Source organism: Centruroides vittatus, unplaced genomic scaffold (genome assembly GCF_030686945.1).
Source record: "Centruroides vittatus isolate TY-2023 unplaced genomic scaffold, ASM3068694v2 contig_3036, whole genome shotgun sequence".
Lineage (NCBI taxonomy): Eukaryota > Metazoa > Arthropoda > Arachnida > Scorpiones > Buthidae > Centruroides > Centruroides vittatus.
Genome location: NW_027121948.1, coordinates 1 through 103,937, shown reverse-complemented (window position 1 = coordinate 103,937; position 103,937 = coordinate 1). Strand labels below are relative to the sequence as shown.

At 34.5% G+C, this 103,937-nt stretch overlaps 5 protein-coding genes and 1 long non-coding RNA gene across 6 annotated transcripts; 5 read left to right on the top strand and 1 right to left on the bottom strand.

The window, feature by feature from the left end:
- Positions 1-10,558: 10,558 nt before the first annotated feature.
- LOC136972839 (uncharacterized) lies at positions 10,559-10,782 on the bottom strand. Its single transcript, XR_010880401.1, has 2 exons — positions 10,751-10,782; positions 10,559-10,668 (listed from the first exon to the last, which is right to left on the bottom strand). It is a non-coding gene; the product is annotated as an uncharacterized lncRNA (long non-coding RNA).
- Positions 10,783-11,681: 899 nt separating this feature from the next.
- On the top strand, positions 11,682-67,193 carry LOC136972838 (uncharacterized). Its single transcript, XM_067267474.1, has 3 exons — positions 11,682-14,113; positions 34,095-36,473; positions 64,993-67,193. Exons 1-3 carry the CDS (start codon positions 11,734-11,736, stop codon positions 67,191-67,193), a joined length of 6,960 nt encoding a protein of 2,319 aa, XP_067123575.1. The 5' UTR covers positions 11,682-11,733.
- Positions 49,757-52,497, top strand: LOC136972835 (protein toll-like). Its single transcript, XM_067267470.1, has one exon. It carries the CDS (start codon positions 49,944-49,946, stop codon positions 52,122-52,124), a length of 2,181 nt encoding a protein of 726 aa, XP_067123571.1. The 5' UTR covers positions 49,757-49,943; the 3' UTR covers positions 52,125-52,497.
- A 2,812-nt stretch (positions 67,194-70,005) lies between the features above and the next one.
- LOC136972837 (uncharacterized) lies at positions 70,006-72,481 on the top strand. Its single transcript, XM_067267473.1, has 3 exons — positions 70,006-70,029; positions 70,187-70,238; positions 72,417-72,481. The coding sequence occupies exons 1-3, from the start codon at positions 70,006-70,008 to the stop codon at positions 72,479-72,481; spliced, it is 141 nt and encodes a 46-aa protein (XP_067123574.1).
- Positions 72,482-74,985: 2,504 nt separating this feature from the next.
- On the top strand, positions 74,986-83,679 carry LOC136972836 (toll-like receptor 13; the record flags this gene model as incomplete). The annotated part of the gene is made up of 3 exons (XM_067267471.1): positions 74,986-75,379; positions 75,830-76,497; positions 81,752-83,679. Coding segments are annotated over 3 exons (2,289 nt in total), but the record flags the coding sequence as incomplete, so codon positions are not given.
- A 6,903-nt stretch (positions 83,680-90,582) lies between these two features.
- LOC136972840 (toll-like receptor Tollo) lies at positions 90,583-100,404 on the top strand. The gene is made up of 3 exons (XM_067267475.1): positions 90,583-92,758; positions 93,169-93,298; positions 98,627-100,404. The coding sequence occupies exons 1-3, from the start codon at positions 90,716-90,718 to the stop codon at positions 100,072-100,074; spliced, it is 3,621 nt and encodes a 1,206-aa protein (XP_067123576.1). The 5' UTR covers positions 90,583-90,715; the 3' UTR covers positions 100,075-100,404.
- Positions 100,405-103,937: the final 3,533 nt, after the last annotated feature.

The window sequence follows — 103,937 nt, the reverse complement described above, 5'->3', positions numbered from 1 at the left end:
ATTATTTTAATTGTTAATTAATTGTTCTCACGCGCTGATGTTTTTTACACATCAAATATAACAATACCAACGCATCTGAAAATAAATAGCATTTTCTCTTCTAATTAATTTGAAATTAAATTTATGTTTCGACCCTTTTCGGACCTCACACAATAATAAAATAATTGTTACGTATTTAAATAAAAATAAAAAATGAAAAGATTCGCGCATGCATTTTGTATCTAGTTAACTCTTCGCCACTCTACAATCGCCGTTATAAGAAAACTCGAAGCTTCCAAAGAAATAAGCAAAACACTCAATTTTCAGAGACCCGTTTGTGAAAACCCTTGAAAAGTGGGCCCTGTTATTTCCACAAGCAGCTGTTTATGTTCGGCGCTACGTCATCACCAGTTTCGGTTCGAGTCGGAGACCGGAATATCTGGCTCTTTCCTTGTCAGACGAGCATTCGAGATCGTAGCGATTCGCCGTGTCATTAGGTCACGCATAACTGACAAACATTCGCCATGTCGTGATTACCTCTCGCAGCGACCGTCAAAGACCTTTCTGGTTTCGTTTACGGTGACCAAGACGAAGGAACCGGACAATAAAAATTCAGAGTTCAGGCGTTTCTCTTACAAGAAAATCGAAGAGCGATTTTTAGGACTTGTGCTCGACACAATTACAATTTCGTCTTCTTAGACGTAAAGAAAATATGTCTCGGCGATTTCAACTTTATTTTGACTCTGAATTGTTGGCGCGCTTTTCTGGACATTACGAAAAAAATTGGGCATATTTATAGAAACATATTCAAAGATATTCCATAAAACACGTGAAGTAAGACAAGATGGGAACGCCTCATCCAAAAGTAAAAGCCTGAGTCATCGAGCAAGTGCTTTTCGTGATACAATTTGGAGATAGTAGAAACATTTCACGATGAAGTATGTAAAAGGGAAATCGAATCATTAGAGGCTCGAATAAGTTTCTTCTTTGTCTAGTTGCTTGGAATGAACTTCAGTGTCGAATCGAGTTTGTTAGTTAAGATCTGCATAGCACAATAACGAATTTCAACCGGGCACTTCTTTCCTACGGAAAGATTCTTTAATGAATAATGGATTCAAGTAAGTCTTGGTTAGTGCAAACCGAAAATTAGCCACGTAACAGTTGAAAAAGAGAAAAAAACATTTTGATTACGAGAAGAACGTCGAACATGTACGTGATCCAAAAGCTACTTACAAAACAGAATGCTTCAATCAAGAGTTGTAGAAGTGCCCGCGAAAGCCGAGCGAATAAAATCACCCAACGCTGTATTTAGTAGTTAGTGAAGTTTTCCGGGATTTTTCAGATTACTGACACTTAAGAGTCCAGTTTACCACGAAAGACCATAGCGAAAGCAGGCCCGGGTTGTGCCTTATAGGATAAGACCAAAACAAGCGCTGAACCGAGCGAAACAATTTTCGGTCGGAGCGATTCCACCAATTACATTAATATTCCTACGTTTATCGACAGAAATTTTAGCCAGTCGATAAAAGTCTTTACAAAAGTATGCAGAACACGTGGAAATTGTTCTAACAGATGTCGAGCTCGTTAACAAAAGCCAGATTTCTTGTTTTAGTAGATTAACAGATATACAGTAGCGGGGGATGTCTTACTTTTGGGTCAGGTAACACAACCGCTCGGCTGCCGGTGGGCCAGGAGAATCTTAGGCCTTCGGAAGGCAAAATGCCTTTAGATATTTGATAAATAAGAAACACAGCGCTTTAATTTTATTTCTGCTTTCTGAGCAGTAAGAGGATTTTTTATCAACACACATTATAGCGAATGTTTTCGAATTGTTCTATTTAAACTATTTTGATGTAGTGCTTCTTGTTTAAAACCTTTGCGAGTCGACCAGACCCTAGAACGAAAGACGCATAACAGGATTTCCTCCTGTTATGCGTCGGTTATGTATGGCGATCGGTTAATAAACGATTCCCCCAAGGTTTTTACATTTTTGGACTCGAGACACCTCGAAACGTCGAGAAATGCGAAATAATCCGGGGGTTTTCTATATGCGTGTATGTTAGTGTGTGTATGTGTATGTATATATGTATGAAGGGCGATTTCGTCCACCCTGTTTGAAGCTTAATAACTCCCGTTCTTTTTGTCGAAAATTTCTGAAATTTTGCGAGACTTTGTTTATTTGTTAGGGGATTGATGCTATTGAATTTTTGCGATTGAAGGTCGAGAAAAGGAAAAAGTAAAGGAGATCGTGACGAATATCCTCGTTATTAGCATTTACATTTTTTAAAAAATAAACTGCATCTCTACACTCAAAATTAAGCTTTTTATATTTTTAAGTATTATAAAACGGCAAGTTTTATAATACTTAAAAATATAAAAAGTTTTTTAATAAAATATTATAACAGATGGCGTTATCAAAATTTTAAACAACTTTTAATTAATTGATTACGTTCGAATAAACAGAAGTTTTTCTTTTCTGACGAATTTTACGCGTTGGAATGAAAAAAAGGAAAAACCACTCTTTCTAACCGTTACAACTTCGATAATATAATAAATAGAGATTAATAATAACTTTTTTCAGGTTTGATTATTTTCTTCTTACATTACTTTCAATGTATATGTCTACTATTTTTATCTTACAGTTTGTGTTTTCTTCGTTTTCGTCTGTGTTATTTCGTTTCTATCCACGTATATAACGTTTGATATCTTAATTAAAGGCATTCCTTACTTAAGCACCGACTTCCGTTCCTACGATTCGGTGGTTAAGCCGATCGCTCGATAAACCAGGAGCTCAATTGTTAATAAAGAAATGGTGTGAAAGAAACTCCATCTCGATAAGTTCGCTTCAATTTCTATTTCTTACGTGTTATAAAACCTAGAATACAATTGGTAAAAAGCATAATAAAAGCGTAAGTTCGCCGGAATGGGGGGGAGTTATATTCCCAACCATCGGGATGAACTAAGGTCTATACGAATGTGGGTGGCGGTTTTGAGGAGGCAGAAAAGACAAGTGTTTCGCAAAGAAACCGTTTATTTTTGACGAATACGCTTACATAAAATTATCAAGGTCCCGAAGTTCGGAGCTTCGTAAGTTGTCCTTTCGTTTCGTTCTGGACCAACGCTGGCGAGGCCTCCGGGGCTGCGTCGAAATTATGTGCTTAATCGGGAGAAACAGCACAAAAAAAGGATGAACCGAAGTACGACGAGCGGAGAGTGAACGAACACAGCGGGTAGACTAGAAGAGGCCGCCCTTTGTCCTTGACGTGGGAGTTTTTCGGGATCGATTCGTCGCTAATCGGACAGACTTTTCCTCCGCGCTGTCTAATTGGTCTCCCACCCGTCTCCACGCATAAATGGAGCTCCGTGTTGGTCGCGGAAATGGTCGGCTAGAGACGGTCTATCCGACATTGTCTTTTAGACTGTGATCGCGTTTAATCGGTACCGCGACACCCACACTCATTCCTACATTTTTCTAGTTTCGTTTGACTTTACAAAACTGCGTCTTTAGTTTTAAATATTCCCCTTTTTAATTTTCTTTATCTAAAATTTTGTTTTTTCCGCTACTCTTTACGAGCGTCGACGCATTTCCTTTACGGTCGACCTTAACAAATTTTACATTTTTCTCTGAAAAGTCAAAAAGGGCTCTAAACTGAGATTATTCGATCAGTCTGTCTTTCACGAGAGTACCGCTGCTCGTTTTCTTTCCTTTGGAATCTTTCCTTTCTGCCAGACTCTGAGATGTCGAATGAACGAATGTCTGCGCGGATGTCGGCCGTTTGTCGACCTCTACATCCTTTTCTGGCATCGCTTTTTCGAGATGTCCTTCTCGCGAACACGTGACAGTTTTCTGTCATTTTTTCGATGCGGATTACCACAAATCGAGGTCACGTGAGTCCGAGGGGACGTTTTTTTCAATTTTGCTGCACATTCGACACTTCGTGATTGTTTCCTTGTTGAATCAGTTTATTGACGGATTTGATTGTTTCCCGCGCGTTTCAAATAGGAGGGTGAATTTTTCTCATTCTTCGATTGAATAAATTGCTCAATCTACAACAGATTTCTACGTGAAATTGGCACACGTTGGCACGTCCACGTTGGCACAAAGTCAAAGTTTCGTTCGAGATACAAAGTATCAGCATAAATGAATAAAAGTTTCGGGTTTCAATTGCATTATGTACGAAAGAAAGAGTTTCGCGTAACTAGCAAAGTTCTGATTTCCGACAATTCGTTGAAAGCACGCGCGTATTTTTACAAACTAACCTCCTCCTCGTTGGAGATGATGACCTTTTCTAGGCAGACAAAAGAGATCACCATTTACACTTTCGGTAAATAATCCAATGGGAGTAGGCGGTAACGGGCACTCGTGATATGGCCTCGGGATGGAGCCTCCGTGACTTCCGCGTCCGCGACCGTCGCTACGCGAGGTGGTATATAACCCGAAGATTTTGGAAGAACCCAAGGGTACTCGCTTACGGGTCCTCTACTACGAAGAGGGTAATTGTGTGAAACTTGAAAAGGGACCTAGGGTTGTTCGGGTTCTGTAGTTCGTGTCAAGTGTGTCCTTCCCTGTCGGATCGAGTGTAAAATAACCTCGTCCCACGGGTCAACTAATACTGGTTGAAGTGACCCTGCGTCACCACCTAAATATGAGTTGGAATTTCCCATTCCTGAGATATCGTCCTCTTCCAGGGTCGGCTTAAATTCTAAACGAGCTAACGCGGGTTTCATTCGACTGGCACGCGTATGCAACTTCTTTCCAGTATGTATATGTCGAACGATGAAATCTATCGAGCTTGTCTCGGCAACTATTCGATAGTATCCCTGCCATCGGGGAGCTAACCTTCGTTTCAAACCAGAGAGGACTACTACTTCCTTTACAAAGACTCGATCTCCTACTGAAAATTTGTAAGGTTTGTTTTTGCGCTGGTGATATACCTTTCTGTCGATCGCGGCTTTTTCTGCGTGTTCCTGCCCTACTTTGTGCGCTAAATTCGATCTAACCCCGAGTGCGCTCGCGAAATTTTCGCTTACCTCACAACTGAGTCTATTTGGTTAGGTTCTATATCGTAAAGTCTATATCAAATGGATATGTAGGGTCACGTCCATACATTAAATAAAACAGAGGTCTCATTTGTGCTGGAATGCACGGTTGTATTATAGGCGAAAAGTGAATAAGGGATCATTTCATCCCAATTACGTTGGTCCTTGACAACGTAATGGGTTGAAATGTCTATGAGCGTTTTATTCAGCCGTTCGACCATTCCGTTACACTGGGGGTGATACGCGGTCGAAAGGAGTCTTTCTATACGCCGTGAATCGCATACCTCCTTCATTACCTTAGAAACAAAATTGGATTCTCTATCAGTAAGCAGTTGCTTCCGGACCGAATGTCTTAAAATAATTTGCGTTACTAACGCTTTCGCCACTGTTTTAGCAGCAATGTCGGGCAAAGGGACCGCTTCTGCCCGTCTGGAAAAATGCTCTGTGAAAACGAAGAAATACTTGTTACCGTGGTGAGTTATAGGGAGTGGACCCTGGATGTCCGATGCAGTACGCTCGAAAAGTATCGATGCCTTTCGAAACGTCTGCAAAGGGGCACGCACGATGACCGTGCAGAGGTCTTCTCCTCATCGCGCATTCCTGACGACCGTCGCAGTAGTGCGTATATGTTTAGTCATCTCTGGCCAATAAAACTGTTTTTGCAATTTCTTTCGCATCTTTTTGCACCGAGATGTCTTGAGCTAGAAATGTCGTGGAATAATTTTAAAATGTATTCTATCATTATTTGAGGAATTACTAATCTGTCACGAACTTCATTTCTTTCGGCTATTGTCTTTCTACGGTAAAAGGCTTGATCTGCGTCTAAATAAAAATTTGCAGCGTCTAGGTTTGTTTCTTGAGAGGACGGGTCTCCCATTAATTGTTTCTTTACTTGACTACAAAAGGGATCTTTTTGCTGTTGTTCCCTGACTTGTTCTTTACTAAAAATAAGCTTCACCTCGTCGATTTTCCTTGCTGGCATGCGACTCAGCGCGTCAGCATTTGTATGCGCTTTGCCTGGTTTGTGTATAATCTCAAACTGATATTCCTGGAGTTGTAAGTTCCAACGACTTAGTCTCGAACTTTTCGTACCTAGCCTTAATGAGCCAACTAAGGGGTCTATCCGTGATTATTTTAAACAATTTTTCCATATAAATAGGGTCTAAAGTGTTTGATTGACCATATTACAACTAGACATTTTTCTCCGTGGTACTATAATTCCTTTCGGCTGGTTCGAGCAACCTGCTAGCGTAAGCCACCAGAAGTTCTCCACGTTTGTCTTTCTGAGACAACACGGCATCTATCGCAGTGTTTGACGCATCGGTTGCCAATATAAAGGGGCTATCGAAGTCTGGTGAACGTAGTAAAGGGACTGATATTAATGTTTCTTTTAATTTCTCGAATACTGCTTCGTGGTTCTCGGTCCAATAGAATTCCTCATTTTCTTCAGTAAATCGGAAAGAGGCTTCGAAATCTTTGCATATTGGGAAATATGTCGCCTATAATAACCCGTCAAACTTAAAAATGCTCTAACGTCCCTCTAGCATTGTGGTCGGGGAAAATTTTTAACGCACTCTATTTTCGCTGGGTCGGATCGGATTCCTTTTTCCCGACACTTCTTGTCTTAGGAATTTTATTTGTCGTTTCAAGAAACTGAATTTTTGGGGTTTAAGTTTTATCCTGGCAATTGCCGGATGTTGAGAAACCAGTTATAAGCGCTCTAAGTGTGATTTGACGTCAGAACTAAACACCACGATGCCATCCATATAAATTAGACAAATTTTGTGTTTTAAGGACGTTCGTATCAAATCTGCAAGCCGTTGAAAGGTTGCGACTGCACTGCAAAGTTCCATAGCCATACGATTAAATTCGGGACATTCCAATTTTCAACGCGAGTGTTGAGTGCTGAAGTCAACAATTTGACGTCATCAACGACGTTCCAACTCGAGTACGAAGTGCTTAGTTCCCATAATTCCATTCTCAACAAGATAGATTCCATTCAAACGTTTTACCAATTACCCACAATTCATTGGAAAGTAGCAGTCGACATATCTGTTGAGTGCCGAGTGTGTTGAGACAGCGCTGACAACAGCGCCACTTCAACGTTAAAAAAAGGAACGACTTTTAACGAACGTTGAGATCAGCGCCGAGTCAGCGTTGAAAATTGGAATGTTCCGATCGGTAATGCCGTGATGGGGTACTGAATCCGGTCTTTTCCTTCGAGTCAAGGTCCAGTGGTAACTGCCAATTTCCACTTAAGGTGTCCATGGTGGAAAAATATCTCGCCTTTCCTGTAAACTTAATGACTCCCGAACGAGGAGCAAAGGATAAGGATCTATTTTTGTAATCTTATTTAGTTGACGGTAATCTACAACCAGTGTGTAGCTCCGCGGTTTCTTAGCGACCAATAATGCCGATGCTAACCATTGGGAGGTAGACGGTTCAATCGTATTTTCTACTAAATCGTCCATTACTTCCCTTTGCGCGTAAGGGATTCGGTATGGGGCTCGACAAATAGGAAGGCTATTTCCCGTATCTATCTTAGGTTCTATTAAATCGCAATAGCCTAGGTCGAAATCATTTTTCGCAAACACGTGTTTATATTTATATAATAGGTCCAATAAAAGAGTTAACTCGTCCTTCCTAATCAAACTAAGGTTAAACAGATTTGCAAACTGAGCTGTAGTTAGTTCATTTTCATTTGATCGTTTCGTTTCATTTCGCTCGGCCTCTTGACGCGTTTCCTGTTCCGCTAAGACAAAAGTCCCTACTTTACTTCCCTTATTGATTTTTACAGGCCGTGTTTTTAAGTTTAATATTCTAACAGGTATTCTACCTTGCTTCCGGGTATTTACTAATGTAGGCCTATCGCTCTTTCTCTTGTCTGAGCTATCAGCTATCATCCCTCTCAAATTTCGTTCCTCCCTTTGTTTTTTTTGGTGCTTTTGAGTTAAGAGGACGCCAGTCGGAAATTGCGATTTTTCCGAATAATGCAAATTTTTATTTCCCAAATTTAAAACAATTGTTAAATCAAACAATAAATTAACGATTTACAAAAGGGTTTGTTTTAATATTTAACAAATTTCAAAAACTGCTTACTTCTTACGATTACAGATAATGTTACCTATGGTGCCAAAATGGCGGCTCGTCTCTGATTCCAGCAAACAGAAGAAACAGTGTGGACGCACGTTCTAACCTAACCTAACCCATTCGAATAAATTACCATAATTATTATTAACTAAATTATTAAAATAGGGGATGAACTTCAGATACGTATACTGCCATGGCGGCGCTACGACCGCGCTTCCGACCGTTCGTGTGCTCGACTGACCGGGGAAGGGGACCGCCGGCAGGCCACCATGCGCTAAACGCCACTAGCTATTGATTCACGGTAGTTATTGAACAGAAAAAGGAACAGGAAACGTCTATAAAAAGTATAGTTAATCTAATGTAATCTAACCTAACCTAACAGGAGCACTGCCATGACAGGATTGGTACGTGAAATTTAAACTTTCATTTTTACAACTTGAACAGTAATTTTTCTGTTTTCTAGAGTTAAATTTACTAGTCTATTGTTATTTAGATAATTTCATTCAAAAACGCGATTTTGATCGCAATTTCTGACTGGCGGCCTCTTAACCCGTAAGTACCGTTTTTTTCTTACTTACGTTTCTGTTCATATAATTATTATCCTTATTTCTCCTATCCCTACTAATTATAGGGTCGTCTTCTCGACGCTAGCATTCATTTGTTTTAATCTGTTCGCGAGTTTTTTATGCCTTTTCCGTCAGATTAGGGCTACTAAAATTTTCTTGTAGTTCAGCCGACCCCCAAAAGGTCACGGTGTCTCCGGAGAGAAAGCTTAACGTCGCATTTTTAACAGAAATTGTGACGTCATATTTTTCAATGATATCCCTACCTAAGATCCAGTGATTTCAGGCTTTACTAAATAACAATAGTGATAAAATACTAATCGTCTTATTTTAAATCTCAATCTGAATTTTCCGCGTGTTTCTATAACACGTCCCGTAACACTAAGTCTATCGTCTTTGTTTCGGCTGGCGGCAGTTTTATGTTAGGGAAAAAGTCTACTACTGCAGTTATTAGAGAAACAGCTACGCCGGTATCTATTGTTAATCGTACTTTTTTTATTTTCAATTTCGCAAAACCTCATACACGGAGGTAAATCTTCGCTTTTGACTCATTTTCCGCTAATTGGATTTGAACTTATTTTGACTTTCAGATGGTCGTTCTATCTCACGATTTTGTTCCCTAAAATTTACTGAAATAACTCTATCTATTTCTCGCGTTTGATTATTCTCTCTCGGTTTATTTTCTGGGGCAGGCAACACTAATAATCTATGGGGGGCTCCGTTGTTTGGTGCGCCGGAGCTGTATCCGAACCAACCTCGTCCGCAAAGCGAGGAATAAAGGGGTAATGGTTTACTGTGTCTGTCGTTTCCGTATTCGACAGGCCTAAATTGCATCGGGGAGAAAGGTGTAGGCCGAAATTGGTGGCTTCGAACGGGGTATAACGGATTCCCTACAAAATCCGACGATTCTAGGCCGTTTCTAGACGCTCTCCATCCCCGATACGGCGGTGCGACGGTTCTTCCGAACCATTCAAATGGCGATGGCGCGTACCTTCCGCAGTCGCACGCGTGTAAAATGTTGGCGTTCTGCCTCTGTTTCCTCTCCACGGGAGATTCGGATTTCGTTCTCGATACCAGGTATAAAAGGGGTTAAGTCTGGAAATGACCGCATTTACTACAATTATTTCCTCATATTTTAAACTACTTTCGTTTTCGGTTTTGTTTTGGAGTTGGTTTCTCCGCATTTTCCTTTATCAAACTTCAACATACTTCCTTTATCCTTTCGTTGATAAAGTTAATTAATTAATTAGATACGAACTTCCTCAATTTATTTAAGTTTTTTACTCGAAGATTAATTTATTTTTATTTTTTAAATATTGTAAAATTATTTGCCAGAGTTTCGCATTTATTTTGTACTTTTATTAACTTAAATAAATGCTATAAATATTACAAATGGTCGGAGTTTCATTCACACAGGAAATCATTTACGTGCCTTTTAATTATTTTTTTCTGTTCCCTTTACTTATCAAAAAAGGGCATTGTTATTTTCTCGTATGTTTATGCGAAAATAAGAATAATTCGTAAGAAATATTTTATATTTCGTCAAAATCTGATTGAAATTTCACCCGATAAAAATTTTCATCCGAACGAATGTAAAACGAATACAATTTATATTTATTTACTTTATATACAGCGATAAAATTTTTATTATAATAATTTGACTGGAGTCGGACAGAAACATTCTTTTGTGTCACAAAACACGGTCGATTAGCACCGTTCACAGAAAAAAAATAATTGATATTGTAAATAAAACATCACTTTCTTTAAACGAACATAACGCTCTCCCACGCAATAAAAGTGAAAAACAAATTATCATTTAAAGTCGTCTACGTGGACGTTATTTATTAATAGGACCTTGTACTGGTGTATTGGCACAGTAACGAGAGTTAATTCAGTAAAATTTCTTTATTTTATCACCTGTAGTAGCAATATCCGTACACATTTTACACGTGTTTCGGGCTAGCATGCCCCTCATCAGCAGTATTACCACTATGTACTATAAATAACAATAAAACATATAAGTTACAATAAAATCTAAAATATTCCAAAAAAATAATAAAATACAATTTAAAACCTACTGTGAATACATATCTCAATTCCGAGTATGAATAAATATCGATGACGTCATAAGTTATCGTGACGTCAACGTAGCAACAGCAGACATATCGAATGTTACGAGTTCACAATTCTGTTTTATTTTTAATTCATTTCTCAGAATCGTACTTCCGAGATTCGCCTTAGATGTTTTTCGTTTTACAATTACAGGGATTGTGTAAATACGTAATTCGACTTAAATTGACAATTTTCTTTCCACTATTAAACAATTTGCTTAATCATGCTTATTTATAACGTCACCGAGTATAGTGTTCCACGATTGGTGGATTATTCTACCCAAATTATTATTGATTCTATTCCTTTCTTTTATTTATATATAAATGTTCATATAATTGCCTTTTGTAATTGTTTGATTCTTTTCTCTTTATTTTTATACTATTTTTGTCAATTTGGCATCCATAATTATTACAGTGTTCTGCGACTGCAGAATTTGCATAATTGCTCCTTATTGCTCTTATATGTTCTTTTATTCTTGTATTTAATTTTCTTTTGGTTTCACCTATATATGTTTTAACCGGATCACAACTGCAATTAAATGAATAAATAATTTCTTTTTCATCCATTATATCTAATTTTTTGTCAGACCTATGATATAAATGTTTTTTAAATAAATCGTTTTTTTCCGGTATCAAATTCACTTTTCCTTAAAGTATATTTTGAAATGAAAAACAAATTGTTCATTCGTGAAAAAATCATTTAACGTTATTCTGATGTTTCTTCCACTGCAACGGGAATAAACGAGGAAATTAAAAACTGTACACGTAATCTTTCTACTGGAAATGACGAATAAATATCGATGACGTCATAAGTTATCGTGACGTCAACGTAGCAACAGCAGACATATCGAATGTTACGAGTTCACAATTCTGTTTTATTCTTAATTCATTTCTCAGAATCGTACTTCCGAGATTCGCCTTAGATGTAATAACAAGACTCGACGGACGAGATGAGGTGGGTTGTCTTTTTGCAATTTCTATTTTTAGTGGTAAATTCTTGTCAAGAGTTTTGGCAACATTGGGAAAATGTTTCTTGCTCGTCATCGGCAGACAGCTGCTACCAATCAAAGAACTTTTCCTCCGTTAAAATATTCGATCAATCCTTATTAATCAAATGCGGCGAGGAAACGATTGACTCTCGTCTGATGCGATGTTTGGACGTTAAAAATGTACAAAATATAACATTTAGAGATTGTTTTCTGTCGCGGATTGACTTTGGAATATTCACTTTCGGGAATGCAATCGAACAAGTCCAGATATGGTACGATCCATACCGGCGTAACAGAAACTTCGAGAGCGCCTTGTTTAATAACATGTCCTCTCTGCGATCTGTCAAAATAGAAGGCGTGAGGACGTCGGATCTTCTAAATTTAACATTTCGCAATGTTCCATCGCTGTCTTCATTGACAATTTATAGATATAACTTCACTTTATTTCCGAACAAACCGTTCCGAGAGTTAATTAATCTTTCCGAATTATACATCATGCATGGCGAGTTAAGAGTTCTACCCGAAGATCTATTTTACAATCTTCACAATTTAACAAAACTGCAGTTAAGTTTCAATAACATTGAATCGATTCATCCACTTGTCTTTAGAAATCTTACCCGATTGGAATATTTGGGTTTAGAATTGAATCGAATAAAGGATTTACCCAGTGACATGTTGAAAGGTCTTTATAATTTAAGGACATTTAACATTAATATGAACCGAGAATTATTAGAAATTCCGTCAGGATTCTTTAAGAAATTGCACAATTTGACTAATATTAAGGCTCAGTATTGTTCTATTTCTTCACTCGAAGAAGATGTATTTTCTGACTTAATTAATTTGAAAATCGTCCATTTGGATCTTAACAATATTGAACATCTCCCGCCAAATCTTCTCAGAAATAACAAACTGCTTACAACGTTTTCCTGTTTACATAATAGAATATCAACACTTCCAACAAAAATTTTTCATGGGCTTTCTGAACTGCGAGAGTTAGACTTGTACGGTAACCAGTTAGAAAATCTTCCCGAAGATGTTTTTCAGAATTTGTCATCATTGAAGACTCTCGATTTATCACATAATCGCCTCACATTTTTACACGAAAACATCTTCCTCCCTTTGACTAATTTAACGTATCTCGATCTATCTTTAAACAATTTAACTAAACTTACTGGTCGGTATCCTTTCGGCAGCAGCAAGCATCTGAATTTTCTGAAGTTAATTAATGCAGGGTTGACACAATGGCCGGTGATAAATTGGACAGAATACAACTTGACCGAAGTCGATTTCTCAATGAATCATTTTGAAACCGTCAAATTGCCAATTTACACACCAAATCGGGTGAAAATTAATCTGTTTTATTGTAAAATCAAAACAATTTACTTGGATGAGTGGACGTATGGATTTGAAATGCCGACATATAATTTAAGAAACAATGTAATCACTTGTGATGACAAACTGCAGCAATTCGTTTCTTTCGTTAAGCGAAATATGGCAGTAGCGAAGGAAATGTTTCCAAATATAGAAAACACGAAATGTTACGGAGAAAACAGAAATTTGCTTGATATCACATCGTTCGTAACAATAGGAAATTACTGTCCGATGAATTGCGAATGTTTTGCAAAACAAAATGACGTGATGGTCAATTGTTCCGGAAAGAAAATCGACAGAATTCCCGAAGTTCTCGTCCCGAATGCGACGATTGTCGATTTGAGTAATAATTACATAAAGGACTTGTCAAATGTCGATTGTGTGACGTGGAGAAACGTAACTCATCTGCGTCTGAGTAATAATTCAATAAGTAATATTTCTGATTATGTTCTTTTGCCAAACCTCAAATACCTATGGTTGGACGGAAACCGGTTAACCCAATTACCTTCCAGTTTAATGAACTTGGTCGACGTTTCTCCGGAATTTAAGATTTACTTATCTAGAAACAATTGGAATTGCCATTGTCATTCTCAATTTACTAAGGACTGGTTGATTAGGAACAGGCAGAAGATTGCAGATTTCTCCGATGTTTACTGCGGAAGAAATTCGTCTTCTGTGTCTTTCACCGAAATTGTTTCTAATGACGGATGCACAGGAATTCCAGAAATAAATTTGACATCTTCAGTAAATGCTTCTTTTTCGTACGAAGATTGTTTCGACGAAGTTAGTTCTGTTTCAGGATGGAAAATCGCAGTTGCTCTTCTTACTTCGCTATTGTTATTCAGTTGGATTGTGTTTGCTTACTTTGCTTATTGTCGCAAAAAAAGAAATGTCGACAAAGTGCTAAAGTGTAAGGAGGAAGCAATGATTTATTATAAGTTTACACCTGACGAAATCTGTAATTCGGATAATTAAATTACCCCGTGTTTGATCGCTTTAATGAAGAATTATTCATAAATCGCTATTATTTTTCATTCGCGTCTGTTAAAATTAATTTTGTATATTTTTTTGTTCATTTTGACTACGAATTTTATTATAAAATGTATAATCGTTTCATAATAAAGAAGGTAATTAAGAATGAGTAAATATTGGACATCAATAATTAATTAAACGATATTTTCTGAATGTAAAATTCGGAAGTAAAAGTAACATTCTCCCATTCAGAAAAATTATCATTAAATTTGAAATTTCTACAACAGATCGTTGACGGCTTTACAGTTTTGTGTAGCATTATATTGACTTCGGGAATTTCATTTCCATTGTTTGAATTCTAAATTGTTTTATTTGTTTAATATCTATGTGTTTGAAGTAGAGGATAAAATAAACACAAAATAGACCTCATATTAAAGTTTATTGCATTTTATCAACAACAAAACGTAGAGGCAGTCGGAGAGAATTGGAGAAAGCTGGGCGAAGATTAGAAGTGGGGGAGAGAGAAAAACAGACGGAGTTGTCTGAGCTGACCGGATATTTTGTTCGAACGGCCGATGGACAATGACGATGAATCTGTCAGTCAAATAAAATGAAAAATGCAGCAACCAGTTGCTTAACTTCTCCGGCGACATCCGGTGGCGCCATCTGTTATAATATGTTTTTTCATAAACGTTTATATTTTTTACTATTATAAAATGGCAAAAAGCTTAATTTTCGGGATAGAAAAGAGTAAAATCGTCATGAAGTTAGTTCTACTGGAGATGGATATGACCCCTTTATTTTTCTACCCCTGTCAAACTTTAACTACCAACATTTAATAGTATCATTTTTCCTAATGGATAAAATTTTTCAAACTTTCAGAAATACTTGACAAAAAGTACGGGAGTTATTAAGCTGTAAACACGGTGAATAAAATCATCACACACGCACATTAACACAACCACATAATCATACATAAAGAAATTATCCCGCCCGAATTTTTTGAATTTTTCGACGTTTCAAGATCCCCTGAACTCAAAAGAATATAAAAATCTGGTGCGGAGCTATTTATCCGGATAACCATACTTTCCGTCTGTTATAACAACCGGGAAAGTAAGAAAAAAAAAGTAAGACAAAAATGAAAGTAAGGACTCCACAAAAATATCCAAAATAAGGCGGCGGATTGGCTAGGATTTCGGCCGACAACCAGAGCTGGCCAGGTAGTTTACTTAGTGAGGAGCAAGTAAACTAGGACCGGGCTTTTTTTATGTATGTACTGTATACGCCCTGTGGGCACTAAGAGAGCCTCTTACAGCAAGTGTATTATCGGTTTGGCCAGAGCCCATAATGGGAAGACCGGATGATCAGTGACGGGACCCGACATATATGAACGGACCAAAACCCCGAAAAATTCCCGAGGACCCAACCCAACCGGACCCAACCTCGAAAAATACCTGAGGATTCCTTGATCCGACCGGATTCGATCTCGGGTCGCCCAGAGCGGCAGGCTGCCACTTGACCGCTCGGCCATCCGGCCGTACTGGGATCGAGCTGTTGGCTCTTGACAATGTTGAATGCCTTCCCAAACATCGGCGAAATAATAAAATAGAAGCGAAATTTTTAGGGGTACGTACAGAGGAATCAGAATCCTCGAATTGCTTGGTTACAGTAAGAGGGTAAGGAACAGAGCACTTATTTATTTTTGTCTGTTTCTGCTTTGCGAGCAAAGAAGGACGTGTTTCAACACCCGTCGTATAGGAAATGTTTTTGATTTGTTTTAATTTTGAAAGTGGTGCGTTTGTGTCTAATTAGTTCGATAATGGAGGTTGAATAGCGCGCGATCCATTTCACACCATACAAAAATTGATTATGACCCATTTCATTCGCGTGGAGTGAAATGGTTCGTTTCAGAATAGACACTCGGTTCAAAATCTTTATAATAATTTAACTCTATAAAAAGTGTCAACCCGTAAATGAAAATTACTGTGGAAATTTTTTAAGTTGTAAAAAAATCAAACAAGAGAATATCTAGCCTGTTTTTTATCTATATTTTCATTCTAAATATTTGGTAAAGTCGTAATTTCTCATTTAAGTGAATGATTTTCGAACACTTGAAAATATTCGAAATCGTGTAATCTGTAATTCAAAATAAATCTCCTTTATTATGAATCGCAGATTTTATCTGGCTGCAATTTGAAAAATTTGTAGACCTATAAATTTCCACAGTCGTCTGTCGGACGGTCTGTTATCTGTCTGTCCCGTGATCTCGAGAAAGGAGTTAAACAGATGAACGCCGAGAGCAGATGTGAAAAGTTTATGGGCAGTAGTCGAAGATTAACTATATAAAAATGTCCGATAATAAGCGGAAGTCACGTTACTTCAATTCAAATATATTCTTCCCGAAAGGGGTTATGTAGATGACCGACACGACTCTATTGTTAAATAAAAAGTGTGATGTACCAGGCCGAGCCCCCACTTACTTTAGGTGGAGAGCATATATTTTAAATTAAAAAACTATTAAAAACACGATTAAAAATTGCAGCCTGGTATCGTGACCGTGTCACAATAGATAATTCTTTTTAACGTACTATCAATAAATGATTTTCTTGATTCTAGTCTAATTTCAGACCAAGCTTCTTACATGTTTTTTTCTTATCTGTTGTATTGGTTGATTTAGATTCTCGCCATTATTCTAGTGTTTCCGGATCAATTCAAGGATTTTTATTTCAAGAAGTAATCCATTCTTCGGCATCTTTGCAGGTGTGACATTTAACTCCATCTTGTTGAAAGATTGCATTGTTATATTGCAAATGATCTTCCATTGATGCCACGAGGGAATATTCGAAGATATCGCCACTCGTTGTCCCGTTAATAGAGTCGCAATTTTCCAAGTTCATGACAGTCGAATGAACTCCATAACACAACCCTACGTGTGATTCAATTCTCATAATTGCACTAAATTACAAGCGTTATTACCTACAATTAGACAGTATTTATCTATTTGTTTTATATTGTTCTAAACCTTATGAAAATCATTCACTTAAGTAAGAAATTATGATTAGTTAGAAATTCACACTTTTACATAAAAATAAACCGAAAATATCAGTCTAAATATCCCGTTATTTAGTTTTATCACAATTTTTTATTTTATCCCGTTCTTGTCATTTAAACGTCAGCGTATTGTGACGCATTTAAATTGTCCTAAACTGTTCGCACTGATTGTACTGTACTTGTATGTTAAATGGTAAGATTGCGAAAAAGTTACATATACATAGTACAAAATATTAATAACAAAAAACATTAACAAGCATATAAAACAGTACAAATAAACAAAACAATAAGGTATATAAATGTAAAAAATAAATAGGTAAATAATCAAATTTGTTTATAAATATTGGTGACTTTTAGAAAAGTCCAGTCTCTGCCGAAATTCTCTGTTAGACTTGTATTTCCAAAATACTGTCTACGCCGTGTCTCGAAGGCAGAGGAATCGCGCGGTATGTGTTTTACACTAAGAGAGCAGTTGCAATACTGGCATACTGGCTGGACATAACCTTCAGAAGGTATTCAAGTCGAAAATGCCCAATTCTCAAACCAGTAAGAATAACCTGAAGTCTCCTATCATACTGTTTATTATGTGTCCAATTTTGTATCACAGGTTTGATCTCGTGTAGTTTATTGTGGACTTGTGCGTTCCACACATCTTGCCATCTCTCCGCTACTCGCTTTTTAACGACTAGCCTCAAATCACCTCCTTCAAAACGCATTGTATGCTGCGAAGGACTAGCTGAGTTTGCAGTCGCGTCAGCTTTTTTATTTCCTCTTATACCTATAAATAGGAATTAAATTCCTGTCACGGTGTTAAATTTCTGCAAAGTGCTGTCTATACACGTAATAGTAGATTTCTCAAGAAACTTCTTTAAGGGTTTTTCAATTCAAATTGTTTTTAACTACAAATGTTTGGGTGTTACTTTTTCGTCTAATAGTTTATTTCGAATGCATTATGTCAATAAGAAAATTTATACTAGATTATTAATGAATAAAATAATTCAATTAGGAAAATCTGCCAGATTACGTAACTCGATTGATTATTTATGTCTATTGAAAACTGCGGTTTGCCCTCTTTGTTACATCATACAGAAATTTGGGGTTTTCATTTGGTTAATGGTCATGGTATACAGATTAAATTCGTTAAAAACTATTTCGTTTATGTCGTTGTACACAAAGTTAATTAATTATGATGGAATGTGCCTCGACTCCTATAAAACTTATATTTAGTAAGATAATTGGATTAATAGGATTTCTAATCTCGATGAATATCGTTTGAGTAGGGTTTGCCTGAAATTTCTACTTGGTAAGATGGACACGTTATTTTATTGGTACTTGTGATAATGGTGGTATTAATATTATAAATGATAATTTGGATTCAATAGACTGGTCTCTTCTCCTCGTTAACATTTTTGGTCATTTTTTATACAGCATAAAAGAAAAATAAGTAATAGCGCATATAATTGTTGGTATAAGAATTGCAATTTTACTTTTCTTCGTAATTCCTCACATAATCAAGATGTTTCTCTTATTGTTTTGTCTTTCTTTATACATGTTAGGTGTAATTTACTATATTTTTTAAATAATTGCTCGAGAGAACTGTAAAATTTTTGTGTGGAGGAAGAAGCTGCGGATGCCTGGCATATTTTGGCTAAATGTGGGCGTCTTAAAAGTTAAGAGAAATTTTTGGTCGCGTTGTTCATTCCCGGTCTTTTTTCTCAATACGTTGGGCGTGGTTTCGACGCAACATTTCATCAATTGAATTCCATCTTTCTTACAACTGCAAATATTATTTTGAAAACAAAATTCATTATTTTCGACTAATTTATTCATTACTAAGCTCACTAAAGCTTTTTTTTATCTTTTAGTGCCAAAAGTTTGCATTCATACTCAATCAGAATAGTATGAAATATCTGAAAAGTATTCATTCGTATTACAACCACAAATTCTTGTGGTCATTTAAGACCACTTCTGTCAATTATCTTGAGGGATCTTACCAAATCATTATCTGAGTATTCACACTCCGGTGGAGAATTAATGACAGATAAAATATTAAGTCGGTGTGTCAAATGGAATTATTATAAATAAGAAGTTTTATTGATAAGATTACACAGATAGTTTTATTATCAATATTGGAAGTAAATTTACAAAATAAAATGGAATTATTTTCAGATTATAAATAGTTTTATTATAAAGGTTGTTTTTAGTGGAGCGTGCTAATCGAGACATAGAAAATATGTTGGGCACGTGGATGGAAACCAATCAGTTATCAAAGTGGTCAGAGGCTGTAAGATTCATCCAGGTGATTAAAATAGAGCATATCACGAGGGAATCAAATGTTCCCCCTACGAAGCAATGTTTGATTGTCCGGCCTCGCAACTTCGGCAATACCTAGTCATCCGCGCATTCTTTTATTCAGCAGTGCGCCGAGCAGTTGCTACCGGAAGTGACGTTTTTGCTGCTGACGGTCGAAAACACTTGCTGGAGAGAAAGCTATTTCAAAGTGGCCGATGTAAACAATGATTCTCTTACTGCTATATTTACGCATTTGTTCAATACTATTAGAAGAAAAGCCATTAAGTTCGATGTTGTTTATGAGAGAACGTGGAAATGATGATTTATTTATGTCATTGGCGTTGACTGATTCCTAACAACGAAGAATGCGTGCAAAAATCGTTGGTTACGTTCACGATATCGTACCACGATATTCGAATGAAATTTTTAAAGCCATTTTCGCGTGTCACGATTAACAGTCGAGGTAAGTGATTATTACTTTGTGATTTAGCTTGTTACGCTGCACTAATTTTTATCGAAATATTCAGATTAGAGATGGGAAATTACTGTATATTTTATTTTCGGCTTGGTCACTTATTTTCATATGTTCGCTGGCCTTTGTGTTGAAGACTTATAAAAAAAAAACAATAATAATACGTTAGGTATGTCCATAATGTTTATGTAAAATTTCGGCCGGAACATAATATGTAATTCGGATCGTCTTTTGGCTATTCGATTCAGATACTGGTGAAGTTGAAATATGATAAAAGATACTTTTAAAATTATCATTTTAAGCCGAATTCAATGCTATTATTATTTCATTGAAATTCTTAAATTTCTTTAACCGATTTCAAAATAATTTACTGTTATTTAATATTTTTATGACTTAATGTCATTTCGTTCAGGAGAAACTCGTGTTCCGATCCTCTATATTTTACCATATTTTATACAAACTACACAGTTACGTATGAATATACAGTACATGATTATTTTTTCTTTTCAGATTTTGATGAAAATGCTACCAGCGAAAATATCTACGAGAAAACCGTACACACCAAAAGAAAATATAGTGGTCGTGTCTCTGTGGTTATTAGGAAACCAAGAGAGTTTCCGTGGTGTATCAGATCGATTTGGAATGTCCCAAAGTCGTTAAAACACCGAGTTCAACAAGTTTTGTTATCAACTATTAGAACTTGCTCCACAGGTCATAAAATGGCCAAAGGGTGAAGCAACCCAAAAAGCAATTAAGGATTTTGCTGATTTAAGAGCTAATAGTTTGCCCAATACTCTTGGCTGTATTGATGGAACACATTCTGTTTTCTGTAAGAAAACGTGAGAAGAGTGCTCGCATTAATAGAAAACAAGTGGCAAGTGTGATTTTTCCAGCCATTTGCATTGCAGATTTAAAATTTATTGACGTATTCGCAGGACGGCCAGGATCAGCAAACGATGCTAGAGTATACCGTAACTCTCCAATTGCGCGAGCCATTGGAGACCATTGGGAATGATCCAAACCTTTTACCAAACGATTCACACATTTTAGGTGACTGCGCTTATCCGCTTAGCACACACCTTCTTACACCTTTTAGAGACAACGGTCATCTTGGAGGAAAAGAAAAAATTTATAACAAAGTTTTAAGCTCGACTCGAGTTGTTAATGAGCCGGCATTTGGTCATCTCTTCGGCCGTATGAGGAGACTAATATATTTATATATTTTAAGAAGGGAGCTTGTGCCTGTTGCGATTACTTCAGCACGTGTTATACACAATTTGTGTATTATGTATAATGATGGTCTTCTACCAGAAATTGATGATGACTATGAGGAAATGTGTTCAGATAATCCCGAGGTCTCATTGCAACCCTGTAAAACTGGATTCACAAAACGAGCGAGGATAGCCGAAGAGGTATACCTGCGTTATCAACTTTCATTATTAAACAGAAATTAGGTTATTTTACATATTGTAAAGCAAAGTATTTTTTATAAATTTATAAAGCAAAACTTTTGTAAATTTAATTTCAATAAATATATAAATTTTTAAACAAATCTTTCTTGTTATTTTCTTTTTACAAGCTCTTTTATTACTTCTGTTAAATTTTCCTATGCTTGTACTCTTCTTTACTCTAGCATCTTCATTTCAGCCAACATCTTTTGATCAAACTCATTTCTTTTTTTCATTTCTTCAACAAACCAAGCTGGTGCCTGCGCAGATCTGTCTTGCTTTTTTTTCGGTGTTCTTGAAATGTTTTCTGATGAGTCAAGGAGAAAGGGGTTATAATATTGAGATGGTACATTAGAGCAAGATGAAGATGAGGATGAAGAAAGTACAGAAAGAGACTGTGAAGGGGTAGGGGTTAAGGTGGGTGAGGATGCAGAGGACTGTGAAGGTACAGGAAAGGGTACAGAATGATTGGAAGATTCGACAGAAGATACGTATGGGGAAGGAGCTGAAGAGAGGTTTGATTGTTATCAGGTTTGAAGTTGAGGTTTAAACAGTTATCAGGAGGTACATTATTACATTTCTTCCCAAACGCCATTGTAAAGATCTCAAAATAAGGCCAACAAATACTGCTTTCACCAGATTTTCTTGCTTCGTCTACATTTTTCCCATAAGTCCTCATTAAATTTCTCCACTAATGTGCCCAATCTTCACCAGTGAAAGAATGTCCTTTTTCACACATAATGACTGATATTTTGTTCCATAATTACTTTTTTTATTACAGGCTTACAAAATTCTTTTTCCAATTCAATGCGCTGAGATATTAGTGATTTTGTTGCATTATCCGACCACACTTTCTCCGTAAATTATAAACCGCATGTTTTACAAGTTATCATCATTAATTAATAGCAATGACTCTAAATAATAATTGTACTTACCTACACTTTCTTTTGGTTCGCATTGTTTTGCGCTATGATGCATATCATTAAATGTGACTTCTATTCCATCATCAACTTCTATCAAAAAGAAAAAAAAAAATTATTTACAGTGCTCCAAATTAAATTGACAGTTACTTTAGCAGAATATAACTAAAAATGAAGGTGAGCCCATGTACTAAATACAGTTTAAAACGTTAAAATTTATTGTCAAGCTATAAAATGTTTATTTTCAGAAGCATATAATAATAAAGGACAAACTTCTAAATAATTTATCAAAATAAAAATAATAATCTACACATGAAATATGATAAAATGAATCCTTAAAATGTCTTTCTAATAGTAGTAAATTTATTTATTATTTTGAATGCCAAATGTCCTATAATCGAAATGATAATTATACATTTAATAAGAAGTTACAATTTTAATTAACACGCATAATACAAAATAAAGGTCACAGAAAAATTTTATATTTTACATATAAATAACTAGGACAATAATGAGTTAATGTACACTTTCTTACTTATTAATTATTAATATACTTACTGTATCCTTGTTTTCTACTGACACTATGTATTTTTATATGATTTAACAATAATAAATCTACTTCGGAAGGCAACATTTTATTGTCTGTCAAATATTGCAGTGAATTGCTAGAATCTGTAAATAAAAAATAAAAACAGTATTTCATAAACCCACTTTTAACCGTAGGTTTGACTTCATAATCAAAAAAATAATAGATTCTTATATTTCGTTTTGTTATTTTCCATTTCACATTTAAAAAGATACTTAGTTGAAACAAAGGAGTTAAAAATTTGCTGATTTAATATAGCAGAAAACTGATTATTATTCGGTAGTGGAAAAAGATACTTCTTCATGGAGGCGTCCATCTTGTAAGCACTATTTTTGGCGTGGTCGAGAGGTGCTGCCAGTGCACTGAAAGCGCACCAGACAATAGCACTGTCAACGATAAAACGCAAGAAGATGAAATGATTATTACTGAGAAGATGAAGGCCAAGCAAATAACCGATGATTCCATTGTAACGATTCAGAGACAGAAAACACGATTGAGTCTTAGGAAGTTCTTGGAACTATAGAGCCAATACCAAAAAGAGATAGAATCTGTAGTGACTATAAGAAACAACGCCAAATTAAGTTTGGAAAAACAAGTTGAAAAAATGAAAGCCACGTCTGTTGATAAATATCCAATTGCGAAAGTTGGCCAAAATGTAAGACCGAAAATGCCTGAAATCGACAAAGCTAAAACCGACCCAAAAAGCGTTATCGCAGCTACAGTAGGCGTAAAGGACAACGAGTTTTACCAACTAGGTACCAAAATTAGAATACTAAAGCAGCTTTATACACAAAATCAATTTACCTCATGCCCCGAAGACTTTATCGAGATAGAAGAAGTTGTTAAAGATAAAGAAGTGAGTCTTCGAGAAGTTGTCGCGAAATTGTCTTTGACCGGAGGACAAGGTTTCAAGAAATGCAACTGCCTAAAAAAATGCGTAATGAAGAAGTGCTCTTGCGAGTCATCGGGATTACCTTGTAATCTACTGTAAATGCCACGATAGCTCTCCGTGTTGTAACAAATAAAATCCTTTTTTTTTACTTTTATGAAATGACAAGAAATACCAAATGATTAGAAAAAAATACTGCGATTACTGATCAGCTTGGCCAACGTAGGCTATTATATTACTTTTGACAAGATAATTTAAGTTTTGTTACGTGAAAAAGTATTTTTAAACTGTTTCACTAGTTATTAATAAATAGGACTTAGCAAGTTAACTGTTTATAATAATTGCAATAAATAATTATTACAATACTCATAGTTTTATTTCTAAAACCAACATTTACTAACCGTCTTTAGTAAAAGCAAATTATAATGGTAAAAGCCTGGAAAATCAACTCACTTTATAAAAATCTTTACATTTACCAACACGAGTTGGTAAATGTAAAGATTTACAAGTAAAACCTATGATTTACCAATATACGGGCTTTTACAGTAACGTGTATACTAGTATTTTCAACACGAGGGTTGGGAGTTGACCAAATTTAACCGGATTGTACCGGTTAATATCAGGAAAAAATTCAAAAATATTTAATTTAACTTACGTCTTATCTGTTGAGAAAAATATATTAATCAAACCGATTGACAATGTGTTGACTAATACTATGAAAATATTTACATCTTATCTGTGGGAAAATCTATCTGTTTCGAAATATAATTTAACCAGGGGCAACGGCACGAAGATAACCTAATTATCAAACCCGATAGATAAAAACTAGTATTATAACCTTTGAATTTATATATATATATATATATATCCCATTAACCTTGGAGTTTTCAACTTATAGTTTCCATCCTTGCATCCTTAAACATGTTAAGAAATGTAACTTAAAATGAGTTGTAAGTAATATATTTTTTAAATTCCAACACTTTATGTTTAAATACTGATCTTTCTCTAGATGTTTCAAATGGTAAGTATTACATTGCATGCCACTTTAATTATATTTTATAAAATTAATATTATGATTTCTAATATAGGTATAATAATAGATTTTGAAGGGTTTACAATTAAAGATGAACATCTTCGCTATATTACTGCGAGGGCCAGGATCTAAGAATAACGAGATTCGATTCGAACATTTCATTCATTTTCATGTACTGTTTTTTCAAAAACGATTTCAAAAAGTTAGGGTTGGTTCAAACAAACAAAAAAAAACAACCGACAAATTTTCTCATAAAAATCGATCATAAAATTCCGTTTCCACGAAAATATTTCTTTGTAGAAGAAGAGTTAACTGTTGTTTCATAATTATGTCATGTAACCCACCATTAGTTCAGAGCGATCATCACCTCTGACGTACACGGGGGAAATCTAGAAAAAGAAGCCCCAAATAAAAGGCAGAGTGATGACGCGTCGCACAGAGAGTACTGACATCTGTCTAGTGTGTGCATCCTTGGATTATCGCCTCCCGCCGTCGTCGTTCGTCCTCTCAAGTGAACCCACCTCAACGTTACCCACCACGTTACCCGTTCGGATTCGAACTCTCTTCATTTTCGACTCAACCGAGTCCAACGAACTTACGTTCTCCGGACTCTTTTGCTGACGTCAAAGGACTATCGAATCACCACTTTCACTTCGAGGTATTTACTGTACTCGCGATGATATGTAAGCTCTCTTTCGAGTTCTTTCGGTGAACGCGGTCCGGGTCGTTGACTTTTCTATAGTGTTACTAACTCCCATAGATACCTACGAATTCTTAGATTTTAATAAAAGCGTATTAACAATTACTGAAGTAATAGAAGAACTTATCCCTTAAATCTATGTAAATATGTTAAATCTATATAAATACGTTGAATAATAAACGGGTATATTATTATTAATTAACTGGCTGATGTGAGTTTCTTCCAAGATTATCATCTCCTCCATTCAAATCCGGAATCCTCCACGAGATCGCTCGCGCTAACCCGGTCACCTTTTACCATTCCTCGACCTCACTTAATACGTAAATAAGGCGTATCTATCCGCTGAATAAATCTATAGATTGGTGTCGGATCCTGACGTGAGATAAGATTCAACGATCCTCATCTCAACAGTCCTTTTCCTCTCGACTTACAGGTAATTCTTTAGACAAGCTAGATCGGACCCAAGGTCTTGTGTCGATTAAGAGGTAGGGAAGTAAAGCACTTTTAAATATTCTGCCTTCGGCTAATTTCACAATATATTAGTGAGACAGCTTGGATTTGTTGGGAGATTCGGTGATGATTTTGGGAAAATAAATTTTTATAACGAATTTATTACTTTTAATGATCTGACTTATAGGGATGGAGTGTCTGTTCAATTTGGAAATAGACTGAATGAATTAAACCTTTCATGCGATTAACACTACTTTGGAATATGGAAACAAAATTCTCGAGTCTGTGAAATTTTATTAAAATTATTTAAGGAATTTAAAATTATTTTTTATAAGGGAGGGGCAATAGAAAAAACTTTTTAAATTTAACATCGATTGGTGTGGTAGAATAGCCCCAAAATTTACTTTGTCTATAAATAATACAGTATTTTAATTAATTGTGAAGTAATTAATTGTAACTCCCGTGGAAACATTGATATTCTGATGTATAATTTCGGACAAGAAAAGTTTACTATTACAGCTGGAGAAGCTATTGTTCAAATAATTTTTGAAAAAGTATGTATCCAACTCTGATAGAAACAACAACATTATACTTCGTTGATAGAAATTTTTTCGAAAATGTATTTGATAAATGTCCAAAAATTGTTTTTTCTCAAAAAGAATTTTGTACACAATTATTATTTTAAATGTGCTATTTTTGTAATGTACTCAAATATATAAAACTATTCAAAAACCTTTATAATAAAACTATTTATAAACTGAAAATAATTTATTTTACTTCCAACATTGATGATAAAACTATTTGTGTAATCTTATCAATAAAACTTCTTATTTATAATAATTTCATTTGACACACCGACTTAATATTTTATCAAATATTAAAACAAATTTTATCTGTGCAACTTAATTTTATAGTAATTAGAAAATATATTTATTTTAATATTAATATATTTCAGTTAGTAAATCAGATAAGATACGAAATATTACGAAATTATATCGTTTGCAATCGCGAAAATATACTTCTGTACTTACTTGGAGAAATAAATCTAGCTTTAGATAAACTGAAAAAAAAACTGGAAACATTTAAAATAACTGTATTATTTCAAATTATCAGTCACTTTGAGAAATTAATAATAAAACTTTCTTGTAAACTTTAATTTTGTGATTAGAGCTGCTCATATGGCTACTACTAACGTCACCTTCAATCCCAGTTAACCGGAACCGCGCCAACTTTCTCTTTGCCTAGAAACTCCGAAGATTCTCAGAATTGCGACATTTATGATTACAGTTGTTTTAAATAAGCGTTATTTCTAAATGCAGCTTTCACTTGGTACGATCGCTGGAGAACGGTCACCATTATGTCGAACCTTTAACTCCCGGATTGGTATACAATCCGGGAGTTAAAGGTTTGCGGTACACAATTAATACATTATACATAGTAAGTAACCTGATACTAAATTTGCTAATTAAAAACCCTATTTCAATGCACAATTATTTTCAATTTTACTTATTTAAGCATACTAGATACATTTCATAACGCGGGGATTCCCCTTGTCCACCGGGTCGCCAAAATATCCGAAACGTTTGACGTCCTTCCCCGAGATATGATGTGTCGGCGTTGCAGTGGCCATTTTACCTGAAAATTATTTTCCTTACTTGTCTAGAAAAAAAACTTCTTTTATCGCTTTTTCCAAAGTCTTTGTATCAAAACTTCTCTTCTACTTGCGCGTTACACTGGAGAGACTTACACTGATGTTGCATACTAATGTTGCGTACAAAATCGCCCCCTTCCGAAAATTTTCCGTTTACGCAAATTTCCACTTTTTACAGTTTTCGTTTTACTTCGAGTTACATTTGTGTTGCCCTTCCTTTCATTCGTCGCCCTTTCTCTGAAAGAATCCGCGCTTTTCCATTGCGCCATATTACTGCACAATAAAGTACAAGTTTAGACACGAAATCTGTAGTGTTGCAGATTGCAGACGTTTCGTGCAATAAATAATGGCCGACTAAGAGAACCACATTAAACTAGAAAAAAAATTTGCCAGATTCAGACAGAAAAAAAGAATTCCCCGCGCTGGAAAGCAGGTTTTCAGTCCCAGCAGTGGTTAGGCAACGAATGGCTTGTAAAAGTTACGCGAGTGTAGAATGGTCCAAAGAGGCAGTACACGAATTAATAAAAAAATTATTTATTTTTCTCACGTAATTAAAAATACACGTATTTCTTTTAGAATTCCAACTCTCAGCGTTATACAATATCCAAAAAAGGGGCAAGAAGTCAAAAAAACGAGTCGCAATAAATAAGAATAATCTTATAACATACTAACTCCACATTATAAACTAAAAAGAAAAAAGGAAAAATAGCAAAAAGTTTTACGATAATAGACGAGAAGGTTTCAAAGAATACCCGGGTTCTGTTTCATATCGATGCTCTTCTGGTGGAGAACCACTATAAATCGTTTGCTTGACTTCTGATGGTGGTAGTACAGAGCAGCCAGCATCTAGGGTAAAAGCGTTCGTCGCTGTATAAGTGATATGAAAGAGGCGTAGGAAGGCTTTAATGACAAGTGTGTACTATATGTGTACTATTTAAACCCCTAGACGACAAACAGTGTGAAAAGAATGCGATTATAGCTGGATACCTTTTGCTACAGTTCTGATGGTGGTAGTACAGAGCAGCCAGCATCTAGGAAAAAAGTGTTCGTCGCTGTGTACTATTTAAACCCCTAGACGACAAACAGTGTGAAAAGAATGCGATTATAGCTGGATACCTTTTGCTACAGTTCTGATGGTGGTAGTACAGAGCAGCCAGCATCTAGGAAAAAAGTGTTCGTCGCTGTGTACTATTTAAACCCCTAGACGACAAACAGTGTGAAAAGAATGCGATTATAGCTGGATACCTTTTGCTACAGTTCTGATGGTGGTAGTACAGAGCAGCCAGCATCTAGGAAAAAAGTGTTCGTCGCTGTGTACTATTTAAACCCCTAGACGACAAACAGTGTGAAAAGAATGCGATTATAGCTGGATACCTTTTGCTACAGTTCTGATGGTGGAAGTACAGAGCAGCCAGCATTTAGAGTAAAAGCGTTCGTCGCTGAATAAGTGATATAAAAAAGGCGTAGGAAGGCTTTCATAAACAGTGTTTACTATATGTGTACTATTCAAACTCCTAGACCACAAACAGTGTAAAAAGAATGCGATTATAGCTAGAAACCTTTTGCTACAGTTCTGATGGTGGTAGTACAGCGCAGCCAGCATCTAAGGTAAAAAGCGTTCGTCACTGTATAAGTGATATAAAGAGACGTAGGAAGGCTTTAATGACGAGTGTGTACTATATGTGTACTAAGAAATTTGTTGCACTCTACTCCATTAGATGTGGGATCCGTTGACCTGCTCTCTTGTGATCCGATTCACTCTAGCCTTGATGCCAATGTTTTTACATGCCTTGCTCTGCTATTACAGCATTTAGACTTTGATGTACAGTAATTTTATTTTAGTTATAGTGCACTTTTATTTTTTTAATCATTTATTTAATTTTTATTCTTTTTTATTTTAATTCATTTATGTTATTTATTTTATTTTATTTTACTTCCCTTTTCTCTGCCATTTTATTGTATCCCTTGTATGACTAACGGCATGTATCTACTATGTACTTTTTGTATTTCTGCCTGGCTGTGCTCAGCGGTGCCAGAGAATAAAGATTATTTGACTGACTATATGTGTACTATTTAAACCCCTAGACGACAAACAGTGTGAAAAGAATGCGATTATAGCTGGATACCTTTTGCTACAGTTCTGATGGTGGTAGTACAGAGCAGCCAGCATCTAGGGTAAAAGCGTTCGTCGCTGTATAAGTGATATAAAAGAGGCGTAAAAAGGCTTTAATGACGAGTGTGTACTATATGTGTTCTATTTAAACCCCTAGACGAGATATATTGAGATAAAATGCGTATAAAACGCAATTACATTTGAAAATTTTTTGTTTGACTTCTGACGATAGCAGTAGAGAAACCGATATCTGGGGTTAAAGCGGTAAAGACCTTAATGTTTTTCCAAAATATCATGTGGAAAAGTAAATTGCTTAGTAAATTTTTACTTTTGTTTTAAATAATATATAATAATTATATTTTTGTATTAAGTATTTCTGTTACCCTACACCTTACTGTCGGGAATTGTGGAAGTGAGGTCACGCTCGACATGTTATTCACTGGTCAGTAAAAATTATTCTGCGTCAGTTGTCCCTACACGGTTGTCGTTTGTACTTGTATTCGCGCGCTAACCACACCATTTTCGCATTATTAATATAGCTTTTTCTTGTAGATGGAATGTATTATGGTGATTTAAAATAATTTGTTTTGTTAATATCGATGAGTGCTTGCGTGTTTTTTAATAAGGTCGATCTTTAACGAAGCAAATAGTTAGAAATAACAAATCGTTCGTAACTTTAAAACGGTTTATCGTATGTAATTTTTTTAATACTAATCGATTTAGCGTGTGAAATTACATCTAGATATATTTAAGTCTATTCGTTAGTTGATTTTTGTGAAACCGTGTTGTATTATTCTTAGAAGTCTCGAACACAAATTCGTGTCAATAACAACCACATGACTTTTTTCCATTTTTATTTAGTTGATACACGTTTCGGGTTTTATGCCCCTCATCAGTCAACTAAATAAATATAAAATAATGTATACAGCGTTTTTACCGACAAGTTATATAAACTTTTAAACGTATATAACATACCAGTTTTTTCCCAGTATGGCACTTGTACACGGTAAGTTTGGACATTACAAGCTCAAGAATAACAGTTATAAAATTCTTGTACATCTATTTTGAGTTAAAAAGTACAACTATTTAATATAACAATAAATTTAAATTAACTATGGATAAAATCGGGACAAGTTCTTACTATTTGTTCTCTTGTACTTCTTAGTGGAGATGGTTAATACACAATACATTTTCAAAAGTCGTTCGAGCACTTTTGGCTCGTTTATGTTCAAACGGATTCCAGAAAATTTCCTTAAAGACAAAATTGTAGACAAACTGTTGGTATAAGTTTTTGTCTAAACTTTCTCCTGTTGAACGTTGTTTAGGTTATGTGACAGTTAAAATTTGCATAACTACATGTAAGGGGTTGAAACAAAGTAAGCCCGAAACGTGTATCAACTAAATAAAGGTGGAAAAAAGCCATGTGGTTGTTATTAACACGAATTTGTGTTCGAGTCTTCTATTCGTTAGTATTAAGTTTAATACAGTTTTTTTTTTAGCTGGATAGCTTTTGCTTTACCCTAACCTGCTTACAGGGGCGTTTTTATGCTCTCTTTTGACCTGGGAAGGGCGTAAAACCACAAAAAATATCCATAACCTGTTTTCCTTTTTATCTTTGTTTGGGTCTCTTCGAAGATCCTCGTTATACGTTGGACGTTGTCTCTCTCTCTCATGTTAGCATGGTCTTTTCTTTCTTGTAGGCCACCTTCGTCTCCCTGTGTCTTGCTAGACGACGAGCAGGAGCGTAACTTTCACACGTCTCTTCATCAAGAGTCTGACCCAAGAATGAACGTTATCGTTCTAGTTGCTTCATGGTCTACACTATCCATTGGTAACGTGGTTGCTGGAAAGAGTTACCTCATCCACAGGAAGGAATGTTAGTAGAAAATTCGAGAAAACAAAAGGAAGAACAAATAAGAAAGAACACTTAAAACTAAACTTATATCTAATTTATACATTAATATGGCGTATTGCCACAGGCTGAAAACGATTGTATTAATTTGGTGCTTTAACAATGAATTGGCCTACCCAAATTTTTTTTATTCGAAGTGAACACGAACTGGTTTACATCCTTACTCGTAAGCATTCATTTTTAAACCTTTATATCTTAAACAATAAAAAAACAAAACTGTGGTTTCTTAATGGCGTATTACGTCACAGTACCGAGCCAGTGACGTTCGTTCCGCTTTCTGTAGTCTCGTTTGAATCACGTATTCCGAGGAAGTAATTCGACAAGTTGTGTTTGGGATGATGACGTAATTTCTGTTACCGATTCAAATGTTCTCGTTGTTTAACAATATTTACGTCTCGTCTGTGATGACGTAAAATACACATTCCAAAAAACAGTTCTACGTAATATAGACAATCACTACTTACAGAAGGAGGAGTCGAAAGATGACCAATTATGTATTTATTCTTTTAAACGCAAACGATAGAAAAAGTAATTATTGAAAAACTAAAGTCAAGTAGTCATTTACAGACTGAAATGTGGTCATTTACGTCTGTAATTGACTACATTTTCTACAATTATTTCCTCGTCTTTTAAAGTACTTTCGTTTTTCGTTTTGTTTTAAAGTTTGTTTCTCCGCATTTTCCTTTATCAAACTTCGACATCCTTTTTTTATCTTTTAGTTGGTAAAGTTAATTAATTTTAAATGCTAACTACTTCTATTTATTTAAGTTTCTTACTCGAAGATTAATTTATTTTATTTTTTTAAATATTCATAAACTATTTGCCAGAGTTTTGTATTTATCTTGTGCTTTTATTAACACGATAAAATGGTCGGAGTTCCATTAACAGAGGAAATCATTTCTATGCCATTTAATTATCGTTTTGCTATATTCTATTTACATACGAAAATAGGGCATTTTTAGTTGCTATTAAGTTAGTAATATAAAACAAATACAATTTATATATTATTATTTTCTACTCGGTGATGAAGTTTCTATTATATTGCTTTAACTGGTGTCAAACAAAAATATTCTTTTTTGTCACAAAACACAATTGATTAACATTATTTAAGATACGTTTTAGACAAAAAAAATAATTTAATATTTTATTTAGGTTAATGTTACCTGTGGTAGCGAAATATGGCGGCCCTTCCGGTCACCATCTTGTTTGCGCACGCATATGTGCAAGCAAGATGGCGACCGTCGACATTAACCAATACGCAACTAGATTTAAACTTTTCTTTAAAACTAAAACATTTTTGAAATGTGAATTTGCTACTTACTTGTTCCTGAGACTTTGATTTCATTTCCTTTTTCGGATCGAAGACGAAAAACAAAAAGTTCATCATTCTACCTTAAATACATCGATAACTGGACGTAGTGATTGATTTACGAGATTGGATACATCAGTGGTTCGAACAGAATTTTCCTGGAGTGTACGTAAAAGTTTTAGCCTGTAAGAACTGCAACCTTGTAATTCATATCTCTCCCCTTTACGACTACGAGAGGCAACGTCTTCACAGATGTTGGCTCCTGCGATCCACGCGCACCTCGCCTTTCATGCGTCAATCGCATTGTCTCATGGCGTCGGAAATCACGAGAAACATATGCTTGGTTATGACACGTTTAACACACTTTTAACAGCCATTTAACATATGTTTAGCGCATTTAACACACGTTTAGCGCATTTAACACACGTTTAATCCATTTAACACACGTTTAACCCATTTAACACACGTTTAGCACATTTTATATCCATTTAACACATTTATTACCTATTTAACACAAGACACGTTTGCCACGGTAATTAACATTGGCTAAATTTTCCTACTCGTTAAATTTTAAAAAAATAGATAAAATTGTAGAAACTTTAAATAACCACGGACACCTTTAGAAGTCCTAACAATATGCACGGTCCACCTACATCGTAACCGAAACCAATATTCACAATATTCCTCATATGTCCAGAACAGAAAATTTTGCTGAAAATTTGTATACAAATTTATCTGTACGATAAGCGCCATCTACATTGCATTTCTTAAAACTCATGCCGTCGAGATTACCGGAAGGGCAGCAATATTTCGCTACCATAAGTAACATTAGCCATTATTTATAATTTCAATTTTTTAAACGAACAATTCACTTGCAATAAATGTGCAAAACGACTTTTTTATTCGTACAATATTCATTTAACGTTAATCCGATATTGCTTTTTCTAATGCAACGGAAATAAACGAGGAGATTAAAAACTGTACACGTAATCGTTTTATCGGTAATGACGATTCCATGTCACTGACGTCACAATTTATCGTGTTATCAAAAGTACCAACAGTAGAGATATCGAATATTAGGAGTTCGGAATTCCGTTTTATTATTAATACATTTCTGAGGATCTTCTGAGAGGTTCGTCAATGTAATTACAAGACTCGCTGGACGAGATGAGGTACGTTTTCTTTTTGCAATTCTTATTTTTAGCGGTAAATTCTTGTCGAGAGTTTTGGAAAAGTTGGGAAAATGTTTCTTGTACGTCATCGGCAGATAGCTGCTACGAATCAAAAAACTTTTCCTCTGTTAAAATATTCAACCAGTCCTTGTCTATTAAGTGCGGTGAGGAAACGATTGACTCTCGTATGATGCGATGTTTGGACATTAGAAACGTACAACTGATAAAATTTATTGATTGTTTTCTGTCGCGAATTGACTTTGGAATTTTTACTTACGGGTATGGAATCGAACACGTAAAGATATGGAACCCACCATTCGTGCATAAAATAAACTTCGAGAGCGCCTCGTTTAATAACATGTCCTCTCTGCGATCTGTCGAAATACAAAATGTAAAGACGTCGGAACTTTTAAAAGTGACATTTCGCAATGTTCCATCCCTTACTTCATTGGAAATTTCACTCTATAACTTTACTTTATTTCCGAACAAACCTTTCCGAAAGTTAATTAATCTTTCGGAATTATACATTACGGATGGCAAGTTAAGTGTCTTACCCGAAGATCTATTTTATAATCTACATACTTTGACAAAACTGGACTTAAGTTCCAATACCATTGAATCGATTCATCCACTTGTCTTTAGGAATCTCACCAAACTCGAATATTTGAATTTAGGAAATAATCAAATAAAGGATTTACCAATCGACCTGTTGAAAGGTCTTTCTAATTTAAGGACATTTTATACTTATGCAAATGAAATATCAGAAATTCCGACCGGATTCTTTAAGAATATGCACAACATGGCTGAAATTAATGCATGGAGTTGTTTCTTTTCTTCACTGGAAGAAGATGTATTTTCTGACTTAAATAATTTGAAAACAGTCCGTTTAGATTCCAACCAAATTGAACATCTCCCGCCAAATCTTCTTCAAAATAACAAACTGCTGACACTATTTTCCTGTTCGTATAATAAAATATCAAATCTTCCAACAGGAATCTTCCATGGACTTTTTGATCTGCGATTGTTGAACTTCCGCAGAAACCGGTTAGAAAATCTTCCGGAAGATATTTTTCAGAATTTGTCGTCATTGCAGCATCTCGATTTATCAAAAAATCGCCTGACATTTTTACACGAAAACATCTTTTTTCCTTTGACTAATTTAACGTATCTCTATCTATCTTACAACAATTTAACTAAACTTACTGGTCGGTATCCTTTCGGCAGCAGCAAGCATCTGAATTATCTGAAGTTAAATAATGCAGGGTTGACACAATGGCCGGTGATAAATTGGACAAAATACAACTTGACTCTAGTCGATTTCTCAAATAATTTTTTTGGAACTGTAAAGTTGCCAATTTACACACCAAATCGCGTAAAAACTGATCTGTCTAATTGTAAAATCAAAACAATTTACATCGATGACAGAAAATATGGATTTGAAATGCCGACATATGATTTAAGTAATAACGAAATTTCTTGTAATCCTGAACTGCAGCAATTCGTTTCTCTCTTTAAGTCAAATATAAAGTTAGCAAGGAAAATGTTTCCAAATATAGAATACACGAAATGTTTCGGAGAAGAAAGAAATTTGCTTGACAATGCATCGTTCGTAGTCATAGGCAATTATTGTCCGATCAATTGCGAATGCTTTGCCGAACATAATCACGTGATAGTGAATTGTTCCGGAAAGGGAATCGACAGAATTCCAGATTTTCTTGTCCCGAATGCGACGATTGTCGATTTGAGTAATAATTACATAAAGGAGTTACCAAATGTCGATTGTGCGACGTGGAGAAACGTCACCCATCTGCGTCTGAGTAATAATTCTTTAAGTAATATTTCGGATTATTTTCTTTTGCCAAACCTGAAATTCCTGTGGTTGGACGGAAACCGGTTAACCGAATTGCCTTCCGGTTTAATGAATCTGGTCGACGTTTCTCCGGAATTTAAGATTTACTTATCCAGAAACAATTGGAATTGCCATTGTCATTCTCAATTTACTAAGGACTGGTTGACTAGGAACAGGCAGAAGATTGCAGATTTCTCCGATGTTTACTGCGGAAGAAATTCGTCTTCTGTGTCTTTCACCGAAATTGTTTCTAATGACGGATGCACAGGAATTCCAGAAATAAATTTGACATCTTCGGTAAATGCTTCTTCTTCGAACGATGATTGTTTCGACGAAGTTAGTTCTGTTTTAGGATGGAAAATCGCAGTTGCTGTTCTTACTTCGATAATGTTATTCAGTTGGATTGTGTTTGCTGGCTTTGTTTATTGTCGCAAAAAAGGAAATGTCGACAAAGTGCTAAAGTGTAAGGAAGAAGAAGTGATTTATTATAAAGTTTCACTTGACGAAATCTGTAATTCGGATAATTAAAATGTTCCCAGTTTGATCGTTGTAATGAATAATTGTTAATAAATTGTTTTTATTCTTCGTTCGCTTCTATTGAAATTAATTTTGGATAGTTTTTGTTCATTTTGTATAGTTATAATTTTGTACATTTTTATTACGAATTATATTATAAAATGTATAATTATTGCATAATAAAGCAGTTAATTATTTGACATTAATAATTAAGCAGTATTTTTTGAATATAAAATTCGGAAGTGGACGTAACATTCTCCCATTTAGAAAAATTATCATTAAATTTGTAATTTCAACAACAGATAGTTGACGTCTTTATAGTTTTCTGTAGCGTTAAATTGACTTCAGTAATTTCAATTCCATTGTTTGAATTATAGTTTTTTCTTATTTGTTTAATATCCATGTTTCTGAAGCAAATGATAATATGACACAAAATAGATGTCATATATAAGTCTATTGCATTTTAACCGACCTTTATTATCTCATAATAGATTAGATACACTTCGATGTAATATCTGGGTTTGTCTTATTTATTATTCTTGTTATTTTTTGTTTCTTTGCACCGTTTCTTCATAACGTTCTAGTAAAATATTTAAAATACTAGCGGGTGGGCCGGGCGTTGCTCGGACAAAAGTAACAATACCGAAGATTAAGATTATTACCTTACCCGTTTTCACAGAATGCAATAATTGGGTTCCCCTGTTTCCAGACTAATTAGAGAATTTTTAGATGGATCTAAAAATATGTTTAATTTCCTGTAAAAACGAAAACAACTGCATTTGAGTCATGCATGTCGCTTTCTCTTAACAATTCAATTGTTATGTAACACTTCCATTGTTGATGCAAGTGTTAAGACTTAATCCTGTCCCTCCCTCCGTAGGGAGGAATTACTATTATCAACTCGTCTCGATTATACATATAGATTCCACCTGTTCAAAGTGGTTTCATTTCCTTTTGTCGCTCTTTGTATATCCGCTTCCCTTCTCGTGTCCATGATCTCGCTTTTCTCAGTATTAATCTTAAGTCCGTATTTTCTAGAAATACAATTAGTTCATTTATCTAACTTTGCATGCAACTTCATGCAAGAGCATTTAAAAACGTCTTCCTCAAATGTAGCTGTTTCTTCACTATTTCCAATTACTTCGAGTAAAGCATTTATCGTTATAATAAACAAGCAGAAGACGTAGAGGTAGTCGGAGAGAATTGGAGAAAGCTGGGCGAAAATTAGAAGTGGAGGAGAGAGAAAAACAGACGGAGTTGTCTGAGCTGACCGGATATTTTGTTCGAACAGCCGATGGACAATGAAGATGAATCCGTCAGTCAAATAAAATGAAAAATGCAGCGACGTGTTATCTTTTCCGGCAACATTCGGTGTTGCCATCTGTTATAATATGTTATTTTAAAAACTTTGATATTTTTAACTACCGATATTTTAACTACCGTATATTCCGGCGTATAAGACGACTTTTTAACTCAAGAAAATCTTCTCAAAAGTCGGGGGTCGTCTTATACGCCGGAATACACGGTATTATAAAATAGCAAAAAACTTTATTTTGAGGGCAGGAAAGAGTTTTATAAAAAAAAAAACTATAAATGCCAATAACCAGTAAAATCGTCATTAAGTATGACCCTACTGGAGATGCATATGACCCCTATATGTTTCCACCTCGTCGACCTTTAACTACCAACGGTTTATAGCGTCATTTTCTGTAATAAATAAACAAAATTTTGCAAAATTTCAGAAATATTCGACAAAAAGCACGGAAGTTATTAAGCTCTAAACACGATGAATAAAATAATGACACACACACAATAACATAACGACACAATCATACATACAGAAATTATTCCCCTCCCCGAATTTTTTGAATTTCTCGACGTTTCAAGGTCCCCCGAGCTGAAAAAAATGTAAAAATCTGAGGCGGAGCCTTTTTTCCGGATCGCCATATTTACCTCAGTTATAACAACCGAGAAAGTAAACAATGAAGAGTAAGACAGAAATATCAGTAAGGATCCAGCAAAAATATCCAAAATTAGGCGTCGGTTGGCTAAAATTTCGGCCAACAACTAGAGCTGGCAAAATAGTTACTTAATGAGGAGTAACTAAACTGGAACCGGGTTGTTGGCTCTTGACAAGGTTGAATGCCTTTCCAGACATTGGCGAAATAATAAAATAAAACTGAAATTTTTAGAGGTACGTCCAGAGGAATAAAAATTTTCGAACCGTTTGGTTACAGTAAGAGGGTAAGAAACATAGATAGATAAATAAATACAAGATAAATACAAGCAAAGCGCTTGTATTTATCTTTGCCTGTTTTTGCTTTGGGAGCAATAAGAAAACTTTCTCTCCACACCCGTCGGATAGGAAATGTTTTTGATTTGTTCTAATTTAAACCAGCGGCGTGCCGTGACATTCGATGATAGGGAAGCTGTGTTTTTGTAAGAAACCGACTTCCAGGGGAAATTAGTTAATTGCTTGTCACTGACGGTCTAGAGCAGGGATCGGCAACCTTTTTTCGTAAAGAGCCATCATTTTAAAAAGTATATTTACCAAAATAATACACCTGAGTTTGCAGTTGCCTCAGCTTCTTTATTTCCTCTTATATCTACATATACGAGTATTTATAAATAGGAATTAAATTCCTGTCATGGTGTTGAATTCCTGCAAAGTGTTGTCTGTAGACCTAATCTGGAGGGGATTCCATAGGAAACTGCTTTAAGGGTTTTTCCGATTCAAGTTTTTTCTAGCTACAAATATTTGAATGTTACTTTTTCGTCTAATGGTTTATTTCAAATGCATTATGTCAATAAGAAAATTTATGCTAGATTATTAATGAATAAAATCATTCGATTACGGAAATCTGCCAGATTACGTAATTTGATTGATTATTTACGTGTATTGAAAACTGTGGTTTTGCCCTCTTTATTATATGGCTCAGAAATTTGGGGTTTTTATTTGATTAATAGTCATGATATAAAAACAGTCTTACCGTATTGGTTTCCTTAGTACGACGTTTCGAAGAAACGGGAAGTTTGTGTAATCGCCCACGCAGTGGTGCACCACGTTTATCAGAGGACCGTACCCCCGATGTGGCTTCGCAAATGGAAACAAATCCGGCAGGAGTGATTGGACCCGAACCGTTCTTCATTCTCTTCTGTGTCCTAAACCTTCGTAAAGTTTCAGCCGGAGATTCGTGGCCGAGATAAAACAAATTCACCAATAGTGCTTTATCCACCAACGTCAACATCGTAATGAAAATGTATGTCTGCGCCATTAACAGGAAAATTCAGAAATCAACTGTTAATCGAATACTTGCATTTTATAAGACAGATTTGCACAATTCTAGTGATTTTCTCGCGTTCAGCGCCCTCTATCGACAAAAATCCGAACTATTTTCTTTTTCTCTACCCAAAAAATCCCCCTTCGCGAGAATAACTTTTACGCAAACCGCATTCAAATATACCAATTATTTCAACTTTTATGAATTTCTGAATTATTTTCAAACTTATGGAACACCCTGTATATAAATATGAATAAACTTTATTTAAAAATTCTGATTTCTACTCTTTAATTCAACAAAATTATCAATTATTTCGTCATAATTAATATTATCCAAAGCATTTTGTTCGATGTATAAAACAGCTAAAGAATTTAATTTTGATTCACTCAGTGAGTTTCGTAAATGATTTTTTACACGTTTTAATACTGAGAAAAACCTTTCACCAGATGCATTTCATACAGGCCAACTTAGATATGTTCGCCACAATATTTCTATTTTTGGAAATTTCGATACTCTTTTTACAGTATAATTCAGTATATTATTATTTTTATTAGTAATAGGAATTTATTATTTACACCACGGAATGACACTGCTGCTGCTACTGAAAAAATGGGCAGTCTCTGTCGGTGTATCGAGCGCATGCTATGCAATTAATTATTTATCATTGCTACGCATGCTAACTATTTAGTATGCCCCGATGCCCGCATCGGGCCGTTCAACTGGCTGTAATATAATATAATAGAAACATTAGAAGTACGAAATAATCTAATAATCTTAACCTTTGTTGTTATTTTTTGCCCGGGCGACTCCGGGATCATTTTGTAGTTAATATTATTCTTATCGCTATAAGAGAAATTCTAAATTATCGGAAAAATTACTTTCAATAAGAAGAAACATAAGAACATATTTCTTTAGATTTTATAATTCACAATAACCATATAAAAAGCAATATATTTTTGTTTATTTGTTTATTAGGCCTATATACAGTTGTCCAACAGAAAAGTAAACTATCTTATTTTCAAATCTTTTCAAAATACACAGTTTGACCGAGGCCCTTCAAAAAACCGGGTCCTAGACATTTGTCTCATTTGTCTATGCAACGATCCGGCCCTGCCTCATCCAAAAGTAAAAGCCTGAGTCATCGAGCAGGTGCTTTTCATGATACAATTTGGAGATAGCAGAAACATTACACGATGAAGTATGTAAAAGGGAAACCGAATAATTAGAGGCTCGACTAAGTTTCTACTTTGTCTAGTTGTTTGGAATAAATTTCAGTATCGAATCAAGCTTGTTAGTAAAGATCTTCATAGTACAATAATAAATTTCAAACGGGCATTTTCTTCGTACGGAAAGATTCTTTAATGAATAACAGAGTATAACAATAATGGATTCGTGTAAGTCTTGGTTAGTGCAAACCGAAAATTATTCACGTAACAGTTGAAGAAGAGAAAGAAACATTTTTATCACGAGAAGAATGTCGAACCCGTACGTAATCCAAAAGCTGTTTACAAAACAGAATGCTTCAATCAAGTGTTGTAGAACTGCCCAACAGAGCCGAGCGAATAAAATCACCCAACGCTGTATTTAGTAGTTAGTGAAGTTTTCCGGGATTTTTTACATTACTAACACTTAAGAGTCCAGTTTATCACGAAAGACCATTGTGAAAGCAGACCCAGGTGGTGCCTTATAGGATAAGACCAAAACAAGCGCTGAACCGAGCGAAACAATTTTCGGTCGATGCGATTCCACCAATTAAATTAATATTCCAACGTTTATCGACAGAAATTTTAGCCAGTCGATAAAAGTCTTTACAAAAGTATGCAAAACACGTGAAAATTGTTCTAACAGATGTCGAACTCGTAAACGAAAGCCAGATTTCTTGTTTTAGTAGATTAACAGATATACAGTAGCGGGGGATGTCTTACTTTTGGATCAGGTAACACAACCGCTCGGCTGCCGGTGGGCCAGGCGACTCTTAGGCCTTCGGAAGGCAAAATGCCTTTAGATATTTGATAAATAAGAAACACTGCAGTTTAATTTTGTTTATTTCTGCTTTCTTAGCAGTAAGAGGATTTTTTATCAACACCCATTAAATAGCAAATGTTTTCGAATTGTTCTATTTAAACTATTTTAATGTAGTGCGTTCGTGTTTAAAACCTTTGTGAGTTGGCCGGACCCCAGAACGAGAGATGCATAATAGAAGGAAAGTATGGTGATCAGTTAAAAAATGATTTCCATATCTTTGGACTCAAGACATCTCGAAACGACGAGAAATGCAAGATAATTGGGGGTTTTCTATATGCATGTATGTTAATGTGTGTGTGTGTGTGAAGGGCGATTTTGTTCACCTTGTTTGAAGCTTAATAACTCTCGTTCTTTTTGTCGAAAATTTCTGAACTTTTGTGAGATTTTGTTTATTTGTTAGGAGATTGATGCTATTAAATTTTGGCGATTAAAGGACGAGAAGGTGACGATTTTCCTCGTTATTAACATTTACATGTTTTAAAAATAAAATTCATCCTTACCCTGAAAATTAAGCCTTTTGTCGTTTTATAATAGTTAAAAATTTAAAAAGTTTTTAAAATAAAATATGATAACAGATGGCGTTATCAAAATTTTAAGTTTGCGGGGAAAGTTGAGCAACTCGTTGCTGATTTGTTTTTTTTTTTTATAAGAGAGAGACATTATTAAATCTCACTACTAACAGGGATTTAATGATGCTTCGTAAGGGCATAATTTGCGTTTGGCGTATTTTTATATTAAATTATTCATAATGAAACTATCGAAACTTTTGTTTCCACTAACGTCAACGATAACAAAATCACGCGGAGATGCGACGACGATCGTCACCGTTGCCGCGATTGGTGGAAGAATAGACTGGGATTGACTGGTAAGATTTCGATTGTTGCTAAGAGGGAGGTGCCAGTTCGTTTGCCTAATTTGCTTTAAACAACTTTTAATTAATTGATTACGTTCAAATAACGTTTTTCTTTTCTGTCGAATTTGACGCGTTGGAATGAAAAAAAGGAAAAATCACTCTTTTAACCGTTATAACTGCGATAATATAATAAATACAGATTAATGATAACTTTTTCGGGTTTGATTATTTTCTTCTTACATTACTTTTAATGTATATGTCTACTATTTTTATCCTACAGTTTGTGTTTTCTTTGTTTTCGTCTGTGTTCTTTCGTTTCTATCCACGTATATAACGTTTGATATCTTAATTAAAGGCATTCCTTACTTAAGCACCGACTTCCGTTCCTACGATTCGGTGGTTAAGCCAATCGCTCGATAAACCAGGAGCTTAATTGTTTACTTTATTGTTAATAAAGAAATGGTCTGAAAGAAACTCCATCTCGATAAGTTCGCTTCAATTTCCATCTCTTTCTTGTTATAAAACCAAGAATACTATTAACAAAAAGCATAATAATAGTGCTGTACGGAAACACTAAAAGTTTATCTATTTAAAAATGCGGAATCGCGTACAGCCATTTTGCTCTCACAATCGTAGTGTCGTTCGTGTCTCGTGCCATAACGTAGGGAATAGAGGTAATTTGATACGTAAAGTTTTGGATGGTGACGTAATTTTTCCTACCGATTCCGACTTAACTTTTGTCTAGCAATATTTAGACTACGTCTTCTCCGTAGCAGGCACGGATCCAGACGTCTCTCACAGGTGGGACGATAAAAAAGTTCGTCTTATGAGAGGTTCTTTCAATAAGTGCGTAGTTTTCGTAAAAATGAAGAAGCAGCACGCGGGGTACAATCTAATTCATCCAATACAAGCGAGCCATAAATGGGGTTGACAATTTGAAGTTTTCATGTCTAAACGCCCCATCACCCCCTGAATCCGCGCTTGCTCTGTGGCGACTTATAATACACAGTCCAAAGAACGTTTATACGTAATAAAGATAACCGATATAAAAGAATCGGTCGTAATAAAAGAACTATTTACTTATTTAAATGCCAACGATAGAAGAAGTAATTAACGCTTGAAACTAAAGTAAAAATTTAAGTCTGTAATTAACCGCATTTACTACAATCATTCCCTCATATTTTAAAGCATTTTCTATTCAGTTTTAAAGTTTATTTTTCCGGATTTCCCTATATTGAAATTCGAAGTCTTTCCTTTATAATTTCGTTCTTAAAGATAATTATTTTCGGATGCACACTGTCTCATTTTTTATTATATTAAGTCAGGGAATATCTTTGATTGGTATACAATCCGGGAGTTAAAGATTTTCGGTACACAATTAATACATTGTAAATAGTAAGTAACCTGATACTAAATTTGCTAATTAAACGAGGAATGGCCGAACTCGATTGAATTAATCTGGCACTTTAAGGGACAATTGGCCTACCGAAACTTTTTGTATTCGGAGTGAACACGAACTGGTTTACATTCTTCCTCGTAAACGTTCACATATAAATTTTTCGATCTTAGACAATAAAAAACAAAATTGTGGTTTCTTAATGGCGTATTACGCACAGCTACCGAACAAACCCGTTGCCAGTGACGTTCGTTCCGCCTTCTGTAGTGTTGTTCGAATCACGTATCGTATCGTACGGCGATCGACGTACTTCGACACATTGTGTTTTGGATGATGAAGTAATTTCTGTTACCGATTCAAATTTTACGGTTGTCTAGCAATATTTACGTCTCGTGTTTGATGTCGTACAGTACATTTCAAAATCCACTTCTACGTAATTAAGACAATTACTATTTATTCGGAGTCGGAGAGAATTGGAGAAAGATGGAGGAGATTAGACGTGGCAGAATAGAGAAAAATGGACGGAGTTGAATCGGCTGACCGGATATTTTGTTCGAACGGCCGATGGAAAATGATGACAAATCCGTCAATAGAATAAAATAAAAATTGCAGCAACGAGTTGCTTAACTTTTCCAACAACATTGGGTTGGGCCATCTGTTATAATTAGGTTTCTCATTTTCCGGTCTTTTGCTTGTCCCGGAATTTCGGGAAAAAAAGTGAACTGCTTCCCGGGATCCCGGGAAACAGTTCACTCTTTTCCCGAAATTCCAAGACAAGCAAAAGACCGGGAAATGAGAACCCTACTCTGGACGATTCCTAGAATCTTTCTTATGTATTGGAATAATTTTACTCACACGCCAATCTGTTAGAATGCCTTCCGAATTGTAGATATTGTTAAGCAAAGAAGCTAAATATTTAAATAGTGTAGGACAATTATTATAAAATTCTACAGAAATGCCTTTGATTGATGGATGACACAGCCGACTCTACTTCCAAAAAGACAAACTCAACATCCAAAATATTATCTTACGAATTTTAATACAATTTATATAACAAAAGATCTGTCTTATAACATTCCGAGCCAAATACTTTCACAAAATGTTCTACCCAATCCAGATCTGGCAGGTTCACGCGCCTGACCTTAAGAAATAAATTAACGCATTTCCAAAATCGCGCACCGTCTCCAGAAGCCAAATCTTTATTCAATTTCTGCAGATATCATTTCTTCTTCGCTCTATATAAATTACCAGAGACATTCCTTTCCGTAACAAAGTTAGCTGCCGCAATCTCATCTCCAAATGTTACAATGCTCCATTCCAACTTAAAATACTCATTCTACATTCCAGATCAACCCAAGAAAATTTATCAAACCTGTAGATTTCTTATTCTAATCAGCAAAAATATCTCTTACTAACCGGACCAAAAAATCAACTGTCAACTCTGAATAGCTTTGAATTCTCGATATTAACTCGTTACATTTTTAATTTACCACTAGACTGCAATTACTCTTCCAAAATAACCGGGAGTCTACTGATCTCGGCTTCGCTACTATCTTAGTAAGTATTATAAGTGAAGTCTTTATCATTCACTTTAACTGCATTACCTCAATTTATATATTTAATCTGTGCTCCTTTCTTCTTTTCTCTTTAGCAAAGGCCGTCGTTATTTTCCTAATTTCTCTAGTGAAAGGAAGTAGGTCATCCATTATACAAATATCAGAACCTTTCATCTTATACCACATACTTCTAATCTTAAATTTATCATTATAATCCGAAACTTTACAAAAACTTAACCCATTCCTTCCAGTCTTACGATATCTCCATCTATAACATTTTTCTAAGGAAACACCATCAACATTGAACACAGTATCCTTCATTTGGATCTTATATTAGTCATGTGTCTCAGAAATAACTATATTATTGTGTCTTATAAAATATTCGTGACACTTAAAGTAATTTCCGAGATTGAAAATTTACTCGTTCTACAGTTAAAGCTAGTCCTCCTCCTGCATCGACTTATTCTCAAGTAACTCCAATCTAGATTGAAATCTCATAACCGCCTGGTCCAACTTCATCATCCGATCACTCGATCTCGATCATCTCGATTCTTATTTTAGTAATAAAAAGTCCCGCTACCGAGAATGCCCATTCCGATTCAATTCATGCCAGTGGGATAGTGTTTAATGCATTTAAGAGAAGACGGATGAGTTTTTCACCCGTACCTTGGAAGATTTCTAGTTTGATTTCGAGATTGTAGTACTTCTTTCGCTCTCTAGTATTCTTGATTTGTCTACCTCGGCTGCTTTCATACAAACATCGACTTTACAGGCGAATAATTCGACAGTTGGTTTGTATTTATTAATCTGGTAATGAAGAAAAACTTTATACTTGCAGACTTCCTACTCGTTTGTATCCTTGCCCAATTTGCCCAACCTGGCATAATGCAGTTATTAAAGCTACCGGGCATGGTTAAAAATTAAAACAGCGTTGGTGCAATTATTCCAGATATTACAGGTTCTGACAAGTATAGAATTTCGAGAGTCCTGTCACATATAGGCTACGTATTGATTATTAAACCATTTGTGACGTGCCATAAAAAGTAAAAATTAAACAAACTAATAAGTAGGTTTAAAATTCATAAATACAAATGTATTCTGACAGTTTATGAATTAATTATACTTTCTATTTGAAAAATTTACTCAACCTTAACACAAAATAAGAAAAAAGTCAATTTTTAAGAAATTTGCGGAATTTTGCGAATTCAAAACCAACCGGAAATTATACAAATATACAAAGCAAACGTCACTCTCCATAATAGAAAATTCTATACGTCACAAAAAAGTAACGAGTTATGTCGCTTTAAACGTTACTCTTACCGGATAAACAGACAGTAAACATTTACCTAAACGGAGATTCGTGACCACGCCACCGACATGGCTAGTTAGGCCCCTATACGATTTTTTATATCAGGGTCGTAAGGAGTTATGTCGTTAAATCGATAAACACTGACAGAAAGCTCCTTTGTTCTCTTTAAAACGCGATGAAAAGGTAAGGTTGTAACAATAACCGGTTGGTAATACGGATGTGACGAAAAGACGGGATTTCTTTGGAAGTTTCCGTTTCCTTTGAGGATGCATTTCCACTTCTAGACGTATCGAAAGATCGAACCACTTTCCGTATCGTTTCAAATAATTGTCTATCCAGAATTAGTAAATAACATCCGCAGTTACGTGTTACGTACCGAAAGTTTCCGGTTTTATTTAACGGAGTGACTAACTGTTACGTCGCTTTGAAAACTATGTGGTGAACAAATCGTTCTGTCGCCTTTGTTTGTCGCATACAGTCGTGACGTTGGCTTTTCGGACGTTCGAACTTATTAAAAAACTGTCATTGATGCGAGATGATGATGATGAGGAGGAGGAGGATGAGAAGTCCTCTAACTTTTAATTGCCATCGTTTCTCCGAATCTCACGTTTTTGATTTTCGTCCCAAAATCATTTTTCCAATTATATTCTTTCTTCGTGATAAAATACAGAACGAATTTGGAATTATAAACATAATTTTAACACAAAAATAATCGACTGACATTCAAAATTCGACGATAATTTTGTAATTTATTAAATCTTTAACTTTTGTTTTATAAATACGATAAAATATCGTTCCTTTAAGTCAAATTTTAACTTTAATTACGATTAACGTTTTATCTTATTTAAAAAATTAAACAAAGTAGTGTTTCCTTCAGTGTTTCACACACAAAGATTAAGCGAAAATATTATTAGATTATCAATTATCTTTCGAGCAATTTGTGAAACTATTATAGGAAATTTACTTCGAAAATATGACATTTGGCATTTTCTGTATAAATTTTCTCGTAAACTTTATTTAAATTAACTTATTTATTTCATAATCGATTTCGTTTACAAAAGGAACCCGTCTAGTCGGTCGTGGGTTCGCACCTCATCAACGGACTGGTGAATTGAACTTAATCGGTTTTCTTTACGTGTAAAATCATAAATAACGGTCGGTTTTCTTTTAAAAGTTTCCCGAGAGGCAATCTCTTCGTTTTGTGTACCGTAGACATGTGGTAGACCCTCCCCCGCTTTTCGGTACATAGGTCGGTCTTCGGCATTCTTCCTGGTGGAGTTTCTTGGATTTTTATAGTTTTGTGTTAAACAAACACAGTAAAACAATTGGAAAATGCTTCTTTCTCAATAAGAAAGCTTAATTGACAGATTTCATACCTATAGACGAGATGTAAGGGTTGGTATGTTTACGACAGAGGTGGCGCGACCTTCAACCCACGTGACTGAGAGCAAGTGAAGGTCGTCTAGTGTTTTACTTTCTATACCAGTGTTCCGAACCGGTGTGCAGCGACAAACTGGTGTGCCGTCACAAGGTGAAAGGTGTGATAAGAACTTTTACGTATTCTGTTAATTTCAAGTTTTATTTATATATTTTTATCACAGTTGTTGTGTTTCTTACGCTTGTATTTCATTCTCTGCCGCAGCATTGATGAAATAAGATGATGCTAGTTTATTCTTTATTACAAGCCACGCATTTTTATGTATTTTGAGAAATTATATGTAAAATAAATTTGCTCACAGATGTTGATGTTTGTTTAATAATAATAATAATAATAGGATAGTGGCATTACATAATTATATTAAAAGTATCATATCATACGTTTTTGAAAAGAATAACATTTTGGTCTGCCGTGTTGAGTCATGGGTGTGCCTGAAGTACGAAAAGGTTGCGGAACACTTTTCTATACTACGGGGAGAGAGTAAGTAAAAATGTCAAGAAACACGCGCACGTAATTCACGGACATTCTAACACTGTACTGTGAATAAATATAAAGCATAAAAGTACTTTTATAAACATTTCGATTTTAAACAGTCAAAGAATTGTCTATTCTTAAAGGGCAGGTAGAATACGTCACAGCTACAGAACGAACCAGTTTCTCCGCTAGTCTCTTGTCGTAACGTAAGGCCAACGAAGTAATTTCACAAATTACCATTTCATACGATGACGTAATTTCGAATTTTTTGATTGGGTAAAATTTATTAAAGTTTTATATATAGTGATTTATGACATTGAGTCAATCGACACAGTCATAAGTAACCAACGTGATCGATATTTAGACAAGACCAATAAATCATGACAGAAGGAGGATAAATAATTTATTCAATTATTTAAATGCGAACGACAGATGAAGTAATCACCGTTAGAAATGAAAGTAATGATTATTCATTCCGATTTCCGTTTATCGAAGTTCAATACCCTTCGAACAAACGAACATAAAATCAAGAAATGTCATATTTATTTCGTATTCACCTGGAAAATTCTTGTATTAATATTATAATCGACGTCAGGAAGAAACATTCCTTTTTGTCACATAAAACACATTCGATGTAGCCTGTAGAGGAACACGAGCGATTAATCTCGCGAAGACAAAGGAATTAAAACGATTTAACTTATCTTTAATGATTATCCTTATAAATTTCCTACGTTATACAGTTTCTTCTATTTAGCCCATTGACGAAAATATGGCAATGAAGTTGTAAAAGTCTTCATGTACAATAATAATTCTTTTAAACGAAGCAAATAACAAACCTGCAACCATTCTTACGAAATATCCCCCCAGGTTACTCATTTAACCTTAACGTGATATTTTTTTCACAACTGCACGAGGAAAAAAGGAGGAAATTAAAGATTGCTTGCGTAATATTTCTGTAGAAATGGAAATCGCCGACGTCAGTTTTTATCGTGTTGTCAACCACTGGCAACAAAGTGTCTATAGTAGCTGATTCATAAATTACGATTTCTGAGTTCTGTACTTTTGTTGGCTATTTTTCCACATATTCACCACAGATTCGTGTGCCGAATGAATTGGAACCGTCCTTAGACGAAATGAGGTGGGTTTTCTTTCTTCAATTCCTATTTCTAGTGGTTAATTCTTGTCAGGAGTTTTGGCAACATTGGGAAAATGTTTCTTGCTCGTCATCGGCAGACAGCTGCTACGAATCGAAAAACTTTTCCTCCGTTAAAATATTCGATCAATCCTTATTGATCAAATGCGGCGAGGAAACGATTGACTCTCGCCTGATGCGATGTTTGGACGTTAAAAATGTAGAAAAAATAACATTTACTGATTGTTTGCTGTCGGGGATAGAGTTTGGAATATTCACGTTCGGGTATGCAATTGAAAACATCCTGATACGGTACCGATCATTCTTGTATAAAAGAAACTTCGAGAGCGCCTCGTTTAATGACATGTCTTCTCTGCGATCCGTCGAAATAGACGGCGTGAAAACGTCGGAATTTCTAAATTTAACATTTCGCAATGTTCCATCGCTGTCTTCATTGACAATTTATAGATATAACTTCACTTTATTTCCGAACAAACTTTTCCGAGAGTTAATTAATCTTTCCGAATTATCCATTTCGTATGGCAAGTTAAAAGTTTTACCCGAAGATCAATTTTATAATTTTCACAATTTGACAAAACTGGACTTAAGTTACAATAACATTGAATGGATTCATCCACTTATCTTTAGAAATCTCACCCGATTGGAATATTTGGATTTAGGTTGGAATCGGTTAAGGGATTTATCTAGTGACATGTTGAAAGGTCTTTCTAATTTAAGGACATTTAATATTACTGGGAACAAACAATTATCAGAAATTCCGTCCGGATTCTTTAAGAAACTACACAACTTGACCGAAATTGATGCATCGAGTTGTTCCTTTTCTTCACTCGAAGAAGATGTATTTTCTGACTTAATTAATTTGAAATACGTCGATTTAGATCTTAACAATATTGAACATCTTCCGCGAAACCTTCTGAAAAATAACAAGCAGTTGACAAAGTTTTCCTGTTCGTTTAATAAAATACAAATACTTCCAACAAGAATTTTTAATGGACTTTCTGAACTGCAATTGTTAAACTTGAAAGGTAACCGCTTAGAAAATCTTCCCGAAGATGTTTTTCAGAATTTGTCGTCATTGCAGCATCTCGATTTATTCAATAATCGCCTGACATTTTTACCCGAAAACATTTTCTTCCCATTAACTAGATTAACTTTTCTCAGTCTATCCGACAACAATTTAACTAAACTTACTGGTAAGCATCCTTTTGGCAGCAGCAAGCATCTAAATTACGTGCGTTTAAATAATGCAGGTTTGACACAATGGCCGGTGTTCAATTGGACAGAATACAACTTGACTGAAGTCGATTTCTCAAATAATTATTTTGAAACTGTGAAGTTGCCAATTTACACACCAAATCGCATGAAAATGCGTCTGTATAATTGTACAATCAAAACAATTTACATAGATGAGTGGAAATATGGATTTCAAATGCCGACTTATTATTCTTTAAATAATAATGAAATCACTTGTGATTACAAACTGCAGCAGTTCGTTTTTGCCCTTAAATCAAATATAGAAGTAGCAAAGAAAATATTTCAAAATATAGAGAACACGAAATGTTACCGAGAAAAAAAAAATTTGCTGGATAACACATCGTTCGTAGTCATAGGAAATTATTGTCCAGTGAATTGCGAATGTTCTGCACAAGAGAATCACGTGATAGTGAACTGTTCCGGAAAGGGGATCGACAAAATACCAGATTTTCTCGTCCCGAATGCGACGATTGTCGATTTGAGTAATAATTACATAAACGACTTGTCAAATTTCGATTGTGCGACGTGGAAAAACGTCACTCATCTGCGTCTGAGTAATAATTCAATAAGTAATATTTCGGAGTATGTTCTTTTGCCAAACCTCAAGTACCTGTGGTTGGACGGAAACCGGTTAACCGAATTACCTTCCGGATTAATGAACCTGATCGACGTTTCTCCGGAATTCAAACTTCACTTATCTAGAAACAATTTGACTTGTCATTGTCATTCGCAATTTACTAAAGACTGGTTGCTTAGAAACAAACAGAAAATTGAAGATTTTCCCGATATTAACTGCAGAAAAAATTCCTCTTCTGTATCTTTCACCGAAATTGTTTCCAATGATGGATGTTTTGAAATTTCAGAAAATAATTTGACGTCGTCAGTAAATTCTACTTTTATAAAATGAGTGTTTAGACGAAGTTAACAGTGTTTTTGGATGGAAAATCGCGGTGGCTGTTGTTATTTCGCTAATGTTATTAGGTGTGGCTATTGTTGTTTCCATTGTTTATTGTCGCAGAAAGAGCCAAAGACTAATGAAGACGAAGTGGTTTATTACAATGTTTTCCCTAGGCAAATTCTGTAATTGATACAATTCAAAGGCTTCGAGTTTCATCGCTTAACTGAATAAGTTTTCATAAATTGTTATTATTTGGTAATTGTTTCTATGAAATCAATTTTGTATACTTCCAATATACTGTGCTTTCGTACGAAATCGTGATTACGAACTACATTTTAAAATTTGTAATAATTAGTTAATAAAGCTGTAAATTAGACATAAAGCTATGAGTGAAATTCAGTAATTAGTCAATAATTTGTGTACAGAAAAAAGAAATGGAAGTAATATTCTCTAATTCAGCAAAACTGACGTTTCTATAGCAAAAAATAACTTTCGATGGAAAATCTGACGCAAGCCAAATCTCTCTTTACAGTGACCTTCATTTATACTTCTATTCTTTTCTCTTCTTCCTTCTCCGGATGTTGTCATTCGTCGAACTCTGTCGCCACTCATTCCGTTCTTCGCCTTCTTCCGGTCGATGTCGTGCTCTTCCTTCTCGCCGACATCTTACACTATGAGGTGGAGAATACAGTATAAATTTACAAAAAATATGAAGTCTTGGATATTGCCAACGCTTCTTGTAATAAATGCTGAACCACTGCCAGAACGGGACTGAGACTATGAAAGAAGATTCCTGAGCTGGACAACAGTCGTTTATAAACGAGGAATGGCTATACAAGATTGTATTAATTTTGCAACATAAGAATTAGCCTACTGGAACTTTTTATATTCGGACTTTTATTCTTCTCATAAACATTCACTTATAAACCTTTTGTTTAAAAAAAAGTAAAAATTTCAAAATTTTCTCATCGATTTTAATTTTCTCTTTGTCTAGTAATATTTACGTCTTGTCTTTGGTGACTTAGAATACAGAGTAAAAACACGATTATTCGTAATAAAGGCAATTATTGATTCTAGAATGATCAGTTGTAAGATGATGATTTATCTATTTACTACCGTATTATACCCGGTTTCGCCAGGGTTTATAAATTACCCGTACCAGTAATTCTTACACTCAGCGTTATTAACGGTAAGATTTAAAAACGTCTGTGGCAAAATCCGTTTACCCTGGAATACTAACAGCGAGTAAAATTTATTAATCTCATCCGATTTTTATTTAGTACGTACCACACTTCACAGAAAACCCTGGCTGCTAACAGTATGTCCTTCACAGAGTCTGCAATATCCCATTGTGAAACAAACCTGTCAGCAATTCCCTGTGTTTTATTGGCAATGTAATGTGAACTGGTGAGTACAACGTTTCTAGCTGTTTGACCTCAATTACCAGTTAATTATATTTAACAATTCCTACACTCAAAACAAAGACATAATGTGTGATGATGAACGTGTTTTTCGATGACGTTATGAAATCGGTCGGAAAGCAGAAGATAATGAAAACGATGATATTATGCAAAGATTTTCTGGGGATTTCGATGATAGTTATTCAAATCATGATTATTGCACAAAGGATGAAGAACCCGAAAAGATTGAAGAAATTTGGAGAATTGAGGGAAAAAAAGAATCCTCAAAGTCAGCAAATAGAAGAATGAAATCAAATAAATGACGAGCGCGACTCTTGTAACATTTTTGTAGTGTTTATAAGCGTGTTATTTGGACATCTGTACTCTTACGTTGAACAATGTCAAGAAAGAATACAAAGTTGTATTACCAAGTAGTTCCTTTATTAGCAAATTAATTCCTCGTTACCTGATCGAAGGATTACAGAACGTACGCTTTATCAATTTTTGATTATTATGGTCTCGAGTGTATATCGAAAATAATTTTTAGTGCTGTTCCTTTTTCTACTTTTGACAAAGGTAGGGCTTTAGCTCTATTGCAATGGGTTGCTGGTACGTTGAACACGGCTCTTAGCAGTGTCCTCTAATAGTCACTATCCTCTTTGTGTTTTGAAAAATTATGTATATTTTTTACACAGTTGATAGGGTTGTAGTCTGATTCCTGTACTTATTTTCTTGATGATTGTGTACAGTTTGTACGATGCTGTATTTTACTCAAGTGTACAGCTGCTGTTTCGTATCGATATGTGTGAAGCGCCATTTGTTGTTAGTAACTTGCCCTATTAATTGAAATGTAACAACTTTAAATAATAATGTTTTGAACTCTAAAAGTGGTTAATGATAATTTTAATGTATCTTTGAAAGATGAATATATATATATATATATATATATATATATATTTGTAACGTTTTTTGAGGTTAAAGTGGAGGATGGTAGTGGTGACGACAGTCCACCATCCTCCACCCAAAGTATAAAAATTCCCTAAAACATCTTTAAAATGTGTCATTAAACTTAAGCATTTCATCAATATTTTTTCCTTCTCTATTAATTACAAGTAGAGTTAGATTTGCGGACAAGATACAAAGCAAGTTAAATGAAAGAATATAATAGTAATAATATTATTAAACCAGCAACGAGTTGCTCAACTTTCCGGTAATATTGAAAATTTTGGTGGTAAATGTGTTATCATATTTTATTTTTAAAAGTTTTTATATCTTTAACTATTATAAAATGGCAAAAAGCTTAATTTTCAAGGTATGAATGAGTTTGTAAAAACTCTTAAATGCTAATAACCAATAAAGTCGACATAAGTCTGACCCTACTGCAGATACACACGACCACCATTATCTCCTTACCTTTTTGTCCTTTAACCATTAAAATATAGCAGCATCTATCCTCCTAATAAACAAACATCCATGAAAAATTTCAGAAATTTTCGATTTAAACTTTGCCCTATCTAACAGGGAGTATGGCCTTGACCGTAGAAAAATGACTTATCGTAATCTGATCATAGTGACGGTCCGCAATCAAATTTTAATATAAATCGTCTAACTATCGTTCTCGAGATTAACAAAAGACGGACGACAGAGGTTTTGTTTATAGCTCAAGGCTCACGATTAAAAAATCAAGGCCAAATTAAAATTCAGACACGGAAAACTTTTCATTTGTATCTCAGTCACTTGTTGTTGACTTGTGAGCACTATGATTGGCCTTACTTTATTATTGTACTCTATGGCAGAGACATGTTTTTTAAAACGAACTTTTAATTCCCTACTAGTTTCCCCGATGTAAAATTTAGGTGTGGAACTGTGGCATTTTAATCTGTAGATAACGTTTTTCGGTCCCATATGTTAGTCTCGCTGTTACGTACTTTTATTTCCTTATGTAAGCTGCTGTGATGTTCGGGTATCAAAATAATACTATAATTAGTTAATTTATTTTTAATTCTTTCAAAAATATTCATTACGTAAGGGATTTTAAAAAATTTATAAGCTGTTTTGTCTACTGGTTGTTTGTGTGTATTGACTTTTTTATTATTAATCCAGTTACTAATCATGCACTTGCTATAACCGTTCATTAAGTCCGGTTTTATGATGTCTTCGATGTCATTGGATTTATCGATATCATATGTAATACGTTGCGTAATTTTATCCAAGTACATGTAAAAAGTATTCTTTTTTATATAGGTGAGTAAAGTGTATGACGCAGTCAATGGTACAACAGGGTTTTTAAATTTAAAAAAAATTGTTTTATCTTATTCTCTTGATGCTAACAACCTTGTGGTCTGTATTAATTCTGCAAGGATTAGGCCTATTACTGAACCCATGAAAATACCATCATATTGTGTATAGAATCTTTTTTGGCTGACAAAATAATTATTCTCCAATACAAGAGATACCATATCTATTATCCATTGCTGACAGTTTTGAGTTTTTAGTGTTTCTAAATTCGTCTTTCGTTTAATGGACGGATACATACTGCCTACGTCCAAGGAAGCAATCCTATAGGTGAGCTTGAACTGTACAATTTTTAGTTTTTGTATAAAGCAGCAGTGGCGTGCCATCATTGGAAGCGATGGAAGCGCCGATTCTACCTTCCAATGACCTTCCCTTGAATTTTATAAAACATAAATTTTCATATTTTAACGTACTTTGAATTAATTAAAATTAATATTTTATTATAACTGCATTACGTATCTTTTACAAATTTCTATACTACATGTGAAAAAAAAACGATAAGATTGCTATTGTATATTCGAATAATTCGGTGGCGGAAGGAATGTCGAAACCGGGTCAGTCTCCAATCAGCCAGATTATATAGGCATTAGCGCATGCGGTTTACAGTGCACCAACCTCACCCGGTTTAGCTGGAAGAAGCGACACACTCGTAAAGAGTACAGCTTTATATCCCGGAGCGGTTGTGGGCTGTTAGCCACCTGCCTGTCAACTTCCAAGCAGCCAGATTATAGGCATTGGCGCATGCGCTTTACAGAGCACCAACCTCACTCGGTTTAGCTGGTGGATGCTTCACACATAAAGCTTCTAATTTTATATCCCGGACCGGTTGTGGGCTGTTTAGCCGCCTGCCTGCTAGATATTCGGCCTCCCTCGCCCGATTACGTGGATCACGAGTAGACTAGATCAACGGCGGGCAACCCCGGCCCGCGGGCCAGCTACGGCTGGCGAAAAGTTTCTATCCGGCCCGCGAGATCTTTAATAGATTATTAAATTAGAAAAATAACTAATTAATAGTTATTTTTCCAATTCTTTGTAATTTTCGAAAACGATAAGAGAAATAAATGTAGTAATTAACTTTTTATTTATTTATTTCGTATTTGCAGACTAAAAAAATTACGAGTCACAAGAAAGGCGTCAATTGACTACTACGGCCCGCGGAAAAAACGTAAAATTTATTCTGGCCCATGTTATAAAAACGGTTGCTCACCCTAGACTAGATTTATAACTTAACCCAACCGATAGGAGTTTACTGGCATGTTTTTACGATAGTTCTGTATAGTTGACAGGAGTTTTAAAAAAAATCCATTAAAATATTTGATATATTTATTCCGCGTTTATTCTGCTCTCTCATCTTATATTACTTACGAATTTCAATGTTAAACCGATGATATTACGATTATAGTATGTCCCAGCTGTAAGGGAATGCAGGAAAAACGTGTACAATTCTTGCATAATGTTAAAAAATTAACTGTTACTTTGGCAGCATCATTTACAACCAAATTTAATGAACGAGACGTACAAGGTACAAAAAAGCTCTAGAATTTATTTTCTTTAAATTTACGATTTATATATCCGTTGTCATAAAAATTTGTCTTTCCAATGTTTTCCCAAGACTACAGATATTCGAGTACAAAGTAACTGGTTTCGTCTACAACAAAGTGGTCAAGTAATTAAGAGATTAGGGAATGGGGACATAAATAAAACCCTGCCGAAAGAGCCAGAATTTTACTTAAACAAAAGCTCAACCGAACCAATCACTAGCTCAGTACAGTGGGAAACTGATTTCCGTGTACACCTGGTATTAAAACGAATTAGTTAGAAAACAAATGACTATTAACTTTAACATATTTAGATTTTTACAGCTATGGTGAGAAACGTTTAAAATTTACAACAGCCCTGTGGCGTCCTTTGAGATATACTAATGACGCGACAAAAGAGGCATTTGACATTGACCGGTATCGGTCGGCACCCTCGGGATTTGGCAACCTGGTGCATGCACGCGCCGCACACCTACCAGGACCAGTAGCGTAGCGAGGGGGGTGCAAGGGGGTGTATCATGCTCCGGGCGCCACTCGCAGAGGGGTGCCCAAACGGTCTCCAAGACAAACTATACGTGTTTCTGGAAGGGGGAGGGGGCGCCAATAAAGTGTCGTGCCCCGGGCGCCAGTTATGTTCGCTACGCCACTGACCAGGACGTCTCTGATTCCATTCATTAGCCACTCGTAGGGAACTATTTCACTAAGTGGATTGTTTTAAGATTTAAAAAGTAAAGAATATTTTGTTATTTTTATGTACGTTTCTTCACAAAGTTATATTTAATTATAAGTTTCATTAAAAGTATATTCATACAATTGAAGAATTTTTTTGTACTAGGTACGTATATTCGTCACACATTTTGTTTTACCAAGTAAGTTTTTTTTATAATTTTAATTTTAGCCCTTATATCGTGGCTAGTGATTCAAAAATTTATTTTAAAAAAGTTTTGACTCGAGACCATATAATGAAAAAGAAAACATTATTAAAAGAGAAAGACCGATGCCTAAATTAAATATAAATACGTCGACAAAAAATTTTGACATTTTGACGATAAAATTTATGACGAATGACGATTCTTTCGTAAAATTGAAGCAATTTGGAAATCAAAATAGAATAGAATTTAACATTGCTAGACAATATAAAATAAATATTGAAAATTATAACAAGATAATTACGATTAATAGATGTTATATGTTTTTTCTCAAAGCAAGAATTGGCATTTAGAGGGCGTAGGGAATTTATTGAATCTAATATGAAAGTTCGATATAATTACCTCTGTTATTTATTAAGTACGTCGGATAATCTATTAAAAATACATTTAAAGAAGTATACGGTTTTTACTGGCTTATCGAACAAACGAATACGAACGGGCCCTGATGCACAATTAATTGATTGCCCCTGTAAGTCGGCTTCTTACACAAACACGGCTTCCCTATCATCAAATGTCACGGCACGCCACTGTAAAGCAGTCGGTGCTCTGTAGGCTGTAAGGGGATTTAACGAGACTGTTTAGTTTTTCTTTTAAAATAAGTTCTAAATTATAAAAGATATAACCTTTTATATCTACCAAAGTTCCATGCGCGACTGGAACTTTATGTGTTTTAACTCTATAAGAAAACATTGCTGTTCTGTTTTCACTATGATCGTAAGAGAGAAATAGCTGTACGTATAAACTTTTATTCTTTTCGTACAACACTTTTATGCTGTTTGCTTATTATATTCTTGGTTTTATAACACGTAAGAGATGGAAATTGAAGCAATCTTATCGAGTTGGAGTTTCCTTTAGACCATTCTTTACCAACAATAAATTAAACACTTAAATTCCTGGTTTATCGAGCGATTGGCTTAACCATCGAATCGCAGGAACCGAAGACGGTCGTTAAGTGAGGGATGCCTTTAATTAAGTTATAAACGTGGATAGAGATACGAAAACAAAGAAAACACAAACTGTAGTATGAAAATAGTAAATATATACAGTGAAAGAAATGTAAGAAGAAAATAATTATAATTTGAAAAAGTTATTAAATTTAGACAAACGAGCTGGCACGTCAGTCTTAGCAACAGTAGAAATCTTATCAATCAAATAGAGAGTATTGTCTTACCAATCAGAACAACAGTGACGATCGTCGTCACCGTTAACGTCAGTTATTTATGTTTAATACTAGCAGATGAGCCAGACGTTGCTCGGAAAAAAATAACAACAGCAAAGATTAAGATTATTAGATAATTTCGTACATCTAACCCTTCTAGTATATTATATTATAGTATTTATATATTTATAAAGGTTATCTTACGTAAGAGTTTATCACCCCGAGTGTCTAATCTAACACACTTTCAAAATTCTGTAAATCGTGTACAGTAGAGGAATAAAAAATTTTTAACGTGTGTTAGATTGGTCACTCGGTTAATAAACCCTTACGTAAGATAACCTTGGTAGTTATATAAATCACACACTATAATATAAATATTAAAACAAAAATCATATAAAGAGTTTGATATTTTAGCCTACCATTGTCACGTTTATCGCCATACTCAAATGGTACGAAGTGGCATAATTTCATTGGTCAAATATCCACCAATTGAAAATGCGATGTCTTAAATTTTTTCACATATAATTTTTTTCTCTCCCTCCAAGAATGTTACCTGTAAGAAACTGTTGCATTCACAGCCGGATATCAAACGGTCATCTGACAACCAATCAAATTTCTGAAAAGACCGATCAAACAATTAAACTCGGCAGCCTGGAAAACCACTTAAATCATATTTTGTGCAGGCCGATAACCTAGTATTTTGGATTTTCCAATTCTAATTTCACCATACCGCTAGTTCGATAGAAAGAAGGGACCGTGGCGGAAAGGAAACGAAGTAATTCGAAGAAAAATGGTTCTTTTTTGTGCCCATTTTATCCTTTGTTTCGGAAACGTGGATATTATATAAAATAGAAAATATTAAAATGTAAGCATTGCAAATCATGTTTTTCGAGTCAATTTAATGCTACAGAAAACCACAGAAAGGTCTTCGATCTTTCGTAAAAATTACAAATTTAATGATAATTTTTCTGAATGGGAGAATGTTCCTTTCACTTCCGAATTTAATATTCAGAAAATATTGTTTAACTATAGAACTACAATATTGATTTACGCTTAATTTACTGCTTTATTATGCAGTAATGATGCAGTTTATAACATAATTCGTAGTGAAAATGGGCATAAACGTATACAAAATTGACATTTGGTACAATATAAAAAGTTAATTTTAATAAAATGAAATACAAAATAATAACGATTTACAAAAAAAATATTCGTTAATTCGATCAAACACTGGACATTTTAATTATCCAAATTACAAACTTTGTCAGGTGTGAACATTTTAAGAAATCACTTCTTTGTTAGTGTTGGACACTTTCTCGACATTTTCTTTTCTGCGACAATAAACAAAGGAAACAACAATAATCACAATTAATAACATTAGCAAAGTAAGAACAGAGACTGCGATTATCCATTCCGAAACAGAATTACCTTCATCCAGTCAATCTTCGTTGGAAGAAGAATCATTTACTGAAGATGCCAAATTTATTTCTGAAATTCATCATTAGAAACAATTTCGGTGAAAGACACAGAAGAAGAGTTTCTTCCGCTGTAAATATTGGAGAAATCTGCAATCTTCTGCCGGTTTCTAAGCAACCAGTCTTTAGTAAATTACTTATAACAATGGCAAGCCCAATTGTTTCTGGATTAGTCAATCTTCAATTCCGGAGAAACGTCGATCAGGTTCATTAAACCGAAAGGTAATTCGGTTAACCGGTTTTCAAACAACCAGAGGTATTTGAGGTTTGGAAAAAGAATATAATCAGAAATATTACTTATTAAATTATTACTGAGACGTAGATGGGTGACATTTTTCCACGTCACGCAATCGACATTTGATGGATAGACTGGTTGAATACTTCAACAGAGGAAAAGTTCTTTGATATATGGCAGCTATCTGCCCATGAAGTACAAGAAACACTTTCCCAATGTTGCCAAAACTCTTGACAGGAATTAACAACTATAAATAGGAATTGCAAAAAGACAACCAACTCATTTCGTCCAACGAGTCTTGTAATTACATCGACAGACGAATCTCAGAAGTAAGATCCTCAGAAAGAAATCAGCAATAAAACAGAATTAAGAGCTCCTAATATTTGCTATCTCTACTGTTGCTACGTTCACAGCACGATAACTTATGACGTATACAGTTTTTAATTTCCTCGTTTATCTCCGTTGTAATAACAGGAACAATCTAAGATTAATGTTAAATTGCATTATTGTTACTTTTTTCTAAAACTATAGAGAAAGGCAAAATACCCTTATTTGATAAGTAAAGACGACAGCAAAAAATTAATCAAAAGGATCAGAAATGATTTCTTGTGTGAATGAAACTCCAGCCATTTGTAATGTTTAAAGCATTTAATCAAGTTAATAAATGTACAAAATAAACTCTGGAAAATAATTTATAAATATTTAAAACTAAAAATAAATTTAATCTGATAATAAATTCCAATAGTTTTTCAGTGATGGAATTTATTTTTTCTTTTCACTTCCACTCTTATATTGTCCCGAAGTTTCTGTCATTGAGACATTTCGTCTAACCTTAAAAGTCAAAATGAACGTAAGCGCCGTGCCGCGACATTTAATGATAGGAAAGCTGTGTTTCTGTAAGAAGCCGACTTCCAGGGGCAATCGGTTAATTTCTTATTATGTTGTCAGTCAAATACGGGCAAAAAAAATGGAACCCTTTGCGGATGGAGAGAGGATAAAAGAATGTCTGACTGCTGTTGCAGAAATAGCATTTCCTGATGAAATAAATATTATTTCAAACATTAGTTTATCAAGGTTCACCATTGCAAGGAGAATTGAAGACTTGTCCGAGAACATAGCAACGACGCTTCGTGAACGCATTGCAAAATTCGAATACTGTTCTTTGGCACTCGATGAGAGTTGCGATATTAGCGATACGGCACAACTGGCTATATTTTTACTTGGTATTGACACCAAATTTAATATTACCGAAGAATTGCGTTCACCGATTCCAATGCGAGGGACTACAGCCGGCAAAGACCTGTACGACGAACTAAAGTCTGTGTTGGAAAATTTTTCAATTTCATTAGAAAAGATTATTGGTATGTCGACAGATGGAGCACGAGCAATGTCGAGCACGGAGGTAGGAGTATCGGGAAGGCTATTTCAAGACATTAAGAAGGTCGCAGGAAGGGAAATATTCGTTAACCACTGCATAATTCACCAGGAAAATTTGTGCGCGAAACGATTGAGTTTGCCAAATGTCACGGTACCAATAATTAAACTAATCAATTTTATAAAGTCGCGCGCGTTAAATCACTGTGAATTTAAAGAATTCCCGAAAGATTTAGAAACTGAATATGGCGACGTGGTTTTTAATACCCAAGTACGTTGGCTTAGTAGAGGTGCAATGCTAAAACGAGTATACAACTTAAAAAGCGAAATACAATTGTTCTTGGATACGAAGGGATATGCCTTTCCTCATTTTGGTAATAAAAATGGATGTGCGATTTTGGGTTTCTTATCGACACGACTCGGCATCTCGATGATCTTAATGTGGAACTTCGAAGAAAAGGACAGTTTATTCACAATTTGTATGATAAAATTCGGGGCTTTGAGCGCGAATTAAAATTGTGGAAATAGCATCTTTTGCAGAATAACGTGTCTCACTTTCCACATTTAGAAAAAGAAAACGTTACTACTTCTGAAAAATACGCACAATATATACACATTTTAATCAACGAATTTCAATTACGATTCCAAATGTTCAAAGCTGAGAAGACGGCGGTTTCCACGAAAATGTTTTCCTCGCCATTTAATATCGATGCGGATACAGTTCTCGAAGACTTTCAAATGGAAGTGATCGACACGCAGAATAATACCGATTTAAAAAACGTATTTTTCTCAGTAAACATCGAAAATTTTTATAAATCTTACGTGAGCCCTGAGAAATTTCTGCTTTTGACGAAAAATGCAAAGCAACTGATGTCTCTGTTCGGAAGTACGTATGTTTGCGAACAATTATTTTCAACCACGAAATTAATCAAAAATGACCACCGATCGAGACTGAGTGATGCGCGATTAGAAAGCTGCGTACGTGTAGCTTACCTTATCAATTCCGGCTGATATTGATCAGCTTGTATCGAAAAAACAGCGACAAATTTCTCATTAAAAATTTCAAGTAAATTCCTTTTTCTGTTCTTTCCTTGTTTGTTTTTATTTTGCATTAAAATTTATATATGAAATCTTTACTTTTTTTTAAATTTTATATTTTCATTCTAATATTTATTATAAATAAAGTTTTGTAAATTATTAATAAGTGTTACTTTATGTGCGGCCCGCCAAAAAATTTTAAAATTTAAATTGGCCCGTTGAGTAAAAAGGTTGCTCACCCCTGGGTTAGTGACATTACATAATTATATTAAAGGTATCATATCATACGTTTTTGAGAGGAATAACATTTTGGTCTGCCGTGTTGAGTCATGGGTGTGCCGCAAGTAGAAAAAGGTTGCGGAACACTCTTCTATACTACGGGGAGAGGGTAAGTAAAAATGTCAAGAAACACGCGCACGTAATTTACGGACATTCTAACATTATACCGTGAATAAATATAAAGCATAAAAGTACTTTTATAAACATTTCGATTTTAAACAGTCAAAGAATTGTCATTCCTTAAATAGCGTGTAGATTACGTCATAGCTACAGAACGAACCAGTTTCTCCGCTAGTCTCGTGTCTCGTGTCGTAACGTAAGGCCAACGACGTAATTTCACAAATTCCCCTTTCATAAAATGATGTAATTTCGAATTTTCTGATTGGGTGAAATTTATTAAAGTTTTATATATGGTGATTTATGACATTAAGTCAATCGACACAGTGAGAAGTAACCGACATGATCGATATTTAAACATGACCAATAAATCGTGACAGAAGGAGGATAAATTATTTATTCAATTATTTAAATGCGAACGACAGATGAAGTGATCACCGTTAGAAATGAAAGTAATGATTATTCATTCCGATTTCCCTTTATTGAAGTTCATTACCCTTCGAACAAACGAACATAAAATCAAGAAATGTCATATTTATTTCGTATTCACCTGGAAAATTCTTGAATTAATATTATAATCGACGTCAGGAAGAAACATTCCTTTTTGTCACATAAAACACATTCGATGTAGCCTGTAGAGGAACACGAGCGATTAATCTCGCAAAGACAAAGGAATTAAAACGATTTAACTTATCTTTAATGATTATCCTTATAAATTTCCTACGTTATACAGTTTCTTCTATTTAGCCCATTGACGAAAATACGGCAATGACGTTGTAAAAGTCTTCATGTACAATAATAATTCTTTTAAACGAAGCAAATAACAAACCTGCAGCCATTCTTGCGAAATATCAAACTAGGTTACTCATTTAACCTTAACGTGATATTTTTCCGACAACTGCACGAGGAAAAAAAAGAGAAAATTAAAAGTTGTTTGCGTAATATTTCTGTAGAAATGGAAATCGCCGACGTCAGTTTTTATCGTGTTGTCAAACACTGGCAACAAAGTGTCTATAGTAGCTGCTTGATAAATTACGATTTCTGAGTTCTGTACTTTTGTTGGCTATTTTTCCACATACTCACCACAGATTCGTGTGTCGAATGAATTGGAACTGTCCTTAGACGAAATGAGGTGGGTTGTTTTCTTGCAATTCCTATTTCTAATGGTAAATTGCTGTCAAGAGTTTTGGAAACATTGGGAAAATGTTCCTTGCTCGTCATCGGCAGACAGCTGCTACGAATCAAAGAACTTTTCCTCTGTTAAAATATTCGATCAATCCTTATTAATCAAATGCGGCGAGGAAACGATTGACTCTCGTCTGATGCGATGTTTGGACGTTAGAAATGTACAAAAAATAACATTTACTGATTGTTTTCTGTCGGGGATTGAATTTGAAATATTCACTTTCGGGTATGCAATCGAACGCATTAATATATGGTACACATTCTTCTATAAAAGAATCTTTGACAGCGCCTCGTTTAATAACATGTCCTCTCTGCAATCTGTCGAAATACGAAACAACGATCTTCTAAATGTAACATTTCTGAATGTTCCGTCGCTGACTTTATTGAAAATTGAATGGTATAACTTCACTTTATTTCCGAACAAACCTTTCCGAGAGTTAATTAATCTTTCCGAATTATACGTCACGTATGGCAAGTTAAAAGTTTTACCCGAAGATCTATTTTATAATCTTCACAATTTGACAAAACTGGACTTAAGTTACAATAACATTGAATCGATACATCCACTTGTCTTTAGAAATCTCACCCGATTGGAATATTTGGATTTAGGTTGGAATCAGGTAAGGGATTTATCTAGTGACATGTTGAAAGGTATTTCTAATTTAAGGACATTTTATATTACTGGGAACCGAGAATTATCAGAAATTCCGTCCGGATTCTTTAAGAAACTGCACAACTTGACTGAAATTTCTGCATCGAGTTGTTCCTTTTCTTCACTCGAAGAAGATGTATTTTTTGACTTAATTAATTTGAAAAAAGTCTTTTTAAATGACAACAATATTGAACATCTTCCGCAAAACCTTCTGAAAAATAACAAGCAGCTGACAAAGTTTTCCTGTTCGTTTAATAAAATCTGGATACTTCCAACAGGAATTTTTAATGGACTTTCTGAACTGCAATTGTTGAACTTGAAAGGTAACCGGTTAGAAAATCTTCCCGAAGATATTTTTCAGAATTTGTCGTCATTGCAAAATCTCGATTTGTCAAAAAATCGCCTGACATTTTTACACGAAAACATCTTCCTCCCTTTAACTAGATTAATTCTTCTCGGTCTATCCAACAACAAATTAACTAAACTTACTGGTAAGCGTCCTTTTGGTAGCAGCAAGCGTTTAGACTATGTGAACTTAAATAATGCAGGTTTGACACAATGGCCTGTGATAAATTGGACAGAATACAACTTGAGTCTAGTCGATTTCTCAAATAATTATTTTGAAACTGTAAAGTTGCCAATTTACACACCAAATCGCATGAAAATTGATCTTTTTAATTGTACAATCAAAACAATTTACATAGATGAGTGGAAATATGGATTTCAAATGCCGACTTATGATTTACGGTATAATAAAATTACTTGTAACTATGAACTGCAGCAGTTCGTTTCTGCTTTTAAATCAAATATAAAAGTGGCCAAGAGAATGTTTCCAAATATAGAGAACACGGAATGTTACGGAGAAAAAAGAAATTTGCTCGATAATACATCGTTCGTAGTAATAGGAAATTATTGTCCGATGAATTGCGAATGTTTCGCAGAACATAATCACGTGATAGTGAACTGTTCCGGAAAGGGAATCGACAGAATTCCAGATTTTCTTGTCCGGAATGCGACGATTGTCGATTTGAGTAATAATTATATTAAAGGTTTGTCAGATGTCGATTGTTTGACGTGGAAAAACGTCACCCATCTGCGTCTGAGTAATAATGTAATAATTTATATTTCTGATCATGTTCTTTTGCCAAACCTCAAGTACCTGTGGTTGGACGGAAACCGGTTAACCCAATTACCTTCCGGATTAATGAATCTGGTCGACGTTTCTCCGGAATTTAAACTTCACTTATCTAGAAACAATTGGAATTGCCGTTGCCATTCGCTTTTTATTAAAGACTGGTGCTTAGAAACCAACAGAAAATTCCTGATTTCACCGATGTTTACTGCAGAAAAAATTCCTCTTCTGTATCTTTCACCGAAATTGTTTCCAATGATGGATGTTTAGATATTCTAGAAAATAATTCTACGTCGTCAGTAAATTCTACTTGTACAAAATGAGTGTGTTCAGACGAAGTTAACAGTGTTTTTGGATGGAAAATCGCGGTGGCTGTTCTTACTTCTCTAATGTTATTAGGTGTGGTTATTGTTGTTTCCATTGTTTATTGTCGCAGAAAGGGCAATATTCAGAAAGAGCCAAAGACTATTGAAGACGAAGTGGTTTATTACAATGTTTTTCCTAGGCGAATTCTGTAATTGATACAATTCAAAGGCTTCGAGTTTCATGGCTTTAGTGAATAAGTTGTGATAAATTGTTATTATTTGATAATTGTTTCTATAAAATCAATTTTGTATACTATCAATATACTGTGCTTTCGTAAGAAATCGTGATTACGAACTACATTTTAAAATCTGTAATAATTAGATAATAAAGCTGTAAATTAGGCACAAAGCTATGAGTGAAATTCAATAATTAGTCAATACTTTGTGTACAGAAAAAAAAAGAAATGGAAGTAATATTCTCTAATTCAGCGAAACTGGCGTTTCTGTAGCAATAAATAACTTTCGATGGAAAATCTGACGCAAGCCAAATCTGTCTTTACAGTGACCTTCATTTATACTTCTATTCTTTTCTCTTCTTCTTTCTCCGGATGTTGTCATTCGTCGAATTCTGTCGCCACAGATTCCGTTCTTCGCCTTCTTCCGGTTGAAGTCGTGCTCTTTCTTCTCGCCGACATCTTACTCTATGACGGGCAGAATACAGTATAAATTTACAAAAAAATATGAAGTCTTGGATATTGCCAACGCTTCTTGTAATAAATGCTGAACCACTGCCAGTGCGTGACTGAGACTATGAAAGAGGATTCCCGAGCTGGACAACGGTCGTTAATAAACGAGGAATGGCTATTCAAGATTGTATTAATTTGTCAATGTAAGAGAGAATTAGCCTACTGAAACTTTTTATATTCAGAGTTTTATTTAAACTGACTTTTATTCTTCGGTTAATGTTACTTATGGTAGCGAAATATGGCGGCGCTTCCGGTAATCTCGGCGGCATACGTGTTTAGAAATGAAACTTGTATTTTCTAAAATTTAAATTTTCATATTTTAACGTACTTTGAATTAATTAAAATTAATATTTTATTATAACTACATTATCTATCTTATTACAAATTTCTATACATGTGAAAAAAACGGTAAGATTGCTATTGTATATTCGAATGTCAGTAGTGGAATGGAAGCGCTCCCGAGACAGCTTTCACGGCGAGAATAACCTGAATGGTGTAAAACAGCCAGAGGGCATTGGCGCATGCGCTTTACGGAGCACCAACCTCAGCCGGTTTAGCTGATGGAAACTACACACGTGTAACGCTTCCAAAGAATCTATCCCTTAGCCACTGGCAGGGAGCTGAATTGTTTAAGATTTAAAAAGTAAAGAGTATCCAATGTTATTTTTATGTACGTTTTTTTGCAAAGTTATATTTAATTACAGTATAATTAAAAAAAAATTATAATTATATTGACAGATTTTCAGACATAAAATCTTTAGAATTTTTATAACTTTTAGATGTTTTTCATAATATTAAAATTATTAGCAATTTTTCCAAGCGTGTTTTAATCTTTTAAATTAAGTAAATGTCATGTACCGGACAGGTCTGACCCGTCACGAATGACGCGAAAAAAACGGTTAATTTAGAGAAAAATTTATTAGTTTAAAAAAACATAGGTGAAAGTCGTTTGTAGTCGGACACCCATTGCTTATATCAAACTGCCAGGCAGAAACCATAAATCGCGGAAGGAAGTCGTCCTATGATCGGTGGAAGATCGAATTCATTTTCGATTTTGACTTTTCTCACTCTCCAGGTAAGAGTCTCGTTACGTTTAGTAACGAGGGACCAACCACTCGAGAAGCGTGATTGAGGGAGAACGACCAATCAAAATGGATGAAAGAAAGAACTGAGATTGATATAATCCCTCCCCGTGCCTTACAGACTTATCAACGCCACTGTGTCGCGGCCACTTTCGATCGACCATCGAAGAACCACATCGACGCTCGGGACGTCCGAACGGCTGATTGTCCTGAAGCAAACGATTTTGTACATAGTGTATGTTTATTTTATGTTAAAATAAACGGTTTTTGTCAGATACTTGTCGTCTTTGTCTCTACAGCCACCACCCACGTACGAATGGACCCTAGACCATTACTGACGTGCAATTAACTGATTGTCCCTGGAAGTCGGCTTCTTACAGAAACACAGCTTCCCTATCATCAAATGTCATGGCACCCCACTGCCGTTCTGGAAATATGAGGAATAATGTGAATTTCGATTTTCGTTTGATGTAGATGGATGTTGCTTATTGTTAAGTTTTCTAAAGGTGTCCGGGTTTATTTAAAGTTTGTACAATTTTATCCTTTTTTTGTAATTTAACGAGTAGGAAAATTTGGCCAATTGTAATTACCGTGTTAAATGTGTATTAAATGTGTTAAAAAATGTGTTAAATGTGTCATAACCAAGGATATGTTTCTCGTGATTTCCGACGCCATGAGACAATGCGACCGACACATGGAAGGCGAGGTGTGCGCGTGGATCGCAGGTGCCAACCTCTGTGGAGACGCTGCCTCTCGCAGCTAGAAAGGCGAGAGAAGTGAATCGCGAGGCTGCAGTTCCTTAGAGGCTTAAACTTTTACGTACACTCCAGGCAAATTCTGTTCGAACTACTAATGTATCCAATCACCTAAATCACTACGTCCAGTTATCGATGGATTTGAGGTAGAATGATGAACGTTTTATTTTTCATCTTCGATCCAAAATAAGGAAATGAAACCAAAGTCTCGGAAAAAGGTAAGTAGCAAATTTACGTTTTAAAAATGTTTCAGTTTAGAAAAAAGTTTAAATTCAGGTGAGTATTGGTTAATGTTGACGGTCGCCATCTTGTTTGCACATATGCGTGCACAAACAAGAAGGCGACCGGAGCGCCGCCATATTTTCGCTACCATAGGTAACATTAACCCATTCTTCTCATAAACATTCACTTATGAACCTTTTGATTAAAAAAAAATGATAAAAATTTCAAAATTCCCTTAAGAAATCCTATTATTATTATTCTATTTTAAAGTGTCGAGTGGTAACTCCGTTTGTTCAACGATTTAAAAATATTTTAAACGTTTTGTGAAATTAACACTTTAGGAAGGACTCGCAGGTGATTACAGCCACTTTCCTAGAGAAGTAAACCTTGATTAAAAATCCTAACCTACAGGTTGGAGGTTGAGACATGGGGCCAGTTTCTCAATTCTCGGAAAAAACTTAAATACTATAATAAATAATATTGACAACAATAGAGAAATTATAATGGCAGGTTATTTTAATGGCCTAATTGGTATAATGCATAAGAACCAAATAGATTGTGATAGTGATCATTATTTGATTAATAGAAAAATAAATTTTCCATACTTTAAAGTTTACACTAGTATCATTAATGAGTTAGAAGGGACAGAATTATAAATTCCAACATATAATCTACTCTCTTTACAAAATGAAAGTAGTCAACCAGCGTATCGGAAACGACTAGATGATAAATTAAAGGAAATTTACTTTGATACAGTACAAGAACAATACAGTCATATAATGCAGAATATACATTAAGCGGCTAAAGAAGCATTAGAAGAAGTTAAATCAGGAAGACGTAAGAAAAAAATGTATTAGCAGAATTGGTGAAAAATAAGAGAAGTTCATATATAAAATTGCTAAATACAAAAAGTATAGAAAATAGCGTATAAGAAACTTCATGCGGTTATTAGGAGAAAAGCATCGCAAGAAAAGAATAACAATTGGGCGAAAGTCTGTAATACCATACAAACTTATATAGGTGGAAGACCGCAGATCTCACATTTATAAAAGTACTTTTATGCTTTATATTTATTCACAATATAATGTTGGACTGTCTGTAAATTACGTCCGCATGTTTCTTGAAATTTTTACTTCCCCTTCTCCCTCCAGTCCCTGTTTCATCAAGTTTCTGTAATCCCCTTCCTTCTTTGTACTTTTAACAACACTCGACCCTATTTAAAACCTTTATCCTTTATAAATGATAGAAACCATAAGTAGAAACGAAACACACAAAAAGTTTTTGAAAAAATATAATAAAATGTATAAAATTTAATGAAATAAACGGACATCCGATGAAGCTGAACCTCTCCCTTCCCCTTTGTCCGACTTGTGGTAGGTAACCTTCCTGTGTGGACGTCATTTATGGACAGCTCCTAGGCTAATTTTTCTTTAAAATTCCGTATTATTACAATATTAGTTTTCCGGCTCTGTTATATATAACAGAAGAAAAGTGTGGCAATCGCTCAAAACATTATCTTTCACGTTTTTTGACTCGGGCGACCTTGAAACGTCGAGAAATACAAACAAATTCAGAGGGGTATTCTGTATGTATGGATATTTGCGCATGGAGGATGTGTATGGCACGTTTTGTTCACCCTCTTTCAAACTTGATAACTCCTGTGCTTTTTGTCAAAATTTTCTGAAATTTAGTGGGGTGATTTGTTTATTAGGCGGATTTAGGCTGTTAAATATTGGTGATTAAAGGTCGAAGGATGGGAAGATAATGCGGGTCGTGTGTATCTTCGGTAGGATCAGACTTATTGACGATTTGATGAAAGCTTTGATTTAATGAACTTTATTTGGCTATAAATCTTTTTCACATTCGTTTTATAAAAAATAATGATTAACCAAATGTGAAGAAAATTCTATATTTTTCTCCAACACTTAATAAAAACTGGAAGGATATGATCGTATGTTTCTCCGGATTTACTTCTTTTCAAAGGTGACACATCTTCCTAATGTGTCACCCGGAACCTACGAGCAAAATTCAACCATTGGACCTGACTTATAATAACAATTCCTAATAAAAGCAAAAGAAGAAACTGGAAGGACCCCCTAATAAAAAAAGGGGCGATGACGATCGCCGTTCGTAGACATCGATAGTTCACCACCTTCAGATTAGTGTTCTCCCGATCCTTTTGGATACCGCTCACCATTTCTGTGTCTCAAGACATCAAGAGAATTTCGCACTTTTTCGACTCGTCGAAGATTCTAACGAACCACCTAGCCAACCAGCAGTTTATCGATTCTCCGATTCTTCCTTTCCCAAAGGAACCAACCACGACTTAACTAAGGTATTTATGAACTCGCGGACTATTGTCAACTCTCTCGCGCGTGGTTAGGGACTTCCGATAATAACAATAGTAGCTACATTGTAGAGATCGTTATAAAATTAGCATCTAGCTAAGCTCCTTGTATAATTCTTATATATTTTGGCATTTTTTCCTCTTTCCAGGTTGTCGTTCTATTAGAAATTTGGCGGGATTGTAAATCTGCTATTGAGGAGTTCCACGATCGTAGAAATTTTGTGATTATTAAGAAAGCCGGTTATCGCGAGATTAATAGAACTCGTTGTATAGGAAGGGATGTTTTCGTTAAAGGTTTGTATTCTTATGTGCGTTCTTTATGTAGTTCAGTTATTCATTTGGCTCTAATTAGATTCGGTGTATGTCGCTGGTTTCAGATATTGAAGTGCTGGATGAAGTATTTAGTAGTCATTTACCTATCAGGCTGAGTTTTAACAGGGTGGAGTTTTACGTCCGAAGAAAGAAGGGGATAACGGAAACTTGAGAAAACACGGACTAGAGGGAAAGGGAAAAGTGGAAATTTCAAAAAAATGCGGACGTAATTCACGGACAGTCTAACACTATACTATGAATAAATATAAAGCATAAAGGTACTTTTATAAACATTTCCATTTTAAACAGTCAAAAAATTGTCAATCCGTAACTGGTGTGTAGATTACGTCACAGCTACAGAACTAACCAGTTTCTCGCCTCGATGCTTCCGCTGGTGTCTTTCGTGTCTCGTGTCGTAACGTATGGCCAGTGAAGTAATTTCGCAAGTTTTCATTTCATAGGATAACGTCATTTCCAATTTTCCGATTGCGTAAAAGTATTAATTAAAGTTTTATATATGGTGATTATAACACTAAGTTAGTATCATAAATCACCATATATAAAACTTTAATATTTTTACCAACAATCGACAAGAGTTATAAGTAACAAACATAATCGCTATTTATTCAAAGACCAATAAATTATTACAGAAGGCCGATAAATTATTCAATTATTTAAATGCGAACGACAGATGAAGAAATTACCGATAGAAATAAATGTAAAGTTTATTCATTCGAATTTCCCTTTACTGAAGTTCATTACCCTTCCTTCATTATTTAGTAATTAAACACAATTATTTTCGGGTGCAAACTGCTTGGATTGATTTTAGTTTAAATTACATTTTGTCAAAACATAATTTAAATTTTTTGAATAAAAATTTCGCATTCGAATGATTATAAAATCAAAAAATTTCATATTTATTTTATATTTACCTGAAAAATTTTTCTTTTATTAATATAATTGACGTCACGCAGAAACATTCTTTTGTGTCACATAAAACACATTCGATGTGTAGCGGAACACGACAAATTACATTAAATTTATCTTTAAAGATTACCTTTATAACTTTCCCACATTATACAGTTTTTTCAATTTAGCCCATTGATGTAATATGGTAGATATGGCAAACGTCTTACGAAGTTTCATTTGCAATAATAATTATTTTAAACGAAGCAAACTAACAAACTTGCAGCCATTCTTGCGAAATGTCCAGTGAGGATACTCATTTAACGTTAACTTGATATTTTTGCGACAACTGCGTTAGGAAGAAACGAGGAAATTAAAAATTGTTTGCGTAACATTTCTGTAGAAATGGAAATCGCCGACGTCAATTTTTATCGTCTTGTCAACCACTGCAACAAAGTGTCTATAATAGCTGCTTGATAAATTACAATTCCAGAGTTCTATACTTTTATTGGCTATTATTCCACATATTTACCACAGATTCGTGTCGAATGAATTAGAACTGTCCTTAGACGAAATGAAGTAAGTGTTCTCTTTTCAATTCCTATTTCTAGTGGTAAATTCTTGTCAAGAGTTTTGGCAACGTTGGGGAAATGTTTCTTGCTCGTCATCGGCAAACAGCTGCTACGAATCAAAGAACTTTTCCTCTGTTCAAATATTAAATCAATCTTTATTAATCAAATGCGGCGAGGAAACGATTGACTTTCGTTTGATGCCATGCTTAAATGTTAAAAGTGTACAAGAGATAACATTTATAAATTGTTATATGTCGGGATTGACTTTGGAATATTCACGTTCGAGTATAAAATCGAACGCATTCAGATATACCCACCATTCGAATCTAAACGAAACTTCGAGAGCGCCTCGTTTAATAACATGTCCTCTCTGCGATCTGTCGAAATAGAAGGCGTGAAAACGTCGGAACTTCTAAATTTAGCATTTCACAATGTTCCATCGCTGACTTCCTTGAGAATTAAACACTATAACTTCACTTTATTTCCGAACAAACCTTTCCGAGAGTTAATTAATCTTTCCGAATTATACATCACGGTTGGTAAGTTAAGAAATTTACCCGAAGATCTATTTTATAATCTTCACAATTTAACAAAACTGCAGTTAAGTTACAATAACATTGAATCGATTCGCCACTTGTGTTCAGAAATCTCACCCAATTGGAAGATTTGTATTTACCATCTAATAGGATAAAGTATTTACCAAATGACATGTTAAAAGGTCTTTCTAATTTAAAAATATTTCATATTTATATCAATCATGGATTATCAGAAATTCCGTCCGGGTTCTTTAAGAAACTGCACAATTTGACTAAATTAAAGCAACTCATTGTTCTATTTCTTCACTCGAAGATGATGTATTTTCTGACTTAATTAATTTGAGAACAGTCAATTTAGATTCCAACCAAATCGAACATCTTCCGCCAAATCTTCTGAGAAATAACAAACTACTGACAAAGTTTTCCTGTTCGATTAATAAAATATCGACACTTCCAACAGGAATTTTTGATGGACTTTCTGAACTGCGACAGTTACATTTGGAGGGAAACCGGTTAGAAAATCTTCCCGAAGATGTTTTTCAGAAATTGTCGTCATTGAGGATTCTCGATTTATCAAAAAATCGCCTGACATTTCTACACGAAAACATTTTCCTCCCATTCGCAAATTTAACGAATCTTTATCTATCTGAGAACAATTTCAGTAAAATTATTGGTAAGCATCCATTTGGTAGCAGCAAGCTTCTGAGGTATCTGAATTAAAATAATGCAGGTTTGACACAATGGCCGGTGATAAATTGGACCTTATACTTAACTATAGTAGCTTTCTCAAATAATTATTTTGAAACCGTCAAATTGCCAATTTACACTCCAAATGGCATAAAAATTTATCTTTTTAATTGTACAGTCAAAACAATTTACATGGATGAATGGAAATATGGATTTCAGATGCCTACTTATTATTTAAATAATAACGAAATCATTTGTGATCATGAACTGCAGCAATTCATTTTTTCCCTTAAATCAAATGTAGAATTAGCAAGAAAAATGTTTTCAAATGTACACAACAAGAAATGTTTCGGAGAAGTAAGAAATTTACTTGATAATACAACGCTCGTAGTCATAGGAAATTATTGTCCGATGAATTGAGAATGTTTTGCACAAGAAAATTACATGATGGTCAATTGTTCCGGAAAAGGAATCGACAGAATTCCCGAAGTTCTCGTCTCGAATGCGACGATCGTCCATTTGAGTAATAATTACATAAACGTCTTGTCAAATTTCGATCGTGTGACGTGGAAAAACGTCACCAATCTATACCTGAGTAATAATTCAATAAGTAATATTTCGGATTATTTTATTTTGCCAAACCTCAAATATCTGTGGTTGGACAGAAACCGGTTAACCGAATTACCTTCCGGATTAATGAACGTGATCGACGTTTTCATGGAATTTAAGATTTACTTATCCAGAAACAATTGGACTTGCCATTGTCATTCGCTTTTTACCAAGAACTGGTTGCTTAGAAACCGACAGAAAATTCCCGATTTCTCCGATATTTACTGCAGAAGAAACTCTTCTTCTGTGTCTTTCACCGAAATTGTTTCCAATGATGGATGTTTAGAAATACCAGAAAACAATTTCACGTCGTCAGTAAATTCTACTTGTACAAAATGCGTGTGTTCAGACGAAGTTAATAGTGTCTGTGGATGGAAGATCGCGGTGGTTGTTCTTACTTTGCTAATGTCATTAGGTGTGGCTATTGTTTCCATTGTTTATTGTCGCAGAAAGGACAATATTCAGAAAGAGCCAAAGACTAATGAAGACGAAGTGGTTTATTACAATGTTTTTCCTAGGCGAATTCTGTAATTGCGACAATTCAGAGGCGTCGAGTTTCATCGCTTTAGTGAATAAGTTGTCATAAATTGTTATTATTTGGTAATTGTTTCTATAAAATCAATTTTGTATACTTCCAATGTACTGTGCTTTCAGTGGTGATATTCGAAATATTTAACAAAGGGTTCGCTAGCAGAAAATTTTTCCTGACAATCACCGACAATCGAAATGGAAGTTTTGGCTAGAAATAAATACAATACCTTTCCTTGCGATATATCTAATAATAAGCGGCGTATTTGGAACGTAACGAGCTCTGGGCGAAGACCGGGTAACAATAGTATATTAGTGCTGTCGACCTTTTTTTGTTTTTTTTTTTTTTTGCCGAGAAATTTTTCACCCCGAATGGCACTGCTGATAATAGACAGATGTCATCATCTTTCGAAATACAATATCCTTTTTATTTCGCTGTCCATAGCCCGACACGTGTTCCACGGCCATCTTGTATTATCTCGCGCGCGTGAGATTGTGAGATTGTGAGATCTCTCTTATGACTGGATCTAGTTTCGAGAACTCTCTCGAAACGATCGCGATTAAACCTCGTTTCGGTCGAGATTGAAACGGTCGAGAGAGATCGCACCGAGACATAGTTCTCCGACCTCGCTCACAATCTAGATTGAAATGCTCGGTGCGAAGAGGGTATAAGGCTCTAGTTTAGTAGTATTACAGAGTATAATACGTATATTGTAATATATTTTTTAAAAAAAACAAAACCATTGAGAAATGTTCCGTGTGTTTAACAAGGTTCGGAAAACTTAAAATTTTAACAACGGGTTCGGCCGAAACTGTTCGAACTCGCTGAATATCACCAATGTGTGCTTTCGTACGAAATTGGGATGAAGAACTACATTGTAAAATCTATAATAATTAGTTAATAAAGCTGTAAATTAGACGCAATTCGATTGGATTCAGTAATTAGCCATACTTTGTGTAGAGAAAAACGAAAAGAAATGGAAGTGATAATTTCTCTCGAAAATTCCTTTTTTTTCGAGGATGATTTTGGATTTATAAGATTGCACCTCACCAACGTGCAGTTTTCCGGATTTTATTCACGCGTTTATATCCTAAATAGGGACCGCCAGAGGAAATCCGGATTCGAGTTTCTTGAACATCCGGTAGACAACCTCGCTCTTCCGCATCCTTTTATTTCTGCACCGACTCGCAGACTTACTTGTGTTTTTATAATTCTGTTAATTGAATTTGGTAAAGGATATCGCGTACTGACCGATAAAAATTCAAATCGGAAATCCTGGTGTCGGGCGGAGATGTTTCCTCCCGGAAAACCGATAAGGTATTGTACAGAAAGCGTTTTCGTTTGTTCGGTCGATGATCCGGATTATTTCCTTCTTGTCACCATGTTTCGCATTGTTTAATCTACTTTTGGGCTGTTTTATATTTGTAATTAGAATTCGGCGAGGAATTCTTTCTCTTGCAGTTGTACTCCCTTTGATTATTCAATATTCTACCAAATGGAGACTTAATCGCTTATTCTATCCAAATGACTTTGTTTTCGTTTATTAATTAGCCTTAATTTCGCCCGCGTATGTTTTGTATTCGTAAATATTCCACTCTCTGTCTACGTAGAAGTTGATTATTACATTAGCAGTATTGCTACGTCATGTAAACAGTTAATTAAATTGAAGTAATTAAATTGTAATAATATAACTTTTTTGATTAAACGAACGTTGTCCACTTATCCGAGTAGCGATAATGTAACTTTTTTACCTCTTGTAATATTTTATTACTTCGAACAAATCACGTAATAAATATTTTAATTCGAACTGTAGAAAGGTCTTTCTCAAATAAAACCATTTTATATTAATTTATCGATCGAATCGGACGTGAGAGAAATAATATAAACATTAATTTTATCTACTTTAGTGTTACGACATCAAGCACTTATTAACAGGTGTTAAAGACCTTTGTTTCGATTTCAATTATTTTTTATACAAAGCAAACGTCACTCTTCATAATAGGAAATTCTGCACGTCACGACGAAGTAACGACTTATGTTACTTTAAACGTTACTCTTACCGGATAAACAGACATTAAACATTTACCTGGAGGGAGATCCGTGACCACGCCACCGACATGGCTAGTTAGGCCCCTATACAACTTTTTATATCGGGGTCGTAAGGAGTTATGTCGTTAGATCGATAAACACTGACAGTAAACTTCGTTTTTCTCTTTAAAACGCGATAATAAGGTAAGGTTGTCGCAATAACCGGTTGCAAATACGGATGTGACGAAAAGACGGGATTTCTTTGAAAGTTTCTCATTCCTTTGAGGATGCATTTCCACTTCTAGACGTATCGAAAGATCGAACTTCTTTCCGTATCGTTTAAAATAATCGTCTATCCAGAATTAGTAAATAACATCCGCAGTTACGTGTTACGTACCGAAAATTTCCGGTTTAATTTAACCGAGTGACTGACTGTTACGTTGCTTTGAAAACGATATGGTGAACAAATCGTTTTGTCGCCATTGTTTGTCGCATAGACTCGTGACGTTGGCTTTTCGGACGTTCGTACTAATTACAAAACTGTCATTGATGCGAGATGATGATGATGAGGAGGAGGATGAGAAGTCCTCCACCTTTTAATTGCCATCGTTTCTCCGAATCTCACGTTTCCGATTTTCGTCCCAAAATCATTTTTCCAATTATATTCTTTCTTCGTGATAAAATACAGGACGAATTTGGAATTATAAACATAATTTTAACACAAAAATAATCGAGTGACATTCAAAATTCGACGATAATTTTGTAATTTATTAAATCTTTAACTTTTGTTTTATAAATACGATAAAATATCGTTCCTTTAAGTCAAATTTTAACTTTAATTACGATTAACGTTTCATCTTATTTAAAAAATTAAACAAAATAGTGTTTCCTTCAGTGTTTCACACACGAAGACAGGCGGAAATATTATTGGATTATAAATTATCTTTCGAGCAATTTCTGAAAATATTATACGAAATTCACTTCCAAAATATGACATTTGGCATTTTCTGTAGAAATTTTCTCGTAAACTTTATTTTAATTATCTTATTTATTACATAATCGATTTCGTTTACAGAAGGAACCCCTCCAGTCGGTCGTGGGTTCGCACCTCATCAACGGGCTGGTGAATTGAACTTATTCGGTTTTCTTTACGTGTTAAATCATAAATAACGGTCGGTTTTCTTTTAAAAGTTTCCCGAGAGGCAATCTCTTTGTTTTGTGTACCGTAGACATTTGGTAGATCCTCCCCCGCTTTTCGGCACCATAGCTCGGTCTTCGGCATTCTTCCTGGTGGAGTGTGTTGGATTCTTATAGTTTTGTGTTAAACAAACACACTAAAACAATTCGAAAATGTTTCTTTCTTGGGAAGAAAGCTTAATTGACAGATTTCATACCTATAGACGAGGTATGAAGGTTGGTATGTTTACGACAGAGGTGGTGCGACCTTCAACCCACGTGACTGAGAGCGTGTGAAGGTCGTCTAGTGTTTTACTTTCTATACCAGTGTTCCGAACCGGTGTGCAGCGACAAACTGGTGTGCCGTCACAAGGTGAAATATGTGATGATAACTTTTACATATTTGTTAATTTCAAGTTTTATTTATATATTTTTATCACAGTTGTTGTGTTTCTTACGCTTGTATTTCATTCTCTGCCGCAGCATTGATGAAATAAGATGATGTTAGTTTATTCTTTATCATCAGTCACGTATTTTTATGTATTTTGAGAAATTATATGTGAATTAAATTTGCTCACAGGTGTTGATGTTTGTTTAATAATAATAATAATAATAGGTTAGTGGCATTACATAATTATATTAAAAGTATCATATGATACGTTTTTGAGAGGAATAACATTTTGGTCTGCCGTGTTGAGTCATGGGTGTGCCGCAAGTAGAAAAAGGTTGCGGAACACTCTTCTATACTACGGAGAGAGGGTAAGAAAAATGTCAAGAAACACGCGCACGTAATTTACGGACATTCTAACACTATACTGTGAATAAATATAAAGCATAAAAGTACTTTTATAAACATTTCGATTTTAAACAGTCAAAGAATTGTCATTCCTTAAATGGCGTGTAGATTACGTCACAGCTACAGAACGAACCAGTTTCTCCGCTAGTCTCGTGTCGTGACGTAAGGCTAACGACGTAATTTTACAAATTGCCATTTCATACGATGACGTAAGTTCGAATTTTCTGATTGGGTAAAAATATTAGAAATTTATATATGGTGATTTATGACACTAAGTCGGTCGACACAGTTATAAGTAACAAACATAATTCCTATTTATCCAAAGACCAATAAATTATTACAAAAGGCCGATAAATTATTCATTCAATTATTAAAATGCGAACAATAGACAGAGTAATCACCGATAGAAATGAAAGTAAAAGACATAAATCTATAAAATTACCGCATTTACTGTAATCATTTCCACATCTGTGAAGTATTCCGACTTTCATTTTTAAAGTTTAATTCATTCAGATTTCCCTTTATTGAAGTTCAATACCCTTCCTTCATTATTTAGTAATTTAAACACAATTATTTTCGGGAGCAAACTGCTTGAAATGATTTTAGTTTAAATTACATTTTGACAAAACATAATTTAAATTTTATCGAATGAAAAATTTCCCATTCGAACGAACATAAAATCAAGAAATTTTATATTTATTTCGTATTTACCTGGAAAATTCTTATTTTAATAATATAACTGACATCACACAGAAACGTTCCTTTCTGTCACATAAGACACATGCGATGTGAAGCGGTACACGACCGATTCAAATTAATTCATCTTTTATTATTATCTTTATAAATTTCCTACGTTATACAATTTCTTCTATTTAGCCCATTGACGAAAATATGGCAAAAAAGTTGCAGAAGTCTTCATTTGCAATAATAATTATTTTAAACGAAGCAAACTAACAAACCTGCAGCCATTCTTACGAAATATCCAGCCAGGATACTCATTTAATGTTTAACTTGATATTTTTGCAACAATTGCGTTAGGGAAAAACAAGGAAATTCAAAATTGTTTTCGTAATATTTCTGTAGAAATGGAAATCGCCGACGTCAGTATTTATTGTGTTGTCAACCAATGGCAACTAAGTGTCTATAATAGCTGCTTCATAAACTACGATTCCAGAGTTCTGTACATTTGTTAGCTTATTTTTCGAGATATTTACTCACAGATTCGTGTGTCGAATGAATTAGAACCGTCCTTAGACGAAATGAGGTGGGTGTTCTTTCTTCAATTTCTATTTCTAGTGGTTAATTCTTGTCAAGAGTTTTGGAAACAATGGGAAAATGTTTCTTGCTCGTCATCGGCAAACAGCTGCTACGAATCAAAGAACTTTTCAACTATTGAAATATTCAATCAATCTTTATTAATCAAATGCGGCAAGGAAACGATTGACTCTCGTTTGATGCTCTGTTTGAACGTTAAAAATGTACAAGAGATAAAATTTACTGATTGTTTTCTGTCGGGGATTGACTTTGGAATGTTCACTTTCGGTTATCCAATCGAATACATTCAGATACGGTACGCACGATTCTTCGGTAAAATAAACTTCAAGAGCGCCTCGTTTAATAACATGTCTTCTCTGCGATCAGTCGAAATAGAAGGCGTAAAGACGTCGGAACTTCTAAATGTAACATTTCGCAATGTTCCATCGCTGACTTCATTGAGAATTGATCGATATAACTTCAGGTTATTTCCAAACAGACCTTTCCGAGAGTTAATTAATCTTTCCGAATTATACGTCACGTATGGCAAGTTAAAAGTTTTACCCGAAGATCTATTTCATAACCTTTACAATTTAAGAAAACTGGACTTAAGTTTAAATAACATTGACTCGATTCATCCACTTGTCTTTAGAAATCTCACCAAACTCGAATTTTTGAATTTAGGAAATAATCGAATAAAGGATTTACCAAATGACGTGCTGAAAGGTCTTTTTAACTTAAGTGTATTTTCTATTTATAGAAATTATCAATTATCAGAAATTCCGTCCGGATTCTTTAATAAATTATACAACTTGACTAAAATATCTGCCGAGTTTTGTTTCTTTTCTTCCCTCGAAGAAGATATATTTTCTGACTTGATTAATTTGAAAACCGTCTATATAGGTTTCAACCAAATTGAACATCTCCCGCCAAATCTTTTCAGAAATAACAAAATGCTGACACGATTTTCATGTTACCGTAATAAAATATCGACACTTCCAGCAAAAATCTTTCATGGACTTTCTAAACTGCAATTTTTAAGTTTGGGAGAAAATCGGTTAGAAAATCTTCCCGAAGATGTTTTTCAGAATTTGTCGTCATTGCAGACCCTTACTTTATCAAGAAATCGCCTGACATTTTTACACGAAAACATCTTCCTCCCATTGACTAATTTAAGGCTTCTCGATCTGTAATGGCACAATTTAACTAAAATTATTGGTGATCATCCTTTCGGCAGCAGCAAGCATCTGACTGAAGTAAATTTAAATAATGCAGGTTTGACAGAATGGCCGGTGATAAATTGGACAGAATACAACTTAAATAAAGTGTTTTTCTCAAATAATTACTTTCAATCCGTGAAATTGCCAATTTACACACCAAATCGCATGGTAACTAAACTGTCTAATTGTAAAATCAGAACAATTTACATCGATGACCGGCAATATGGATTTCAAATGCCGACTTATAATTTAAGTAATAATGAAATTACTTGTGACCACAAACTGCAGCAATTCGTTTCTTTCGTTAAGTCAAATATGGAAGTAGCGAAGAAAATGTTTCCAAACATAGAAAACACGAAATGTTTCGGAGAACAAAGAAATTTGCTAGATAATACGTCATTCGACGTCATAGGAAATTATTGTCCGATAAATTGCGAATGTTTTGCAGAAGAAAATCAAGTGATAGTGAACTGTTCCGGAAAGGAAATCGACAGAATTCCCGAAGTTCTCGTCCCGAATGCGACGATTGTCGATTTGAGTAATAATTACATAAACGACTTGTCAGATGTCGATTGTGTGACGTGGAGAAACGTCACCCATCTGTATCTGAGTAATAATTCAATAAGTAATATTTCGGATTATTTTATTTTACCAAACCTCAAATATCTGTGGTTGGACGGAAACCGGTTAACCGAATTACCTTCCGAATTAATGAACGCGATCGACGTTTCTCCGGAATTTAAGATTTACTTATCCAGAAACAATTGGACTTGCCATTGTCATTCGCAATTTACTAAAGACTGGTTGCTTAGAAACAAACAGAAAATTGAAGATTTTTCCAATATTTACTGCAGAAGAAATTCTTCTTCTGTGTCTTTCACCGAAATTATTTCCAATGATGGATGTATAGAAATTCCAGAAAATAATTTGACGTCGTTAGTAAATTCTACTTGTTCAAAATGCCCGTGTTCAGACGAAGTTAACAGTGTTTTTGGATGGAAGATCGCGGTGGCTGTCTCTTACTTCGCTAATGTTATTAGGTGTGGCTATTGTTGTTTCCATTGTTTATTGTCGCAGAAAGGGCAATATTCAGAAAGAGCCAAAGACTAATGAAGACGAAGCGGTTTATTACAATGTTTTCCCTAGTCGAATTCTGTAATTGATACAATTCAAAGGCTTCGAGTTTCATCGCTTTAGTGAAAAAGTTCTCATAAATTATTATTATGTGGTAATTGTTTCTATGAAATCAATTTTGTGTTCTTCGAATATATTGTACGAAATTGTGATTACGAAACTACATTATAAAATCTCTAATAATTAGTTAATAAAACTGTGAATTAGGCACAAAGCTATTAGTGAAATTCGGTAATTAGTCAATGTGTACAGAAAAAGAAAGAAATGGAAGTAATATTCTATGATTCAGCAAAACTGATGTTTCTAAAACAATAAATAACTTCGGATGGAGAGTTGACGCAAGCCAGATCTAACTCTTTTATAGTGACCTTCATTTATACTTTTTTTCTCTTCCTCCTTCGCAAGTTATTGCCATTCGTTGAACTTTGTCGCCACTCATTCCGTTGTTCGCCTTCTTCCGGAAGACGTTGTGCTCTTTCTTGTCGCCGAAATCTTACACTATGAGGTGCAGAATGGTATAAATTTATAAAAAATATGAAGTATTGGAGAATGCGAACGCTTCTTGGAATAAATACTGAGCCACTGTCAGAACGTACTGAAACTGCGAAAGTAGATTCCTGCGCTGGACAACGGTGGTTAAACGAGGAATGGTTATGCACGATTGTATGAATTCGGCAATGCAAGAGAGAATTTGCCTACTGAAATTTTTTATATTTGGACTTTTATTTGAACTGAATTTTATTCTTCTCATGAACATTCACTTATAAAACTTTTAATTTAAAAAAAAACAAAAAATTAAAAATTTCAAAATTCTCTTACCAGATTTCCAGTCTTTTTCAACGTTTCTAACCGCTGAGGCTGCGATTAATAATACGAACTTCCAGTTTGAACTGGAAGTCACGTCATTTTAATTCAAAAATATTTTTCTGGAAACAGATAAATTACGACCACGACTCTTGTAACAGGAACAGTATGATGTACTAGAGCATATATTCTAAATTAAATAAATAAATAATATGATTAAAAATTGCAGCCCAGCATTGTGATTATGCGATTGTTATGTGGTTGTATTTCATCTCGCAGTAATTATTGAGTAAAATATTTATACTTGTTCGTATAATATTTCTCTGCATACAACCTGTTGTATACTTTTCACATTTGGGAATTTGTTTTGGATATTTCAAACCCCCACGATCTAAATTTCTTATTAAACTGCTGCCATCTGACGCAGTTTAATCCATCCGCAAGTAAAAATTCCTTACACACATTATATTTTAATTTTTTAATTAATGAACGATCAATTGTTTATTGTGACACGGTCACCATGCCGGGATGCAATTCTAAGCTTGTTTTTAATAAATTTAATTGAAAATATATCCTGTCCACCTCAAATTACTAGTGGCCTGCCGCTGTACACCATACTTTTCCTGTTAGCAATAATATCGTGCCGGTCATCTATCTAAAGGGTTTAGAATAGAAATAACGTGACTACCACGTTTCTGGAAGCTTTTCTATAGTTAATCGAGGGCCATCTTACCCTATACTCTCCAACCCATTTCTCGCCTTTCAGCTATCTAACTTCGTTCTCCGTATTAAGGAAGGACAGACAACAGACGCGAGTGGGAATTTATAGGTCTATAATTTTTCAGATTTCAGCTCAATGACGAGCAACAACTTGTTATAAACATTACAACACAAATATCACTGTTAATACTGTTTACTTCAGTCCCTGTTACATTCGGGCTATTAAATTAAACCTCTATTCTGACAGAGAATCCACACAATACAGTAGAGCATCGATTATCTGACACCCGATTAACCGACTTCTCGATTAACCGACCGCGTTCTAGTCGGAAATTCAAATGTCCGCTAGTGATGTGGCGCTACAATATTTGGTTATGTCTCTGGCTACTTTAATATTATTTTTTGTTAAATTTTTGCATGTTTTAAGCTGGCAGCACTGGCTCGACCACGAAAGGAAGGCTAGTATTTAAACCAGGCCTAATGCACTATACTAATAATGTATATTTCATACTTTTCGGTTATCCGACTTTTCAGTTATCCGACCAACCCCAGTCCCCAATTAAGTCGGATAATCGATGCTCTACTGTACTTCTATTCCTGACAAAAGACTTGCTTCGATTATTTATCCTGTCTTTGAATCAGATGAATACACGATGTCATCTTTAAGAAAATGCCCCGCATAAATCTACAAACAATAAATGTAATTAGTAGATTCATAATATAATGTTATCATAAAAATAAAATTTCTGTATAAAAAAAAATGTTTTATGATACAGAAAATGAGATGAGAGATGATTAAACAGTTTCATAATTTTATGATTTAATTATTTCATAATTCATTTAATAAGTTTAATTTTTTTACTTAAAAACATTTATATAAACGAAACATGCCGAGATAAATGTTGACACATTACAGAAGTGTAGAAATGTTTTACATGGTGATTAGAGTTGTACAGTTAAAAATCTTTGCTAATAATAATAAAAAGTTTGTCATAACCATAGTTGGAAGTAAAGTGTTAAGTTGATTTGGGTAGCAAAATTGACAATAGTACCTTTATAAATATCATAAATATAAGGGTTTGAATTGTGCCTACTTTTATTTTAAGAATTTTTACATATATTTGACAATTTACATTTAATTTCCTCCTAAACTTGTATTAAATAGCCTACGATATTGTATTTACATTCTCTTTGTGTAATTAGTAACAGAAAGTAAACTGTTTGAAAAATTGTAATAAATTATATGAAATATATAAGTTTATATTACTAAATATTTAAGAAATAAAATCATTTTTCATTAAATAGATTTTAGAAAAATATTTCCCAAATTGAAATTTATTTATAATTTAACAGTACAAGTCTTCCAATTAGTATATAATTGGATTAGACTACTAGATTCAGTAAAGAAATCTGTAACTTAGACCAATTTTCCATAAGTGTTGCCATAAAATATCTCTGTCCAGAGAATCAAATGCCTATTACAAATCTACGAAAAAAGCAATATGTTTTCCACGTTTCTCCTCGAAAGTTTTTGAATACAAGTGTACAATACAAAATATTATCCAAGGTTGAGAAACCAGAGTGAAAACCAATCTGAAAATCTGGAAGAACCCATAATTATACAGCCACACAACTACTCTTTTATACAGAATCTTGCAGAATAACATAAATAGTGGGTAAAGACGAAATATCTCCATAATATTCTGGACGATTCCTAGAATCTTACTTATGTATTGAAATAATTTTACTTACACGCCAATCTGTTTGAATGCCTCCCGATTTGTTGATATTATTAAAAACAAAGAAACTAAATAATTAAATAGTGTAGGACAATTATTATAAAATTCTACAGAAATCTTTACCTGGAGTAGTGCCGTCTTTCATTGATGACACAGCTGACCCTACTTTCAAAAAGACAAAGTCAACACACAAAGCATTATCTTGCCAATTATAACACAAATTATATAACAAAAGATCTGGCTTATAACATCGGACTCGAAATGGAGAAGGTTAGAGAGACAGCCGGTGGAATAAATGCACTCAATTACGAATTTAACATTAAACAATACCCATTTATTTACATAGCAATTTACATTTCTGTACATAAGTTATACAAGGAGCTTAGCTAGATGCTAATTTTATAAGGATCTCTACAAAGTAGCTATTATTATTATTATCGCGGGTCCCTAACCGCGCGAGAGAGAGTTCACAATAGTCCGCGAGTTGATAAATACCTTAGTTAAATCGAGATTGGTTCCTTTGAGAATCGAAGAATCGGCGAATTGATAAACTGCTGGTTTGCCAGGTGGTTCGTTAGAATCTTCGACGAGTCGAAAAAGTGCGAGTCTGTCTTGTCTTGATCTTGATGTCTTCAAAGATAAAAATGGTGGGCGTCGGCTTGAGCGGTATCCAAAAGGATCGGAAGAACACTAATCCAAAGGTGGTGAACTATCGGCGATAGTCATCGCCATTTCTTTTTATTAGGGGTCCTTCCAGTTTCTTCTTTTGCCCTTATTAGGAATTGTTATAAGTCAGGGCCAATGGTTGAATTTCTATCGTAGGTTCCGGGTGACACGTTAGGAAGATGTGTCACCTTTGGAAGGAAGTGAATCCTGAGAAACATACAATCTTATCCTTCCAGTTTTTTTAAGTGTTGCGGAAAAATATAGAACTTTCTTTACATTTGGTTAAACATTATTCTTTATAAAACGAATGTAAAAAAGTTTTATAGCCAAAGAAAGTTCATTATATCCGGGCTCTCACAAAATCGTCATTAAGTCTGACCCTACCGGAGATACACACGACCCGCATTATCTTCCCACCGTTCGACCTTTAATCACCAATATTTAACAGCATAAATCCGCCAAATAAACAAATCACCCTACTAAATTTCAGAAATTTTCGACGAAAAGCACAGGAGTTATTAAGTTTTAAAGAGAGTGAACAAAACGTGCCATAAACATCCTCCATGCACAAATATCCATACACACGAAATACACCTCCGAATTTTTTTCTGCATTTCCCGACGTTTCAACGTTGCCTGAGTCGAAAAATGTGAAGAATCGCGTTATCAGCAATTGCCATACTTTTCCTCTGTTATATATAACAGAACCGGAAAACTAATATTGAATTAATTCTGAATTTAAAAAAATATATTAGCCTCGAGGCTATCCATAAATGACGTCCACACTGGAAGGTAGGGAGAGGTTACGACAAATCGGACAAAGTCGGACAAAGGGGAAGGGAGAGGTTCAGCATCATCGGATGTCTGTTTATTTCATTAAATTTTATACATTTTATTATATTTACTTCAAAACCTTCTTGCAATTTTCGTTTCTACTTATGGTTTCTATCATTTATAAAAAATAAAGGTTTTAAATAGGGTCGAGTGTTGTTGGAAATACAAAGAAGGAAGGGGATTACGGAAATTTAAGGAAACAGGGACTAGAAGGAAAGGGAGGAAGTAAAAATTTCAAAAAACGTGCGGACGTAATTTACAGACAGTCTAACACTATATTGTAAATAATTATAAAGCATAAAATTACTTTTATAAATGTGAGATCTGCGGCTTATGAGGCATAAAATATTATAAGAAATATATTAATTATCTAAAATATTATTCACAAGGGAAAAAGTGACATCCGTTGTTTGGGAGAAAGAAGGAAATCAACTTCCTTTTCCATACGGCTTATCGCTATTTCATATAGCCTTATGTCAGTTTACCCTCTTTGCACTCGTTACATATCAGACTCTATTGGGCGGAGGTCTCGTTAAAATGGGAATTTTCCCGCCGTTCGAGGCAGTTCATAGATGATAGAACGTGCCATATGACTTACGGCAGTTGACAAAAAGTTCAACCTGCCAAAGAAGGCAGTTCCCTACTACCTAGAGATGCCATAAAGAGACCATATAGAAGACGGAAATATATTATACCGTGTGCCTAGAAGATTGTTCCTCCCGTTCCACATCTCCCGAATATTTATCAACACGTCGACACCTAAAGAAGATCAAACCTCGAGTGAAGGTAGTATAATGTTTAGATATAATTGTAAGTTCTCTCTCTCTCGAGTTAGGATTAGAATTGATTCGATTGTAATTCGTTAACATATGCTCTTATGCTCTTTTAAATTCTTGTTATTGTTTTTAATATGGTGTCATTCTTCTCTCAAATCTTAGTCTACGTTCGATCCACTTACTGGCGACACTCCCAAGTCAGTAAATACAGTTATAAGTAACAAACATAATCGCTTTTTATACAAAGACCAATAAATTATTACAGAAGGCCGATAAATTATTTATCCAATTATTTAAATGCGAAGAACAAACAAAGTAATTACCGATAGAAATGAAAGTAAAAAACAAAATCTATTAAACAACCGCATTTCATTTCCACATCTGTACTTTCATTTTTAATGATTATTCATTCGGATTTCCCTTTATTGAAGTTCAATACCATTCGAACGAACGAACATAAAATCAAGAAATTTCATATTTATTTCATATTTACCTGGAAAATTCTTCTTTTAATAATATAACTGACGTCACACAGAAACGTTCCTTTATGTTACATAAAACACATTCGATGTGTAGCGGAACACGACCAATTATATTAAATTTATCTTTAATGATTACCTTTATAAATTTCCTACGTTATACAATTTTATCTATTTAGCTCATTGACGAAAATATGGCAAAAAAGTTGTCGAAGTCTCAATTTACAATAATAATTATTTTAAACGAAGCAAACTAACAAACTGGCAGACATTCTTACGAAATATCCAACCAGGTTACTCATTTAACGTTAACTTGATATTTTTGCAAGAACTGCGTTAGGAAGAAACGAGGAAATGAAAAATTGTTTGCGTAACATTTTTGTAGAAATGGAAATCACCGACGTCAGTTTTTATCGTGTTGTCAACCACTGGCAACAAAGTGTCTATAATAGCTGCTTGATAAATTACGATTTCTGAGTTGTGTACTTTTGTTGACTATTCTTCGACATATTTACCACAGATTCGTGTGTCGAATTAATTAGAACCGTCCTTAGACGAAATGAGGTGGGTGTTCTTTTTTCAATTCCTACTTGTAGTAGTTAATTCTTCTCAACCGTTTTGTAAACATTTGGAAAATATTTCTTGTCCGTCGTGGGCAAACAGTTGCCACGAATCAAAGCACTTTCCATTTGTTCAAATATTTAATCAATCCTTATCCATTGTGTGCGGTAAGGGAACGATTGACTCTCATTTGATGCGATGTTTGGACGTTAAAAATGTACAAAGGATACAAATTACAGATTGTTATATGTCTGGGATTGACTTTGGAATATTCACTTTCAGGTATGAAATCGAACACGTCCAGATACGGTACCCATCATTCGTGAATGAAAGAAACTTCCAGAGCGCCTCGTTTAATAACATGTCCTCTCTGCGATCTGTCGAAATAGCAGGCGTGAAGACGTCGGATCTTCTAAATTTAGCATTTCTGAATGTTCCGTCGCTGACTTCATTGAAAATTGAATGGTATAACTTCATTTTATTTCCGAACAAACCTTTCCGACAGTTAATTAATCTTTCCGAATTATACATCAGGCATGGCGAGTTAAGAGTTCTACCCGAAGATCTATTTTATAATCTTCACAATTTGACAAAACTGGACTTAAGTAGCAATAAAATTGAATCGATACATCCACTTGTCTTAAGAAATCTTACCCGATTGGAATATTTGGATTTATCATTAAATCGGATAAGGGATTTACCAGGTGACGTTTTAGAAGGTCTTTCTAATTTAAGGATATTTCATATTTATATAAATCACGGATTATCACAAATTCCGTCCGGATTTTTTAAGAAACTTCACAACTTGACTGAAATTAATGCACATTATTGTTCTATTTATTCACTGGAAGAAGATGTATTTTCTGACTTAATTAATTTGAAATACGTCGATTTAGATCTTAACAATATTGAACGTCTTCCGCCAAATCTTCTGAGAAATAATAAAGTCTTGACACAGTTTCTTTGTTCGTTTAATAAAATAACGACGCTTCCAACCGGAATTTTTCATGGACTTTCTGAACTGCGAGAGTTGAACTTACGGAGCAACCGCTTAGAAAATCTTCCGGAAAATGTCTTTCTAAATTTGTCGTCATTGCAGACTCTCAAGTTATCAGAAAATCGCCTGACACTTTTACACGAAAACACCCTACTCCCATTGACTAGATTAACGCATCTCGATCTATCCAACAACAATCTAACTGAAATTATTGGTAAGCGACCTTTTGGCAGCTTCAAACATCTTCGTAATCTCCGTTTAAATAAGGTGGGTTTGACACAATGGCCGGTGATAAATTGGACAGAATACAACTTGACTTACGTCGATTTCTCAAATAATCATTTTGAAACCGTCAAATTGCCGATTTACACACCAAATCGCATGGTAATTAAACTGTCTAACTGTAAAATCAGAACAATTTACATGGATGAGTGGAAATATGGATTTGAAATGCCGACTTATTATTTGAGTAATAATGAAATTACTTGCGACCACAAACTGCGACAGTTCGTTTTCGCCCTTAAGTCAAATATAGAAGTGGCAAAGAGAATATTTCCAAGTATAAAGGACACGAATTGTTTCAGAGAAGCAAAAAATTTGCTCGATAATACATCTTTCGTAGTCATAGGAAATTATTGTCCGATGGATTGCCAATGCTTCGTAGAACATAATCACGTGATGATCAATTGTTCAGGAAAGGGAATCGACAGAATTCCCGAAGTTCTCCCGAATGCGACGATTGTCGATTCGAGTAATAATTACATAAAGGACTTGTCAAATGTCGATTGCGTGACGTGGAACGACGTTACGCAATCGATCGATCGATGTATAGAAATTGCAGAAAATAATTTGTCGTCGTCAGTAAATTCTACTTGTATAAAATTTGTGTGTTCGGACGGTGTTAATAGTGGTTTTGAATGGAAAATGTCAGTGGCTGTTGTTACTTCGCTAGTGTTGGTAGGTATGGTTATTATTGTTACCAATGTTTATTGTCGTAGAAAAGGAAATGTACAGAAAGTGCCAAAGATTAACCAAGACGAAGTCGTTTATTACAATGTTTAAACCGGACGTATTCTGTAATTGAGACAATTCGAAGGCTTCGAGTTTCATCACTTTAGTGAATAAGTTGTGATAAATTGTTATTATTTGGTATTCGTTTCTACGAAATCAATTTTGTATACTTCCAATATACTGTGCTTTCGTAAGAAATCGTGATTACGAACTACATTTTAAAATCTGTAATAATTAGTTAATAAAGCTGTAAATTAGACACAATTCGATTGGATTCAGTAATTAGTCAATACTTTGTGTAAAGAAAAAAGAAAAGAAATGGAAGTGATAATTTCACTCGAAAATTCCCTTTTTTTTTTCGGGGATGATTTTGTATTTATAAGATTGCACCTCACCAACGTGGAGTTTTCCGGATTTTATTCACGATTTTATATTCTAAATAGGGACCGCAGAGGCAATCTGGTGTCGAGTTTCTTGAACATCCGGTAGACAACCTCGCTCTTCCGCATCCTTTTATTTCTGCACCGACTCGCAGACTTACTTGTGTTTTTATAATTCTGTTAATTGAATTTGGTAAAGGATATCGCGTACTGACCGATAAAAATTCAAATCGGAAATCCTGGTGTCGGGTGGAGATGTTTTCTCCCGGAAAACCGATAAGGTATTGTACAGAAAGCGTTTTCGTTTGTTCGGTCGATGATCCGGATTATTTCCTACTTGTCACCATGTTCCGCATTGTTTAATCTACTTTTGGGCTGTTTTATATTTGTAATTAGAATTCGGCGAGGAATTCTTTCTCTTGCAGTTGTACTCCCTTTGATTATTCAATATTCTACCAAATGGAGACTTAATCGCTTATTCTATCCAAATGACTTTGTTTTCGTTTATTAATTAGCCTTAATCTCGCCCGCGTATGTTTTGTATTCGTAAATATTCCACTCTCTGTCTACGTAGAAGTTGATTATTACATTAGCAGTATTGCTACGTCATGTAAACAGTTAATTAAATTGAAGTAATTAAATTGTAATAATATAACTTTTTTGATTAAACAAACGTTGTCCACTTATCGGAGTAGCGATAATGTAACTTTTTTACTTCTTGTAATATTTTATTACTTCGAACAAATCACGTAATAAATATTTTAATTCGAACTGTAGAAAGGTCTTTCTCAAATAAAACCATTTTATATTAATTTATCGATCGAATCGGACGTAAGAGAAATAATATAAACATTAATTTTATCTACTTTAGTGTTACGACATCAAGCACTTATTAACAGGTGTTAAAGACCTTTGTTTCGATTTCAATTATTTTTTATACAAAGCAAACGTCACTCTTCATAATAGGAAATTCTGCACGTCACGACGAAGTAACGACTTATGTTACTTTAAACGTTACTCTTACCGGATAAACAGACATTAAACATTTACCTGGAGGGAGATCCGTGACCACGCCACCGACATGGCTAGTTAGGTCCCTATACAACTTTTTATATCGGGGTCGTAAGGAGTTATGTCGTTAGATCGATAAACACTGACAGTAAACTTCGTTTTTCTCTTTAAAACGCGATAATAAGGTAAGGTTGTCGCAATAACCGGTTGCAAATACGGATGTGACGTAAAGACGGGATTTCTTTGAAAGTTTCTCATTCCTTTGAGGATGCATTTCCACTTCTAGACGTATCGAAAGATCGAACTTCTTTCCGTATCGTTTAAAATAATCGTCTATCCAGAATTAGTAAATAACATCCGCAGTTACGTGTTACGTACCGAAAATTTCCGGTTTAATTTAACCGAGTGACTGACTGTTACGTTGCTTTGAAAACGATGTGGTGAACAAATCGTTCTGTCGCCTTTGTTTGTCGCATGGACTCGTGACGTTGGCTTTTCGGACGTTCGAACTTATTAAAAACTGTCGTTGATGCGAGATGATGACGATGAGGAGGAGGATGAGAAGTCCTCCGCCTTTTAATTGCCATCGTTTCTCCGAATCTCACGTTTCCGATTTTCGTTTCAAAATCATTTTTCCAATTATATTCTTTCTTCGTGATAAAATACAGAACGAATTTGGAATTATAAACATAATTTTAACACAAAAATTGTCGAGTGACATTCAAAATTCCACGATAATTTTGTAATTTATTAAATCTTTAACTTAATTATTCTTATATTAATATTAATATTAATATTATATATTATATAAATATTATATTATATATTATATAATATATTATATTAATATATTAATATATATAAATATATATAAATATTATCTGTCGAGCAATTTGTGAAAATATTATACGAAATTTACTTTCAAAATATGACATTTGGCATTTTCTGTAGAAATTTTCTCGTAAAGTTTATTTTAATTATCTTATTTATTACATAATCGATTTCGTTTACAGAAGGAACCCCTCCAGTCGGTCGTGGGTTCGCACCTCATCAACGGGCTGGTGAATTGAACTTATTCGGTTTTTTTTACGTGTGAAATCATAAATAACGGTCGGTTTTCTTTTAAAAGTTTTCCAAGTGGCAATCTCTTTGTTTTGTGTACCGTAAACATCTGGTAGACCCTCCCCCGCTTTTCGGCACCATAGCTCGGTCTTCTGCATTCCTCCTAATGGAGTGTCTTGGATTTTTATAGTTTTGCGTTAAACAAACACAGTAAAACAATTCGAAAATGCTTCTTTCTCGGTAAGAAAGCTTAATTGACAGATTTCACGACAGAGGTGGCGCGACCTTCAACCCACGTGACTGAGAGCGGGTAAAGGTCGTCTAGTGTTCTACTTTCTATACCAGTGTTCTGAACCGGTGTGCAGCGACAAACTGGTGTGCCGTCACAAGGTGAAAGGTGTGACAAGAACTTTTACGCATTCTGTTAATTCCAAGTTTTATTTATATATTTTTATCACAGTTGTTGTGTTTCTTACGCTTGTATTTCATTCTCTGCCGCAGCATTGATGAAATAAGATGATGCTAGTTTATTCTTTATTACAAGCCACGCATTTTTATGTATTTTGAGAAATTATATGTAAAATAAATTTGCTCACAGATGTTGATGTTTGTTTAATAATAATAATAATAGGTTAGTGGCATTACATAATTATATTAAAAGTATCATATCATACGTATTTGAGAGGAATAACATTTTGGTCTGCCGTGTTGAGTCATGGGTGTGCCGCAAATACAAAAAGGTTGCGGAACACTCTTCTATACTGCGGGGAAAGGGTAAGTAAAAATGTCAAGAAACACGCGCACGTAATTTACGGACATTCTAACATTATACTGTGAATAAATATAAAGCATAAAAGTACTTTTATAAACATTTCGATTTTAAACAGTCAAAGAATTGTCATTCCTTAAATGGCGTGTAGATTACGTCACAGCTACAGAACGAACCAGTTTCTCCGCTAGTCTCGTGTCGTGACGTAAGGCTAACGACGTAATTTTACAAATTGCCATTTCATACGATGACGTAAGTTCGAATTTTCTGATTGGGTAAAAATATTAAAAATTTATATATGATGATTTATGACACTAAGTCGGTCGACACAGTTATAAGTAACAAACATAATTCCTATTTATCCGAAAACCAATAAATTATTACAAAAGGCCGATAAATTATTCATTCAATTATTAAAATGCGAACAATAGACAGAGTAATAACCGATAGAAATGAAAGTAAAAGACAAAAATCTATAAAATTACCGCATTTACTGTAATCATTTCCACATCTGTGAAATATTCGACTTTCATTTTTAATGTTAATTCATTCGGATTTCCCTTTATCGAAGATCAATACCCTATTTTTTATTTAGTACTTAAACATAATTCTTTTCGGGTGCAAACTGCTTGAAATGATTTTAGTTTAAATTACATTTTGTCAAAACATAATTTAAATTTTATCGAATGAAAAATTCCGCATTCGAATGAACATAAAATCAAGAAATTTCATATTTACCTGGAAAATTGTTATTTTAATAATATAACTGACGTCACACAGAAGCAATTTTTTGTGTCACATAAAACATACGACGTAATTTATAGAGGAACACGATCGATTAATCTCTCGAAGAGAAAGGAATTAAAACAATTTAACTTATTAGAATTGTAAAACACAAAGTCGTGGTTATTAACTCAATCACATGGCTTCTGACTCCACCTTTATTTAGTCGATACGGTAACTAATTTTACACGTTCCAGCTTTTCCCCCGATATGGCACTTGTACACAATTAAGTCTGTACATCACAAACTCGAGAATAAGGTGGTTATAGAACCATTATAAAACTCTTTTATATCTATTTAAAACGGTAAAACAATGTATAAAACGATGTATGAAAATTACACAAAGTAGAACAAAATATTACAGTTGCGCACATTCATCATCTCTAATAAGAGAACAGAATACAACCAACTGTAATATTTTGTTCTATTTTGTGTAATTTTTATACATCGTTTTATACATTGTTTTACCGTTTTAAATAGATATAAAAGAGTTTTATAATGGTTCTATAACCACCTTATTCTCGAGTTTGTGATGTACAGACTTAATTGTGTATAAGTGCCATATCGGGGAAAAATGCCGAAACGTGTAAAATTAGTTACCGTATCGACTAAATAAAGGTGGAGTCAGAAGCCATGTGATTGAGTTAATAACACGACCTTGTGTTTTAAAATTCTAATACCATTCTAGCACAACACGGTTTCTCTACGAATGACTAATTTAACTTATCTTTAATGATTATCTTTATAAATTTCCTACGCTATACAGTTTCTTCTATTTAGCCCATTGACGAAAATACGGCAAAAAAGTTGTAGCAGTCTTCATTTACAATAATAATTACTTTAAAGGAAGCAAACTAACAAACCTGCAGCCATTCTTGCGAAATATCCAGCCAGGATACTCATTTAACCTTAACGTGATATTTTTCCGACAACTGCACGAGGAAAAAAACGAGAAAATTCAAAATTGTTTGCGTAATATTTCTGTAGGAATGGAAATCGCAGACGTCACTTTTTATCGTGTTGTCAAACACTTGCAACAAAGTGTCTACAGTAGCTGCTTCATAAATTACGATTCCAGAGTTCTGTACTTTTGTTGGCTATTTTTCCACATATTTACCACAAATTCGTGTGTCGAATAAATTACAACTGTCCTTAGACGAAATGAGGTGGGTGTTCTTTCTTCAATTCCTATTTCTAGTGGTTAATTCTTGTCAAGAGTTTTGGCAACATTGGGAAAATGTTTCTTGTCCGTCATCGGCAAACAGCTGCTACAAATCAAAGAACTTTTCCGCCGTTCAAATATTCGATCAATCCTTATCCATCGAGTGCGGCGAGGAAACGATTGACTCTCGTTTGATGCGATGTTTGAACGTTAAAAATGTACAAGAGATACAATTTAGAGATTGTTATCTGTCGGGGATTGACTTTGGAATATTCACGTTCGGGTATGCAATCGAACGCATCAATATATGGTACACATTCTTCTATAATAGAATCTTTGACAGCGCCTCGTTTAATAACATGTCCTCTCTGCAATCTCTCGAAATAGAAAGCGTGAAGACGTCGGAACTTCTAAATGTAACATTTCGCAATGTTCTGTCGCTGACTTCATTCACAATTAAACGGTATTACTTCACTTCATTTCTGAACAGACCTTTCCGAGAGTTAATTAATCTTTCCGAATTATACATCACAAATGGCGAGTTAAGAGATCTACCCGAAGATCTATTTTATAATCTTCACAATTTGACAAAAACTGGACTTAATTAGCAATAAAATTGAATCGATTCATCCACTTGTCTTTAGAAATCTTACCCAATTGGAATATTTAAATTTAGGATATAATCGAATAAAGGATTTACCCAGTGACATGTTGAAAGGTCTTTTTAACTTAAGGGAATTTTCTATTACTTACAACCTACAATTATCACAAATTCCGTCCGGATTTCTTTAAGAAACTGCACAATTTAACTGAAATTAATGCAGCGTTTTGTTCTATTTATTCACTCGGAGAAGATGCATTTTCTGACTTGATTAATTTGAAAATCGTCTATTTATTTTTCAACCAAATCGAACATCTTCCGCCAAATCTTCTCAGAAATAATAAACTTTTGGAAGAATTTTCCTGTTCGTTTAATAAAATATCGACACTTCCGACAGGAATATTTGATGGACTTTCTGAACTGCGAGAGTTACATTTGGGGGAAAACCGGTTAGAAAATCTTCCCGTAAATATTTTTCAGAATTTGTCGTCATTGCAGAATCTCGATTTATCAGGAAATCGTTTGACATTTTTACACGAAAGCATCTTCCTCCCATTGACTAGATTAACGAATCTCGGTTTATCTAACAACAGTTTATCTGGATTTACTGGTAAACGTCCTTTTGGCAGCAGCAAATATCTGAATCATCTGAATTTGAATAATGCAGGTTTGACACAATGGCCGGTGATAAATTGGACGGAATACAACTTGACTTACGTCGATTTCTCAAATAATTATTTTGAAACTGTGATATTGCCAATTTACACTCCAAATCGCATGATAATTAAACTGTCTAACTGTAAAATCAGAACGATTTACATGGATGAGTGGAAATATGGATTTCAAATGCCGACTTATTATTTAAATAATAATGAAATCACTTGTGATTACAAACTGCAGCAGTTCGTTTTTGCCCTTAAATCAAATATAAAAGTGGCAAAGGAAATGTTTCCATATATAGAGAATACGAAATGTTACCGAGAAAAAAGAAATTTGCTGGATAATACATCGTTCGTAGTCATTGGGAATTATTGTCCGATGAATTGCGCATGTTTTGTCGAACAAAATCACGTGATGGTGAATTGTTCCGGAAAAGGAATCGACAGAATTCCCGAAGTTCTCGTCCCCAATGCGACGATTGTCGATTTGAGTAATAATTATATTAAAGGTTTGTCAGATGTCGATTGTTTGACGTGGAAAAACGTCACCCATCTGCGTCTGAGTAATAATTCAATACCTATTATTCCGGATTACTTTCTTTTGTCAAACTTGAAAAACCTGTGGTTGGACGGAAACCGGTTAACCCAATTACCTTCCGGATTAATGAACCTGATCGACGTTTCTACAGAATTTAAGCTTTACTTATCGCGAAACAATTGGAATTGCCATTGTCATTCGCTTTTTACTAAGGACTGGTTGCTTAGAAACAGACAGAAGATTGCAGATTTCGCCCATGTTTTCTGCAAGAGAAATTCATCTTCTGTGTCTTTCACCGAAATTGTTTCTAATAATGAATGCCCACAAATTACAGAAAATAATTTGGCATCTTCGTTTAATGATTCTTCTTCGAACGAATATTAATTGGATGAAGTTAGTTCTGTTTTTGGATGGAAAATCGCAGTGGCTGTTCTTACTTCGCTAACGTTAATACAGTAGATGCGATTATTGTTGCTTCCTTTGTTTATTGTCGCAGAAAAGAAAATGTCGAAACAGTGCCAGATTTTAAGGAAGAAGAAATGAATTATTGTGATGTTTACACCTGACATATTCTGTAAATATTATAATTAAAATTCCTCGTGTTTGAACGTTTTAAAGAATAATTTTTTGTAAATTGCTATTATTTTCTATTTGCTTCCATTAAAATTAATTTTCTATACTTTAAATAATTATAATGTTTTAAATATTAATTTTTTATTTATTTTTATGCATTCTGATTTCGAATTATCTTATAAAATGTACTATTATTGCATAATAAAGCTGTAAATTGAGCATAAATATTTGACTTCAATAATTAAAGATCATCTCGTTGATAGTTTTGTGGTTTTCTGTGACATTAAATTGACTTCAGGAATTTTATTTCCATTTCTTAAATTTTAATTTTTTCTTTTTTGTTTAATCTCCGTGTCTTTGAAACAGAGGATATACCAACTAGCTCGGATATGAATAGAAGTGTGACGTAATTGTTATGTAATAGTAGTATGCGTTTATGCGGGAAATAATGCCTTCCGGGAGAATTTTTAAAGGTAACTCGTCCCTTTAAAATTCTTTTAACGGTATTTGGGCGTTTCAGACGTGGAAAATCCCGGAAAACTACTCGTGGCCAGCCCGACCGAGAGAGACGCAAACCCACATGTGTGATGTTACATTACACACAAATCTTCATAACATTGCTTTCTGTCGACGAACATCCGAAACTAAGAGCGAACGCTATTCCCCGTACAAGCAATTCCGTATGTGCCGCTCACTTGCCAAATCGATTAACTCCATAAAACAAAAAGTGGAGGGAAGTGACAAAGTAATATACATTTATTTTTAAAATTCCTTGTAAAATATAAATTCAAATAAACATCGTAGATTATATTATTGTAAATGTAGCTTTTATTTAACGACATATAAAATGTATAAGATAGCGTAGATATGCTATAATCGTTATTATTATTATTACGATTTTTGGTGTGATTGAGGAAGTTATTCGATTTGGCAAGTGAAAAACGTAAAAACATCAAATCCAATCTTCACATTAATGTTCATTTTTTATTAAAGATTATTCACAAAAATGAATAAAAACTATTCTTTTTCCGTTACAGTAGTTAACAGTAACAAAATAATAATAGTTTTGTTTCAATTGATTATTCAGCAACACAAAGGATGTCTTCTTCGTCAGCTGTATTTGAGATCCTATCGTGTGGATTTGTTCTTAAATTTTTATAAGAATCGTGTTTAATATGCGGAATGAAATAATTATTTTTAGTTTTTTCTATTTTGATATATTATTAGCTGTGGCTATTATTGTTTCCATTTTTTACTGCCGCACAAAAGAAAAAATTCAAAAAGTGCCAAAGACTAATGAAGAAGTGGTTTATTACAATGTTTCAACCTGACGAATTGTGTAATTGCGACAATTCAAAGGCTTGGAGTTTCATCGTTTTAGTGAATAAGTCCTCGTAAATTGTTATTATTTGGTATTGTTTCTATGAAATCTATTTTGTATATTCATATATACTGTGCTCTCGTACGAAATTGTGATTACGAACTACATTATGAAATCTGTAATAATTAGATAATAAAGCTGTAAATTGGACACAAAGCTATTAGTGAAATTCGGTAATTAATCAATACTTTGTATAATAAGTTAGGAAATAAAAGAATGAAATACAGCAACGTCGTGTGAAACTGCGTGTGATGCGCAATCTGTTACGATATTTTGTTAAAAACCTTTTTATATAATTAATTATTATAAATTTCGAAAATGGCAAAAAGCTTAATTTTGAGAATTTGATTGAATTTTATAAAAATTTGTATAAGCGGTAATACACTCGTAAATAAGGAGTCCATAGTTTAATTTCTGCACAGAGGACAGAAAAGAAATCAATTTTTCTATTCAAAAAAATTATTATGAACTTATTGAGCTGTAATTAGTAAAAATTGTAGAATATCAGTTTCCATTTCGTCCGTCTGTCTGACTGTCTTTCTTTAATCTGGAGAACCGTGTTAGATAGATAACAGTTGAGAGAGAGAGTGGAAATCGGGGAAGAAGGCCCCGATTAATAATACGAACTGCCTGTTTAAACCGGAAGTCACGTTATTTTAATTCCAAAATATTTTTCTGGAAACAGATAGATGACGAGCGCGACCCTTGTAACAGGAAAAGTATGATATACAGGGACATATGTTTTAAATTAAATAAATAAATAATATGATTAAAAATTGCAGCCCAGCATTGTGACCGTGCAAATGTTATGTGGTTGTTTTTTTTTATCTTGCAGTAATTATTGAGTAAAATATTTGTACTGAAATATTTGTCCATTTCTCTGAATAAAACCTGTTGTATGCTTTTCACACGAATGACGTAAAAGAAAAGCATCATTTGAAGAAAATCTTCATTCATTATTTCTGCTGAGCATTTTTTAAGAATTATATTTAAATGAGTAGTAATTAATATGAGAATTTGTTTTGGATATTTCAAACCCCCACGATCTAATTTTTTTATTAAACTGCTGCCATCTGACACAGTTTAATCTATCCGTAAGTAAAAATTCCTTACACACATTATATTATAAATTTTTAATTACTGAACTATCTATTGTTTATTGTGACACGGTCACCGTGCCGGGCTGCAATTCTAAGCCTGTTTTTAATAAATTTAATTGAAAATGTATCCTGTCCACCTCAAATTACTAGTGGCTTGCCCCTGTACGCCATACTTTTCCTGTTAGCAGCAATATCGTGCATATTCTGTTAGAAATAATAGAAATAACGTGACTTCCACGTTTCTGGAAGCTTTTGTATAGTTAATCGAGGCCATCTTATTTTACACTTTCCAACCCATCTCTCGGTTTTCAGCTATCTAACTTCGTTCTCCGTATTAAAGAAGGACAGCGGAGAGTGGGAATTTAGAGACCTATAATTTTTCAAATTGCAGCCCAATGACAGCAACAACTTGTTATAAACATTTCAACACAAATATTACTGTTAATACTGTTTACTTCAGTCCCTGTTACATTCGGGCTATTAAATTAAACCTCTAAGTTGACAGAGAATCCACACAGTACTTCTATTCTTGACAGATGCCTTGGTTCGATTATTTATCCTGTCTTTGAGTGATTTGTATACACAAGACGCCATCTTTAAGAAAATGCTGTTCATAAATGTACAAATAATAAATGTAATTACTAGATTCATAATATAATGTTATGGTAAAAATAAAATTTCGTATAAAAAAAAATGTTTTATGATACAGAAAATGAGATGAGACGTGATAAAACAGTTTTATAGTTTTATGATTTAATTAAAAATATTTTAGACTAAATTATTTTCATTTAATAAGTTTAATTCCTTTACTTAAAACATTTATATAAACAAAACATGCTAAAATAAATGTTGACTCATTACAGAATTGTAGACATGTTTTACATGGTGATTAGAGTTGTACAGTTAAAAATCTTTGCTAATAATAATAAAAAGCTTGTCATAAACATAATTGGAAATAAAGTGCTAAGTTGATTTAGGTGGCACAACTGACAGTTGTTACTTCATAAATAACAGAAATGACAAAGACGTGCCTAAGGAAGAAGAAAAAGCGTATATAGAATTCCGTTTGAAAATCAACAGTTAGGAATTAAGAAGGACTATGTTGGAGTCACAAGAAGGAATTTAGCTATTAGGCTTAAGGAACACAAATTTGACATTAATAAAGGACACTGCAACACGGTTTTGTCAAGTAT

Coding starts and splice junctions, on each gene's coding strand:
- LOC136972840 (XM_067267475.1), top strand. CDS start 90,716: ATGAGGTGGGTGTTCTTTTTTCAATTCCTACTTGTAGTAGTTAATTCT. Junction 92,759..93,168: donor AGATTAACCAAGACGAAGTC/GTTTATTACAAT, acceptor TATTCTAAATAG/GGACCGCAGAGGCAATCTGG. Junction 93,299..98,626: donor AATTCTGTTAATTGAATTTG/GTAAAGGATATC, acceptor TTTTAACTTAAG/GGAATTTTCTATTACTTACA.
- LOC136972837 (XM_067267473.1), top strand. CDS start 70,006: ATGAAACCAAAGTCTCGGAAAAAG. Junction 70,030..70,186: donor AACCAAAGTCTCGGAAAAAG/GTAAGTAGCAAA, acceptor TCGCTACCATAG/GTAACATTAACCCATTCTTC. Junction 70,239..72,416: donor ACTTATGAACCTTTTGATTA/AAAAAAAATGAT, acceptor GCGCGTGGTTAG/GGACTTCCGATAATAACAAT.
- LOC136972838 (XM_067267474.1), top strand. CDS start 11,734: ATGAGGTGGGTTGTCTTTTTGCAATTTCTATTTTTAGTGGTAAATTCT. Junction 14,114..34,094: donor CGAAATCTGTAATTCGGATA/ATTAAATTACCC, acceptor TGTAATTACAAG/ACTCGCTGGACGAGATGAGG. Junction 36,474..64,992: donor AGTTTCACTTGACGAAATCT/GTAATTCGGATA, acceptor GATAAATTACGA/TTTCTGAGTTCTGTACTTTT.
- LOC136972835 (XM_067267470.1), top strand. CDS start 49,944: ATGAGGTGGGTTTTCTTTCTTCAATTCCTATTTCTAGTGGTTAATTCT.